This window comes from Podarcis tiliguerta (assembly GCF_965153285.1).
Source record: "Podarcis tiliguerta genome assembly, chromosome: 9".
Taxonomy (NCBI): domain Eukaryota; kingdom Metazoa; phylum Chordata; class Lepidosauria; order Squamata; family Lacertidae; genus Podarcis; species Podarcis tiliguerta.
This window is the reverse complement of record NC_139542.1, coordinates 44,149,662-44,266,575: the sequence shown is the minus strand read 5'-3', so window position 1 is coordinate 44,266,575 and position 116,914 is coordinate 44,149,662. Positions and strand designations below refer to the sequence as shown.

General features: G+C 40.9%; 3 protein-coding genes across 32 annotated transcripts; 2 read left to right on the top strand and 1 right to left on the bottom strand.

Annotated features, from left to right (window-relative positions):
- The first annotated feature begins 23,823 nt into the window (after window positions 1-23,823).
- On the top strand, window positions 23,824-31,623 carry HPF1 (histone PARylation factor 1). The gene is made up of 8 exons (XM_083457500.1): window positions 23,824-23,982; window positions 24,767-24,929; window positions 25,699-25,888; window positions 27,164-27,262; window positions 29,061-29,211; window positions 30,421-30,508; window positions 31,019-31,191; window positions 31,380-31,623. Exons 1-8 carry the CDS (start codon window positions 23,857-23,859, stop codon window positions 31,509-31,511), a joined length of 1,122 nt encoding a protein of 373 aa, XP_083313626.1. The 5' UTR covers window positions 23,824-23,856; the 3' UTR covers window positions 31,512-31,623.
- Window positions 31,624-32,976: 1,353 nt separating this feature from the next.
- On the bottom strand, window positions 32,977-75,977 carry CLCN3 (chloride voltage-gated channel 3). 12 transcript variants are annotated; one of them, XM_083457243.1, is made up of 14 exons: window positions 75,796-75,926; window positions 70,810-70,986; window positions 54,545-54,705; window positions 53,825-53,924; window positions 51,759-51,946; window positions 50,878-51,000; window positions 49,929-50,135; window positions 48,923-49,003; window positions 47,356-47,901; window positions 45,472-45,658; window positions 43,932-44,330; window positions 41,563-41,779; window positions 38,259-38,334; window positions 32,977-36,834 (listed from the first exon to the last, which is right to left on the bottom strand). In XM_083457243.1, the coding sequence occupies exons 2-14, from the start codon at window positions 70,967-70,969 to the stop codon at window positions 36,676-36,678; spliced, it is 2,604 nt and encodes an 867-aa protein (XP_083313369.1). In that variant the 5' UTR covers window positions 70,970-70,986; window positions 75,796-75,926; the 3' UTR covers window positions 32,977-36,675. The 12 variants fall into 12 exon arrangements, with proteins under 12 accessions (XP_083313369.1, XP_083313373.1, XP_083313376.1 ...); XM_083457247.1 differs by having other exon boundaries at window positions 54,545-54,702; window positions 75,796-75,919; XM_083457250.1 differs by lacking the exon at window positions 38,259-38,334 and having other exon boundaries at window positions 75,796-75,977.
- A 21-nt stretch (window positions 75,978-75,998) lies between these two features.
- On the top strand, window positions 75,999-115,247 carry NEK1 (NIMA related kinase 1). Of its 19 annotated transcripts, none has more exons than XM_083457076.1 (35): window positions 76,021-76,113; window positions 79,764-79,911; window positions 79,993-80,089; window positions 81,123-81,220; window positions 81,393-81,476; window positions 82,130-82,197; window positions 82,275-82,361; window positions 83,928-83,982; window positions 84,846-85,046; window positions 86,780-86,840; window positions 87,564-87,718; window positions 90,369-90,428; window positions 90,673-90,732; window positions 90,852-90,899; window positions 91,004-91,078; window positions 93,010-93,185; window positions 93,268-93,396; window positions 94,753-94,855; window positions 97,432-97,515; window positions 97,942-98,025; window positions 98,914-98,991; window positions 99,627-99,722; window positions 100,058-100,210; window positions 100,598-100,660; window positions 100,758-100,989; window positions 102,388-102,540; window positions 104,000-104,167; window positions 104,579-104,699; window positions 104,812-104,909; window positions 106,030-106,241; window positions 107,000-107,154; window positions 109,493-109,692; window positions 110,839-110,972; window positions 111,904-112,036; window positions 113,904-115,247. In XM_083457076.1, exons 2-35 carry the CDS (start codon window positions 79,795-79,797, stop codon window positions 113,915-113,917), a joined length of 3,852 nt encoding a protein of 1,283 aa, XP_083313202.1. In that variant the 5' UTR covers window positions 76,021-76,113; window positions 79,764-79,794; the 3' UTR covers window positions 113,918-115,247. The 19 variants fall into 19 exon arrangements, with proteins under 19 accessions (XP_083313192.1, XP_083313202.1, XP_083313196.1 ...); XM_083457077.1 differs by lacking the exon at window positions 76,021-76,113 and adding an exon at window positions 76,294-76,312; XM_083457075.1 differs by lacking the exon at window positions 76,021-76,113 and adding an exon at window positions 77,149-77,328.
- The last annotated feature ends 1,667 nt before the right edge of the window (window positions 115,248-116,914 follow it).

Genomic DNA, 116,914 nt, shown 5'->3' with positions numbered 1-116,914 from the left:
CCGACGCAGACGTTGACCCCCCTGACTCCTCCCACTCTCTTCGGCGGGCTTTAGGACTTGGCTCCCTACCCGGGCTGCCCACCGTGCCGCCCTCCTGTACATTTGAACTTGGCGCGCGCGCGCGTTTAACTTTCCTGATGACCGTTTCCTCGCTCCCCGACGGGGGTGTGGTCACTCCTGCCTCATGTTCTCCCGCTGCCCGCGCGCCACCTGATCCCGATGCCTGGGACTCCTCCCCCCTACTGCACTCTGGGGGGGACGCTGGTCCTGATTTCCAGCTGCTGCTCTCTGAGTCCCCTCTGGCCCCTTCTTCCCGAGGTGTCCCCCTGGGCACTCCTCTTGCCCTGACTATGGGGGCCCCTTTCTGTGAATCCTCCGAGTCACTGGAAAGACTCAGAGACCTCGGATTGCTGTCATCGCTGACATTTCCTTCGGACTCCTCCCCCTCGCTCTCCATTTCCTCCCTCTCCTGTGCCTCTGTTCCTGAACCCCTGACACCTACGCTCTGAGAAATTGTTAGAGAATTCTTCTCCACCATCCCAGAGGAAGGCAGTGAAATGATCCCCTCAAATTCTCTGCCCACAAGTAGGATGGAGAATTTCAAGGTCATTTTGTACACAACTCTGATTGTGAAACACTGCCAAAGACTTGCCACAACATCTAGAAACCTGCCAGCAGTTTCTGCCACACATCAGGCAACCAGCTGTGCCTTGAGCTGCTTAAATATGCCGAAGGGCTTCCAATTATCACTGCCTCTAGGGGCAAGTGCTTCTGGCACCTGGAGAAATCCCCAACCCTCCTCACCTCTTTCACAACGTCCTGGCTTCAGTTCAATCCACAACAATGAATAATTACCCCAAGGTGGCACAAAAAGCCCTCTGCTGCAGCAGAATGCGTGCATAATAATTACAGGGATCAACATGGTTTGTTCCTGCAGTAAAGGAACTATCACATAGGTGAGTTTGCAATGGTATCTAGCTATCTAGCCTCTTCCACAACCCATGGAGGACTCAACAGAGTCAACAGAGCTGGAGAAGGCTAACTGGGGTCTGCAGCTTCATTTCTACAACTTTGCATGGGGAGAATAATATACAGTGGTGCCTTGGTTTACAAACTTAATCCGTTCCAGAAGTCCGTTCTTAAACCTAAGCGTTCTGAAACCAAGGCATGCTTTCCCAAAGCAATGGGGGACTCAATTTACAAATGGAACACACTCAACAGGAAGTGAAACATGTTATTATTCCAAGGCAAAGTTCACAAACCAAAACACCTACTTCTGGGTTTGCAGCATTCTTAATCCAAGTTGTTCATAAACTAAGCTGTTCTTAAACCAAGGTGCCACTGTGCATTGTTTTAAACCATCCCCAGATTAGTGATGACCATATAAGGGGTGGAGGTCTTATCCCTGTGGTTTGTTAAAACTATATATATTAAACAAGCAATCAGTACTCAGTACTAAACTACTGAAATTAGTGTACACGCAGCCTAACACCACTGTAAAGTTGATTTCTGATACAATTCCCAGAATAAGATGGTAAAAAAAAGAAACAACAAAATTACCAGCTGTTCCCATCCTTTCTTCAATATCAATAATCCATCCTTATTCTGCTCCTACTATGCCCATTCCCATGGTCCTGACCCCAAATAAAATCCACTTCAGCTCCACTTTGCTTAAGCATTAAAAGCACCTGGTAATAAAATCATAGGCGGCAGGACAGCCCCCCTCTAGACACACCCACACGCCATGCTGTCCACATGTTTGGGAGCACCTTCGAACACAGGTAGGCTGTCCCTGAGAGCTGGAACTTGAAGCACTCAGGGTTCAAGTTCATGGGGACATCCTAGTCATGTTCGGTAGGCTGCTTCCAAATGCATATACATTGCACAGTGCAGAGATGAGCAGAACCGAACACACACAACTTCATTCCCTTTCCTGGCATGAATCATCATTGCCTATTTTGATTCCCCAATTATTGCTGCATTCTCTTGCTTCTCTATCTTTATTGTAACTGCTTTCACAGCTCATCTGGCTCACAAAGGTTTTACCCTCCATATGTCCTCTTTCCTGGTAGAATGAACAGTCTTGCATGACGAATGAGTCACCTCTTGCTGACGGTCCCCACCTAAGTGGGGGGAGGTTGCTTAGTAGGTTGCCAGTGACTATGGTGGCTAGGCACAGATCTAGTTAAGCCAAAAGCACAATGAGGTAAGGCCAGTCCTCTTTCTTTGGATTTCAGCACGGATACTGAGGCTTTTTAGTGTCAATCCAAAATCTGGGCAGTTTGGATTGTGGGTGCTATTATTTGTCTCAGTGCCTTAGTACCCCACAGATCCTTCTCACTTGACATTTGCACTAACACTATACTATGATTATATAGTGCCATTATATTATGGTTTACTGCAGATGTTGGCAACCTAAGGCCCATGGGCCAGAAGTGGCCCATGAGGGTCGCTTAACCAGCCCATGAGCCATCCCCGAACCGAGCCGCCTGCTCGGCGAGTCTCTGCGCGCTGTGCTAAACCACGGAGACTCTCTTCCGCGGCTCCAGAAATCGCTTCTGCATATGCCCAGACGCCAGAAATTGTGTCTGCGCATGTCTGCAGCACCAGAAATTGCTTATGGCCATGCCAGACACCAAAAATTGCTTCTGCACAGGTGCAATTTTCTGGGTCTGGGCATGCGTAGAAGTGATTTCCAGTGCCACGGACATGCACAGATGCAATTTCCGGCGTCGTGCTGCGCCAGCCCAGCCCACAGAGGATCTCCACAGGCACTGCCCATGCCCAGTAAGCCTTGCCAACCCTTGGTTTACTGATTGAGTACGCGACTGCTTTGAGGTTACATGTCACTTGGAAGAGTTGTACGGAAGTTATTCATCTAATGCTGCAGTATCCAATTGCAGCACAGGTCATGTTGCTGTCACAAGCAGAGTTATGAAAGCTCAACACAGTGGCACCAGCAAAGGGGGGGGGGTAGGGGATTGGCAGCTTGCAATAAGAAATAAAACAATTCAAAATTCAATAGCAATAAAACAATAGAAGCAAATGGCAGCATAAGAAACACAAGTCGCAGAGACTTAAATACAGCTGAAAGGTAAGGCAGATGGAAACATCTAGAGAAACAGTGCCAAATTGACAATAAAGTAGTTGCCGGGCAAGCTTCCCTGAGGAGGTATGTTGTGGAAGGGGCTCTTTGTGGAGACGGGCGGTCCTTCAGATAATCTGGTCTGAATCTGTGAACGGCTTTAAGGTAAAACAAGCAGCTTGAATAGGGCCTGGGAATGGACTTGGAGCCTGGCAAAGCACAGCTTTCACAGTTTGCGTGATGAGTTTCCTAGCCATGTTCTCAGTTAGCTAGATTTTCCTGACCATTTTCAAAGGTGATGGCATGTACAATGTATTATGGTAGTTCAAACGAGACGTTACCAGGGGCATGGATAACTGAAGCAAGGCTATCTTTCTTAGTCTAGGAAAAGTGACAGCTGTCATGCCAACCTAAGCTGGCAACAGTTTTTCAGTGCTAGAAAAGTGTCAATGAGGGGCACGTGAAGGGTCAATGAGCTACACTGTGACCTGATTCTTTAGGGCAACTTTCCCTACCTGGTACACTCCATAATCCCTGACCATTAGCTATGCTAGCTGGTTCTACTGGGAGCGTCATACAAAATAACTGGAGGACACCAGACTGAGAGAGGCTGCTGCAGTGTGAGTACAGTCCCCTTTAGAACAGGTTGAATACCACTCACCTGGGCAGATGAACCACCCACTGCCATACATCTGGGTTTTCCTGGACATGTCTGGGAACTGGGCAGGAAACTGGAGGATTTTTGGCCACTCAGAAAAAATGTCTGGGAAAACCTGGACATATGGCAATCTTTTAAAAATTCAATAATGGCCCAAAACTTAGATTTTGGTGGGAGATGTTCCCCCCAAAAAGCTCAACAACTTCAAGGGGGGGGCCTCAACTTTGTCCAGATTTTCACTTTGGGGAATATGGCAACCCTAAGTAACAGTACCTACATCTTGTTTACGTTGAACCTCAGTTTATTGGCCTTCACCCTCACCTTTACCACATCCAGGCATTGTGAATATATTCAGGAGGCATCTGTTGTTTTTTGTGCTTAGGAAGCACTGGTGCAAGAAATCAACAAAGACAGACACGTGGCCAGGTTATCACATGGAAAGCACCCCAGGTGTCAAAAGATATTCTGTCTGGTTAAAGGAAATGAATGTTAATCCTACCTTCACCAGATGGCTTTGAGTATATAATTAGACACAGGAGAGGTCATGTTCAGGCAAGATTCAGAAGCCCAAAGAAAATTGTGTGCATTCATTACAATCAACAGCATTAAATTTCCAGGGAGCTGTCACAGGTTTTCCAGAGCTTAATGCTGAGCAAGAAAACCACACACATGTATCTAAACTGTGCCTACAGTTTTTAATTGACCAAATGGTACCATTAATCAACAAGAGACAAAAATCATAAAGCGTTGGAGGGGCCTACCATAATGCACTCCTGGTAACCCTTTTGGCTTCCTTTAACCAAGCATTAGGTTGGATGAAAAATAAGTGTACATCTGTCTTTCCTTTCATTCTGCATCCAGTAGCCTGAAACTACGATGTGTGCTTCTTCTGAAGAAACTCTCAGTCAATTCAGTGGGGATCCAATGGTGTGCATGGACACTAATAGCTTTCTACACCTATGCAAGATTCTGGAGCCTTCTTTAGAGTCCTGGGATTCAAAGAGGAGGAACCAGACTGACGTTTCATCAGTTTCTCCTTGATTACTGATTGGTGGTGCCAAAGGGCAGAACACACTTCTGTGGAGATGAGAAGCTGGGTTTTTTAAGTATAGTACATATGGGCTAGTTTGCAGTCTTGCAACCCTATGTGACACATGCAACACCACAGTCTATGGCAGGTAGGGGTGAGTTGGGTTGTTGAAGAATTTCAATGGAAACAGGTGTGGAAACTGTCAGTGTTTGCTTATACATCCCATGCCCAGTACAGTTGTACCTTGGTTTGCATACGTCTTGGGTTGCATACATTCAGACCCAGAAGTGTGTGTCCCGGTTTGCAACCTTTTTTTGAATTACAACCCATTTTTTTGGATTACGAACAAAAAATTTTGGAGGCCCCATTGGCGAAAGCACACCTTGAGTTACAACCTGTTTTGGTTTACAAACAGACCTCCGGAAGGAGTTATGGTTGTAAACCAAGGTACCACTGTATAGGAATAAATCCAGCAAGTACAATCACTATTGTTGTCTTCAGTAATTGACGATTACTGATTAATTACTGATTAATTACCGATTACTGATTAATTACCGCCCCCATTTGAATCATGTTTCCTTTGAACTGAAATTATGGTCTTTGCATTGAGATAATTGGTGTGGAATAATGTATTTAATTACATGATCAACTGCATAATTAATTATGTAAAATTATGCCACAGCAGTGCACGAGACGAGTATCATAGCTTTTCTCAGAAGAAGAACTGCAGCAGAATGGAGACAGTGGTGCATGCAACAAACGTAGGTTGGAATGGCAATTGATGCCTACTTACATCCCTAGGAGTAAACAATGCTTTTTCCTTTGAGGGCCACATTCCCCTAGGGTTAGTCTATCAGAGGCCACATGCTAGTGTGGAGTTGGAACTGACAGTGAGCAGGCCAGAACCAAAAATAGGTGGAACAAAGACTGGTGTGCTCACCTTCTTTTCACTCTCATGCTGCCACTGCTATTTTGCTTTTTCTGACATGCCTCCATCCCATTTTTCCTTCCTCGCCATGTACATGAAACTGAATTTGAAACTTCTTTGAGGGATTATAACAATCAGTGGCGTAGCGTGGGTTGTCAGCACCCGGGGCAAGGCAAGTAATTTGCGCCCCCTAACCCGTGGATTTGCGCCCCCTAACCTGTGGATTTGCGACCCCTAACCCTAACCCCCAGATGTTGCGCCCAGTGCGGCCGGCCCCCCCTGCACCCCCCACGCTACGCCACTGATAACAATCAAGCAGTATATAGTTAAATAAATAAATAGGGCCAATGGCTGCAAGCTGCTGCGTGGCCTCAGGTTGCTTACCCCTGGCCAATGGCATCAGATTTTAGCACATGTATCAGTGACTGAAATATACTAGAGGCACACATCATGTAAGAAACATCTTGAAGGTTGGCATAAGAAAAAAGAAAAAAACCCTTAAACTCTGCTATACAACACTGGAAACATATATTCAGGTCAAACAAATATTCTGCATATCCTCAGTCCATAAAATGGCTGGGACTGCTTTCTTTTGTAGAACTTAGTGACCCCCGTACTTTTCTGCATATTTTTCCCCCTCAGCTAAAATAGCAATGAATTATTTGTATTGTGTTTTAAAATTTTGCTTACATGGCACTTAGTAAACTTGCTACTCAGTTATATTAATTATTAACCAGGCTATCAGAATACTGTTTATGAAATTTCACTTGTTTTAATATCCTCCAATCTAATTAAAGAGAAGATCAATACTACGAATTGTGCTTTAATGTTGTAGCCCGCCTTGCGACCTTAGGGTGAAGAGTGGGTAATAAATAAATAAATACATTATTATTATTATTATTATTACTATTATTATTCAATCTGAGTAGGTCAAAGGTAGATTTGGATTGCCACGAGACTATACTGCAAAGCTAAAAATAAAATTAAACACTTCTTTTTAGTGTCTTCACTTGGCTAAAATTTGTTCTAATACCCATACACTTTTATTTCATTTCACATTAATTTTCTTTTTGTTTGCTTTAGTAAAAGACATAAAAGGCTTCCACTCACAATGGGGAAATGGAATTCAGATAAAGTCGTGCATTAAATTAACTCAAGTGGTCTCAATGCAATCTCTACGTGGATGTTTTCCATAAACTAAAACCACATTGCTATTTGGCAGGAATAGCTTTTTCCTAGAGATATACTTCAGTGTGTGTGTGTAATGTCTTAAAATAAGAACGAGAAACCTGTGTCTCTCCAGATGGTGCCGAACTACAACTCCATACTGGTTGGGAATGATTTGGAGTCCAACAAAATTGGGGGGTTGGGGGCACTTGTTTCTCTCTTTTTTAAAAAAATAGTTTTTATTAAGAATTTCAACATCATAAATTATCAAAAACATATCATCTTCATTTCCCCCCCCCCCATTTTTCCCTCCCCCCCTCCCCCAAGAGACCTCCCTCAGCTCCTCTCTCTGGATTTTCAACACATATTATTCTCTGCATATTACAAAATTGTAAAAATCCTTAAATTGTCTATCTGGGGGCACTTACCTGTCTTCAACGTTAAGGGATAAAATGTTCTTCATGGATGCAAACTCCATACGATTCAAATACAGAGAAACAGTATTTAAGGCATCTCTAGAGCCATTTTAGCATTGCAACATATGGTGGACTTTATATAGGCAACATGTCAAAAAGGTTAATTTGTAAGCAGACAGCTGCAGAATACTCCAGTGCGGCGTCCTCTAGCAAAACCCTGCCCTCCTTAACAATGGGCACTATACGCTCCAAAGAATTTTGGTTCTTGCTCACCTCACTACCCAGAATGCGTTTCTATCCTTCCTTGACAGGAACATGTGCCTTCTTCTCAGAGGCAAAATGATAGCGTGTGTACAATTTAAACAGTATTCATTTTACTGTGTTTCCTCAGTACAAGAGAGGGGGGCCAATATGAGTTTAAGTAAGCAAGCAGGCACCAACAAGGAATGAGGTCACCTTGCCTGCAAAAGCTGTGACATCTCAAGTCACATATAATTGACCAGCCATGAACAGTAACCCTCTAATGGCTCAATAAGCCTCCTGTTTCTGCTGCCTTTTCAATGCAGGAAAAGTGGGAATTATATGGTATTTACCACTCTTTACCATTCTCAAACCTATCCATTCTGAAGGAAATCAGCCCTGAGTGCTCACTGGAAGGACAGATTGTGCAGCTGAGGGTCCAGTACTTTGGCTACCTCATGAGAAGAGAAGACTCCCTGGAAAAGACCCTGATTTTGGGAAAGGTTGAGGGCACAAGGAGAAGGGGACGACAGAGGACGAGATGGTTGGATAGTGTTCTCAAAGCTACCAGCATGAGTTTGACCAAACTGCGGGTGGCAGTGGAAGACAGGAGTGCCTGGCGTGCTCTGGTCCATGGGGTCACGAAGAGTCGGACATGACTAAACGACTAAACAACAACCACCATTCTCAGGGGGAAGAAACAAATGACTTCTAAAGCCATTCCCTCCCCCAAGGTATAGCTGGTAATATGATTTAAGTGGCACTATATCACTCCTTTCTTTTACCCCCTTCCCCCCCACAAAGACTGCATATGTCATGTACTTAATAGCTACATTCTCTAAGTGCAACAGAAGATTCTCGCTCTAATTGGAAGCAATGTTAAAAAGGAGACCTGCTAAAAGCGGAGGTGATGCCAGGAAAGCATTGTTGTAAGATAAGTATTTTTATTTACAAATATATATATATTTATACCGGGGGGTTTTTTATCCATCAAAATGGCAGGAAACCATTGCAGATGGGGACCCACTCCAAAGGAGAACCTCAAAAGGAGAACCTGCTCAAAAGTAGCACCACTTTCTGCCTAATACAAAGCTGCTGCTGAGAGGCTTGGCAAGGAGGTCGATAAGCAGTGTTGCTGCTGCCATCATCATTGTGGCAGCAGCGGCAGGAGGAAAGCATAGCACTTGGGTGGGCAGGTGGCCACTACTGATGGGAACCAAGCTGTGTGCCCAATGCTAAAATGCTACTCATGGGGCCTGGCAAGGAAGGTGAGAATGTGGCATTGGCAGGGAGAAAATGTGGTCTGATTTGCTGTGTGGATGGTGGCACCCATTGGTGGCCCTGTGCCCAGGGCCTCCTGAAGTCTGGTGCCAGCCCTTATGGGGCTAGTTTCACCTCTTTTGAAAGGGAATCCCATAACTGTGGTGGTACCAGGGAAAACACCATATCTCCTCGTCCCACCATCTAACACTGCAGATGACAGACTAAAACAGGGATGTTAAATGATTTCCCTCCAGAGGAGAGATTCTCCTTTCAAAATCTGGAGGGATGTACACAATGAGTTTTCCATAGAAGATATTTAAAGCAAATTGATAAAAGTGAAATGTCAATGAGACTTGGCAGCATTAATCCAAAAGCACTTTAGTATGAAATTGCTGCATGGCTCGCTGTGATGTGTAATCCCTGCTCTGCACCAAAAAAGAGAAAGGTAACTAATGTAATTTTTTACCAATATTTTTAAAGCCTCTAGAAATTGGTTCTACAACTTGGTGGCTCTTACAGTAATGTCTAAGAACAGCAGGCAAAATGCCAAGATGTTGCCAATATTATTGAATCTCTCATAGGAAGTTCTGCACGTCAAATATTCATGACCTTGTGCATTTTGTACGTCATTTACGGGAGAAAGAATAACATTTCAAAGACCCTGCATTTCTCGGATGAATCTGATCCTTTTCAGATTATCTTCCTGCAGTGTGAGTCAAATGAAAGCATTATGGCTAAGAACAGAACACTCTAAATACATGGAGAAACAGGATGCATTAAAGATGAGTCAACATGGATTTTTAGGCTTCACAAAACCACTTGGATTTTGAGGGATATTATTGAACATATGACACAGGTTGGTGATCATTGGCCTTTGTGCTTGGGGCCTGTGCTTGCGTTGGGTTGGATCAGTGTCAATTGCTACCCAAGAAAAACTGACACTAGGAAGGTAGGATTCAGCACAAGTTTTCTTATTGGGGGGTTACTGTGTGGGGCACAGTTTCTTTCCCAGTGCTCAAGGTCTTCTTCCTGGTCTGTTAAAGATGGTGCAATTTCTAATCCTCCTGGAATGGGCTTTCCACCTTCACTACATTCCATTTATTGGAGGGGTCCCAGCCGTGATTTCTTCCTTAAAAAAAAAAAGTTCTGCTGATGATCTCTGTGAAGTCAAATGGCAGCACTGTTAGGGCAGTGTGGCTCTCTCCTGGACTTGGGACACAGCAAATACCCAGCTTTGCCATCCTTTGGAGCCAACCAGTATTTATAGCTCAGTCTTTGCTAATTGTCAACCTAGAGGTCATAGAATCATAGAATCATAGAATCATAGAGTTGGAAGAGACCACAAGGGCCATCGAGTCCAACCCCCTGCCAAGCAGGAAACACCATCAGAGCACTCCTGACATATGGTTGTCAAGCCTCTGCTTAAAGACCTCCAAAGAAGGAGACTCCACCACACTCCTTGGCAGCAAATTCCACTGTCGAACAGCTCTTACTGTCAGGAAGTTCTTCCTAATGTTTAGGTGGAATCTTCTTTCTTGTAGTTTGTATCCATTGCTCCGTGTCCGCTTCTCTGGAGCAGCAGAAAACAACCTTTCTCCCTCCTCTATGTGACATCCTTTTATATATTTGAACATGGCTATCATATCCCCCCTTAACCTCCTCTTCTCCAGGCTAAACATGCCCAGCTCCCTTAGCCGATCCTCATAAGGCATTGTTTCCAGGCCTTTGACCATTTTGGTTGCCCTCCTCTGTACACGTTCTAGTTTGTCAGTGTCCTTCTTGAACTGTGGTGCCCAGAACTGGACACAGTACTCCAGGTGAGGTCTGACCAGAGCAGAATACAGTGGCACTATAACTTCCCTTGATCTAGATGCTATACTCCTATTGATGCAGCCCAGAATTGCATTGGCTTTTTTAGCTGCCGCGTCACACTGTTGGCTCATGTTAAGTTTGTGGTCAACCAAGACTCCTAGATCCTTTTCACATGTACTGCTCTCAAGCCAGGTGTCACCCATCTTGTATTTGTGCCTCTCATTTTTTTTGCCCAAGTGCAATACTTTACATTTCTCCCTGTTAAAATTCATCTTGTTTGTTTTGGCCCAGTTCTCTAATCTTTCAAGGTCGTTTTGAAGTGTGATCCTGTCTTCTGGGGTGTTAGCCACCCCTCCCAGTTTGGTGTCATCTGCAAATTTGATCAGGATGCCCTTGAGTCCATCATCCAAGTCGTTGATAAAGATGTTGAATAAGACCGGGCCCAAGACAGAACCCTGTGGCACCCCACTAGTCACTCTTCTCCAGGATGAAGAGGAACCATTGATGAGCACCCTTTGGGTCCGGTCAGTCAGCCAGTTACAAATCCACTGAGTGGTAGCATAGTCAAGACCGCATTTTACCAGCTTCTTTACAAGAATATCATGGGGCACCTTGTCAAATGCCTTGCTGAAATCAAGGTAGACTACATCCACTGCGTTCCCTTCATCTACCAGGCTTGTAATTCTGTCAAAAAATGAGATCAGGTTAGTCTGACATGACTTATTTTTCAGAAATCCATGCTGACTATTGGTGATCACAGCATTCCTTTCTAGGTGCTCACAGATTGTTTGCTTAATGATCTGCTCCAGAATCTTCCCTGGTATTGATGTTAGACTGACTGGGCGGTAATTATTTGGGTCCTCTCTTTTCCCCTTTTTGAAAATAGGGACAACATTTGCCCTCCTCCAGTCTGCCGGGACTTCGCCTGTTCTCCAGGAATTCTCAAAGATGACTGAGGTCATGCTCAACTCTTTAAATGTTCTTAAGCTGCAAGGGGGTGGATCATACAAAATGATGAATTAATCTGAATTAACTAATCCCAAATTGCCCAAGTTCAAAACTTACTCATAAGGGTTTTAAATGAGTTCTGTAATGTAAGAAGAGAATTGGCATGAATAATAAAGGGCCTGAATCTATCAATGTCCTTTGAATGGGATGTGAATAGATCAATAGGTGTCACAGACACTACGCATTATTAAGTGGAAATAGAGCCTCTAATTTATTCCAAACAGGCCTCCGGTTTCAAACAGATGGTCCTGGCTTCTTTTCTTTCTGTTGTTATGAAGCTCCAATGCAAACTTCATAATGCAAAAGGTGGTACAATGTCCAGCTCAGCACTGTCTACTCGGTCTGGCACAGTCTCCCAGGGTTTCAGGCAAAAACTTCCTCCAACCCTGTCTGGAGACACCAATGACCTGCAGTCCTTCCCCAAAACATTCTGGACTTTGATGTGAGGATGGGCTGCCCATGACACTGAAAGACTGACAGCTCTTTCACTTACTCTGCCTTGTTTGTTCACCTAAGAACAACATAGGAGTATATCAAGTAGATGACACATAGGAGGTGGGAACTATTAAAGGTAAAGGTAAAGGGACCCCTGACCATTAGGTCCAGTCGTGACCAACTCTGGGGTTGCGGCACTCATCTCGCTTTACTGGCCAAGGGAGCCGGCGTACAGCTTCCAGGTCATGTAGCCAGCATGACTAAGCCACTTCTGGTGAACCAGAGCAGTGCACAGAAATGCCGTTTACCTTCCTGCCGGAGCGGTACCTATTTATATACTCGCACTTTGACGTGCTTTCGAACTGCTAGGTGGGCAGGAGCAGGGACCGAGCAACGGGAGCTCACCCCGTCGCAGGGATTCGAACTGCCGACCTTCCGATCGGCAAGTCCTAGGCTCTGTGGAGGAAAAGCCATAGTACAGTGGCACAACCTCTCCCTTGCATGCAGAAGGTCCTGGGTTCAATCCCTGACATCTCCAGGTAGGACTGGGAATGCCCACTGTCTGAAACCCTGGAGAGTCACAGAAACTGAGCTAGATCGGCCAATGGTCAGACTCCGTAGGAGGCAGCTTCCTGTTTCCTATATTGTGGTGGGGAGACTGTAAGACCATTAGGTTCAGAACCCCACCAGCTGCCCTGGCAACTCTACAGGTTAAGAGCGTGTCCAGGTTGCCAGTCTGGCCCCCCAACTTGTAAAACCTGTTTGATCACAGTATGGAAGAAATAGGTGTGCACACAGTGGGAAGCATTGTCTCTCTCAAGCCACTTTCAGTTCTCTTAGAAATGCCTTATTAAATTTATACACTGTCCTCCTTCTGAAGATCACTGGGCAGTTTACAACATAAAAGCATGAAATGCATAACAATATAGAACAATAACCCCAGCACAAATCAGATCTCCCTGCTGACAAGCAAGATGGAAAGGAAAAGGTTAATGCACTCCCATTTGCCAAACAACAGACTTGGACTGCTGCCACTCTCAGCTGTGCTTATGCAACCATCAGACAACTAAATATACCACACCACAAATCAGATCTGGCCCATCCCTTTAATGTGCATTGTTGATTTTCTTATGCTGGACATGGTTATTGACTGGGTGGATTTAGAGAGCAAAAGTGCACCCTAGGTCTGTACAGATAAGTGTTTTTATAAGGATTTGATTTTATGACCTTTAGATCTTTTCAAGACCACTGATTTTTTATAGCACATCTGTCAATGGTTCAGACTTGCAAATTGCCAGCCACCTATAATGCCTGGCTAAAAGGATTCAGAGTGAAATCATATAGCCAGTTACCCAGAAGTAAGCCCCATTAAACTCAACAGGACTTATCTCTCAGAAGATAAGATGCTGTAATCCTATGCGTACTTGCTTTGGATTAAGATAAAAGGCTGTAATCCTATGCATACTTGCTTTGGATTAAGCTCCACTGAAGAGAGTGAGGTTTACTTCTGAGTAAATATGCATAGGCTTGTACCGCACTCATATGAGTCTGAAGATTTAGTCATGGTTCTTTTGTACTGTGTGTCAATGCCTTCTGCTACTGCTTATGCTGTTTTCCAAGAATATCTCCAAGGGATTAAAGGTGGCTCTGAAAAATGAATAATTTAATTGCAAAGCAGCATTCTCTTTCTAGAACAGGGTTTTTATAGCTCTGGTCCTCCAGATATTGTTGGACTGCAACACCCATCAATCAGAGCCAGCATAGCAATGGCTGGAGAACCACAGGTTAGCTATGCCTGCTCTAGAAGATAAAGTTCAAATTCATATAGAAAAATCAAGATTTAAAGAAACAATGAGCTCTGTTACTATAAATACTGATCCTAATTCTTCACTGTGGGTGATCAAACCTTATGCACGTCAACCATGCTCGAGACCTATGTTCTGTTCCAGGTCTTGTGCATCATGAACAATGTGCATCAATAAGCCATCTCTTTATTTCTTTACATTTATAATTTAACCAAAGGCTTCAGTAGGTAACGGAGCATTAGAAATTTATTGAAATGAAATAATAGTATTTTTAATAATGTACCGTACCTTGCCAGTTTGGCACTAAAGCCTCAAAGGCAGGCTAAGCTGGATTGCTATGTGAAAGCAAAGGGAGTCTCGAGAGGGAGTGGCCTCTGTTAAGTGAGAATGCTGTACGCCTGGTAGATGCAGCTGTGTCCACTGAACAGGTGTTGATTACATCTGCTAGTATAACATCAGGGATAATGCACACAAAATGTTAGTACTGGTGTTATGGTTGCCAAGTCCTGCACTGCACACAGGACAGTTGTGGTTTACATAGCTGTGAAAAAAGTTTCAAGCAAGTGCAGTTTCTCCTGCAATGGTCAGACAATCTTCTGTGCACTATAATGCACAAGAAAAATCCAAGAGAATAGAGACTTCATTACATTCTCTCACAACACTTGCTATAATTCATTGCCATACCAACTATTTCAATGCAACTGAGATCTTATTCTGGAATCAAAGGTCCTTTTCAGTGGAATGCTCATTAAAGTGCCACCAGCTCACTAACAAAAATTGATTCCAGCAACTTGCTAATGTACCGTCAGAAATTTTTATTTTTAAAGTCTGATATCCCCCTGTTATTTTATTTCGCAAAACGTGCAGGCCACTGAATATATATATATATATCAGTTAAGTGGTTTGCATAAATTAGCATAAAGTGTTTATCGAAGTTGTGATCAAGAAAGAAAACTGTTAGGCATCAATTCCTGGCCTGGGTGTAATCCAAAATCACAGCAAATATCAGCATCCCAGGCACTGCAAAACAGAACTGCAGTCCAATGTTTTGCCAAAATCAGCTCAATGTATTATCTGAACTTTTAAAAGAGAAAATAGGAAAAGGCTATTCAGCACATAGTTAAAATGTTATAAACTACACTGACTGTTGTTCTCTATTAAGCATCTATGAAACTTTGCCAGCCTCTTTTCTCACCAAAATATAGGTTGGTGAGATTTAATGGCTTTTAGACCAAGCTGGCCCTAGTTCAAACTCCCATTCAGCCACAAAGCTTAATGGGTGACCATACTAGCTTTCAGTCTAACCTAGCACACAAGGCTATTGTGGGAATAAAATAGGGTGGGCTAGGTAACCCCCGGGTTACTTTAGAAAGATGGGCTAAATGTTTAAATTAAAAAAACATAGCAAACTACAGAACAAATGTGAATAAAATTACTAGCCTGTGTGCACCAGTTTTGTCTCGGTGGTATTTTAAAACAAATGACACAGGTGCTGAACAAAATAACAAGAAGTCTGCACGGAAGTTCAGTGGCCGATGCATGGGCTGCATCTTACACTTCCTGCAAAGAAACCATGGTTCTACCCCTTGCCTTTGGATGAAACAACACTGAGAAAAGTTGCCTTGTTTACCAATATGCAAGCAGAGCATAGTGAAGGTGACCTGATGCAAAAATGGGCAAACTGACGGGGGAAAATGAGAAAGAGGCAGATATCCTCATTCCTATCAGAAATACAATAAAGCATCCAAAATAAGCATATGTATGCAAATTTGTATAAGTGGTAGATTAAAACTTCTTGGAGAAGGCTTTGAGTTAGCTTCACACATTTTTTTAAATAAAGTACATAGTGTACACTGTCCATATTGCAACTGCCTCTGTTGATGGGAGCTTCACTTTGCTTGCTTTTCTTGGCTCCTCTAAAACTCCATACAGTACTGTTAAATACACAACGTCTGTTCCCTTGTTCCCTCATTATATAAGGGGTGCAGGCAGTGGTTTTTTCCACTTTCCAATAAATCTAAAATCTGGTAACCTATTCATGTGTAGGATGGCAGATTTCTGATGCAGGATTAGCGAAACATTTAGGTCTAATGGAATGGTGGGATTAGCGAAAGAATGTCAAGCCTTTTGTATGATGAAGTCTCTGCTGATGGAAATATTAATGTGAAACCTGGCTTTAAACTAAATCACTACAGAAATATAATTTTTCCTATCAACTTCCCAAACCTGATGCTTTCTTTTCAGACAACTATTTTCCAAGTAGCAATGCCTATTTCAAGAGCAACAGGTAAAGCAATTGTATGATTTGTAACAACCAAGACTGGGTAGTAGTAGAGCATTACAGTTTATTTACTTCTCTTATTAAACCTTGGTGGGGAGAGATTGAGGTTAACAAACCATCGGCTAATATTAATGCTGCAGACTGTAGCTGGATCTTAGTATATTAATGCTCTCCTGTGGTATATAATTGCTTTCATTACTTGTTAAAAATGCCTCTTTAGCATTTGTATCAACCGCCAGCACTAAGACTGAAAACATTATTATTGCCACTCAAAATCTAGATTTTATCAGAATTGTATTCATTGCAAAATAAAAGAACTCCTGATGCTAGACGGACAATTGAAATAGATGCAAACAGAACAAATCCAAACATTGTGGCTAGCACAATATCGCTGTCAACTGATGGCTGTTTGATTCAAATAGGAAAGTGACATGGGCAGCTGAAATCTGATCCTACCCTAAAACCTACTGTTGTAAGCAAAATCCAAATTACTTCTGTTTGGGGATCCCACTGTTAACTCATTTCCTTTCTATGCCCACGTTCCTTTGCCATTTTGGCAAAGCCCACAATTGTGGATTGGTAAAATCATGACGATATGTTTGTTGAAAACAACTTTCCCCATATAGAGTTCAACATGTTAAGCATTGTTGTACAAACCAGGTGCAAAAACCAACATGTGCAACAATATTTATTTCTGCATTTATATTCTGCTGTTCCTCCAAGGAGTTCAGGGTGGGGACAAAAAGAGAGAGAGGAGGCAAGGTAATCAGGCTAACGTTATCACTGAGGGAGGATCTGAACCAGTGTCTCCTCTCAGTTTCTTATTTTTCCGGTATTACCTTCAATTCTACATATATCCACAACAATTTGCATTTTTTTATGAAGCCCACATGAGAATTTGTTAGCATGTGTGCATGTTCTCTTAATGTACACATTTTTGTAAGCAATTTTGCCTAATGCACACATCGTTGCAAGCAATTCCCCGTAACATTACATTTCTGCATACTATTTTAAATAATACGATTTATGCATAGCAAAATTAAGAGAAATTGACCTTTTGAAGGATAGTTGTTTTGGTTGCTGTGCAAATTATGTAAGCATTAAAATGCAACCTGAAAAAGTTTCTCTCTCAACCCTAGAAAACTATGAGCACCAAGCCATCTTTTCAGATTTCCCTATTTACCCCATTCTTTAGCTAAAATTCCTCCCAGAGCAGCTTTACAAATATCAGTTGTAAGACAGTCCCTGGCCACACGAAAAGTTAAAAAGGATGCGGACAGGGGAGCAAACTCTGGAATTTAAATGTTCTTAAAGTTACAGCTCTTATAAAAACCAGTTTGGATGAAAACAGTTCGGGTAGAATAGAATCATAGAATTGGAAGGGACCACAAGGGTCATCTAGTCCAACCCGCTGCAATGCAGGAGTCTTTTTCCTAATGCAGGGATTGAACTCACAACCCTGAAATTAAGAGTCTCATGCTCTACTGAGTTATCTCAAATGGAATAATAGGTGACAGGCTACAATGCAACAGGTGAAGGAAGACCAAAGACAGCTGGTCTCTCAGCAGTGATGGAATAACCCTGGTTCACTTCTCCATCTCTCTGCTAGATGGAATAGCTGCTGTCATTGGGTGAGAGTTTGTGAGAGCTGTAGGCAGCTGATCTCTTGGCAAATGAGGATATTTTAAATTCAATTGAGGATCTTAGCGGAAGGAAGCTCTCTTCATATATATGAGCTATTTCACCTCCGAAGCTCCAGATGTAATCGTGACAACATTCTAACCCCTAAAGCAAACTCTGGGTGTGAGAAGGGAGAGAGAACATACTGTTAATAAGATTGCTATTCAGAAGAAAGCTTTTATGACGTTTTCTTTTTGGCCTCTTAACAAGGCTTCAGGAAAACCGGCAGCTTCTACAACCCAATGACCCACCGTCTAATGCCAACTGCTTCAGCAGAGAGGAGGGAAGACATTTTCGTCTCATCATAATTTCACCCCAGGATAGATGTCCTCGAATCAAATAATTCTGCATCACAAAGGAATCCAAGTAGTCCTTATCCTAAAAGTGCCTCTGAGTCATCAGAATGTGTTATTGCTCACACTGGGTGCCAGTTATCTGAGGTTTCCATGACAACTTTTTCAAGGCAGGGTTGACTTTAAATCCATCCATCCAAAGTACAGTTCCTTTTAAGCGATAGGCGCACACTGTAGCTCAACTTTAAAACTGGTAATAGTATTGTTTGCTAATGCTGCTAGATAATTATACCATCTGTTGGAACTGTTCCTGTAGTTCGGGGAGGGCAACCTGCAACCTCTTCCTAATTTCATGTGGCAACAAGGAGGAGGAAAAGGGTGGTGGGAGAGAGAGACTGAGACTCAGGACCTGCTGGCATCCAGTCCCTGGCAGATTATCTGAGGGACTATGGCCTTTGACATAAAATGTTCCTCACCCCTGTTGTAGTTTGAAGGGTCTGGGAGTCTCCACACACCCACCTATACACACATAGGTTTAGCTCTGGCCTAACAGGATGCAACAGTTTCTTGCTATGTGAATAAGGCTTAACAAAGCATACTCAAGGCCACACATTCCTCCCTCCCCTCTATTTGACACACCAGAAACTGAAGGTTTTCACTTTTGCTTTCAAACTAATCAGTTTCCCTGTTTGACCTATGGCTATTGAGAACAAGCCAGGATAAAACCTTGGTTTCAGAACCCGGTTTGCTCTCAAACCAGTAGCATGCTCCTCTATGTCACGTGCTCCTGCACATCACAGCAACACACTGCACACAACAAGCACTGAAGCACATCACATGCAATTATGTGTGGGAGCGCACCACGAATATGCACAGGAGCATGTGCTGCTGCATATCTGTACACATTTGAACACATTGTTATCACTCACTGCTTATCTGCATGCAGCATGATGCTGTGTATGCCCACACACATGCCTGAGAGAAGAGCTGCCACAACTTCTCATGATTTGCAGTCTCTGGTTTGGCTCACTTCCTCTAATGACTTGCTCCACATCTCTTTTGATATTTCTGCCACGTTCATTGCTTGGTCTGCGATACCAGCACTGGGCTGCATTCTAGTCCCTCTCCCACAGCTTTATACTATTATTCAGCTCGTTCATGAATCAGTTCTGATTATGCTTCTTACACAGATTTCACAATAAGGCTCAAAGACAATAAAAACACCCACTATAAAACATGCAAAAGTATCTCATATGTAAAAACAAGCTGTAGCCGCTCTCTCCAAACTAAGCAACGTTGCTTGCTTAGTTGTTTGCCCTTTCTTAGCTATTGGACAAATGACAGTAACAACAAACTAGAAATAATATGAAAAGTGTGGCTGCATGGGAGCCAAGTTGTGAGTCCAGTATGCAAGACTATAGAATGTGTTTGCTGCTTATATGAAGAAGAAGAAGAAGAGTTTGGATTTGATATCCCGCTTTATCACTCCCCTTCAGGAGTCTCAAAGCGGCTAACATTCTCCTTTCCCTTCCTCCCCCACAACAAACACTCGGTGAGGTGAGTGGGGCTGAGAGACTTCAAAGAAGTGTGACTGGCCCAAGGTCACCCAGCAGCTGCATGTGGAGGAGCGGAGACACGAACCCGGTTCCCCAGATTACGAGTCTACCGCTCTTAACCACTACACCATATGACATAGCTGTTGAGCGCTTTGGCTCACATTTTCCATGCTTTTTCTGTATGCATGAAGGTTTAAGTCTCTAAACTCTTCTCTTAAACAAGTGGTTTTCAACCAATGTACCATGGCACCCTGGGGTGCCTTGAATGGTGGTCAGGGGAGCCGCGGACAACATTGGCCTCTGTCCCTCTTTCCTTCCCTCCCTCCTCTGATGCCCTCTTGCATTTCTGCCTCCCAAAGGCTTCCACAGCTGTTTGTTGCAGCAGCCCTGGCTACAAGCTCCTCAGGCGAATGGTGCCTCTAGGGTTGGCCAGGGGGTGCTTCCCAAGCCCTAGTGGGGCAGTGTGAGGAGGCACCTATCTTTGGGGCTGGTAGGGCAGCTCAGAGACTAGGAGTGGCGGCTGCAGCTGCTCAGAGGACTCCCAAGGAGACAGGACAGGAGAAGAGGCTGTTCAAAAAAGGGTAAGGGGCTGCCAGCACTGCAGGCAAGGGGTGACATAACTGGGCTGCTGAGACCCACAGGGGTGCCACAAAAAGAAGGTAGTTGGTCAAGGGATCCATGGACTCAAAAAGGTTGAAAACCTCTGTCTTAAACTTAAGGTCTTTTAATCCCTGAACCAGTGTAATGCGTGAATAGTTTTCTGACTGACCTATGAACTTTAAGACTTAAGAATCCCGTTGGCAGTTCATTGTTCTGTCAATGGAGTAGTAGCTGCACATTAGCATAGGAGGGTTAATGCTCAAATGCGAGACTGTCACATGGGAGACTTCCCAGCAGTGACAAAACTAGGCTTTATTTCATCCGGGTCAAAGAGTCAGTTTGGCACACAGACCCCACATGCATTTGCAGACACAGGTTGGGAGCGCCCCCCTGGAGGCTTCACTTGCGGCAAAAAACCCAGCTAGTTGTCGTCGTCCCCCCACTGCTATGGCTCTGCTTTCCAGGTATGCTAGAAGTAATATGAGAAATATTTGCCAGTCGATAACATTCCACACAACTGCTACAGCAAACAACCTGTCTTCTTAAAGCCTCAGAAGTCCATATTACACACTAGGAGTTAATGCCTTGGAGGGTATTAGCCCACAATGTTTAAGCTACTTAACTCCTATTATCATTAATAGGAGTCATGCGGCTGATAAAGTGCCTCATGCTAATTAAAAGCCTTATTCCTACACCCTGTCTCATCTGAGTTATTTGGTTTCACATGGATGATTCTTTATACAATTAACTATTTCTTAATGCTTCTTCTCCACAGCGAAGTAAAAAAGGAGCCTATTCTTGAGGTCCACACCTTGGCACAGAGTTCCTGTTAATACCACAAGTCTGTATTGAGCTGTCCTGAATTTTAGTGCTGAATATGTATGAACCTTGATGATAAAAGACTGATTCAGACTGATTCAGAAGACTTTAGATTTGACAGGAGAGGCTTTGACTTAATTCAACAAGTCTTGGATTCCCCTACCCACATGCCTTAGGACTGCTGCGTAAAGAACCTAAAACACAGAAGTGTGAACCTTTCTCCAACCTCCCCCTCTCCATTAACAGCTTTCCCCCACAATAAATAATGTGAAGAATTTCCACTTTTCAAAACAAAAAGGACCGCAAACATTTTCCTCTCAAGACAGTATAAGAACATAGCTTCTCATCCCTCACTAATATTTCTTCTTCCTTCATCGAACCCTTACACACTGTCTACCTTGCAGAACCGCAGAGAAAAGTCCTGGGCAGAATGCCAAAATGACCGGGCAGCATAGTAGTGTGGTGACTCAGCAAATGTATAGTATGCCTTTGCAGGTCTGTTGCAGCACTCTTCACTTACCAGCTTCCTGGAAACAGTTATTTTCCATAACAATAGCCTTTCTTGCTTTCATTTCATTTTGCTGGAATACAAGTACTGCACGGAATTAAAGCAATGCTGTGAAAATATATTGATGATTCTCTCTGTGTATTTTATATTAGGTATATATAAAAAAATCCGCTCTGCAAAATAGCAGTGGTAGCCACATGGAATGTAAAAAATAAATGGAATTTGCTTGTTCTATAGATGCCCGGTGACCAGACAGATATTCATTAAAAAACAAAAGATGTGAGAATTACAACAGAGCACTTTTCAGGCCCTTATACAATTAAACAATGACTATATAAATGCATGAAATTCCCACCCCCACCTCAGTTTAGATTTGCGGTGTAATCCTACATGTCAACTCAGAAGTAAATCCTATTGAGTTCACTGGGCTGACTTACAGGAAAGCAGATGCAGGATTATAAATAAAACTGACCAGACAGAAATGAGCTGGGTTTAATGCTTACATCCAACAGCACATCTTTAAGGTCATCACTATCTCAAACCACAGTGCAGTATCATCAATACTGGAGCTGTTGAGTTCAGTCAGTTTGTCTACATCAAGTAGTTTCCCTACAATAATTACAATGCTTCCCTCTTGTGGCAAAGAGAAGTACTAGTACCATTTTAAGTACGTGTAGATATTTATGAACACACAGGCAACAGCATAATCTTATCCACAGGGGGTAAAATGTGGACACAGCACACTCCAAAATTCAGGGGAGTTAAATTGTCAGTATAGTCCACGGCTATACTCCTAAACATATTTACTAGGGAAATAGCCTCCACGGAGCACAGTACAGTTGTGTGTAAATGTGCAGAGGCTTATGCTGCATGTCGGAACCCTGAAAGTGCAAAACTCTGCATGTCTATCCAGAATCACGTCCCCCTGAATTCAATGGGTCCTACTTAAGTGGGTATAGGATTCCAGACTAGAGGCAGAATGTTTTGTCAAGGAGCATCTGACTGCTTTCATTACTACTCTTTTCTCTTTTTGCTTCTCCATCTGAAATACAACTTTTTGGAGGGAACAGCAATAAATCCCAACTGCGTGTTGTTACTGCAAGCCCGCCAGTCGACTGCCAACAGCACCTCCTCTGCTCCTCGTTCTTCATAGTGATTAAGGGCTTACGTGTAGGACTCAGGGCCAGATTTAGGCTTGATGAGGCCCTAAGCTACTGAAGGTAATGGGGCCCTTTATATGTCCAGCTCATAGCTGTCAACTTACAGATTTGAAAATAAGGGGCCAGCAGCCTTGAAAATAAGGGATCAGCAGCCAAAATAAGGGATTTTCTGGGCACAGGTATGTTCAACTTCTGAGCCCCTCTGAGCCAAAGGCAGAAAGCCCAGCCAGCAGCCAAACAAAGCCTCATCAATAAGGGACAGTAACGGGACATGGCGCTGGGATAAGGGACTGTCCGGCCAAATAAGGGACGCTTGACAGCTATGGTCCAGCTGTCCTTTGTCAACAACAAACTGTCGCTGTTTTGTGTTGAATATATGCTATATGGTAATTTATGGACCTAATAGGTATCTAAAGCCATTTGCCACTGTTGCTGTATCTAGGTTTTATTTTATTTGCTTTTTATCTTATATTTTGGAAATGTACATCCAGGGGTTTTTTTCCTTTAATTTTTTGGGGGGCCCCCAAGAGAGTGGGGCCCTAAGTTATAGCTTGTTTAGCTTGTACATAAATCCGGCACTGGTAGGACTGCACAATTAGCAGTACAACGGTTGTTGCTGTTGTTAAAATCTGTACACCGCCCTTCGCCCGCAGAGCTCAGGGGGGTTCACAACATATATACCAGGGTGATTTGATTTCCTAGCCTAGCTAACGCGTGCTCTGAGATCCCAGCCCGGTCCTGCATTTCCTCTGAAGCTCAGTTCAGGGCTGCTTACTCCCGAGTAAAAAGCAAGTGGCGAACTGCAGCCCCTGTTCCTCATTGCAGTATCCGAGAGTTGACCAGGCTCGCGCGCCTCTTGCAAAAAAAAAAAAAAATACCCCCAGCTCGCCTTGCAGCTGCTTCTGCTGCAATGGACGTGTGTGCAAAAAGAAGGACGGAAGGAAGGAAGAAGTCGGGATGGGGGGGGGGGGACCCTCCCAAATACAGGTGAATTTACACTCAGTCTCGCGCAGCAAAGAGGAAAAAAAGAACCCCGGCGCGCGGCGCTTAAATTCCACCCCCCCCCCGCCGCCTCCTGCGCGCCCTTCGGCCGACCCAGAGGCCTTTGCGCGATGACGTCACGGGGCCGGGGCCTCGGGAAGCCTCACGGCGGCAAACGGCGGGATGTTGCGGCGTCGGGCGGCGAAATGACTGGAGGCGGGAAGAGGAGGCCCGGAGCGGCGGCTGCGCAGGAGCAGGTCAGTCGACAGGCCCGATAGACGCGCACATAAAGCGGGAGAACTGGGTGGTGGCGGCGGCGGCGGTGGGGACCAGCCTCCTTTGTGCCGCCCGGCTCCTCTTCCAAGCGGGGCGGGGGGTGGTTTGGGCTCCGCGACGAGGAGCGCGTCTCCCTCCCTGAGGCGCCTCAGGAGGCGACGGGGGCGGGAGGTGTCGCCGGGCGCCGCCCTCAACGCCTTCCGCTGGGCCTGGCAGAGATGGGGTTGCCCCTAGAAGAGCCTCCTCCGAGCTCAGTGGGCGGCGCTGATCACACCCAAGGTCTCAGGTGCGGTCCCTGTATGGGACAGCTGCTTATTGCTGCACCGCAGGGGGTTGGACTAGATGATCCTCCTCAAGGTCCCACCCAACTCCACAATTCTATGCATAGCTGTCAACGTTTCCCTTTTTTTAAAGGGAAATTTCCTTATTCCGAATAGGATTCCTCGCAGTAAAAGGGAAAAGTTGACAGCTATGATTCTTTGAGAGGGCAAAGCACCAAGCTCTGGATTCAAAGCCCCTTCCTCTTAGGCACCTTCCTTCCCAATCCTCCAGCGCACTCCTAATAATAATAATATATTTATACCCCGCTCATCTGGCAGGATTTCCCCAGCCACTCTGGGCAGCTCCCAACAAAATAATTAAAATAAAACATCAAATAGTTAAAATAAAACATCAAACATAAAAAACTTCCTAAAGCATGAGAGTATGAGCTTGCTTCTTCCCAGGCTGTGGGATTAAAATTGATCTGCTGTCCACTGGTACTAGTGTGAAAAGGGGAAGGAGGTCAAGAAGAGGCGGTGCTCCGGCGAAGCAGACGTCCCCAGCCATGTACGCCAAGAGGTGGAAAGCTGCTACCGGCTCCAGATGCCTGAAGACTTCTATTGTTTCTGGAAGTTTTGTGAGGAGCTGGATCCTGACAAGCCATGTGGTGGGTTCCGGAAACCCGGTTTTTCCGTGTTGTTGTTTTTTTAAATAGCATCTTTGGTGATAAGACATTTTGGCAACAAAAGCAAAAAGAGAAGTTCTCACATTTCCTCTTTGCTTGGATTTAAAAGTCAAATTCAGTGCCCCAACTGCAGTGAACCTTTTTTTTTTTACCCTAGTCTACAAACTGTTTCCCCAGACATACACCTATGTAAAATGTCACACTTTCCCATGAACCTTCCAGTGTCGGTGCAGGTCATGGACATTGTTATTGTCCTCACTTTAGTGTTCTGATCCTAAAAGCATAAGATGGAACTGTTGATTTTAGTGGGACATATTTCTGTGTTATTTGTTTAGGATTGGACTGTGATGAGATGGTATTATAGCAACCAACAGTTGTACACACAGGCCAAGCATTAAAAGTTTTTGTCTCCACCTAGAGTTTGAGCTAGAAAGTCTTTATTCCTCTCCCCTCCCCTTCATTTCATTTCATTTATTTATTTATTTAGGAACATTATTTAGGATTAGAAATGTGTACTGTGCATGCAGCTCTTCTGTAGGTAGATTGAACATCAATTTATCGACCTGAGAAGGGAGAAAAGCACCTCAATTAGAGTTGCATTAATATGGGGCAAAGAAGAGCTTCTTTAAATAAAGTCATTTTAAAAGTTAAATAGGGCTTTTCTGGCTTAGATCTTTCTTCAGGAGCATAAAACAACATATTTTATGCTTTTGTGCTTTTTTTAAAATGAATTTTTAAATACATTTCATAGATGCACTTAAATCAAGCATTGGACTTCAGCTAGTTGGGCCATATGACATTCTTGCTGGAAAACATAAAAAGACAAATAGATCAGCGGATGTGAACTTCAATCTTCACTGGAGGTTTTTTTATGATCCTCCTGAATTCCAGACTATCCTTACTGGAGACACCAAAATGCAGTATCATATGGGATATTTTAGGTAAGTAATGTATCTACCTTGGAAAAAGATTTTACTTATTCTAGCACATTCCTGTCATTGCCTTAAAACATACATTAGGCACTGCTGATTATTACTTTCAAGTAGCTCTACCCAGAATAGGATATGAGGCCAAGGACCAATTCCAGCACAACGTTTGGCCATTTTAATGATAATATTTCACCCGTATCTGTCTACAGGTGGAAAAGTGATATCAGAATGTGTTGTCCATATAATTGGGCAGGGGAGGCAGTTCCCAATAAATATTGCATCTAGCAATCTTGTCTGCATAGGCTGTTTCTATATACATTTTCTAGGCAAAGTTTCAGTGAATGTTTTCAGAAGCTCTCATGTTCATGCCAAATTTTGTAATCAGCCTGTAGTATCATGTTGGCATACAAAAGCATCCCATAGGACAAGGAAGGGAAGTCTTTAATGTTTGATGTTTTATTGTGTTTTTAATATCCTGCTGGGAGCCACCCAGAGTGGCTGGGGAGGCCCAGACAGATGGGCGAGGTATAAATAAATTATTATTATTTTAAATGATGATTAATAATAATAATAATAATAATAATAATAATAATAATTTGTGAACTGTTTATATGGAACTTTGGGAACTTACTCATTCATACCAAAGAAATAAATTTATCCAGCAGCTGGCTCCATACATCAATTTAGGCAAATGAAAACCACCTGAGAAATCTTGCTTACTTGCAGATTAATTTTTATGGCAAGCATAGGCAGGAAGGCCATTTTCAGCCTGAAAGTTTGAATTCTTGATTTACTGTTTAAATTGGAAAAGTGTGTTTAACCCACCCAGTAAGTGTGTTTAGGGTCCTAGGCGTAATCTATATACTGTTTAAATTCAGTATAGAGATTTAAGGCTAGGATCCTAAACACACTTATTGGGGAGTAAGAACCATTGAACACAGTAGGATTTACAAGTTTAGGGTTGCAGCATGAACATGCTTAAAAATATTGTCAATTTTTTGAAGTTTTAAAAAAATTCAGTACACTTCTTAAGCCTATTCTGATATGTTTCTGCCTTGACTGGGTCACAGCAGTCTAAAATCTTAAGTTATAAAGAAATTAAATTTCCTACTCACAGAGTGAAAATTTGACAGGCTATTGAACAATCCTCAGAGAAACATAAGAACTCATGCTATCACTTTTATAAATACTATTTTTGGTTGGGAACAATCTGGATTCGCTTTGTAACACCACAGAGAATACTGATGTAATATGTTTAACTTCAGGACATTGTATGTGAATTTTTAGGGATATGCCGGATGAACTGCCTGTGTGGGTTGGTGAAAATGAAGCCAAGAAGGGCTGCACAATTTCTCAAGTTGGTGACAATGTCTTTGCTGCTGTAAAGTAAGATTTAATACTTTCAACTCCTGGATTAAAAGCAAACATGAATCTGGACCAAATTAGATGAGACAGGAGAGCAATTTCTATATTTAGGCTGGTTGTTTTTTAAAAACTGAAATGTAGTTGCAGGGCAAGTGCAAATTTGACTAGAGCAGTGTTTGTATATGTTCAAATATTTACCAACAAGCCATTTCTCAATAAAACTTGCACCACAGCTATTTTCTTCATGGAACGGAAAAGGTACCTATTTACTTGGATCCGTCTAAAGTGCCTCTTGCCCTCCTGAACAAATTCTCCTGCATTTGCCACAAGACTGGTGTGGGGTGCAATATATCCTAGCTGCTGTATCATAAGCTTTGGTATACCTACTTTTCCTCTAGAAGCTCCATTTCAGTTTTTGTAAAAAATGGCGGGAGACCAATCACATGGCTTACCTAGTTTGGTTCATAGAATTTCTAATTTGGGCACTCCAATGACATTTAGTGTGCAATCCTACACATTCTTACCTAGGGAATGAGTCACAGTGATACAATGAGGCTTACTTATGACTAGATACAGTATCTTGTATCTGTTAGTTAGTTGCCAGTTGCTCTTGTATAGCTGTGTGTTTCAGCTTTTGTGAACATTACACTTTATTTTTTTCTGATTATTGTAAGCTAGCAAAATTTCCTAAACACTTTGATAGGAAAGTGATTACCTTCTTGCTTTTTCAGGTTTTCTATATACCCTGTATATATTGTTCAAATTATGATTCTTAGCAGTCTAGGACGGGGGCGGCGGGGGGGGGGGGAAATAACATAGCTGTCATTTATAGCCAGGTTTCTGCTTCGACAGCAATATTGGAGGCTGCCTTTGAGTTATCATTTTCAGGTCATTACTCTTTGTAAACACTTTATGCATTTTCCAATTGTTAGCTCAGAAATACTTTCAGCCATCCAGTTCAGTAGTTTTATTGAAAATTATGCATAATAAAGGGGTTGATTAATGTACTATGACCTGTTCAGTTTGCACATATTGAATGTGTTTTTCTTTTTGACTAAAATAAAACGGAAGCAAAATTGTAAACTTAGTTTAAAAAGCCAGTAGCTAAACAATACTGAAATCAAGATTCCCCATGCAGCTGTTGTTTTTGTCTGTTTCTCGAGTTGAGACAACTTGCTTGTTGAAACTTCTACCTTGTGTGACAGTACAAAACAACACCTAGTCTATTGAATAATCCATATTCTGGCACATCGACTGAAGGGGCTGATTGTGGGACTATTTTGATGTGATCTTTGTACATTGATACTACTTTTAAAAGTGATCATGTGAGCATTTCCACATGAAGTAATTACGTGGTGGCTAGTAATCCACAAATACAGCTGTTTAATCAGTGAGCCAGACTTCATAAAATCCTTTGGGAGAGGTTTTAGTCTCACTTAATTGCTGCTTCCCCATGGAGGCACTTGTGATCATTTCAAAAGCCTGACTCCAAAGTAGTCCTTTGGAATATTTACAGCTCAAGTTAGTTAAAAGTCATAGTTAAACATTCATTCATTCATTTATTAATTACTATGTTTTGCTTTGCTGATTAAATCCATGCTAGATTCTGTGGAAGACTTAAGAAAACTTTCCATGCTTTTATCATTCTAGAGCAGGGCTGGGGAACCTGTGGCCCTCCAGATGTTGTTGGACTCCAACTCCCTTCATTCCTCATAATCAACCTAAGCTAATGGAGTCCCAACAACATGTCTCAGGTTCCCCATTCCTGCTACAAAGAAAAGCAGATGATACATGTAACACGGTTTTCTTTTTGTTTCAGATTACTTTTGTCCAAAAAGCTTAAGGAATTGACGGACAAAAAGAAAATCAGCATTCTGAAAGATATAGATGAAAAACTAACCAAAACAGCAAAAGAACTTGGTTACTTGCTTGAGCAAAAAACCATGAAGATGAAACAGAGAGACAAGAAAGTATGGCTTGATTTCTTTCTAGATTAATAAAGAACTCTAATGTATAGGCCCGTTCCTTTTTTTTTTCATGCTCAAGACCAGCTTGTGTTAATTTTCTATAAGTTTACATGGTAACTTATCCTAGGAAATAAATTCTCAATATTTTAATCACCTTTTTACTATGAGAAAATGTTGAGTTGCTTTACATATGCTTAAAGTTTGATCGCTGTTGAAAGGTATAAAATACGAAGCATTGCTTGGCTGTAGGTATTTTTAAAGTTTTAGGAGCCATAATAAATTATGTTCAGAGCACAGAAACATATTCTTAATGGCATCTGACAGCAATGCCTTTTATATAAATTACAGCATCAACACTCTCTTCATGGCAAAACATTAGATCACCACTAATGTATACTTTAAAGATCCAAAGAACTTAAATAACAGAACAAGCAGAAACAATATGGAGGACATAGAAGGAAGTATCTCAAGCTCAACCCAGAAACCAAACAAATCAGGAATGACATAGATTAGGACTTAATATCAGACATGTTTGTCCAAATATGTTAGCTGTAACTAAACTGTTCACCAGCTATAGGCTATAGATGGGAAAGTGTTACCTTAAGCACCCAGAATACCAGTTACTTGTGCAACAGTCTATGTTTTGGAATGACGGGTGCAAATTCTGTTCATATTGAACTATGAATTTTCAGAACATTTCTATCTTTAAAAATCTTAAATTTAATTTGGGAAAGATAGGAGCAAGTTATAAATTCCCCTTCCCCCCCAGTTAATCAGGAAACAGCTGAACAGCCTCAAAGAGGGGATTCCTTGAGAAACAGCCAATTCAAAACATTGTAGGTGCCTTGTGGTGGTAACCTCCAATGGAACTGGCTTCTCTGTCTTTTCCCAATGGAATCACCACTTCAAGAGGAAGGAGGTGGAGCACTGTTTTCAATGGATTGTCTTAGTGCTCCAGAAGATTACATGGATGAGCAGCAAGGAACACTGAGCAATGCTCTATAATCATTGCTGTCGCACAAAAAGGTAGGGAGCTGTCTACTTGGTACAAAAGGTTTTAAAGGCTGGTTAATAATTCAGTTAAATGTAAATACTTCTAGAAAAATAAGTCTTTGAATGGATGCAGAATTAATATTTTAATTCAGATATGGTTCCATGTAGTTTGACAGGCCTAGGCTTAATTGTATTTGTCTCTTTCTCTTTTCAATACAGGTAGTAACCAAGACATTTCATGGAGCTGGTTTGGTTGTCCCCATAGATAAGAATGATGTTGGGTACAGAGAGCTTCCTGAAACAAATGGTAAATTAATTCTAGTGTTTCTGTTCTTAGAAAAAGAAAACTGAATTTTGCTATTAGTAAGAGTGCATTTAGAGACTGAAGTCTTGGGGGGGAAATGAATATTTATACGTTAGGTTGAATCCAGACTTTTGCTCCTAGTAGCAGGAGTGTTCCCTGACTGTAATTCCACCCATGAGATGCTCCCACTTGAAGTAGGGAAAGGTCAATTTTGCTGGTTCTCCTCTCCTTGGGTGACCTTATAGAACAATGTGAGAGGTCATGACAAGGGCTGCAGGGAGGGGGAACAGGCAAAAATTTGCTTAACAACCCCTTTCACCAGTGGGAGTGTCAGAGTCTAATTCCATAGCTGTGGTGATCACTAATGAGCAACCTGTCTGCCATTACTGATAGTCTTATTGGGAAATTTCTGTTATTCTGAGGAATCCTAGGCAACATACAGCAAAACAGATAAAACTGAATGATAAAGGAAACTTGTTCCAATTTAGTTCTCATGTGAACTTTCCTCTGCAGCTAGTCTCAAAAGAATCTGTAAAGCCGTTGTAGATGCTCCCAATGATGACCAGAGACTGAAAGCCTTTGCCCCTATTCAGGAAATGCTAACTTTTGTTCAGTTTGCTAATGATGAATGTGACTATGGAATGGGATATGAACTGGGAATAGACCTCTTCTGCTATGGGTCACATGTAAGTAAAATAATTTTCTCTGCAGAAATTCATTCATTTTGTGAATGAACAGAAAGAACAAATGAGCTCAACCAAGCAGTTCGTGAAACTAACTATACAGGAAACTGAGGAAATGTTTGACATGAAAAACAGTATGAGTGTGTAATAGCAATTTCAGTGAGATAATGCGTTCTTTTAATCTTTTCTAGTATTTTCACAAGATTGTTGGCCAGTTGCTGCCTCTTGCTTACAACTTGCTGAAGAGGAATCTGTTTGCAGAAATCATTGAAGCTCATTTAGCTAATAGGAAAGAAGAGAACATAGACCAGCTTGCAGCATGAAATAGTGTCATTAAGTGAAGTATTGAGTTGCCTTGTTTCGGGGTATTTTCTTGTTTTTTGGTACTGAACTGGTGTAGTTTCTATGTGAGATAAATAAACTTGTTTTGATAAAGATTAGCAGCTTATTGACCGGGGTGGGGATCCAAATTATATTTCCACTTTCATTTTGCACTCTGCGTTGCCATACACTGTAATATTATAAGATAATGGGTTGCAAACCATGAGGTGGCCTTCTAATGGCAGAAAAGCTGTTTTAAAAAATACAGTGGACTATGAGGAAAGTTCTGGGGTGGTGAAAAACCTACTTTCCATGTTTCCTGAGCAGCTGAGTTTCTACTACCTTCACAGTTACTCCTACCCAATCTTCAGCAAGTGCAGGAGGGCATAGAACTGCCTTCTGAATAACTTGGTCAGAAGCTATATATGCAATACTAGGCTACTACAGAGGTGACAGCAAACATGCCATAAAGGCGAGGGATCAATCAAGCCAGTCTTTCAGGAGGAAGAAAACTTACAACAAACCAGGAGTTAGAAATATGTTAAACTTGCTTGCTACAGACAAGAGAACAAAACCAATTCTATAAACAAAATTCCTGCATTTTCACATTTGATGATTTACTTAATATGGTTATCCTACTTTTTTAGACAATTACTATCTTAAAGCAGCTCATGTCTTTTAAAAAAGAAACTCACTGCCATCAGACTTTGGAACACACACACACAGAGGAAGCAAAAAAGGTAGAGAGAAAAATTGTTCTTTAATGCCAGAACAAAGTTGGTGGTTCCTTTTTCTTTGGTCCCTTTATTTACATTTTACACTCTGCTCTCTTATCCCAAGTGGTTCACAAAAAGTTAAATTTAAAATCAAGTCTCTGTTGAGGCCCAAATGAAGAAGCCGAGAAGCTTACACCTACAAAATTTGGGGAAGCCAGGTGGAGGGAGAGATCCAGCCAACAAAACCTCTTCTTCAACAGATGGCAAATGCTACTAAAAGCTATTTTTGGCAGAGCAGCAAGTAAATAATTGTTTAGCATACCTTTCCAACAAACAAAAGTTACTGGTGGCAGATTGTGTTAACGTAACAATACTCTACTGAATTTCTGTGACATTGTGCTGACTTTGCTTTTGGTCACAGTCAAGGTTTTGCCTCATGGTTTTTGTTTTCACCTGAACCTTGTTTATGTGGAAGAAAATGGAGGACCGGAATCTAATACAAAAGGGTAGTTTACAATTGATTATTATAGAGCTAGATCAACCTGCAGTTTAGTTCTTCCACTTAAAAAACGGTGTTTGTGCTCTTTCTGCTCATTCACTAAGCAAATGCAAGAAAGGAAAAAGCTGTGTTTTAACATTCTTCCATTCTGGTATGTTTGACAGTACCTCCCAAATCTTCGGATAAAAGAAATGCATATGTACTTTGTATAGCCAATGATTAATTTAGTAATGAAAAAAGTCAAAACCAAAATGGTCATACAGAAAAATTTAATACATTTTTATAATGAAATCATCACAGTAATAGGTTTTTTATTTTACTGTAATGATATGCAACTATATCACACTAGTATAAATAAAAACATTAGGATTAATGTTTAATACAGGTCTAGGAAATATCACAGATTAACAAACTATGCATTCATGAACCAACTGAACTGCTATAAACAAAACAAAGATGGCGATACCCTCAAACACCACATCCTGTTCAACTTGAATAAGGCCCTGCAATTTTTTACATTAGTATATACCCTCTGCTTTTTTGCGCAATGCACAGGCACACTTAGTTCAGTTCCAGAGTCTCTTAATGCACCATGACAAACAAACTTGTCATGCACTAGTGAGGAAAACTGAGCAGGTAAGAACAGCAAACAGTGCATTAGATCGGCACAGTATAGATGTGAAGGTCTTAACATTTAAGTAAGTGATCTGGGGCATGAATTAGTATCTTTTCACTTCAGGCTGCAACAGCTAGTCTGAGGGCACTGAATTTATACCCCCAAAAAACCTCGTGTTAAAGCAAGTAGCTATATGAAAGTTTCATACTGAACAGGACAGGAGGATTTCAAATTAAAGCATGTTACTTAGAGAAAGTAAGTTTATTTTAGATATACATGATAAGAACCAGGGCAAAAGAGTTTTTACTTTTAAAGAAAGTGTTAGAAGCATCATAAGTAGTCTCCTGAACTTTGTCTATACATTAGCCAAATTCTGTTCAGTTAACACTGATTTACACAATAAAAGGCTCCAAAGGAACAAGTGTTCCAGTTTAATACCTAGGCAAGTAAATAAAGAAGGTCTCATTAATACCAATTTTAAAAAACAATAGCTTGGACCCAAAGTATCCCTTTCTCTTACAGGGGACTCCCATCAAAGGCTGGGAATCTTTGGATTCAGCCCAATGTACTGTGCCAAAAAGTATAGCTTTGGCAAAGGTTCAGCTCAGAGTTCAAAGCAAAGCTTCAAAGAATTTCTAAATCACACTGGCCAATTAGGCACTGCAAGGAAATATTAATCTATAGATTTTAAAAGCTACGCCTAAACAATTATTAGTATTTGGACCACTTAGCAAAGCACTTGTTTACAGTTCTTAGATGCATTCCTACCGACTTCACCAAATTTACTCTGGTATTCCTTTGGAACATGTTTTCCTCAGACAGATACTCTAGTGTCAAATGATTTGCAAATAAAAAAGAGCTTACTCAGGCAACAGGCCTGAGATACACAAACACACCTGGTGTTACACAAACATATATGCAGTACGTAGGGCACCTGGTTATTTTTATGAAAAGATGCTTCCCTGGCTACCTTACACACACCTGTGAATTTTCAGTGTTTCCAAATGGGCTTATCAAGTGAGGTAGGGGATTACTGGGCAAAGTCAGGCGCTACACTGTGCAAACAGTTTACCACACAGCCCTCAATCACTCTGGCAGTTTCATGTTCACCCATAATGCTTGAAAAGCCAATGTAAATGCCCCCGCAATCAGGAGATGTGATGCTCTGGAATGTTCACCTGCCAGTCACATCTCTTAACTGTCCCATTTATGTTTCAGTTTTTTTATGGCCAAAACCCTCAAAGTAACACCTCCCAGTCTTTGGCCTGATTCACACATGATAAACCAAAGTTTGGCTTAACTAGACTGTGCTCCCAGAGCAGCTCACAGCCTGCAGCCTCTTTGCTCCTTTCCCAGTCCTTTTTGCTGCTGCGAGCTAAGCCAAACTTTGGCTAAGCATCTTGTGCAACTGGGCCTCATGGTTAAGCTCTCTTCTCACTGACCATGAGCTGCTCCCAAGGCCAACATACTAAGCCAAACGTTGACTTGGCTCACTGAAGCAGCAAAAAGGACCAGGGAGAAAGAGGATGTTGTGCGAACCAGGCTACTGTGGTAGTGATGTTTTGTGTAGAATACAGTGTAGACATTCCAGATACAAAGGATTGTATATTATTGGTGTCCCGCTGCTGAAAGAAGGCTCTTTGATCCAGGGGGTGCTTCCATCAACAGAACAGAGATTGGGGCAAACTTCAGTGATTTCCCTTTCCTCCTACAACCTGCCTCCAGTCAGCTCTGGAGGACAGAAGACCATTAGAACAATGTGGAGAGTGGTGCAGGGGGCTGCAAGATAAAGGCCAAGTCATCAAAGATCGCTTTGATCCCCCTTCCACTCAGGCAAGACTCTGCTGCATCCAAGAGCTTTTTCTCAATTGAGGGACACCAAGTGGATACAACCCAGAAATTGAGACAAAAAATGTTCCAGTAAATTATATCTATTGTGGATAGGATTTAAACCCGACATAGTTGCAGTAGGAATCAATTGTTACTTGAAAAACTGAATTATCACTTCAGCAGTTATGTTCTAAAGCTATTGAAAATCAAAATCAAAACGATAACAGGTTTATAATTAAAATAATTGTTTTTAAATCCTGCATTATTTACAAATGTTGGGTCCATTATTTCTGCTTTGTTTAAAAACAAACAGTAATTTAAGATTATGGCCATCAATCAAGTGGCAGACTGCATTATAAAGAAATATTAAACACTTCCCCCATTGATAAGCTTTTGCCTAACCCATCTTTGCACATGGAGGTTTCTGAATTACTGTATAAAAAATACATTATAAAGGTAAAATTAACTGTGTCACTGTTAACTAATTTTATTTAGTATATTTTAATTCATAAAAATATAAATAAAATAATGCTCAAATATCAGTGTATATCTAGTGCAAAATATGATTACATTTTTGTAGGAACAGGGAACAAAAAGTGATGGGTCGTAATTCTGAGGCAGGGGAGGAAATCTCCAGTGTTTGAGCATGCAGTTGTTACCAGACACATTTATATAGAATTGTTCTTAATAGAGTAGCAGTATTTTCCTTACACTGCACAACATTGGTATATACCTTAGTGTTTTTAATACAAAAAAATTGCATAAGCCCAGGTCATGTTATCATCTTGCAACAACATTCTTTTTGAGACAGGTTTTGGCTGTTTAAGCTGCAGCTCAAAAGCTACAGGATTTCAAACATGCTTCATACAAGTTATTTTACCTGCTCAATCTACTTCTGTTGCAGTAGATCAAAACTGCCATAATAATTTCATGATATACAATCTCTTAAGTTTAAATGGCACAAGAAATACTTCCTTCTTGTGAACAAACTCAGCAGGTCACAGTACATCTCAATATGAGAAACTACCATTTCAGAAGGGCACATCAACTGTAAAGAGGCTCTGTTAGGGCTCAGGAGAGAGAAATAAAAGCTCTTTTGGAATGTAAAGAGGTGATATAAATAACTATGCACTTAATGAGTTAACACAACAATTGTCTGTGGTAAAAAGGGCAAAATCTTCCAGTATTCAAAAGATGGCTCAATTCAAAATGATCCCTCCAGAAACAGGGACTAGTAATCAGTTTCTTCAATGCTAAAGCAGCAGGGTACAGAATGGAGCCTTCCATCTTCTGACACAACTTTGTTACTGCACTATCATGGCAGATCTAGCAACTTAGAACGCATCCAGTGCAAGATTGCAGAACTTCGCTCCTACCCTCTTTGTTACTGTGAGGACCATCCTTTTCCCAACTCTGCGCTTTTTCCTAAATCAACTCCTGAATTCCAGCGGCATGCTTCCCCAAAAATCCAGCTTTCCTCCTGCATTGCAAAACAATGCCTCATGCTAAAGTGTTGTGCTATTCAACAAATGAACCTCCTCTTCACTTTCCTCTCTCTCCTCTGTTACTGAATTCAGTTGAACATTATTGATGCGGGGTCTTGGTTTGCCGTCTGGGCCATATGACGGAGGATATCTTTTTTTGTTATGATGCCAAGGAGGCGCCTGGAAAGAGACACATAGAAGATGGCTAATTAAATACACGAGCCAGAAGAAATAGCCAAGCTAATTTTATAGCCAAATCCTTTTTGTTGACAGGAACAGAGTGCAGTAAAGCCTGATTTTCTGATTCCAAGAAACACATTGTGTTGCCATCAAGCAACCATCATTTTCTTTAAAACAACAACAGTACTAAGATACTAAAGAGGGTGGTCACTAAACTGTAACCCGTTTTCAACTTCCAAGTAAAGAAAAGCCAAGCCTGTGCCCACTAATAGTTATTTTTTTGTTGCTGATTATTATATGCCAACAAAAAAGTAACAAAGGAGGACAAAGAAAAAACAAACGTGTGAATAAGTGATACTGATCCCATTACCAAAAGAAATTATGGTTGAATATAGCTGGACTCAAAATTGCTTGACAGTTCAATTTTGAGGCTCTGTCCAGCATAACCTATTGGTTTGGGTGTCTTCATAAGAGCACTTGCACATATGTTTGAAGAAGAGATGATCACAGATTAATTTATTTCAGGTTCAAATTGGAAAAAAGAAAAGAAAAAACATTTAGACCCCCTTTTTTCTTATTAGAAACAGTGCTCTTATGATCCAGGTTTTACTACTTATATACCAAGGAGTGAAGCTGTCCTAAAAAGGTTTATCACAGGAGAGGCAGAAAAAAAGAATGAGCTTCTAACCTTGTCATTCTGGTTAGTAGTTTTTTGCTGTAACTTTTTTTTTTAAAATAGGATGCATGAAACACTTGTGAAGTATTAGAATAAAATGCAAGTTCAATTAGCATGTAAGCAGCCAAACTTGGAATACAGGTTTTAATAGCAACTACTGCAGAGCAGCAACTAGAATCTAAATAGCACAAAATACAGCAAGAAGGACAAATGACAAATTCTATCACTGCTGATGTTAATCAGGAAATAAAGTGCCTTCTAGTAGTCGCTCCACAAAGTGACTGCAACTGGGCAGGAAATAGTTCTAATGCTGAAATATGTCCTAGTTCAGATGTCAAAGACAACAATGAAGTTTGCAGGCTGATTGGCAGCTCTTGTTAAAAATGAAACCCCCAAACCTACAGAGTTTTGGCACATGCTTATTTTATACAGGTCAACAAAACTTGTCAGAAAACAGATGTACCCTGGAACCTTTGGGAATAGCAGAATTTCTATCATTGAAATTGCTAATCCACTTTCTTGGATAACGTTCACTTTTAATTAACAGTGAATGTTCAGCTCATGTCTTCATTTACCATATTTTCCCACAAACGGATTTTGCTCACATTTCAAATTCATAAGGCCTATATACTTGTTTATGGAGGTTTGTTGTTGTTCAGCTGTTATAAGAGAATACTGAACAATTCACAAGTTTCATGCTTCCTGATGTCTAAAGTGTCTAATGAGGAGATCTGATATATCTAATCACCAAGGGTTCGACGTGCTGCTTTAGTTGCTCGAGATGCTCTAATATGTTCTTCTTTGTGATGATCCCCAAGACAATCCTGAAACAGATCATGTTATGCTAATAACTGTGTGTGAAATCAAACAAAAGAGCTCCAGTCATAATGAAAGAAGTTTAGGGGGGAAAGTAAAACGAAAACATGGACTGCAGAAATGCTAATAATGGGAAGGTTAACTGAAAAAGGATTTGAAGGCCACTGCATCTTCTCTCAATGCATATTAAACTTAAGATATAGACACATGTTGCGCACTGACATCTAGATGTTTTACCATTATTACAACCAATCTTTCCACATTTCCTGCCATTATAAATATGAAATGCAAGAACAAGCTTAACTTTTACTCCTACAGATGCACATTTTACCTTCTTAAAAACATCTGATGATCAAAATATTAAGCCTGCCTCTGTCTCTATTTTAATCACATTAACAGTCCTTAAGACAGGCACCTAAATGCTACTCCATACTCCCTCTCCCTGAATTCTGCATCTAGACTAAATTAGATCAATATGTTCACATATACTTAGTTTGGGCCTGTTTAAGCATGAATGGTAGAATGAAAACAGGCAAGAATGGGGAAGATGGGATAAATGTCTTATAAGAATAAAACCAGGGAGTAGCTGAAAACAGCAGATGGACAAGATGTTAAACAGGATGCCAAAACCCCACATTCTGACTCCTGGTAGTCCTACTTAGTTTCTTTCCATTACTTTAGATTTCACCAACACCTGTTTCATCTTTACATTTTTCTTATAGGCCATCAGAACTGGAAGCTTTTTAAAAATAATATTATTAATAATAATAATAAGATTCTTAGCATGCCACACACTGGACCAATACTAAATCCTGCACATATACAACAATTCCCTGGAATATACACAGCCGCGATAAAAAGCAACAAAACAATTAAGATACAAGTGGTATCTCCAAAATGCAAAACAAAAAACCCAGAGCTTTCCTTTTCCAAACCGCAAATAATTTTAGAGAAACATCCTAGCAAGCTGCTTTTCAAGGTCATGAAAATTAACAAATCTTTTGTAAACCAGCTTCTTAAAAATTAAAGGGTCATATCATAGTAGACCAACTGAAATCAATGGACTTGCTTAATGGGCCCAATCTGAACTATCATCTAAAATGCTTAGAATTGTGTTGGGGGTATTAAAACTGTTTTACTGTTCCAGCTGCTGTGACCTCTTTCCTAGGAAGGGAGATCGAAATTTCCAGTCTGCATACACGTTTCCTTGCCTGATGCAGTCACATGCAGCAAATATACAAGTCTGCTTAGTGATCTGAATGATTTGGGGGTCTGCCCCAAACTGACAAGTGGAATGAGATCTGGCCACTGTTAAAATTATCAAACGCAAAGTAACATTAACAAGCTGAAGCAAGAAAACAAATACGGACATTACACAGCTGCAGATTAAGCGCAAGTAACTTTTTGCTATCGTGTTCACTTAATAATTCATTAAGAAATATAATAGAGTAATTTCTACATAGTTAATAATCGCATTGGAAAATGAGGTACTTCCAGTTGTAGCAGCATATTTTGCTACACTTCTACAGAGGGGGCTTCAGGCCTCATCAATGGTTTTAAGTGTTATAAAAGCATTTTCTAGGAATGCTATAGTCTACTCAACTACATACATACATAGCAGTTTAGCCTTCAGGATGCAATCCTACTTACCTGGGTGTAAGTCTCACTTAGCCTAAGGAGACTTACTTTTGAACATAGTGTTGTTAGTTTAATTTGGGCTGAAGGCAAGCATAAATACTCTCCCCTTAAACTCTATTTAAGGCAGCAAATTTAAGTAGTTTATTGCAAGATCACATAGTGATGTCCAGTCTCTGGAGTCTAATATACATTAATCTAAAAATATCAAGCGGTATCCAGCATTGGTCATATACTGGGTAACCTCATTGCCACTGATTTTAATGAGCTTCTCCAAAATATGGATATCACTCATGATGTATATAGTTTTAAAGTGGAAATAGTTGTAGTTGTTATTGGTGTTATTTACAGCTTATTAGCATGTGCTTTGCATGCAAAAAGATCAAATTCTATACTCAGCATCTCCATATAGAACTGGGAGAGGGCAATGTCTGAAATCCTGGAGAGCCACAATATTGCAAAATAAACCACACTGAGTTATATCATTAGTCTGATTCAGTATAAGGCCGCTTCCTAGTCATGCACTTGGCATAAGTAATGTCGTATCAGAGGGAAGACATGTAAATGTAACAGAATGGCACCTGTGCTGTAAGCATGGATTTTCTGTTTCAGAGTGTTGGGAGGTTCATGGAAGCTGATGTGCAAAGTTTCATAACCCTCCAACACTGATGTCATGCTGCTCACTTGAGTAGGCCACTCCCATTAGCAGTTCCATGTGAAAAGTTCCATGTGAACCAGATCTGAGACCCAGTAGTTTCATGGATCATTCTGAGAAGGCAAGTATGATTAGGCTGTGGGATCTAGTCTTATGATATAAAGCAGAAAAGGGGGAATGAGCTCATCATGGGGCTTCAGATGTTGGGGGCAAACTCATGTTGCTTGCAATATGCAGCCCCCTGCTCATTTGTTTGAAGGGTATACAATCAGTTGAAAAGGAGGGAAATCACAAAAAGAAGAGCTACAGAACTAGTGGCAATGTAGCTTCCATTATCATAACTTAACTGCACAGAGACAATGCAAACTATGATAAAGATGCTAGGGCCATTTTGTGACATGAGGGCTCTTGCAAAATGCAAGAGAGGAGGCGGCACCACCTCCAAGAAAAAACACAAATATGCTGAAGAACTGGGAGTAGTATTCAGTGGTGTCAATGTCTTAACTGGAGGCAGGAGTATATACATCCATTCCATATTATGGTTTTAGACACAAGCAATATGGAAGCATTCCCATATCTTAAGAACAAAATATAACCCCCCAAAATCATGAATTTCTATATGCCCCTCTTCTCATGGTAAACCACTGAGAACAAGAAACCTTCTAGTGTTATGAATTATCCTCAGATGATTCTCAGGACTTATTTTGGGCGGCTAGGAGAAGATAGTGGGAAATTTGCAAAGGGCTGTGTTTGCTCTGAAAAAATAAAATAAAATTAGGAGAAAATAACTTCTAAGTCAACACCCTGCTATGCGGTTGCCTCATGTTTAATACTTGAACAAGTGTTAGGGTGTTAAGACTTCTGAAGGAGCAACAGGACAAAGATAGAAAAATAAGTAATCCCAAACCTTTGTGATACAAATAGCAGTTCCCATCATTGGACTCACCCATTGTGTGTTACAAGGCACTGCCTCAGGCCCAGTTTGCGGAAAATATCAACCACTATCTCCATTGGTGTGTGATCCGTCACAGTAAAAGGGCTCATATCAAGAATGCTTCTAAGCTTCAAAGGTCGAGGGCTTTCTGCTGGAAGTGATGGGGTATGCTGGGCAAAACAGACTCTGGAACTGCCAACAATGCCTTCTTGCTTCTTCCTGGCACTTTCTTTAATTGGGACAATAGAAGACAAATATGTGAAGGAGAATGAATTATTCCCTTATGTCTAAAAAAAACTATATTTAAAAAGAAAAAGAAAGGACTATATATGGTGGTGTTCCTCACACCACTGCCCCAAACCTAACTACAAAAGATTATTTTCTCTTTTACTAATCCATGTCATGTTAATTTAATTCAGTAATCCTAAATAAGAATAAAGATATTTAATCCTACAAATTGTTCAATTCAGGAAACACACTGTAGCATTTCAAAACACTAAAAAATGGTAGGGGGGGTGCAACATTTTGTTATTAAAATGTTTTTAACCTGCCTTTGTTTGACTAAAAGTATCCAAAGTAGCTACCACTAGAAACACTTAAGCATAGTTCAAAGTTGCACCAAATTTTAAAGTTAGCAGGACAGTAATCCTTAATGCAGAAAAAAGAAAGGAAGCTAATCGGGGCAACCACAAAAGCCTTCCAGAAGAGGGTTGTCTTAGTCCAGAATCTAGAAAGAAGTACAGACAACTCGCAATTTGTGCAAGGGTGAGAAGCCAAGGATTGTGTGTAAAGCTGAAATCGCATATAGCCAGAATAACCCCTGTGCAACCATCCCCACCTTTCTGAAACCAGTGTGCAAAGTGGCGCTTGTGCCCCAGGCAAGGTGGAGAGCTTAAAAGCTCTTTCCATGGTGGGAAAACCTGGAAAACTGTCTACAAGTTGCAAGTCAACAGTAGTGAGCTCCACAGCTTCAGTTTCACAGCACAACCCATTACTCTTCAATCAGTGGGGGGGAATATAAGGAACATCATAGAACAGAAGTAGGTTCAAAAGAGAGTAACCAGTCCTTGAAGTATGTTGGGCCCAGACATTTCAGAATTTAAAAGGTCAAAACTTTAAACTGGGCTTGGGAATCAAGAGGAAGCAAAGTTATACATGTCCCGCACCCTGCACCACTCAACACTTTAGCATCTGCATTTTGAACCAGCTTCTGTTGCCTAGAAGTGTGGGTGTGGGTGTATTCATTCTTGATTTATTCTCCAAACAAACAAGGGGGGAGGGTGGAATCCAGCACACACATAGTAATGTTAGAGATAAGAAACAGTGCACAGGTCAAAGTCAAGTGACATCAGAAATGTGGCGGATCATGTGGCCATAAATTAGTCCAAAATGTTATTTATAACCTTAAGGGTTTAAAATCAGAGTGTAGTTTATCTACATATATTGAGTGTATTAAAGAGATCCAATCTAGATATAACTAAGGCATGAATCATCATGGCTAGGTCATTCCTCCTGCAATGCAGCCTATGTATACTCCTGGGTACTGCTTCACCTGGATATTCAGGGGTAACATCAGATGCAGGAGTTCCTCCAAGCTGCAAGTCTGAGTCTTCAAGTTATCCTAGCCTTACACTGGATATACTCCTGATCAACAGTGCTTTCATCTTGCCCGGATGAAGTTTCAACTTGTCTGCTCACATTCACTGAAGCATTTCAATGTTTAAAACCACAAAAGTAATGCAAGCAATGCTGCTTTTTCCACACAACTATACTGCAAAATTATATTCTAGGTCTTCAAAACTGCCCCCGAGCCATATCTGTATGACAATCTCTTTGATGGTGGAGTGGGGACACAAAGACATTCATTTTCTATCACAAAGATTCATGAAGCACACCCCTATTACAAGAATTAAGTTGTGCATGTCACAAACTTCTAGATATCTGGACTTGAAAGTGGCAGTCAAATGTAGTAACAAGGTACACAATAAAATTCACTTGGGTATTACTAGGTAATTATGCTGTGGCATAATTTCATCTCAATCAGTTCTGGAATTTTATGCCTTTCAAATCTCGGTATGGCAAAAGCTGCAGTAGGTATTTCATTTGGTCTGATTCCCAGTCTCACTGCTCCCAAAGCTACTATGCAGTGCTAGAGCTTCCATATTTGGCTACATGGGACTGTTAAGAAGAAGAAACAGTTCACTGTAGGGTTCTCTTCGTGTGAAAATGGAGAGCCTGGTGCTGCTCTTCAAGGATTACGCCCCCATTTCCACCTCCAAATTCATGTAGCCCTCCGATTTCTCCTATGACTGCTCTTGAGCTAATGCTTTTTGGGGGTTATAGGGGAGGACAACACACTCAGAATACAAAAATTCAATTACCTATTGCAATAGTCAAATCTCTCCTTAGAGCAAATCCCACTAGCCTCTGGGACTCTTTGGACATTATAACAGGAAAACCGTTATAGCTGGTTTCATTGATCATATTTTCTATATCATCCACTGTCATATTATCTTGTGTCAACACTGCCAGGGGTGCATCGTTTCTTCGAGGTCTCATGACATCAGCTGCCAATGTTGTGTGGGTAAATTCTTCCTTGGCATCCAAGAAAGGATATCCATTCAGACGAATGTGTGCTTCGTAGATACCTTCCCTGCCAAAAGCGTCTCCTACCCACTTGCTTGTCATTACTGCAGCCATGAGGGGCACAATGTATTCTAGCCCACCTGTCAACTCAAATACAATAACCACTAGAGATACAGTCATCCTTGTCACACCACCTGAAAGGGGGGGAAAAGAAGGTTATTGATCAGTATGTCCTTGTGGAATAATGTATCAATGTGGTGTTCCCTGGCCACCTAGATAACATCAGGTGCCAGCCAGGTATTAAGTCAATCACCACAAGACTTCAACATGGAATTAGCAGCACATAACTTTGAATGTATATTAATGCTACACAAAAATAATAGTAATAAAATTCACCCAAAGGTGTAGTTATCTTAAAGAAGGGGAAATGACAGACTGGTTTTATGATAAAAAATAATTTAATCCCCAAACTGCAAACTAACATTAGCTGGGAGTAAGTCCCATTGAGCACAACAACTCTTACTTCTGAGAAGACATGCCCAGAATTTCACTATATTTAAGTTTCAAGATTTAATAATGTGCTTATGTGGTACTGATAATTTCAACAAACAATTTAAATAATAATAATATGCAATCAGATGGTTTACAAAATCAAACTGGAATACAAAAAATGCTGACTTAGCACTGGGAAGGAAAATTGAAACTGACTGATCCTCCTTGTCCACAGCTTCCTCCACCAGAAGGAAGACTTCTGTTACTAGTTTAACATTTTTCCAAAGATGAACTGACTAAAGCCTGTCCGATCATTTACTCAAAATTTAATCTGCCAAAACCAGAAGTGGCAGCACCAGTTGCCAGGAGTCATCTGGTAGTATAGCCAATTTGCAACTCTAAGTTTGTATTCTTAAGGGGTTTTATTATATTCCACATTATGATTCCCAATGCATAAATGGCTAAATCTATGTTCATATATCAAAGTCAGGGCTGGGAAAACAGCACAAGGATGTTTGTGAATAAGTATTTCAAGGATTACCATACTTTTAATCGATACCAATTCCAATTCACATTCAAACTTTTAGAGATGAGGGCTGGTTTTTTAAAAGTTGTGATTAAATATAGCATTGCATGTCCATAAGATGGGCTTATGGAAACATAGTCATTGTGGTTTTAATTACTGTATCTTTTCAGTACTGTACATGTTTCCAGTTCAAAGCAACATGCTTTTCAAACCCTGGGCATGTCCATTTGTTCTGCTTTATCCCTTTATAACTTGCCTATTTAAGCAGTCGAAAAAGGGACTAATCCCTTTCATTTACTGTGTTCTGATTTAGTTACCTAAGCATGCAGCAGCACCAACCATAGCATAGAGGCCGGGGGTTATACAGTCTGCTCCAACTTCACACCACTCCTTGAAGATAAACCAGTCATGGTGATAATATGCAAGTTGCTCCACAGCGATTCCCACGATTCTCCCAGCTATTGCGCCAATGGCCATACTAGGTATGAACAAACCTGATGGCACCTAAGAGAAAGAGAAAGCCAAGGAAGACTATGACCTTGTAAAGAAAATGTTTCCACCTTTTAAGCACAGGAATAGGGAACCTGTTGCTTATCAGATCTGGACAGCAACAGGTTCCCGATCACTGTTACAGTACATAGACCAGCGGGTTGTGTGAAAGATTCCAGAGCCAGAAGCCCCCACAAAGTTTGGATTCAGCTGCCTCTTTCCTCCTCAATAATAATAATAATAATAAATTTTATTTATACCCCGCCCTCCCCAGCCAAGGCCGGGCTCAGGGCAGCTAACAAGCAATAATAAAAACAAGTTGAATGAATACAATTTAAAAACAAGATTAAAATACAACATTAAAACATTATTATGATGGGATGGGAAGTTTACTGAAGAAGTGTGAAAGCCTCCATCTTCCCCACCCAGAATTCTAAGCTAACTAAGGCTCTACTGATGTCTGGGAATAATCACTAAACTGTTGAGGCTTCAGGGTAGATACAACATGAGGTGCAGCTGATCCAAGGGCAGTATATTTGGAAAGCCATTTTCCGGAAGCACAACCCAATAGATACAATACAGCTCTCTGTAGCCATGCAGACACCTTCAGACTGTAGCATCATCGTTAGCTCTTGGTGGGAAACACTGTCAAAATCCACTTCCTTAATTACACAGATTCTCTTCCCTTCCCCTACATGGGGGCAGTCAGTGCTCCAGTATGTTAACCTCCTCCTCACCCCCTGCCCCAGTTCCTCTTTTCACTGCAGTATATCAGAGCCAGTGCATTACTGAAGCATACTTTCCCACGGAGGCTGCCACAGCTGGCAACAATCTTTCTACTGAATAGCCAATTGTTTCAAAGACAAAAAATATTCGAAATATTCTTAAAGTCATATCTAACATTACATCAAGTCTGCACTGCTTGTTATTTCTTCAAGTTCCTAGAAACCAGCACACACATCTAAATTTGGTTTCCTTCTAGATGATGCAGCCTACAATCCAAAATCGTACATGAACCCTATAGCATACTGTAATTTGACTTTAGCGCAATGCTTGTCCATGCATCTAACTAGGCCTTCCAAAACCTGCAATATACTGTATTTAGTTTTAATCTTATTAGCCAATGAACGAACTAATGCAAACATGGAAGATATGTGCAATGTCTTCTGAACATCAACAACCATTCTTGCTGGAGTTCAACATTTATAAGCAATAAAGAACTTAGCTTCTGAAAATAGGCCTTTCCATCCCACACAATTGTGCAAGAGAACACATCAGTGTTTGTCCTCCTTATTTGGAATCTCCAATTTCAAATTTCAACATGTTTGTATTCCTCACTGAACACAAGATATCATTTGTCCTTCATACTAAATTAAACTTTGCTGCCTATCTTACTAAAAGGCACATGCAATACATTAAGATAGGCTTGTTCAATAATGTACCAGCTAAGAATAGGGGGGAATGCAATAGAAACCCAATCTTTAATGAAACTTTATTTATATAGTGCTCTTTCCTTCTAATTTGTATCTAACTATATATATATTAACAGCACAATCCTATGCTTGTCTACTCAGAAGTAAATCCTATTGAGTTCAGTGGGGACTAACTGTCAGGTGTGTATAGGATTGGAGTGTAAGAAAGAGAGAGATCAAGATTTGAACATGAAAACAAAAAGGGCAAGGGCCAGAGAAATATTGCTTGTTATATCTTACCTTGATACCGAAGGTGAAGACTGTCATTATAATCTTAAATATAAGGGCTAAACACAGCTGCCATATAGCTGAATACACTCCTGTGCCTGCTGGACGATCAGGAATATCATCTACTATTTTACTGACATTCATGTCATTTCTGTAATCACAAAGGGAGGAAGATTCCAAGGGGCCACAGTCTGTGAAGAGTTCTTTAATAAGCTCACTGGTGTTGACTCTGGTGTATGGATTTGGAAAAGCAATGACAGCGGTTATTGCTGCTACAATAATGACCTCCAGAACTGGATATTTTCCAAATTTTGTTGATTTGCGTCGACGGCACCAAGCGATGTTTGCACGGATGAAAAATGCTCCCCACAGCCCACCAAATACCCCCAGAAGAATGAATGGCAACAGTTCAAACAGGTACCATGGAGTATGGTATTCAACATAGAAAAGAACTAGGCGACTGTTACCAAAAGGATTGATTGATCTCAACACAAATGCAGCCACCAAAGCAGCAAAAAAAGATCTCCACAAAGTTTTCAGTGGAAAATAATAACTGACCTACAAGAGACAAAAAGAGAATAAATAATACAAATGGATCTATTGTGCAAATCTGCTCATTTCACTAAGCTTATAACAGGTAAGGGAAACTGTGTATTATCAACATCAGCAGCTAATGCTGAATGCTACTTTATGCTTTGTAATAATACAGACATCACTTCAAGCATTGAGAGAAATGACTGACATTAAAATATTTTAAACTAGAGCAATGTTTTGGCAGTCAGGATAATGGGTTAGTCCTGCACAGATTCTGCACCAATTTCTGCAGACAAATATGGCAGATACAGGATAAGCCTGACCTGAAGCAGTTTCACTATTGCTTAACTGTATGGCAAGCCCAAGAACTGTCCACAAAGCAGCCCATATTACCAAAGTTACAGAAAACAGCTTAGTGGTGTCACAGTAAAGATATTGCAAGCTAAGGTGCATGAAAAACCACATAACTGCTACATCATGAGCTGGATTCTGTCAACCCATGCATGTCTGCACCACTTCGACGTATCTGGAATGCGCTATCAAGTTCACACCAAGCACTGCCAGCAATGAGTAGAGCTTCAGTGAAGACAGGAAGAATGGAAACATTACATGCAGAGAATTTCTGAGGAGCTTCTAGCTGTTTAGGAATAACAGCAATAAATAGCTACTTGCCTAGTACTCTTTGACAAGTAGAATTTGGCTCAGGTGACTAGGCAAAGGAAATTTTATAAATCAGAAAGGTTATTCTTTCTTTTTGTGGAAATGCCATAAATGGCTAACATCAGGTTTAGGGAGTGAATCTAATAGTATCTTTTGTTGGCTAGTAGTAACTTCTGGTCACCTTATTTGCAAGGGTTGTACTACAAAGTTTGATTTATCTCTATTTACCACCAAATAGCCCTGCAATGAGTACACATTGAGTGAAACTGTGCTAAGCTTAAACCTGCATTGTTATGTACGTAGACTGAGACTGAGTTTGAGTGGGTCATGTAAGATTACAGTAATAACGGAATACACATTTTTTTCAGAGATTTTTTATACATACTTCTTCTAGGCTGAAAAGGACTCCACCAATGGGGGCACCAAAGGCTACTGATACGCCCGCTGCTGAAGCAGCTGATAATACCTGTAAAAAGGATTACATAGCTTTAGACTGTTTGAAATAAAATCTCAAATGTAAATAGTTCACTGTTATGACTTATCCACAAACACTGGGCATATATAAACACCATAGCAGCAAAAACCATATTTCATAACTGATTGGGATCATGTGGCTTCGTCTTAATTTAAGATTGGGGGATGTTGCTTTCTCTAAGCTAGTCACAACTGGCCATGTGTTCGAAAGCCACTTTCCCCAAGACCAATTCTAGAATTCAAAGAATATAATTTAGGAAGAGCTCTATTATCTGACCAAATGTGTTTTTAAGAATGTGCTCCCGAGGAAGGGAAGATTGTGGCACTGGAATCCGAGAGCCTGATCTTATGCACTCACATAGTTACGCTATATATGTGCCAAAAAATGTGGCATACTTGTCAAATTGTGTTCCAGGTTTTTTTTGGGGGGGGGTCTATTTAAGGCCCCTAGCTGCACACTTTTGCAAGAGCAAATTTATACCAGCAGCACTGAAGGCACAGGTTGCTGAACCCTCTTTGCATCAATGAAAGCCCCTTGTGCCACATGCAGGCCTTTCCTTAGAACCAGATTACACCATTGGGATGAGGCAGCCATTGGGGCCGAATCCTATGCCTTGCCACTGCAGAACAGCAGACAGCACTGGGCCCTGGGTTTCATACTGCCAATTTATTACAAATATGAGAGCAGTGCAAAATTATACATGAGGGAAGACCCTGAACAATTTCAAAACATCAGTATTTCTAGAATTAACCTCATTTATTCTCTGTAGCTTACTACTTTATTCAATTAAGAAAAACAGCAATTATTTTAGCCGCAATTATTTAACTGCAATCGGATTAATAAACATGTTTATTCACTACTTCCTTTTCATAAGAATGAATGATTATAAATGTATAATTTTGTAAGAAAGACACACCTCCCTTTTTTTTGCTTCATTTGTGCTATACTTCGGAAAGAGGTAGGAAAAGATATTTCCACAGCAACAGGCAACATGTACTAGAGGACCCTCTTTTCCTAAACTCAAACCTGAGGCTACAGCCAAGACTAAAGTGATTGTTTTTATCATCAAGGTCCACTTGCCCAGGTATCCTCTAATGATGAAGCCACTCAATATAGTTTTGATCTAGAATAGAAAAGAAATAGACATTAAAATAATAATTTAGGCTTTTCATGAAAATTTTGAACACATATCTCAGAAAACATAACTTGTTCAAAACTTAAATTACACAGCTGCTGGAACAAAAATAACCACTCTAAATTCTCAAATCCATTTAAAAAAAAAGTCTTTTAAAAGACTGAAATATATTAGTCTGTGATCCTGCACAACTACCACAAATACACTGGTAATTATTCAGATGCTTATATTGTATTAAACTTTCTGCATGGAATTTATTGACTCAAAATATAATTAAGTGTGCAAGTTTGACAAAATAAAATTAATTTCCACAGCTCTTTTAACTTCTTTTCTATATATATTCCTAGATTTATTTCCCCCCTGTTTTGGTTCTTTCACTTTGTGCTATCACCTGTATCAGCTATATAACCTAATATAAATGTTATAGGTGGCATAGGCAAAATATTAGCTGTCATAAGTGGTCGTCGTATTTCTTCCACTCTGTTTCAGATCTATGTCCAACATCCAAAAAGGAACTCCAATGTGTCTTATGGCCTTTGACACCCCTTCCCAGGGGTCATAGAATTGCAGCCTTAAATACACAAATTAAGTCCTGAACCACAATCAGAGTCCCAATACTTTATTTTGTACATTATTATTTATAAACATGTAGTAAGTTCTATGTGACAGCATTCCTCTCTTTACCAGCTTTCCTAACCGCTTTTAAGGATAATTGTAATGAAAAGCCTACCTCTGGAATCCCAGAGCCACATGCATAAGGTGCAAACACCTTCACCAAAGAAACGGCTAGGAAAGCAAAGCTCAAGGCCCAGAAAATATACATGATGTAGTTCATAATGTAGGAGCCTGGACCCTGAAAGAAAGCAAACAGAACAAACAGTTAACAAATCTGAGTTAGCTACCACATAGTAACTTAATTTGCAGTGAGTTTTGACTCAAAATGTCTTTTCTTTTTAAGCGAAGCAACTACTGTACAGCAGACAGGATAGGGTGAGGTGGTCTCTGGCTATAGTACAAGCCTACATGTCAGCACTCTTCTCCCATAATGCCAACAAGTGATTAAAGCAGAGGTGAAGAACCTGTGCCCCGCCCCACCCCAAACTTGCTGGGCTGCAGCTCTCATCATTCGTGGTCCTGGCTGGCTGGTCCTGGTGGAAGTTGTCACAGGTTCCCTCCCCCTGCATTATGGGCTCACCCTGAAGCTCAGGTCTTTTTCAAACACATATAACAGATTGTGCAAAAAAACAGCAACAGCAGCAGTTAAATGGCAGCCAAACATTTAGGATATTTTCATACTGTCAGGAGTTTCTGCACCTACAGCTTTCACTAAGTCAATTTTGTAATTTCATTGAAATATTCTCATGCATACATGTTTCGGACTGCTGAATTTCTGAAAAATGCCAAAAATCCCCCACTCCCACTCTCCATACCCATCAGCATGTGTACAAGGCACTGAAATGTTCTCTGAACATAGGATTCTCCTTAATCTTTCGTTATATGTTAAATCATTACCATTTCTGTTTTTGGATAAAATACCATCTGCAGGCATTCACAGACAGGTTACGTCAGTGAAGAAAGGACAGTGAAGGAAAGTTGAAGAGCTATACTTGCCTCTGCTTGACCAATTATTAGTTCTGCCCATGTTTTCCATAGAGGACATTTGTCTCGCTCTTCAAATGTTGTTTCATTTGAGGCCCAGCAACACTGTTCATGGTTGAACCACAGGGCACTAAGACAAATGCCTTCCTTTAAATCAGTCATCCAGTCTGCAGCAATATCTATCAACCCAGCCAATGCACCTATTTCAGTAAGAGAGATGGCATAGCATTTTCAGAGCCCATAAGTAGACAAAATCACCATCAATTCACGCAGGATGTAATAAAAACTCAATGTGTTCAAAAACAGGCCTAGCTGAGATTACTCTTCTTCAAAATGTAGAAGATTAATGTTAACAAAATCAATCACTTCACCCGGAATGCCAACATAACATAAATGGTGTCATTAATTTTGAAATGTCCCATAGAGTTTTACATTACTGACTTGGGGATATGTTTTCTTCATACTTTTCAAGATTAAATCTGTAGGGTAAAGTCTCTGATAACCTGATCTTGACAGGATAGGCATGCACGGCCCTCAAGAGCTCATCTTGAAATGCTTAACAGTGTCTAGGGAGTTGGATTTTAATCACATTTCTTCTTTAATAATAATAAATAATAAGAATGTTATTTATACCCCACCCATCTGGCTGAGTTTCCCCAGCCACTCTGGGCTGCTTACAACATATCTAAAAACATAATAAAAACATCAATCCTTAAAAACTTCTCTAAACAGGGCTGCCTTCAGTTGTCTTATACATAGCTGTCAATGTTTCCCGTTTTTTAAGGGAAATTCCATTATTCTGAATAGGATTCCTTGCAAGAAAAGGGAAAAGTTGACAGCCATGGTCTTATAAAAGTCAGATAGTTGTTTATTTCCTTGACATCTGATGGGAGAGCATTCCACAGGGCGGGCGCCACTACCAAGAAGTCCCTCTGCCTGGTTCCCTGTAACTTCACTTCTCGCAGTGAGGGAACCAGCAGAAGACCCTTGGAGGAGGACCGCAGTAGCTGGACTGAGAGATGGGGGTGGAGACGCTCCCTCGGGGAAACTAGGCAGAGGACGCTTAGGGCTCTAAAGGTCAGCACCAACACTTTGAATTGTGCTCGGAAACGTACTGGGAGCCAGTGAAGATCCTTTAGGATTGGTGTTATATGGTCCTGGCGGCTACTCCCAGTCACCAGTTTAGGTGCTGCATTTGGATTAGCTGCAGTTTCCTAAAGAAATGTGAGTGGTTTGGAGCCCTGCAGAGTTTTACAACTGCTTTGTAAGCAGCACTTAAAAGTAGTTTCCCCATTTTGACATCACAGAAAACTGTGGTTTAAGAAACCAGGACATCTCCTCTGAAGCTCAACATATGGAAAGGGAAAGGATGGGAAGGGAGGGGGAGAACTCAAGCTCATTGCTTGCTCATACTCCAACAGTCCATATTTTGTTGGATTGGGAGTGTTGCATAAGGACCAGGCCATAATCTAAAGAGGATGATTCTCAAAACCTTTAATAAAACATTCTTTACTCAGTCTTTTGGTTCTAAAACAATAAAACTTTATAACCAGCTTGACTTGTTTTGTACAAGGAAGGAAAATTTCATTGTTTCCTGCATGTATGCTAATATTTAACTTGGCAGGGTAACCAAAGAACACCAAGATCTTCAAATGTTTCATACTCTAGAATACTCCAATATTTGATGTTGCACTCAGGAAGTCAATGGACATTCAGCAGAAATAAGAAAAAGAATACAGGATGCAGGTCAAAATCATTCATCTAGGTGAAGTGAGAAGAGACACAAAATGGTCTGGAGTCTTGGGGTAGAAGAGTGACATATCCATGATTTACTGCATGCCTTACTGCACTGATCATAGCTTTCACCTTTATTGTTGCCTCACATACTGTAGATTGCCAATATTATAAGTGATCAGAGGTGAGGGATGCACTCCTGTACCCACTGTCTGCAAGTTTGCCCCCGCTGAACTAAATGTAGACTTATGCCTGAGTATACATATATATGATTGCACTGTAAATATCACAAATTTCACCAGGAGTTCTACAAAAACTAGACAGCTCCTTCAAGTTGTCCCTACCTGATGCTAATCCAGTTAGTGTCACAACTAGCCATCCTGACCATGCATCATACAAACTCTTAGTCATCTCCCAGGCCGATTCTTTCTTCTTGCTATTGATCTGTAGAAACAAAATATTACCTGGTATATTACAAATCTTTATTTGATTAACAAATTATACGACAAGTTTGTGTTCTGCTGCTTAGCTATGGCCCCTTTCTGAATTGTGTGGGGCAGGATCCTGAACCTTGTCATGTTCTAATGCCAATTATAAAATGCTTTTTCAAGTTGTCAATCTGTGGCCAGCTGTCAGATGTTGGAGAAGTCAAACCCTTTTGCTACCAATGATGTCCTTAGACCTTTTGCTCCAAGGCTGAGGCCATTCACCCCCTAAGCAGAATTCCACCTTTTCTTTTCATCCCCCCCCCAAACACACACTGCTCCTACTGTGTTGTCCCCTGCCCCCAGCAATAGCTTGATATAGAGGGAGGCAAGGGTTCCTACTTCTTATGCTCAGAAGAACACTCAAGAGAATAGAAATTAAAAAAAAATGATCCAGCAATGAATCATTTCAGTGTCAGCTACTACTGTGACTAAAAATTCAATTTGCACCAACACACTACAGATGACACCTCTCCTATACATTTATATAAATAACCATTGACCTGATCAAACAGTATGTAAAGGCAAAGGTGGTTTTTTTATTTTTTTTTTTAAAAAGCAGTGCCGTAGAGTTTTTACCCGTCTGTGTCTTTCTCTGTCCTTGCACTTCTCTCGCACCCAATCAATGGTGTGGAAGTCATCGTATGTTCCAACCCCAGGAATGGGCTCATCCAAGAGGTCCAGTAAATGTGTAGTACTGTTAATGCTTCCTCCATTTGTCATTGTATAATGAGTTCCTGCTGTGGAAAGAGAATTACTTATTTATTTTAGTTTCTGTACAAGAAGATAACTATCTATTTAACTTATGGCTGCCGACATTCTAAACTTAAATCAAATAAAATTCTTATTATATCATAGTCTGGATCTGAGATGATACAGCACACTGCTCATCAGAAAAAATCCTGTGGGCTCATCCATGATTCAATGGCTGTATCAAGAGCATCTCAAACTTGTGTATCTACAACGTACCTCTTTCAACTGTCTATATAAGGCTTACTCTACTACAACTACTACTATTTCTTAAACTTCTATACTGCCCTTCATCCAAAGATCACAGGGCAGCTGACAATATAAAAACACAAAAAGGCCTAGGCCCTCCAACTGTTAAATATGATATCCGTATCTACAGTGCATGAACTGCATTTTTTCCCTGCTACAGAAAATGGGTTTCAACAACAGCTCCATCTGTGCACATCTCCACTTCATATGCCTCCCCAAAGTCCCTATATTTGGCAGCAATGCAGGTAAGAAAGCATTTACCATGTCACCTGTGGTGAATGTATGCCTCTAGGAGCCCCTACACACACCCAATTCCCAGTTAAGCTTCTTTTTGGTAGAAGAAAGCATGCAAGGCACAAACCCCTGCTATGTTCTCACACCTGGGAAAATACCTCAAAGCTAACTTCCTGCACTTATTCTTTCTCCCTCCTACACTTACAACAAGAATGTAGTTGCTACTAGTGTTGGGTCACTGTACAAGCTTTACCAAATACTGCCCATTCTAGTTCCTTCCATGTCTTCTGGAAGCATGGGGCAGGAATGAAGAAGAGTCCTGGTAGTCAGAGTAGGGAGGAATCCGGAAAACACATGTCTGTGTTCATATTACTTATTTCTACTGTTGTAAGATTTGCCATGCCAAATTAACCCACAGTATGAATCTAACATGAGACAAGCTCTGCCTCAGCCACATCACCATAGTTTCAATGTTCAGCAACTAGATATCATCTAGATTAAATGGGTCTATTTTTTCCATGGTTGTCTGGAAAAACCTGAACTCCAGATTCATTCTTAAGCAGACTGTGATTCCGAGTCCCCACTCACTTAACAGAACACCTCCACAACTTACTGAGGAGACAACAAAGAGAACTTCCAGGAATACTGCAACAAGGATTGAGCTTCAAACTCTTAAAGTGCATGTTTGCTAGCCTCTTAGTATGCTGGAAATAATGGGAAATATAGTTCCCATCTCCCTGGCCACAGCCACACATGCTTGACCCATACCCTTCTATAAAGTGTGTGTTGGGGGGGGGGGTTGGTGTGAACACTGTGGCAGGAACTGGAGGCAAATTACAGTACTTATTCATTTCACATCAGCAATAACTCTGGAGAGTCAGGTGTCTGATCCCAAAGACAGTGGTACCTCAAGTTACAAATGCCTCAGGTTACAAACGCTTCCGGTTACAAACTCCACTAACCTGGAAGAGTTACCTTGAGTTGAGAACTTTGCCCCAGGATGAGAACGGAAATCGTGTGCCAGCGGTGCAGTGGCAGCAAGAGGCCCCATTAGCGAAAGCATGCCTCTAGTTAAGAACAGTTTCAGGTTAAGAACAGACCTCCAGAACAAATTAAGTTTGTAACTAGAGGTATCACTGTAGATTTGTGGTGCCTAAAATTTGGTCTCTGAAGCCCCATTTCAGAGTTCACCCTTAACCCTGACTGACAGCTGTAACCAATCTGTAAATGATATCACAAGGTCAAAAAAGATGGCTGTAAACACCTCAAGTATATGTTTTAAATAAACAAATGGGTGTACAAATTTTCAGGAAAACATATTCATGTAGACTAAAAACCCTAATCATTATGATCAGGCTGCAAATAGCAGAATTGTAACCCTGTTACAAGCAGTGTTTTCTTTGAACAAATTAGATCTATAAACAGATTTAGACATCTGTTGCAATGTCTCAACAGTACTGCATTAAATATGGCTCAGCTATGGCACAGGCACCAATCTTTTCCTGCCACGCATCTCAATTACTCTGATCTAATGCTCTTACTCTGAGACAAGTCTCTTCTTCGGTGGAATATTGAGTAACTAATCCAAATATCATATGGAGGAAGTATTCCTATTTAACAGGTAAATCCTGATTGCTGCTTTCCAGCCAAATGGGATGACTAAGAGCTGCAACAATACCAAACTGCAGCTACTATAAAGCACAAGTCTGGATTCAAAATAATAAATTTCTAAAATACAATTTCTCTTTCCCCCTTATGTTTCAGAATTTTAGCACAAGTGGCATCCACATTTGCAGCACAACTGTAAGTTCAAGAAATACGATTAGGAAAATGTCCATTTAAAAATATTGCTCGCGTTTGCAGTTGTTTTAAAACCTGAAGGCAAATGGGTTAGTATGTGGTCAAACAGATTCCACAAACCCCCTCAATTCTATGTACAAACTTATAAGCAGATTATTTTTACTAAACTCAAAAAAGATATCAGGGGGATTGAAAAAAGGTTATCTTATCTCACAATTTGTTTTTGTGTTCTGTAATATCACTTATGTAAATATTTCCTCCTGTTTCCCTGCATATTCTCCAGGTCCACCCCTCTTCCCCCAAAAATATCCCACACAAGTAACTGCCTTCCATTCACCACTATGCTATTAGCAAATCAGTATAGCTCGAGGAATGTTGTGAAAATGTCCTTGGGTCATGACTACACTATGAAAGTAGGTCACGCTGCAAGTATATTAACTAACAAGTTTCAAGTGACACTTTTTAAAACAGGAGTGAAGAGGTATAGTTCAACACCTTCAGAACACTGGGTTATTTCTGTTTTGGACCAACCACATCTTGTTGTTGTTGTTTTGTCCAAACTGAGCAAGATGTGGGCAATATTAACATAGTTGTTTCAAACAAGCCGACTTAAAACAATGGTTTATAAACCTACCTTGTTTCAACAGGCTATTGTTAAGAATAAACTCAGCTTATAGCTTGGGTGAAATAAACAATGGAAGCGGAAGCTTCCAACCTCATCCTCACAGCAAAGAGAAAGAGAAGTGAAATGGCCAGGAGGCTCGCCTTCATAAGCAATGGCAAAGCACATGCAAGGTTTCATACTTCAAGTGGTGCCCTAAAAGTTAAATAAACTCCCAAGTAATTGCCAGTGTTATAGTCTTTCTAGTTAGGACAGGTGGAAGCCCAGCTGCTGACGAACAATCAGGAGCCTTAATTTCTGTACCCAAATGTTCCTTGGCAAACCCACTGTCAATGCTGATCAGCTGATGGGCAGTGACAGCAAGTCTGTTGGAATTAGCTATGCTACAAAAGTCCCCATCAGGATCTCTCTAGTGTTCCTGCCACTGCCAAAAGCAGGGCCTGAAGTCAGCACCAAACAGCAGACTGGGTTAGTTAAATAAAAAGCTGAGTTGCTGCAGCACATGGATAAATTTTCTGGTGGGATCCCAAAAGAGTAGACCAGCCTAGTGGGGAAGACCAAACAATGTTGAAATGTGACATGCACCCAGTTGTAAGGAAAAACTCATCCATTCCTTCTCAAAGGCCAATTAATGCTGGAATTATAAGTGTGGTCTACACCAGATAAATGGAGTATCACTAGAGTATCACTCTACACTAGATACTGGAGTAGCAAAAAATTATATTAAAATCCACTATTGTAAGCCTCAAAATGTTATAGCTTATTTAAAAAAGGCTTGTTGAGCTATTAACAATATTTTTTACCTACCTGATGAGGTCTATGAATGTGCCGGCAAGTTTAAACATGGTGAAAACTCTGGTTTTAATACAGGAATATCATACCTTTCTTTTCAATTTTGGTGAAAACTACAGGTGCATCCTCCTTTACAAGCCTGAATTAAAATATGCTTTCATTGCTTTGCTGAGTTCTGAGTGTCAGGGCAAAAATTATTAAGATGATTCTGTCCCACTAAAGCATATGGTAGCAAGTACTGGCAAAATAATGTAGTGCATGGGCAGTTTAAATTTTGAAGACAAATTTCCCCATCACTATAATGTTAGCAGAGGGAGACATGTAATGGATGCTATGATGCCTATTCATTTTGTTTTGGAATATGGTAGTGTGGTGTGCTGACTAGACAAGGATTTGCCATCCTTTGAGGGATAATTCACACATTTGGAAATGTGGGGGAAAATGTGGACACCACCCACCTCATCTCACAATGACACAGCATGCAACTGTCAAACCATAAAAAATTATTTCTTTCAATGTTCAAAAATATGATGCTATGCAGTTACTGTTTTGTAAACTACTCGGAGAATTTTTAAAAAAATAATAAAGCACTATATAAATTTAGTTAAATAAAAATAAAACAAACATAGGATTTAGCCCAAATGTTGTGAACGTTTTTGCTATAATACTGTGAAATGCAACTGAATCTGCTGTATGCAGCTATCTGAACAGGTTGAAGTGCAGTGTACACCTTGGGTGAATGGAAGCACATGTATAACAGAGAACTTCCCATTATATTATAATATTATCTTAAGGTTAACAGAACCTAATATTTTAATACAGGGTAATTCACTGATTTATTTTTAAGAAATTCTGCTAGTTAAGGCACTTCCTAGCTGTAGCTCGTGTTTATTTTCATTTTGGTTATAGCCTGCCCTAAACCTTTTGATTTGCAGGTAGCTATTATTTATACATTCAAAACTGTTAGTGTGGCAAATAATATTTAAAAAATAATAAAAAGAAAACCATCTAGATCAGTTTTAAAGCAACTAGGTCACAACCACATTTGGAACAGCTTTTCTAGAACATGTGTTGCATACATAACCAAATCAGCACATAATCTCAGCCTCTAGCATAAGATGATACTACCAAAACATTTATAAATCCAAATAACTGAGAATGCACAAGATATAGTTCCCTTTACCCTATGAACAACCCAATGCTTCTATGCAATCAAACTGCATAAGCAGTTTTCATTAAGAATCCCCCCCCCCCCAATTTTGTTTTGTTTTTGGACTGTAGAAGCAATGGGGATGTAATTCGATTTTAAAGTAACTGTAGAATGTCAGTAGAATAGGATAGAATGGATTCTGACATATAGTACTGTGGCAAGAGAAAAACAGTACAAAGGCAAACTAAAGGAACCTGAGATCATGCATTCAATGCATCATTTATATTTAATAACTGAAGATTGCCATTCATGTCTACCAACTGCTAAGATGAAACTCGTTCAAGCCATGCTTGCTAACTGGATCTGCTATTTGTTATTATTAAACCCACCACAGTGCTTTATCACAGTAGTGTGCAATATTCAAGAAACCTGGAGGGTTGGATTTTCAGTTTTTCTAAAAGTTTGTTCCCAATTAAAGCAATGTAATATGTCATGTGACATTTAAAGAAGGAGAAATGATAGATCTTCTTGCAGCAGAACAGGAAAGAAAACTATGGATAGATCTATTCTGGGAGCTTGAGATCCCATGTATCATTGTTACTGACCCAGGAAGGAGGTACTAGGAAACCATTAAAATGGATGTGGGAGAAACACTGATAAGTGAAGAGGAAGAGGCTCAGCATGTCAGACAGAGGCATAGCGCGGTAGATGGGCCACAACTGCCTGTTGTGGAATAGGGACATAAGGACACCCACGTTCAAATGGAGCCATTACTTTAGACTCAGAGAAGGTGGTGCAGAAAACCCTGGCACTGCTAGTGTCCCCAAAAAGCAAAGGACAGTCTTCCCTATGATTAAGCCAGCACAAGAGAGACAAAAGAACAGTATTAGAAGAGCATACAGCTCCTTACAAACCATAATTATTCTTTCCCATATTCTCTGGGCAGTCAGCATGGCATTTCACCGAATTTGGCTTTTAAACACTATTCATTATACAGTTTAATGAAGAAACAGATTCAGGTATATCTTTTAATCTATTGCTGCAAATACTAAGAGTCTTGAAGTACCACAATGTCCTTTGTTCATTTTAATTAGAGAAATCCTTTAACATCAACTAAGTACACTTTCACATCAGATAAGTCAATAACCACTACAGGGAGACAGTTAGCTTCAACTATTAGCATTTGCTCCTTAGTATGGATGTACCAACAGGTCATTGTATAACATTTGGAATATACGACGAATGTCTAGCAACTAATGCAAGACTGTAACCTGCAAGAACTGGTAGCTCCATTAGCTTTGTAAAGGCTAATCATGCCAGCTGAAAATATATTGCAAAACCAACATAATCTAGCCTTGACTTATAAGAGTAATTGGGATCAACAAAAGAAGCAATTTAAAGAGCACAAAAGAATTTTGTGTAACATAGATGTTAATCTCCAGATATAAGTGCAATACTGGGTATACAGTAACAGATCCAGGTGCATCCAAAGAAAAGGCCTTCTCACCCTTCCAGCTGAGGAACCGGATTTCTCTCCACCCATAAGCACTTTATACAGACCTGAGTTTTATGACACTGCTTTTAATTTCTTATGACACCTGCAAAAGCTGAAATACAAGAAATTTCCTGGTCCTTTTCCAAAGACACTTATTTCAATAGATATATATATTATAACTTGCTTTGAAGGGCTATTTTTATAACTTCCCATTTCTTATTTTAATATCCATGTGACATTCACATGAACGACCTATTTAAGAAGTGGCTCAATAAAGATATAATTTTGCCAGTTGTGTTGGCTTAAATTTGAACCTTTGCAGGAAAGCTAATGAAGTGACTTATTTTTAATAGACATGGAATAACCAGTGGAAGAATAAACTTTAGTTGCTGCTAAAAGTATTCTTATTTTGAAAAGCCTACCCAAATGTTTAGAAAGCTGATGAGAGTTTTAATCTATTTTCAGTCTATTGTTATTTTAACTTTTCCAGAGTCTTAAATTATTGTTGTCAATATTATTGTTTTGTCCTTTTTTGTGAACCGCTTTGAGTTTTTTTACAATCAAGCCGTGTATAAATTTTAAGAAATACATAATAAACAGAGCTCTATTGAATTTTTCACTTCAAATTTGTGACAAAATTGCTGAATGTAGTTAAGTTTACTAAAAAAAAAAAAACTTGAACTGGAGCTTCCTGAATGCCTTCCTTTCTTACTAACACTCCCTAAAATGCCACCTGCCACGTTTACACTCCCTAAGAAGATCAGTTTCCTTAAAGCCTGTGTAAAGTTGCATACATGTTGTGCCAATCAGAGCCTTCTATAAGAAAAAATGTGCTCAGTAGAGAAACACAGAGCACCTGACTGTGAGTGAATCATAAGATGGAATTTCTGACTTCAGATTTATGTTCTACTCACTTAAGGCAGGCTGCTTCTGTGCCTCACTGCAAAATTAATACACCTCAACAATATGAAAGCTGTCCTCTTTATACATGTTGAATGCAGCAGATCAGAACTTTGGACACCTCAAAACCCCTTTGCCAAAAAAACAATCACGAAGCCCCATTCTATGCATATTACTCAGAAGTAAGTTTCACTGGGGGAAGGGCAATAGCCAAGTGGTACAGCATCTGCTTCGCACGCAGAAGGTCCCAGGTTCAATCCCTGGCATCTCCTGCTGGGTTGGGATAGAATCCTGTCTGAAATCTTGGACAGCCACTACCAGCCAGTATAAATAATAATAAGCTAGATGGACAAATTATCTTCCTGTGCTCTCATTATGTTCAATGGCACTTATTCCTAAGCTAGTGAACAAAGACTATAAGCTTAGTTTCAAAGAACATTTTTTGAAAATGGCCCATGTCAGTGTGTATATATTAAATTGTACAAGAGTACTTGTTGAAATAATTATTTAAAAACCTCATCAATTCAACATTTGGCAACCTATCACAAGCCCAAACAAGCTTCTATGGCACACAACCACAATATGATTAATTTATCACAGAAGTAACATAGTTGAAGACTAGCTCCAAGACTTAATTGTACAAAGCGACAGACATCTTAGCTTCTGATACTTCAAGAAGAAACCTTAGAGAGGATTATGTACAAAGTGGCGCATGCTGAAGTAGTTACAACATGCTGAATGGACAAACCCTTGCCTTGCTTACTTTTCTTCAGTAATGAAATCTAGTGCACAAAGACGAACCTGCCACAAATGCATTAAAATGTACTTTATGGAGATAAAGCTATTTCTTTAAATGTATTTTTTATTAAAGATTTCTTAGTTTACAAAAGTATGTGCAATGTCTCTTTTTTCAAGTTACATTTTCTACAGATGAGTTTCATTTGTCGAGACATTAGTGTTACATTAGGAAGAAAAGGGGGTAAAGAGATGGAGGGAGCCATGGTGAGTGGGGGTGGAGTCGGGTGGCGATGTTTCTATTTTACTTAATGTATGTGTGGGGTTTTGTGTTAGCTTCGCTTGCAAGGGTTCTCTTTACTATTCTCCTGTGTTCCTTTGGTGGTGAGAGAGGTTGGGGTTGGCCTAGGGTGTGGTTGTTTGTTTGTGATTGGCTGTGGTGAGCTTTGCTTTCGTGCGTGAGTGGGGTGGGTCGGTGTTTTTGAATCAGGTTAGCCATATTGATTCGTATGCTGTTGGTGGATTTCTGTCGTTGTCTTATTGGATTGTGTATGTGATAAAAGGGAGCCATACCGGGGTGAAGGCGCCTTCTTCCATTTGTCCCCATGTCAGTTTCAGTTTATTGGTTAGTTTTTCTAATAAGGCTGTTTCCCATACTATTTGGTACCATTGGTCCATGCTTACTCCTGACAGGTCTGATAAAGCTGCCATTTGTGAGTAGTCTAACCTCAAGCTCCCAAAACCCAATATCTGAAACAAAAAACACACTGACAACATTCTATTTTTAGTTCTGTGACGTACTTAGAGAGGCTCAAATGAAAATTATCTAGCTCGGTATATATAAATACAACTTCAGGACAGACTCAACTTTCAAGTAATAAACAGTATTAAAAAAATTATAATAGATTATTAGCTGTAACAGTATTTACACTGTATGCTTTAGTACACTTAGTGTCTTCATTACAAAACTCTGATTTAAATTACATTCAGACAGCAAACCCCTGCATACATCCAGTTCTAGGATTCACTGATAAATGGGAGAGGAAGCAGTATGACAAAACAGAAATACAAACTTGTCTTCCGTTTTGCACAATACTTCCTTATAAATGTCTCCTTTAGTGTGTGTCTCCCATACTGATTCTACAAAATGCACGTCTGCCATTTGGACTAGTGGTGGTGAAAAGCATAGTTCCTGGATAATTTTCATTATGTTGGGTGTACTGATTCAGCACAGTCAATACCCCAAAACATCATGAAAACAGGCTATACCCCTAAAACGCCTGAAAGCACCTGCAATTTCTCTGAACATGTACACATCTGCATGAAAAAATAATAATGGACAGCCTGTAATTGTGATACTCTTCCCTTAAAGATATATAATTTCCTGTGAATTGAAATGTAACAAATACAGCTATTATATTTTTAGATTAAAATGGCTGTTTTGAGTCATGCAGTAAATTCATTGCACCAAGCTTGCAGAATGCCATGAAGGAGTTAACTATAGGAGCACGCACAGAAACTTCAAAGCCTAGTACAAACAGCATTCTCCTTTAAGTTCTCTCAAGAGAAGAAACAGCTTCCTTAATTAATTCTTGTCAGTCAAGCTATGAGCAGCCATTACTACAGAGCTTATTTCACGACTTACATAAAAGAGAAAGGTTGGGTTTTGTGCTCTTTAAGAAGAATGCCAGATAGCGAAGATGGAGTCACCAGCCAATGTGATCTGAAGCAGAACTAATCCGTCAATTTTTAAAAAAATGCTGCCAAAGGGCCAGTACTGCCTGTTTCCCCCCAGTATGAAACATATTGGGGGGGCTTGACAAATCAGTGCAGCATTTAATAAGCAATTAATAACTCATCTCTAGATCTGAAAGCAACCTGCCACACACACACACGAGAAGGCATACAAGAAACTGAATCACAACATGAATCTGATATACCTCTTTTATGCAACTCTCTCAGTGGAATGCCGTCTCCTCCCCCATCGTACGGTAAATAAGGATCAGAAGATACTTCCATGAGTGTAATAGACAGAGGGCTTCTAAGATCAGAACGACCGAGTCATTTCTTATAGAACAGCAGCGGGCTGGGAAGCTGCCATATTCGATCAGGATTTGGACTGTGTGCTGGCTTGTTGCAGCAACTCTGTTCTTCCACAATCGATGATGTCATCAAAGGGAAATTATTGCAGCCTGGTTGCTACTGGCTACAATCTAGGAGTGCTTAAAGGTGGAACGGCAGACTTAATCTAAAAAGCCTGCTATTTCTGAAGGTGACTACACTTGAAGTAAAACAGAATGAACTGGTTTAGGAGAATATAAACTAAACCCAGCTGCCCAAGCTAACACTAATGTAAAAATAGCAGCACTGAAAAGGCAGCCATGTTTGCCCTTGTGCTTTTTTATATACAAACCAAATACTTAAATTTAATTCCTCAAAAAAGAACAAAGTGGGATGGGGGAGAGAAGACTTATCTTACTCAATTCAGTGTCTTTTTTTTTTTAATACTCAGATCCGTAACTAATACGACCAGTAATAAGAGCACAAATCATACGAGTGGCTTAGAAACAGGAACATTTTATCATACCCAAAAAGGAGGGAGGGGAGAGTCTCTCAAATTACAGAGACAGATTTAATGCAGTTTAGCCTTTCTCGCGTCATTACATTCGACAGAAATGTTATTAAAAGCCGATATCGTTGGCACACTTAGAAATCCAATTCAAGCCCATGAGATTTACTTCAAAGTAACTATATGCAAAACCAAGCTGCCTATTATCTTCCCATTTGTATCTCATTCAACATGGATTGCCATTTGGTTCGTGGATGTCCCAATACACTGAGTTAGCAAACTGCCACTGTTCTAAAATAAAACAATCATATTGAAACACATAATGTAAGGATTCCTGGAGATTTAAGAATGAATTTGAATGCTGTTTAAAGTCTACTCTTCATCAGAAAGGCTGTATATAATACATGGTAACTGATTTTAGTGAAAATTTTGATTCTCTGGATATAGAGGTTTGACGCTAATTTTTTGTCCAGAAATAAATACCAACACATTCTGACTTGTGAACATCAAAACAAGTGTTAATCTGCTCTGGGCAAATGCTAATACTGTTCTAGCTTCTGAAGCACAATCTTGCCCCGACATCCACAAATTGGTATAAAAGGTAAAGGGACCCCTGACCATTAGGTCCAGTCATGACTGACTCTGGAGTTGCGAGGCTCATCTCGCTTTATTGGCCGAGGGAGCCGGCGTACAGCTTCCAGGTCATGTGGCCAGCATGACTAAGCCGCTTCTGACAAACCAGAGCAGCACACGGAAACGCTGTTTACCTTCCCGTCGGAGCGGTACCTATTTATCTACTTGCACTTTAACGTGCTTTTGAACTGCTAGGTTGGCAGGAGCAGGGACTGAGCAACAGGATTTGAACTGCCGACCTTCTGATCGGCAAGTCCTAGGCTCTATGGTTTAACCCACAGTGCCACCCAAGTCCTTTACAAATTGGTATACTTTCACCTTAAAAAATGATAATATTTTGAAAAAACATGCAGGCCATATGATGATTTGGTTGCAGATGATATCACTTATTGTAGTTGTAGATGCCACTTTTTGTATATATAGTCCAGTAGATAGTGTTGGGGAAGAATCAGTGGTCATGATATATGTTGACACCAATCACATGGGGAAGTATGTATGTACAATCCTAAAGCAAATTTTAGGTTGCAAGATACAAGGTTGAAAGCTAAAATTTTCAAGTTAGCTTTCTCTGAAATCTGCCTGTTTCACGCACAGGGTCAGTTAGACAAGTGCCGCTGACAAGTGAATGGATGAAACAAGGACATTGGGAGATGGGATTTTGATTTGTTAAGCCAGAGCTTTCCAAACTGTGTGTTGTGACACTTTAGTGTGTAGGTGTGTCGCGCAAATGCTTCCTGCGCTCCTCTAGGGGCTGGAAAGGGGTTGGTTTAACCTCCAGTCTGCTAGTAAAACTGAATTACTGTGTCACAAAATGACGCATGTCTAAAAATTGTTTCATCAACATGAAAAATTTGAAAAGCTTTTTATGAAGAATACAACATGGTTACAGGGGTGTGGGGCATAACGTAACATGGCTGTTGTGGGGAGCATGGATTAACACAAAATTATCCAAGGATGTAAATGTGTTAACTGTTATTGGCAACTTCAAAAACATAGCACTGAAATCTTCAGCCACGCTTTAACCTCCAGTCATTGCCTCCTGGATAAACCTGAATATAAGTAAATATTTATTTTATTTACATACTGCTCTTCATTTTTAAAAAAATATCAAAGTGATTTTTACACAATGGAACATTAAAATACAATGAAAACAACAAATACATTTATTACCTACCAATCTAACAACTATGATCTACTTATAAGCACAGAGGAAACCAAACAGCAGAAGTGGAAACAAATCACACGACCAATAATACTTTTTTTAAAAAAACCACACACACTTGGCTGAAAATTTTACAGAGCACCAAAAGCCAGGAAAAATAGGCCACCTGTTGCATCTCCATGGAATTACATAGATGAAGTGCTACAATGGAGGAGATCCTATTCATTATCTCATGTAAAAGACACTGTTCTTCCTGTAGCTCTGGTACTGACAAAAGAGCATTCCCTGCCACATTTGTTTTCTTAATTCAATATATGGTACTCCTACACATTGAGACAAGTTTTTAATTTCTCTGAGTTCAAAACAACAACACCACATATCTATGCATGATTGCAACAGTTTATGGTTGAACAATATAAAACTAGAATGCTGAAAAATAAAGAGACCATTGGGGAACCAGAAGTCTCCTTAGCAGCAAGTACCTCTTCCCCGCAGGTAAGCACCCATGCCCAGCATAATGATTCCCTTTCCAAACATGGCAGGGAACTCAGAGGAGAAAGGGATGTTTGTACTAAATGAGGGAAATCAACTCTGCACCCCTTCCCATTTTTCTGGCATGCCCCCAAAATAGGATAAAAGAGTTGGCATATCTCACTTTGCACAGGAGATATCCCAGAAGAAAGAGCAAGACAGCAGACAGCAGACACGTACACACAGGCCCAGCATCAAATTTCCACCACAAAAGCAAGGGATCTGAGATCTGAAATACAGTGGTACCTCGGTTTTTGAACAGCTTAGTTCCCAAACAACTCAGAACCCGAATGCTGCAAACCTTGAAGTAGGTGTTCCGGTTTTCGAACTGTTGCGCAGCTCAGCTCATTTGAGTCCTCTGCATAGCAATTAAGGCTTTTTTCATCCCATGTTGCCCTTGCAAGGCAATTTTAAGTCCCCCCCCCCCCCATCATAATAAAGGCTTTTTTCATCCCGTTTGTATCCTTGAGCAGCTAAGTTAAGTTGTCCCCCCCCCCACGCATCGTAATTAAGGCCTTCCATTTCTGATTGCAGTGTTCTGAGATGATATTTGGTGCTTTTGTTTTTGCTATTTTTAGCATTTTTGTTTGTGTGGCTTTTTCATTTTTGTGACTGTGGCTTGTTTTTCGTTTTATGATTGATTGATTGATTGATTGATTGTGTTACTGCTGAAATGGGTAAAAGCCCCCCATCCAAACAATGACTATTATCAGTGCAAGTAAGAAAAAAAATAATTTTAATTTTTATCATCTACAATACTGTCTTATTTATTTTATAGTATAGAACATTGATTATTGCTTTCATTTTATGGATCAGTGGTCTTGTTGGATAGTAAAATTCATATTAAATTGCTGTTTTAGTGGTTGTTTCTAAAAGTCTGGAACGGATTAATCTGTTTTGCATTACTTTCTATGGGAAAGTGTGCCTTGGTTTTGGAACGCTTTGGTTTTGGAATAGACTTCCGAAACCAATTAAGTTTGAGAACCAAGCTACCACTGTACTGCTTCTCTTCCTAGTTAGCTGGCTCTATTCCTCTTGATACAGGGAACAGAGATTGGCAGAAGGACAGTAAGGATATGACAAGGCTAGATGAAGCCCTGATGGGTTAGGGAAAGCATTTATGAAGTGTGATTTTGATGGACAGGTAAGCCAATGAACAGTGTAAAAAATAAGTATCAGGAAAACTAGTATATCAAAATAGTGGCCTTTTTGACTGTCCATTCTAGGAGTGGGGAGGAAAGAGAGGCCTGATACTTACTGGAAAGTTTCGTAAGCTACTGCACTGCAACCTAATATATACTTAACACAGGAAAGATCCCCTTTCAAGTGTCTATTACTTAAATCAGGGATTGCCAATGCAGTGCCCGCTGGCACACATTTGCCCAGAGAAGTTTTCCCTGGTACTTGTAGGGTCTCCTCCTACTGAAATTAAGACTTGAAAGAAGCATGTCATTGTAGTCAACAGAATAGGTTGCGATGCAGTGTGTGCAGTGCCCACAACAAGCCTAAGTAGGTTGTTGACCCCTGACTTAAATTACAACTGAAATTGCCAGTGTGTGCAGTTGTGAAGCAGCTGTTAAGAGTATCAAATTTGTTATTAATAGTTACAGTTCTATTCCAGAGATTCAAGTCAACTATAACATTTTAAAAGTGTGGCACATATATGATGATCATAATCTTCAGGGGCATTATACTCCTTCACAAGTTTGGAAAGGTATTCACTAAGGGCTCAGATTTCTGCAACAAGTTCCTTCACTATATGAATGTTTGTGCCTTATTTGCTTAAACTAATTCATCTAAAGCTATTGTTCTTTGACAAGCCCTGACCAATGTTCCTTTATGTTCCTTGTTGATATTTCTAGGAATAAAAACAATTTAGCACAAACACAATGTCCTTCAACAAATTAACACATTGTATCTTTCCCTTTAAAGCTTTTCTTACTAAAGCTTAAGAAGAACAGATTTGCACATTTTCTTCCTGCAATTTATGGACAGCCAATTTAGTCACAGCAAGTCTCAGTATTCATCCGTTATTGTTCCCATCTGATTTTGTTCCCAAATAGCCTCAAGAAGCATCTGTGCTTCTTGAATCATGGAGTAATGTTAGTCATTAAGTTATGCCAACCACATTTAACGAAACTGTAAAAAAATTAAAACATGTTAGCTTTGAAAAGCTAATAATACAGGCAGCCCCATTTACACGTGTTCAATATGTACATGACCATGTATCGCACCAAACTCAGAAACATCATAAAGTCATCACTGAAACATCACGAAAAGGGTGAAATGATGTGTTTGCAGGCTTTTTCCATGGGTTTCAATTATATGCAATTTCACCGACGCATGAGGTGCCTCAAAACGTAACCCACACATAAACGGAGGGCTGTCTGTACTGCTCATAACGCCAGTATTTCTTCAAACGAAGAAATATATCAGAAAGTCTTAAAATAGTATGTGGAGTGCTAAAACTAATCTAACAAGAAAGTCATTTTACAGTTCACAACATTCTGCAAGAAGATACTATACGATATTAAAGTCTAATTCAGGTATTGCAAAACCATTGTTTTGTTGTTAGGGTTGTGCCTTTGGCTCATGCGCACTGTTCATCCCTGCACCATTCATCCTCCACCACCTCCTTGCTACTTACAGTTAAATTTTATCCTGCTCTTCCTATTGTTGCTGTGTCCGAACTGGGCAAACTATAGTTACCATACCACACAAATCCAGTTGAAACCCTGAGGCAAGATTCAGCACAGCAGAAGCAGGCATCAGTTTGGGCAATGGGGCCTCTCCTCCTCACCTGCAGCCCCCACCCCTAAAGATGCCCTAGCAGACCCTCCTGAGCAGATCTGAGGGGGGACAGAGGAATGGAGGGGAAGAAGAGAAACCAGAAGTCTGATTGCATAAAGAATTCTACAGTGCGAGCACGCAGACATCAATGAACGTTGTCCATGGCTTCCAATTGGAGTTTGTAGGCAAGCTATTGTTTGCAGTACAACAGGAAGCAAGGATGGGAACTGAAGTGAATGAGCCCAAGGTAAGGCCTCAAATGCCAAACTATAGTTTGGTTATGACGACTGAACTGAGACATGAATTTTTGTTTTTATGCTCAGAACACCAAAAACATGTTGCAATACCACACCACGAGGATCCTAAAAGCCCAATCTACCAGCATGTAAGTACAATGAGTTAAAAAGAAATACCAGTGGTTTACTGACTTACCAATACATGCATCACCATCTAACAAATTGTCATCTTCAGAGGTCTGGAAGTCCATGATAACACCGGCTCCATCTAGAAGTTCTTCATCACTGCTTGCACTAGTTATGCTGTTGTAGCTATTTCGGTAGTAACCTCTATGGAACAACTGCTCAGACTCCATTTAGCTGCTTTAATTACCTGAAGAAGAAGAAATTCAAAGTTATAAAGCATTGTCCAAGTACACAATTCACATTAAAGTGAAGAATACAAAGATTTTTCTTGAAGTATTAGGAAAATTCATTATAGCTCAATGAAGGTGCAACTACCATAAATATAATTCAAAAGCAGCAGCAACTACCCATGTAAAAACACTCATGGTTTGTGTTTAATTCTGAAAACATGCATGCTTTTGAAGCCAACCTACAATCTCTATCATGGTACTATAATATTTATTTTTCATTATGAAAACATTATGCTTATGCTACCTCCTTTTTGAGATATGAAATTAAGCAGACATTAGTTAGATAGGACTTCAAAACTGAAGCATTTATTGATAGACAAAGGGAATAAGAAACGACAACTACCTCATGCAGTCAGTAGTTCAAAAAGCAACCCTACAGCTTCCTATAAAGGCAGCTATAAAAAGTGGGTAGCATATGACCAAGTCACACTCATAATAAACCCACCAAAATGAATGAACTTAAGTTTGTCAAGCCCATTTATTTCAATGGGTCTGCTCCACGTATAACTTAGTTGGCTACAATCTGTAGTTCCTTTTGTGGAATGGGATGGGTGGAAAGCATATAAGAAATTAAGTGTGAGAAGAGCATGTGGGAGAAGAGGTAAAAGCGTGAATGAAGGGCAGTCTTTCTAATAACCCTGGAACATCCATTCTGCACCTCAGGTGATTATACAAATTCACCTTTTCTCAGCACTGCATCTGTATACCTACGACAGGCTGCTTATCTTAATGATACATTGTACTGTCTACTTCAATTAGACATAATGACTGGGACACCAAACTTGTACTAGCAGAAAACACTTCTTACAGGTGTCTTGGGGTGCTGCTCTAGAGAACCCTTCAATCTGGAGGAAGAAGTTGAAAGTTTGATGCGTGTGTGGAAAATACTGCACATGAAGCTGTGGATCACTTCTAGTTTACAGTATAATTGTCTATATGCAAAACTTTTCTTAAAAAGCCAGTTTATAAAAAGCAGACTGTTAATGTTAAGCCTACGATAAACATGTAGGTTTCCTCATGCTGATCCAAAATTTATTCATTCAGAACTATTATTTATTAATCATCTGATTTATATTTCAACCTTCCTCCCATATGTAAAGGGACCATTAGGTCCAGTCGTGGCCGACTCTGGGGCTGCAGCGCTTATCTCGCTTTATTGACTGAGGGAGCTGGCGTACAGCTTCCGGGTCATGTGACCAGCATGACTAAGCCGCTTCTGGCAAACCAGAGCAGTGCACGGAAACGCCGTTTACCTTCCTACTGGAGTGGTACCTATTTATCTACTTGCACTTTGACATGCTCCCAGGATTGCAGACAGAACAATGCTAAAACTTTTTAAATCTAAAAACAGTTCAAAAACTTCATTTTGACCAGTGATCAAGGCTTCTATGAACAGTGTATTTCAGTCATCAAATGTCTGAGTAAATAGGAATGTTCTTAAATTTCTCTTGAAGGTAAACAATGAGGGAGACAGATGTACCTCACTCACAAAGGAGAGCATTTCCCAGAAAAGGCTCTGTCATGGATCAATACCAACCAGGCAGCCCCACATGGTGGCATGACCAACAAGTCTTCATCAAGATAGGGTACAAGAAGCTCGATACTGAGGAAGGTGCTCTTTTCAGTACTTGGGTCACAATACCGAGTCATTTATTGGCCAGTAACTTAGGTTACACAAGCACACAATTTCAGGTTTAGTAAAGGGTACATACAAGCCATTTTAATCAAATTCATATAATAAAAATGAATAAAACTGCATAACTAATGTACAGGCGAACACAAGGCACAAAAAGCACAAATGCAATGATTTGATATCTCAGTGACAATTTTATATGTGCAGATACAGTTCTACTTAAGCCAAAGATCCACTTCTAAATAAAGTGCAAGACCAAGGCAGGATAATAAGTGTTTTAACTTCTACAGCCATATAGTTAACAGTTTAGGTAATACTTAAGACTGCTTTATGAAATCAAGAAACCTAGGTATTATATATCATAGAAATGGTTGTTTTACCTGTAAAACCGGGTTTTATTGCTGAAAATATACCAAATTCAATGCCCGTGTTTTACGGTGCCTTCATTCACTATTCTTTGGTCTTGAAATTAAACTTTCAGTCTTCTTATATAGAATCACAACTCGTGCTCTAAAGTCATATGACTTTTAAGAACTATGGAACCATTATGAAAATTTGTTGTATCTTTGGCACGCCTAACAGTGGAACTACGGGAATGTACCATTGATGCAAGATAGATGGGAGGATTCACGGCAGGCAGACAGGAGGGAATCCTCTCTCTGTGGCCATTTTTCTGCCCACCTATTTTATTTTATTTTTGCAGATATTCTCTTGAACAGCAAAGCAATGTGCAATTCATTTTTACCCCAGCAAAAATTAAATGAGGGCCCCACTGGGGGAAGTGGAAGGAAGGAAGAAGAGAATGGCATGTGGAAGACAAAAGAGGTTCAAGACTATCTAAATGCCTTTATTCCTCCCTGGTTCCCTCCTTACAGTTGATCCACTTATAAGAACTGCTCTCCAGAGATCCTGAAGGTCTTATACAGGGGGGTATGGAAAAACTCAAATTACAATACTCCAACACTTTCATTAAAGCAGCTGTCATCTTTGTCATCATTATTTCGAAAATTAAAATCTACTGCATGCTTTTTCCTAAGATTTATGGGTTGGAGTACTGGTTCCCAAACTGTTTAGGCCCACTGCCTACTTGGTTCCATAAATTCATCCCCAGAGCTCCCTACCCGACACTATAAAAGCATTATTCAGAACAGTGGCTTGCACAACCTGCAAAGGAACACAGTAATGGAACCCCATCCAGAACATTCACCTTGCCTAGCTCCCAGACCTGGGGACGAACTACCCACAAGTCTTGTCAAGATTCAGTTTCAACTAATTAGCTGTAATCCAGCCCACCACGTGTTCAAGCACCAGGTTAGGACCTGTTCAGCCACACCCAACTCAGATGTCATAGAAAAATAAAGTTGGGTGTTATTCACACATTGGTGGCACCTTGCTCCAAACCCCTAATGACGACTCCAAATTAGTATTAATGACCTTCAAATTAGACTACAGTACTGTAATATGCTTTAAGTTTGAAACAGAAACTGCTACTACAACCAAAATGCTGCTGCCAGAATACTGACTGGAACATCGCAATCAGACCATATTTCACCCATTTTGTTTGATCTACATTGGTTGCCAGTTATTTCTGGGGCCACTTCAATGGGTTAAAGCCTTAAGCGGTTTGGGACCTAGGCACTTAGAGGACTGCCTTCTAAGTGCTCCATTGTATCATCTAAGGTATCACTCTGGATCCATTGCTGATACGAGACCTGCAGGCAGCAACAAGGGTAGTCAATAAATCCAGAGTGGTGCCTTCAGTTTCCAAACTGGTAGAACTGGAAGAGTGGAGATCAACAGAATATAATGAGGAAAAACATCTGAAATACAAGGTGGGTGGGACAAGGCGATGGATAGATTTAAAGGACAAAATGTTTGTGGTGGCTACAGAAAGGGAAGCTCATGAAAGGCTCTTGATATCATATAGAGCAACAAATAAAGAGGTGCCCCATCTCTCCTCTGCAGAGAGGGAGATGTTCTTGTACAGAGAGAGCTTTTGTACAGGGAGAAACTTCATTTACTCCAAAACTCAGCAAGGACATTAAGTTTTCTGCAGAGAAGAATTGAGAAGAGAAGATCTATTTGTTCTTTGTCAACTTGTGTTGCAAGTCCATTTGGGATACATGAAGCTTAGCTTCCAATACAAATATTTTATGGAAACAAAAGCTCATTAAGAAAGTGAGTGAAACTTTCCCCAACCTGATGTTGACTAGATGTTATAGAGTAGACTACAACAGTCTTCCCTGACCAGAGCTACAGTCCAAAACATTTAAATGGCAGCAGGTTGGTGGGGAATGGGATCCAGCTGCCTTTGTGAGACTTAGGATGAGACTTGTGAGAACTTCAGGCCTATGCAAGTGTATTTTTCTACCCGCCAACAAGTTAATGACAGCCATTGCTGAGGAGCACAAATCAACGCATACCGGTAATTGCCACATATTAATGTTGCAATACAAGCTGCCAAACATCAAGGCCACAGATTTGCTTGAGAGCACTACTTCCGTGTAGGCATGTACACAAACCCATCGCAGAACCAACTTAGCTTACAGTTGCCTATGCAACTTTGGTGATTCCAGAAGGGCACTGGGCTTCTTTGCTCAGAAGGAAACCCCACCAGGGGGCCATGCAGCTGGAGGGCGGCACTATTGGGCCAACTTGAGGGGGAAGCCTTCCCTTTGGCAAGAGGCAGATTCCATCAATGGAAACGGGGGGTGCGAGCGCAGGAAGGCGGCCTGGCCATTCTCCCCGCCCCATGGATACCTTCGGGCCGATGGCAACGGCAGGATGCGGCATGACGCTTCCTTTTCCCGGCCAGCGGAGAGGAGAGGAGCCTTCCAGAGGCGAGGGGTACCCAAGGGCTCACCCCTGTTATGTACTGAGTTGAATAGGATCCAAACTGCAGCAGTCTGATTGGATCCTAACAACCCCCTCAGCGCAGACGCCTCACCCTCTCGCCCCGGAATCACCTGGCACGTTCTAGCAGGCGCCCCTCCGCCTCGCCTCACGCCACAACCACCTTCCTGCAGCGGAGGGAGCGCGTGAGGCAAGAACCGCGTCCCGCATCGCCCGCCCCGCTCCCCCGACCACTCAGGCGCCGCCCGGGCTCCCTCGCCTCAGCCGCGTCCTGCCCTACCTGGCCGTGTGGCGCCGCCTGGTGATTCCGCCAGAAGGGCTCACACATCCTCCCCCCGTCGGGCCGGACGGAGAGACTCGGCCGCCTCCCGCCCAACTAACGCGGGGGGTGGGGCTTCACGCGCAGCCCACGCCTCGAGGTCACGCCTCAGCCAGCCAATCAGCGTCCGGAAATCGGCGCTCGCCTCAGCGGAACCCCGCCCTTCGTCAGCGAAATGGAGGGGTGGAGATAAGTGTCTCCGCGGCCGCGCAGGCGCGGCCGCAGGACCGTCAGACGGCCCGTGCCGGGGACGCTTTAACCGGGCGGTGTTAAAGGCAGGTGGGTTCGGGCTCCGCGCGTGCGCGCTGTGTGCAAGGTTGTTAGCGCTGCTCGCTGGTATTCGCAATGTCCGCAGGAACAGAGCTCTGGGTTTAGGTAGCGCTCGGCTGAACGGGACTTCCAGCCGCCTGAAGTTTTGCCAAGTGATAGGACTGAGCCTTGCAATTAGCAACGCTGGTCTTCCCCGCGGCATTTTGAAGTTTCAGTCTTAACAGCCCCGTTGCATGAGATGTGGTGCTTGTAAGGGTTTGGGACTTTTTAATTCTGTGTGGTACGAACGGTAATCATGTAAGTTATACACACACACACACAGACACATGCAGCTAAAATACGGAAAATATAGAATGCTCCTTGCCCGCTTTAAGGTGCAGTTCAGATTACCCACTAATGCAACAGTGCTGCACTTGTCTACTCAGAAGTAGGCCCTGCTCAGTTCACAATGAGCCTTACTGCCAGGTGGCTGTGCATATATTATGTAGCATTGCAGCCTTACTGCACGGTTCCTGAAAAGTACTGGTAGATCTTAACAAGAGTTGAGTGGACATTTCTCGCAATAGGACATTTTGGCAGCACACACTTTGGTTGTAGATTATTATCCCCATAACGGGGAGATACTTCAGGCCTATCAAGCAATTACTTCAGCAATGCCATGTGAAAGGAGGAGGGAGACTGGAAAAGAGTTAAGATTCAAAATAATCACGTGTCCAGGTAGCAATCATGTGCTTAGTGCAGTTTACCCAAACAAAAATAAACGAGGTGGCAAAGCAGCTGGAAGACGATGAAGGAAGATGTGGCCACATACTTGCATAGACAGATTATTGGAAAATGCTTATGCAGGTTCCGTGTACCGTGTTCCCCCATCTTCCCTCTCTTTCTACGGATGCTCGGACATTAAGAGGGCCGGGAAAACATTAATTATACGCAATAATAGGCAGGAGCAGCCGCATGCATTGACTCCCGCTGCTCACCCTCAAACCCCGCCTCCTTCCCCATCCGCGGCTTTCACTTGGTACTTGGGTCACGTGACCTCCCCTCTCCGCGTTACCAGGGTGAAGCTGTAAGCAGGCGCTGACGGAGCTCCCTCTGTGGTGCATCCGAACCTTCAGGGCCCCGGCTTCGCCCAATGGCAGGGCGGGGGTTTGATGTCGCCGTCCTATAGCAACGCGAAAGGGGTGGGAGCGGAGCTCGGGTTCGGTTGGAGCTGCTGGAAAAAGGGTGAGGTGGGCTCGGGGTTCGGCAGAGAGGTGGCGGGGCCGGAGAGGGAAGAAGCCTGAGGGGGGGGGCGCCCTGGCGCTTTGCTGGCGGAGGGAGGGGCGCAAATGTTCCTTTCCCGGCTCGCTTTGCAGCAGCAGCAGCGGTGCCTGGCTGCTTCTCCTCCCCGTTTCCCCGCGCTTGGGGCTCCTGCTTAGTAAGTTGCCTTGTTCTGCCCTGTTTGTTTGTCGTCGCCGACGCTGTTGCTGCAGCGATGGGTGTGTCGGGAGCCGCAGGCTTCCTCCTCGAGAGCCCCTGGGTGTAGGAAGCTGAGCCCCTTCCCTCCTGGGACGCTGCGGCGCAGAGGTTCATAGAGCAGGCGCCAGTGTTTAAATGCGGGGTAATTACCCCGGAGTAACTCCCACGGCCTGAAAGTCAGTTAACGGAGGCGATTTTTATTTATTTTTTTGTTAAGTCACTCCACTCCACCCACGGGGAGTGTGAGGTGAGAGGAGCTTCTCCCTTCCCACCCGTTAGCATCCGTATCGAGAATGGTTGAGTTACTGGGTATTGTCAGGTCCAATGCAGAAAACTAATAGAGCTTTACATGCGAGCCGCTTTTTACAGGCGTTCCAGAGAAGTGAATCAAAATTGGGTTGAAAACAAGGCACCTTACATTGTACCAAGTAAGTTCTAATTCATTACAGCGTAGGCCAGCTTGTAGTTAACCAATTTTGATACCTTTGAAAGGCCCAAACTCCATGTTTTCTAAATTTTGGCAAAACTGGTTGTACAAAGCGGTAGATAAAAATATTACTAAAACAGCAAAAGTGGTGTATGTGCTATACTAATCATATTAATGGTTGTCGCATTGGGCTGCAATTCTGTGCAACTTATATGGGGAATACAGGACATAGGAAGCTGTAGTTCAGTGTTGTCTGTGCAGATTGATAGCTGCTCTCTGCTTGTTCAGATTGCATCTCTCCCGGCCCTATCTGGAGACGCTGGGGATTGAACCCTGGGAGTTGGAGTCAAAAAGCATCTAGAACATAGGAAGCTGCATTATATCAAGTTGGACTGTTGTGCCATCTAGATCAGTTTTGTCAACACTGACTGGCAGAGGCTTTCCAGGGTTCCATCCCTACTTGGAGACACCAGTAAATGAACGTGAGACATGTTACTGCAAAGCACACGCTCTACCACTGTAGATCATGGGTTCCTCAGCCCCAGATGAATGGAATTGACTCCCAAACTCTATAGGGTCAAAAACACAATGTTGCATTGTACTTCAGAACTAATTAGTAAGCAGTGCTGATATTTCAAACTTGGAAAAAATATGCCCCCTATGGCCATAGTACCCAGTGACTGGGCAGCCATGTTGTGGACCAGCAGTAATTTCCTAGCAGTCTTCAAGGGTAAGGTAGGCCCCATGTATAATGTACCACATCAGTCTAATGTAGAGGTTATCAAGGCATATAGAACAGCAGCCAAGACTTTTATCACTCAATATGGCATGCCGACTTTATATTAATCACACTGACCTCATTCCCAAAGTCATGTGGTGGCATTAGCCAGCAATTTCTTATATGTGTTTAAAATAGCATTAGCAGCTTGAATCTTGTGGATTCCCAAAAAATAATTCCTCTATTGTAGAGCAGAACTCTTCCTATACCATCTTCTGGTACTTGACTTGTCAGATAGTTTCAGAAGCATTCCAACTTCCATCCTAGCAAAGCACTCCAGAAAGATACAATTGATGAAAGCTGATGAGAGTTCCACAAGAATACCCCTTATCTATATCCTGATGACAGTTATCTTCAGGGGCAGCAACAAAGTTTGAAAATGCATCCAAGTGGTTAGCTTAAGCTCTGCTACCAAACTAGCAAACTCAGTTTGGGTTATCATTTTAAGTCTGCAGTCTTAAATACGTTTACCTGGAAGTGGTCCCATGGAACTCTGTGGGTCTCATTCCCAAATAAGTATTTAATCCTGACTTGGGAATAAGCTTCACTTTAACCCAGTGGAACCTACTTTCAGGTAAGAGTGCATCGTGTCAGACTATATAACAAAGATCTAGGTAAGTGTTACTTTTCATAAATGCAGCAGTTCTCCTTTTCTAATTTGTGCTTTGAGGTTTACTTGCATCTTCTTGGTATATAGTCTGTGACAGCTTTTTAATCAGGTAAGATAAATATTTCTGTGTTCCTTTGAAAAGCATTTTCCATAGTAATAGCCATGGGATAGAGGCAGTGGATGCAAACTACTGTACGGCGTATCTGAAGCAGAAATAATTGCATTCACAGGCTTAGAGACCTTATAATGAAAGGGAATGTTGAAACATTGATGGCATCTAAAAAGACAAGTGATTTGGAAACTGGCTTGTGATGCATAAATTGATCTGGCAGATACAAAAAGAGCAACTTGGTTATTCCGTTAAAAAGCTCACTTTTTCTCCCCAGCCCATACATAAGGATGCCTTAGAAAAGTACCATGGACAAATATATTAAGGTGCAAAAGATTGGTGAAGGATCTTTTGGAAAAGCAATTCTGGTTAAAGCAAAGGAAAATGGCAAACAATATGTTATTAAGGAGATCAATATATCCAAGGTGAGTCTCTTGAGTTTTATTTCCTTTCATTACATCTTTCCTTATATTTATGTTTTCACAAACAATGCTTTTCTTTTAAAGATGTCGAATAAAGAGAGAGAAGAATCAAGGAGAGAAGTTGCAGTGTTGGCAAACATGAAACATCCAAATATTGTGCTATACAGAGAATCATTCGAAGGTTAGGATTAAAAATAACTTGGCATCTAAAATAAAAAGCTGAACTGGATTGAAGTGCCTGAACTGGGGTTTGTGTGTTGCCAGTTTCCTGTTTAGTATTTCTTGTTGCATGTTGCAGTTCTGTGTGTGCTTACTTAAAAGAGGGGATGGAGAAGAATTTCATTAGGCCCACATTATTAAGCAAACTGACCTAATTTCCATCTGCCAGACTAATATGCAGATCAGAACACAATTATCTTTTGAATATCACACTTCTCTGAACCTTCCCATAGTGTTCTCAGCTCAGAAAAAATAACCAAAATATGTGTGCTTTAAAAAAAAAATACTCATTTTATAGTGAAGTTGTTTAGAAATGCATTTCAGATAAGATACATATCTAAACACAAAATTTTGCATGAATTTTCTTTCTTTAAAAATCAGACTAATGTGAAAATATGATGATGATGGTGATGATATTTTATTTGTACCTCACCCATCTGATTGGGTTGGCCCAGCTCCTCTGGGCAGCTTACAGCATATATAAAAACCATAGTAAAACATTAAACCTTAAAAAACTTCTCAATATATGGCTGCCTTCAGATGTCGTCTAAAGGTTATATAATTACTCATATCCTTGATATCTGAAGGGAGGGCATTCCACAGGATGGGCGCCACTGCTGAGAAGGCCCTCTGCCTGGTTCCCTGTAGCTTCACTTCTCACAGTGTGGGAAATGCCAGAAGGCCCTCAGTGCTGAATCTCAGTGTCTGGGATGAACAATGGATGGAATGGACTTACATAAATGAACACATATGAAATTGGCACAGGCCAGAAATAGCATGATCTGACATATCAATTTAAAAGTCAGTCAAATTGATAAGTAGGACCTCCTAATAAGTATGGTTGGATTGGGCAGCAAGTCTACCATTTTTCATGTCTCCTGTATGAGTTGGAAAATACACAGTAATGGAAGCTAAACAAACTAAGGGACTGGCCAGTGTGATGCATTGTGAAGTGTAAATTAACACTTGTGTGTATTTATTTATTTATTTTACAGAAGGTGGCTGTCTTTACATAGTGATGGACTATTGTGAAGGAGGAGACCTGTTTAAAAAAATTAATACACAGAAAGGTGTCTTGTTTTCAGAAGACCAGGTAAGAGGATTTGAGATTTATATTGCTTGATAACTGTAGATGTTCTAGCTCTGATAGACACCCACCATGTCCACAATAATGGCTGGCATTGGTGCCAACCAAAAAATATGTGGTTGCGATTCTGACTTTTGCTTTGCCTCTGAAATGTGATGTCAATTCTAACTTCTTTTAGATCATGGATTGGTTTGTACAGATCTGCTTAGCACTGAAACATGTGCATGACAGAAAAATTTTGCATCGAGACATAAAGTCACAAGTAAGTTCACTGAAACTTTTTTTTTTATTGAATGTCAATATTCTAATAGCTAGGCTTTAACCTACTTTCTTCGAAACACTAATGAGAGAACAAACCTATGTCAGGACTTTCCAGAAAGAACAAGGGTTTGTGCACTTGCAGGCCAAGGCTTACATCAGATGTAATGCTAAAAGTATGGTTCAACGTTATATGAGCACCAACAAGGTAGCCCCTTCCCCTCCTCCACTTTGTGTACAAGAGAAGAATGAAGTTTTCACTTTTGGTTTGTAATCAACCTTGAGTTTCCTGTTATGTCTGAACCTGAGATACGTTTATTCTAAATATGGTTAGTTTAGACAAACCAAGATGGAATGCACACATTCCCATGTTTCCAGTCTAAGCTTCTATCTTGGTTTAGAGTGCATGCGATTGGCTTTCAGGTTACATATTACACTTATGTTCGTGAGCTTTAAGCAAACAAACTTGTCAAAAATTGTTTGGAAATAATCTTAGTTACCAATCAGTTGTTAATATCAGCTGACTAAGAAATGTTAATATGCATTCAGCTAAAAGTGGTTTCTTGTAATGATTGGCAAATTCGGTATAAGTTACTTTCTTCTCTACTGAATTTAACTTTGTGTTAGTGTACTGTATTTTTCTTGTTTCTACTCCAGAATATATTTTTAACCAAAGATGGAACAATACAGTTGGGGGACTTTGGAATAGCTCGAGTTCTTAATAGGTAATACTGAAATACGTTTTGCGCAATTCACACAGTACTATAAAACATAGTCTAATTCATTATATTTTTATTTTTAGTACAGTGGAACTTGCTCGAACTTGCATAGGAACGCCGTATTACTTGTCGCCAGAAATCTGTGAGAATAAGCCTTACAACAATAAAAGGTAGTATTTAGCTGTAGGCTTAACTTATTTTCAGTTGTATGTAGATGCCATGGTCTTTTACTGCAATGCAATTTATCCAACTGACTTCATCATACTGCTGTGTGAAAACACAGAAGCCAACCCACTTTTATCCAGCCTCAGCATTGGTTATCATTTTGGGGCACTTGCATAACTGAGAGCAATGCAGTGTATCTATTCCATGTAGGGAATGTGCTGGTGAAGCAGTTTGCTGTGGCCAGCAGTATTGCACTCTCCACTAGCTGGTGAGCAGAGGCGTTCAGTCCTGCTGGGTGCTGATTTGCCAACACATTCCTGGCAGGGAACACTGGCAAAGCAGACTCCCATCCCCACTGGTCAACACTGATAGGTGGGCAATGATGACATCAGGTTACTGGGGGGATATGATAGCCATGTTCAAATATATAAAAGGATGTCACATAGAGGAGGGAGAAAGGTTGTTTTCTGCTGCGGACACGGAGCAATGGATTCAAACTACAAGAAAGAAGATTCCACCTAAACATTAGGAAGAACTTCCTGACAGTAAGAGCTGTTCGACAGTGGAATTTGCTGCCAAGGAGTGTGGTGGAGTCTCCTTCTTTGGAGGTCTTTAAGCAGAGGCTTGACAACCATATGTCAGGAGTGCTCTGATGGTGTTTCCTGCTTGGCAGGGGGTTGGACTCGATGGCCCTTGTGATCTCTTCCAACTCTATGATTCTATGATTCTACTGATAGGCGGGTGGTCCCACCCCCCCCCCCCCGGTCAGAATTGACTCATGGGGTTAGGAAGAGATAAAGGATTGGCCTGCTGGGCCAAAAATAGCCCTTACCCATTATCTCTTCCTTCTGGCTGTTAAGAGTAATAGCTATCCTAGGGCAGACTGCTATGCTTTGATCCCAAGGCCAGTCCAAGATGTGAACCAGAAGTGGGAAATCTAAATGTCTTTCATATAACAAAAATAATATAATAATAATTTGACAATTTGGTATCCTTTGGTCATAAATGACAGTTTGCTCATTTATCGAAGTGCGTACCCAATTACACTTCCATAAACGACCTACCTTAACTTTGCACCTGGCCCAGAGAAAAGAGCAAATGATGGATGAGAAAGTCATCTTTTCTAAGGAACCAGCAGAACAAAAAGCTATAAGCAGGCTGGTAAGGTCCACATTGTTGCTTAGATGGTGCATGTTGCACAAGTGAACAGAATTTCAGTCATTTCAATGTACATTACCATAGAAGCTTGGATAACCATTTGAATGGCAGAAGTTGCCCCAGCTGAAATGTACATATGTATATAGGCAGAGCTGAACTTAATAAGGTGACCGAAAGTAATACAAGCCAACCCAAGTTTCAAGGACAAGCTAGACCAGGCATAGGCAAACTCGGCCCTCCAGATGTTTTTGACCTACAACTCCCATGATCCCTAGCTAACAGGACCAGTGGTCAGAGATGATGGGAATTGTAGTCTCAAAACATCTGGAGGGCCGAATTTGCCTATGCCTGAGCTAGACTATTGATCATCTAGGGGTCTGTGCAAACTAATGTTCTGTGTCTTGTTTCTTTAGTGACATATGGGCTCTTGGTTGTGTTCTCTATGAAATGTGCACACTGAAACATGCAGTAAGTCAACATTTCTAAATACTTTATAAACGAAACTCTTTTTTCCAATGCCCAGAAAATGTTATATTTTTAGTTTAGGTATTTTGACATCAAAATCACTTGTGTTTTGCTGATCGTATACTTTTTGTAGTTACGTGGAGGGGGTGGTAGGAGAGAGTTGAACTACAGTAATAGATAATTGCATGCCCATGATAAGATTTAAAGTAACAGCATGTGACACAAGTCAAAACCCCAAATACAGCTGTTGGCTTGCTTGGATAACATACCACATTGTTGATGGGATTTTTAAAAGGGAGGGAATTTCACTCCCCCAAACTTCAGCCTTAGAGCAATTACAGTAAGCCCACAACTTGCACACATTTAACATGTATGCATTCAGCTTTACATGTGTGGCAAATTCAAAAAAAATAATAAATGGAAAGAGGGTGGGATTCTGGGAAAAATGACTTTGGCAGTCACACCCACCATTGAACCCATTGGGTTTTGACCAGTGCTTTTTTCTGGGGAGACGCAGGGGTACACATACCCCTAAACATTTTGTGAATCTAAGTTTGGCCTCATTGAGGGGCAGTATTTCAATATGAGTAGGAAAATGAGAGTACCCCCTAAACATTTTTTAAGAAAAAAAGTACTGGTTGCAATTTTGGCTTTAAGATAAGAGGGCAGTGGGAAAGCAATATGCAAAATCTTCATGGATAAAATGCAAGACTAAGAGCAAATTGAGAATATTTTCTAGAGCACCGATAATGCATATTAAAGTAATTTTTATTTTTGTAGCATTAAGAAATTCAGTTGTCTTCTTCTGCTGTTTTGCTTTGGCATTACTACTGTCTAATACATACAAATTGCACTTATCTCTGCAGTTTGAAGCTGGAAATATGAAAAATCTGGTACTCAAGATAATTTCCGGATCATTTCCTCCTGTTTCTGTGCATTATTCCCATGACCTCCGAAGTCTGATTTCACAGTTATTTAAAAGAAATCCTAGGGATAGGCCATCAGTCAACTCCATATTGGAGAAAATTTTTATAGCTAAGCGTATTGAAAAATTTCTAACACCCCAGGTATGTACTTGGACCTATTGTTACAAATGATCTACTGTGCAATAAGTTTAAGAAGCCCATCATAAACGTGCTGCTTCTGTTAATTAAGAAGTCTTTTGGTTATGTGCAATATATCTATGTATCTTAGCAAATTAGTTACTATTGTGTTTTTATGATTATCCTTCTGTAGAATAAGAACACTGAAATGCCACTGTACAGCAGTGTGTGTGTGTGTGTGGAGAGAGAGAGATAGTAGCACACCATTTCAAATTCAAACTTTAATTATTTAAGATATTTATACAGAAATAATGTAGTTTACTTATACAGGGAGGGGTGCAAAACCTCAGGCCCCGGGGTCAGATTCACACCTTTCTATCATGCCCTTGAGACTTTGCCCATGCCATCTTACCACTGCAGTCACACCCCTCATGGGTCCTGCTCTGTGTCTAGTGATTTTTTACCTCACTGGAATGTATCCATTAACAGTGACATTATCCCTTGCTTGCCTGAAGAGTTGTGTGTGTCTGGTCATACCCTTTTCTCACATCCACCTCTGGAAGGTTTCCCATGAGAGAATGTTCCCCAGCCCTGGCATAAAAGAGGGCCTCAACATTTTAGATAAGACTTTGAGATTAGAGTCATAGTCATATGTGTAAGTAACTTGAATAGAGCATGCTAAAGCATATTTGAACAATATTTTTTGATAATACTTAAATACCTCTCTAATTAGGTACATTTTTAAAAGCATAAAATATCTTGAGTCAAAGCTTAACGGGGTCCCCTCCTCAAGGCACATGGAGAGCTTCCATGGAGGGTTCAGACATGCACCTTGTGACAGCATGACCTTTCTTGGCTCATTGAATTGTTGCATGCTGGTTGTGTGTTCATGGCGATTTATGTGATGAAATGTTATAAAGATTGCAATCCGTATCCAACACGTATGTACAGTGGTGCCTTGCAAGACGAAAAGAATCCGTTCCGCGAGTCTCTTCGTCTAGCGGTTTTTTCGTCTTGCGAAGCAACCCGATTAGCGCTATTAGCGGTTTAGCGGCTATTAAAGGCTTAAGGGATTAGCGGATTAGCTGCTAAAAGGCTATTAGCAGCTTAGTGCCTTAGAAAAAGGGGGTGGGGAGCGGGGAAAAATTGCAAGAATCGCAAGACATTTTCGTTTTGCGAAGCAAGCCCATAGAGAAATTCGTCCTGTGAAGCGCATTGAAAAACGGAAAACCCTTTCGTCTAGCGGGTTCTCCGTCTTGCGAGGCATTCGTCTTGCGGGGCACCACTGTACTTTGTCTTTGGGACAAGGTGAATGAGCTTTATACATTTCTTCGTAAGAACTTCCCATGAGTTTTGAGTTCAGGTTCAGAACTAGTAAACAGCTTTTTAAAATGGTATGAACATCCAAGGTAGGGTACAGCTATCTCTATCTATGCTCTTCTAGAGTGGTACCTCTGGTTCTGAACTTAATTCGTTCCGGAGGTCTGTTCTTAACCTGAAACAGTTCTTAACCTGAGGTACCACTTTAGCTAATGGAGCCTCCCACTGGCCTGCAATTTCTGTTCTCATCCTGAGGTAAAGTTCTTACCCCGAGGTACTACTTCTGGGTTAGCGGAGTCTGTAACCCGAAGTGTTTGTAACCTGAGGTACCACTGTATTTTTGGAACAAATGTTTATGGAAACATTTATTCAGTTTATTGGTCATTCAGTAACTGTTAGATTCTGTGTTAGTCTCTAATGTAAAATTATTCTTTTAGCTTATTGCAGAAGAATTTAGCCATAAAGTATTTCAGAAGTTTGGACCTCATGCTGGACCAGGTAATATATGAAAAAATATCCTCTTAGGTGCATTTTAGTTGATTCCAATACATCATTGTAAACAGAGTATTGGGTGACAGTAGCAAATGCAGAACATTCATGATGTTTAGAGCCCCTAATTTAGAATTCATTTTTATTCATCCAAGATAGCCTATGCATAAGAAAAGGAATCTTCATCTAGAAACTTGGTTTTGAAATGAGTTTTCACAGATCAGCTTTTGTGCACGATAGCAGTACAGTATTAAAGGGAAATTTCTCAAGTTATAAAAATTGCTTATTGTTAACTTACGGTATATTAAGTAACTAGTTTGAAACAATGCAATATTGCTTCAAAATTAGTTCCAAATATGTAGCTTATAGCCAGAGCATTTTGATTTAAGATAATAAACTATTCCTTTTGCCAGGTATGTAGATGAAGATTGCTTTTGGCACATGGCTGGGTGGGGAACAGGTAGACTTGAAAGAATATAAAAGGTTACCAATCTTTGTCATAAGTAAATAAGGAATAGCAATTGTGTCTTCTCTTCCTCTTTTCAAATAAGCATTCAACCAGTTCAGTCTTATATGGAGTGTGTTGTGCCTAAGCCAAATAATATCAGTATGCCTAACTCTGGATGGGAAGAGAATTATTTTTGAATATTGCTTAGTCTTAGGACAGATTCCTAAAGAAACCCAGTGTTGTGTAAAGGAGTTCTTTTTGTGTGTGTGTTCTCTCTTGAATAGCAAAGAGACCAGCTCAAGGACAAAACTTAGCCTCTGCTGCACCAGCTCAAAAAATCACAAAACCTGCTGCTAAATATGGAGTGCCTTTAATGCTTAAGAAGTCTGGGGATGCAGCTAAAAAGCCCTATGAGAAGCCTTCTATTAAATGCCGACAGGTGAGAGAAAATATTCAGCAGAGAAACAAAAGTATATCTTTTTGATGGGGGGTGGGTGGAGAAAGTGTATGTTATAAGCTGGGACTTTGGTGTTTGAATTTTTTAAACCTTAACTGCATTTTGTTTGTGTCAACTTGTCATGGGCATAGTTTCAGCGACCGATAGATTCCCTTGCGGGAGTGGAAACACGGTATGTAACTAGTCTTTGCAATTGCACTGTGATGCGCATTCAGGTGCAAGGCATCCAATGTGGCATCTGTTGCCTTTCCACCCACTTTCCAGCATAGATTGGCTGCGAATAGTTTTGGATCTGCTCACATATCGCTGCATGCAATTATATCTGCATTAAGGCCCATAACACAGCTGGAAGATGTTATGGCGTGTTTTGGTTCCACCCAGTGTAAAAAGTGTACAAAGACCATATAATAAAATAACAGCAAGTAAACTCTGCCAGTAAACATTCCTGAAAAGAAAACCTGAAATGCTATAACAACAAGCAAGCTTCAAAAACTCAGTGGAATCAAAGTGTTGATTTGGTATTTCAAAGTACTGTATAAAATGGCACAGACTAGAGCAGTGGTGGCCAAACTTTTTTCAAGGAGGGCCAGATTTGATGAAGTGAAGGGCCGTGAGGGCCAACCAAAGTTACTGCACTTTTTTTAGGATTGAAATTGTTGAGCTTTTTTTTTAGGGTTGAAGTTGCTGAGGTTTTTTTTTTAGGATTTTGGACATGTCTGTGGTAGAGCCTTTGGCCAACAAGGGAATCAAAGGTGTGCTAAAGGTGGGAAAGGAGATTGCAGAGGAGCTGAACGGATTATTTGCATCTGTCTTCAGAGCAGAAGACTCGCGAGTAACATAAAAGTAATAAGGTGAAACATGAGAGATGCGAGCCGGGAAGGGCGACGGAAGGGCCCGCCGGGCGGCGACTCACCTCGCAGGTGGTGCGCCATCCCTTTGGCCCAGGCGAGGCGGCAGCTGCTCGGCGACCTCCTCACCCGTCTCCTCGTGAGGGAAACGCGGCGTCAGGGCGCCTCCGGCGGAGCAAGGCCGCTGGCCTTCGCCTTCCCCTCCGCCTTCCTCCTTTTCGTCGCGCCGCCTGCGCCTCCGCTGCCTCCCGCTCTCGGCGGGCCCTGTCAGGTGTCGGGCTCCGAGGGCGAAGGTGCCCCTCCTTGGCCCCACTCCACCAAGCCTATCTGCAGCACGGGCCCCGCCGCCACGCTCCCGCCAGCCGCCCTGGCTGCTTCGCCCGCCTCCTCCTCGGGCTTGAAGCCCGGGTTGTCCCGGCTCCAGGCTCCGAGCAAGATGAGAGCGGCAGCGACGGCGAGCAAGACGAAGGAGGAGGAGAAGGAGAAGAAGCGCCGATGACGACTCCCTCGCCGCCGCTGCTGCCCGGCGGGTCCCGCAGCCGCCCCAGCTCCAGATGCTCCAGGCCGCCGGGAGGGCAAAGTCCCGCCATGGCCCCCTGACCCTGGACGAAGGCAGCCGCCGCCGCCTCAAAGATTTTCTCTCAGGGAGAGAAGGGAGCGCCTTCTCTTTCTCCACCAGCCCCCCCATCCCCACCCACAGCGTGCCGCCTCGCAGGGGGAAGCGGGCAGGCCGGGCTGGCAACTACACAGGCCACATGACGAGGTCTGGCGGGCCGGATTCGGCCCGCGGGCCTTGTGTTTGACACCTGTGGCCTAGAGGGTCTTCATGAGTAAGTTATGTTATACTGGCCCTGTTGGTACGTGCACCATCTTACATATTTAGGATCTCATTTGCTTTTTATTTGAACAGATTTGTTTTATTTTACTTTTTAAATTTGTGTCATCCACTGTTGACTTCGTCTTTTTCTTTGTTATTTACAATATGAGATGCAGCAGGATTGGCTAGGGATCCAATGGATCCTAACCTCCTCAAGCCCAGCCTTCCCAAAAGCCCTGTTTTAGGGCTTCCAGCCAATTTCCACCACCAGGAATCCACTCTGTTGACTGCATCAAGTAATCTATGAGCATACACCCCCCCAAAAAATTTTGTGTCACTCTACTTGGGAAGTCTGTAAAATATTTTCCTTATATGTCCTCATTTTCTCTATGCTAAAACAGTGATAGCTTTGGGCAACTTTGAAATGATCCACGCATGATGTGAAACCAACTGGCTTTTACTTGGCATTAAGAATAGCATGCAGTCTCCCATGTGTAAGTTAGTTGGTATGATGTGGCAGGGGAGGAGGAATAGAGATGCACTTTATTTATGTTTTGTTTTCTAGTAACAAAATAACTCTGAAAACAGCAAAATACTTGTGTCAGTATTGCTGTCTTTGGCACACTGTTGGGCAATCAGATAAATGAATGGATGAAAAATGGTGTTCACTTTTGACTGTACTGCTGAGAATACATTAAGGCTTCAGTACGTGATGCATTTACTAAGGAGTCAGTGGTACTGAAATCAAATCAAGTCCTAAGTGTAGTTTCCCGACAATAAGATCCACTGACCAAAGTGTGGTTTTGATTTCTCAGTGCACATGGAGAGGCCGAAACTGTAAGATTAATAGCAAGTTTGCAAAGTTAACTTAGTTTATTCCTGCGTTATTGATTCTCCATGCTCAGTTACCTTCTGCAGCACATGGTACATGCATTCCTTCTAATTTGTAGTTTCACTCTTTATTTAGGCCCCTCCACCTCCAGTGAAGAAAGGGAAACCAGTAGAAGAAAGGAGGAAAATGTTTGAGGTATAAAGACATGGAAACTAAGCAAAATACTTTTAAGCACAAAACAAAACCTTCAAACCTTTCCTCCTTATTTCCTTCCATTAGATATCCTCTAACCTTATTTATATATATCTCTATCTGTCTGTGTGTATATACATAGATATTAAAACCTCTAGAATATGACTCTTACTATGAAGTCCTAACCATCCTGACCTAATTCTCAGGAAATAATGGCTCCGGGTTTGAATCTGTATTTATTTTTCAGGAAGCTGCTAAAAAGAAAAGACACGACATTTTTGAGAAGGACAAAAGACAGCGTGAACAGGTAAATTAAAGAGAGTCGCTATTTTTCTTTTGTTTTTAATGATGGAATGCAGGAACATGTCACATGTTACCATAGCAGTTGGTTGGTGTAATATGTTATCATTTCAAAACATCCTACAGATCAGTTTCCTCAAGGCTGAGCAGATGAGAAGACTTGAGAAGGAAAGGGTAAAATGCTTTTGACTTTCCACTTCTAACTCTAAAGTTTCATCTTCAGAGCATTCATCCGTTTTTGGAGTCCCGTTTTCTCACACGCACGTCCTCTTTTCCAGATGGAAAGAATAAACAGAGCCAGGGAGCAAGGATGGAGGAATGTGCTCAGTGCAGGTGGAAGTGGTGAAATCAAGGTTGGTAGCTGCTGTTAAATGTATATGCGAACACACCTGTTCTTCCTTATTTCTAACCTTATCAATAAATCTGTAGGTGCTTGTCAAGCTCTTACCAGCAACCTTTAGTCCAGAAGAGAGGAATGTTTTTCAGATTGATGCAGTGTTCCTCTGTGGGAAATCTTCCAGGGGCTACACACCAGTGGTCAGCAGGACCAGAGGCAAAAATGCCAGAGCAACAGGTGGTGTTGGCCTCCGTTTGTCAGGAGACAATGGAGTGCACCTCTGGGGGCAAAGTCCAACTGCTGTGTTAGCAACAAACACCAAAGTGATATCCCCGAGGCGCAAGCCTGGGCAGTGTTTATGGAGGCTCTGGGCTGCCCAGATGACGAGGCCTTCCTCTCTGCCTCAAAGGAAAGCAGAGCAGTACGTTTAGCGCCAGCCTGGAGTTGCCAGAAGAAGGCGTACAAGGCACCATCCAACAATCTTGGGGACTCCACTCCAGATTTGTGTAGGGTTTACTCCTTAGCCTTTTCTTCTCCCAAAGATATCCCACAAGGTTTAGCCAAGGTTTAGGATCAGAGTTTTCCTTCTCCTAGATGAGCCTGGATAACTCAGTTGGTTAGACCATGGTGCTGATAACGCCAAGGTTGCAGGTTCGATCCCTGTATGGACCAGCTGAATATTCCTGCATTGCAGGGGGTTGGACTAGATGATCCTCAGGCTCCCTTCCAACTCTACGGTGCTATGCTATGATTCTACTTTGCCAGGTTGAAAAGTCCCATCTGCCCCTCGATTCCCTCGACAGTACGTGTAGAAACCACCTTCCTGAACAATGGACCCAGTATTGTTACCTTTGTACAGTTGGTTCCATTCTAGCCATGTGAAAGACACACACACACACACCCCTCCCTCCCAACTAAGCAGGCAAGAAGCATTCTCACAGTCCAAGAACACACTGCATCCACAAATGCTTCAAAGGTTCTCATTGCGAAAAGTGAGGTTACAGGGAACCAGACAGAGGGCCTTCTCGGTAGTGGCGCCCACCCTGTGGAACACCCTCCCTTCAGATGTGAAGGAAATAAGCAGCTATCCTATCTTTAAAAGACATCTGAAGGCAGCCCTGTTCAGGGAAGTTTTTAATATTTAATGCTGTACTGTTTTTAACACTTGATTGGGAGCCGCCCAGAGTGGCTGGGGAAACTCAGCCAGATGGGCAGGGTATAAATAATAAATTATTATTATTATTATTATTATTATTATTATTATGGCAAACGTTATTGAGGGCATAGTGCAAAGCTGGGGGGCGGCGGCCTGAGGAGAGTCCTGAGGGCTGGATAGGGCATTCTGGAGGGCCACGTTTTTTGTTGGGTGAAAAATAGCATAAGATACAATGGAACCCCCCCAAAAAAACAACAACAACAAATTTTCAGGTGTTTAAGTTGTAGTTTTCAACTAGGTCCAATCCAAAACTATGCAAGGATGAAGACTACATTTTTTCATGTTGCAGTGAATTTATTTGTGTGGGTTTCTATAACCATTGCAGAAGATGCAATCCTACGAATGCACAATGTTGATCAGAATGTGCTGTGAGATGAATGCATGTGTAGATCCTATACCCTGGTCAAAAGAGAGACACTTAACAGTGCTGTAGATGGCACTCTTCATCAAATAATATGTAACATTTCTATTTTTTAAAGGAAGCCACAAGGTGGATAGGAATAAATACACGAGTGTGTATGGGTCTCCGTTGCTGATAGTAATCAGATAATTGTCAGAAATTACTGAAAGCCACTTTGTATCGCCAACTAGCCGGATATTGTAATACAGAAGTCATTTTTATGTTTAGAGGTTCTTAATTACAGTATCTAAATGACTTTTATTACCTTGAGAGCAGGTGCTGCCAGTTCTCATTGGAATCATAACATGAGAGCTTATTCTTAAATTCCTAGGCTCCGTTTTTTGGAGGCGGAGGAGCTATTGTGCCTTTACCTGTGCCTGGTCGAGGACAATATGAACACTATCATGCTATTTTTGATCAGATGCAGCAACAAAAGGAAAATATTAAAGTAACAGAGGGAAGAGATGCTGAATTGAAAGAGAAACATGGTCCAGAACCTATTGAAAGGTATGTCTGCCTTCGTTAAAAAGGAAAGAGCAAGTCATTCTAGATGAAAGTAATGAAAATTGCTATGCATATTTATCTACAGAGGACCACCTGGAATTCATGCAGGAGTTCCTAATGGGCCTGCAGTTCATCATCATTCACCTGATGCTGATGCAATTAGGAAAAGAATGAAAAGATTGGAGGAGGTGTCTAGACAAGCCAATGCAAACAGGTTGGACTGATGATGTGTGGATCTGTCCTGTGTGTGTAGGTTTCTGTCACTGTCTGTTTGGTTTAATAACTAACACTAGAGTGTGAATGACAGTCATAGATACACCATAATCATCCGCCCACCTCTCTAGATCAGAGTGGTTATACAATATTAATAATTTCTTTAGGAACCAAAATGCTTACCTATTTAATAAAAGTTAACAAGCTTGCACAAGTACTGTATATTGTGCAAGCAATATAAGAATTGCAGGAGAGGGTCCAAGTAAAAAGGGTCTAATTATACTCATTTTATATTTCCTAGATTATATAATCCAGAGCAGTAAACTTCAACTTTTTTCAGATTACATAATTTTAACCCAAACGTTAGGGGATTCATTTCATAATGTTTTGCCCATATATTTGTGTGTTGGTAATGTTGTGAGCCACGCTAGGGCAAGGCCCAGTAGTTGAAGACCAATGACCCATTGGATACCAATACATTTGTATTTACTTCACACATCATGGGTTGCCCCTTTTTAAGGCCTCTGTTGCTTGCCTGTATGACAGGCAACAGAAACTGGCAGGATGAGGCTTGAAGAACATGCTGCAATACCTCTGTTGTCTTTTATAATTGTAATTTCTCTTCCAGCGCTTATGATGCAAATAGTATATTATGGAGAATACATTTCAGCCTTAAACAAAAATAGACCTCATTTTAAGCTGTCAAGATTGCTTCTTGTTTAAATTTAAATTTCCCAACCTCATTCTCACCAGATGTTTTTGACTGCAACTCCCCTCATCCATGGCTATCAACCAGCCAGCTGAGACTTGTGGGAGTTGGGAATCTAAAACCTTCAGAGGGCACCAAGTTGGGGAAGACTGGGGTAGGCATTTGTGTGCTTTCATTGCAATCTAAAAACTCTCAGACAAATGAAAATTGCAGGAAGGGTGTTTTTTCCTTGAGGACCAGGGTTGAAAAACCTGGTGTCCTTTAGAGGTTGCCCCCAGCCAGAATGGCCCAATGGTCAGGGATGATAGAAGGCTGAAATCCTGGCTAAAGAGCGTCCATGACCATCAACTCTAGGACCTTGCCCAAGAAAGAAAACTTAAACTTGACCCATGCTGGACAGTGGTTAGCAGAATATATTTCTAAATGTACTTGACTGTCGCTTGCTAGCCACCTGTTGTATTACGTGCTTATCTTGGATCAATAAAGTGCTGAATGATGTCACTGCATTTATTTGAAGTCTGCTGAAATCTTAAATTCAGTATTTTTCCTACTAGTTTCCAGTTCCTCTTCATGGTTTTATGTGTGTGTGTGTGTGTGTGTGTGTGTGTGTATTTCAAGTAAATCAAACTCGTAAAATGTTTTACTCAGGCAAAAAGGATGGGTAGCCGCAGAAAGAGCTAAACAAGTTGAAGAATTCTGGCAACGGAAGAGAGAAGCCATGCAAAATAAAGCTCGTGCTGAAGGACATATGGTATGAAATTTTACTTTCCTACTGTATCAACATTTGAATTCTATTTTTTTAACAGTTAACTTCCACATGAACTTGTAAAATCTATTAATCTCTGCAGCAGGACAGTAGTAATTCTTAAACTTTAGGATTATGTTAGAAGTAATCCACAAAAATTAGACTCTGCATCTTTCCAGTAGTTGACTCACTTCCTATATCTATATTGAATCTTATTTTTTATTCAGGCTGGTGGTATGAGACAGTAGTTTGCAAATCATGCAATCCAAAGAAGTATCTTTAAGTTAACAGAAGAATTTGCACAATGAAATATCTCACTCTCCTGATTAAGGCTGCAGTCCTAACCATGTCTACTCAGAAGCAAGTCCCATTGAGTTCAGTAGAACTTGCAGTTAGGAAAATGAGGCTTGGATTGTATCTGAAATTTTTTCCCCTGATGTTGCACTGATATTTAAGAGTGGCTTGCCAGGTAGTGTGGAGAGCTGCTCATAGGAGGAAAAACCCTTGCAGCGTATATAGACTTTGGTATGCAGCTCTTTGGGGTGACCAAGGTACTCTCTTAGACCTCAGTTCAGAGTTCAGCTAGGCAGCACATGCTCTTTTAGCCACTTTTAACCTATTGTGCAACTGAAGCTTTGTATGTGAAAAATTCATTGACCTGTTTCAGGTTTAATGGAAAATCATGGCTACCGTATAAATAAGCCACGCTGAACCTCAGGCTCATGTACTTTCCCTCTCTTCCTTTTTCATGTACAAGAAAAGAGCAGAAGCAAACAAGCCACCATTCTCAAAGTATAGGCATTACAGGAAACCCTGGTTTGTTCAAAATTGTGACCAGAAATCTTCCAGTTAGTTTCTAACATGCAAAGGAGAGCAGGATGGGGGAGCTGACAAGACCAGAACCTACTGTGACTTGTTTAAGCACCAGGAAAGCATAGTTTCTTACTATAAATGTATAAACTGAGCTGGGACATGGGTGGCGCTGTGGTCGAAACCACTGATCCTCTTGGGCTTGCTGATCAGAAGGTCAGCAGTTCAAATACCTTCCCATAAAGTGAGCCATTGTTGTATTTTCCTTCTGGTTCATGCCATGCATAACCACTGTGCTCAAGTATTCATGTTACTTTGGGCATGGGGAAAACAACAATAAAACCTGAATTAAAAATGCTTTCAGTTTCTCACTGCAAATCTGTTGCCAACTTTGGGGGTTCGGCACTCAGATACGAAAATCAAGTTTAAATCATTATTATACAAAGTATTTGACTTTTCTCCCCGAGGCACCCCGAGGTGGTGGCTTCTGTGGTCCACACCCATTCCATGTCACAGACACATGTCTTCATGCTTTAGAGCATTTACTGGCAGATACTTTCTCTGCTCATGAAAAAATGTGTCTACACCATAAAATGAGAACATTCCTGATAATCACTGCAGGTCAAAGAGTGAGGTGTGGCTAGATAGAGGAATATTGGTGTAGAAGGAAGAATTTAATGATCCTTTTTATAGTTTGCATACACTTAAAGTTTCCCATTGCTTTTTTTAAAAAACAAAAACTACCGTTAGCATATGAATTACACTGTCTAGGAGGTGGCAGTGATCTGTACATGCACAAAACCCCATTTCCATACGAGGGGAAATAGAGCAATGTTTTATTTCCCAAATAGGAGGAGCAACTGCCATGGCATGGCAAATTGTCACCTGAATTTCCATTAATTACCTTTCCTGTTCGCCTTCCTTCAATCTCTGATGGTGAAATCTGTGTCATGTTTTTCAGGCTGGAATGAACCACCCATCTATTTTTGAAAGGGTAGCTCCATCTAAAAAGCCTATAACTTACATTAGGACAAGTTCACATGCTTTTCTTCTCGGTCCTCTAGAGTAATAGATAATTTTAGAGAGGTTTTAAGGTGCTGCTATCAGTAAATTAATAGGAGAGAAATGTGAGCACTCTGACAACTTGGAAACTTTTATGCACTACAGCCAATATCATCTATGCATGTTGCACAGGTTTTTGTACCAGTCAATACAGTATCTGCCTGCATGCAACTATGAGCCAGTTTGAAACAAATTATTGCCTTTCCAAAATTACCAAAGTGCACCATATTAAATCAATAGCAACAAATTTCAATACTTTGTCACCTATAATATGCCACTCAGGCAGCGATATGCATTTATGTCACTACAATCGCTTGAAGATTTTTGGAAGGTTTCTGAGGGGGATTTAACCAAAAGCATGTATGTTAAACCATGTTGCAATAAAGCTTTGTTTTCATTTAAACAAAGTGTTGACACTTGACTCAATATACAGCAATTGTACACTAATAATTCATTGTGGCAGTGAAGTTCCAACAATGCATGCCAAAGTTCTAAACTGAACAGATGTTACAGTCTTAAAGGCACAGTCTAAAATATGAGATACAAAGGAACGAGATAAGTGAAGCTTGGGTAATTAAATAACGCAGAGTGTATTTTTGCTTTATCTTAGCCATTCATTGAGAAAAAAATAGTAGATGTTGATAAATATAAGGTTAGATAATGTGGTGGCCCCAACCGTTCTTGAATTTAATACATTAAATGGTGAACAGGGCACCCTGCAAAACCTGACAGCTATCTATGGAGGCAGGCCCATTTCTTCAAGAGGAAGGAAAGCCAGAAACAAGGAGGAAGAGGTATGCTTCCTGCATGTTTTCTGCCTTCATTGCACATATAGAACCCTTTCCTGCCTCATTTTTTCTGCATGGGTTGTCATGTATAATCAGAGGAAAGGGCCCTCCTTGGCATTCTAATTAGTTTCAACTTGCAACTCCTAGAGTTGTCCCATAGATGAATTAACATGCCTGTCACATAAGTTAGTCACAAGAAGTGAATCATTCCTATTCCCTTAAAACAGAATTTGCCCTCATTGTCTTTTAATGGCTCTCCTCCAAAACTCCTAGGCCACCAGTGATGGGTCCGCTGAAATCACTTAGAAGTATAGCGTTGATACTCTTCCATAAGAGAGTTGTTCCATTAATTTCCCACTCTGTGAAATTGACATACATTGTATTGCTGCAACTTTCCTCTGACACTTTTTTTAAAATTTTATGTTCCTTCAGGAATACTTGGCAAGACTAAGGCAAATTAGACTTCAAAACTTCAACGAACGCCAGCAAATTAAAGCTAAACTTCGTGGAGAAAAGGCAAGGATTCTAACCATGAAGGCATTTTATTATAGCTCCGTTCGGCTTGTTTTCTGCTTTGTTAGATGAAACGGAATTGTTTATTCTTAGCTTGTCAAGCGGAGCTCCACTGATTCTGATGTCGAGGTGGCAATCTTCTTGACGTCCAGTTCTTCAAGGAAAGGCTTTATGCCTCCATGGCTGCAAGCAAAGCATTTGCTTTACTCAGCTATGGCCCTTATCAGTGAGCCAAGTATTCAAATTCTCATGTGGGTGCTTGGAAATTTGAGAGACTGAGTTCTAAGAGTTGATGCAACATGTGGCCAGACTACTAAAGATTGGCTCTTTTTGATACTGCAGCGCTCAGTCCATATGGCTTCCCACTGGTTATAGTTGTCTCGTGGCAGGTTTTTAAACGAATACCATATTGCAGGGCATCTTGTAATTCCACCCTAAGATTCTTGCTTCTCATTTCATTTCAGTTATGAAAATGGAAAAAGACCCACCCACCCTCAAAAAAGGAAAGATTCCATACTTGCAAATGCATTTAATATAAATGATTATATTATACTTCAGAACTGGGAGTTGTGGAGACTCTGATATGACTAATTTTAATTTACTGGAATATTTGCAAGCATTTTTGGAAAGTGTCCCAAAGTTCCTGTTAGGTCACATTTCCCTGGGGTTAAGTTATTAGGAATTTCCAAAGGAAATCCTCTCAAAATTGTATGCATTATCATGCTTCCAGATCCTGCCAAGACTATGAAACTATAATATATAGCCTCGAGAGCTCCGTGCATGAAATTTAATGAAACTTACGAGATTTTAAAAATTATTAGTATAGCTTGCAGTGTTCTCTTCTGTTACTAGTCTGCTAAGTATATAAATTTGAGAATAACTGTTTTACAGAATGAAGCTTGTGGTTCTCCTGTACATGAAATAGATGAAGAAGCAGAGCTAAGGCGTAAGAAAATTGAAGCGCTGAAGGTAATGGTGAAAGAGTAGAGGAGAACTTGCTGCGTGGATTAAAAAAAAAAACAGTGGGTGAAAACAGAACAGCCAATAGAGCTGTTTTGTGCACTGTTCTGCACATACTAGCATTAAGACCTTCTGAGTGCCACAATGGATGGCAAGTTCCATCACATTTTGAGAAATGTTTTCGTGGAAGATGAACGCAGGAACAATTATGGTGTAGGGCCAGGAAGTGAAGTGAGATGGGGAACAGTACAGGGACCACCGGTGCTGACCACATTGGTGTACATGGTCCTTGCCATGCCTGCTGCACCTCATCAGTTGCGATTGGGGACCTTCAGGAGCATGTTCAATATTCCTTGCCTGGTGCTGCTGTAGCTCCTCCTCGTCTTTCTGTGCCTCTCCAGCTACTGTCTTGTAGCGCTATACGAAGCTGCAACCATGATGGAAGCTATCACATTGATCCTGAAATGTGTTTTCTGTAAAGTCTGGAAGTTATTGAGCAAAAGTGTATATGGGGCTTTCTAATGTAGATTTCAAGAAGAGCTGTGTAAGTAATTGCTGGTGCAACATACTGTACGTGCACTGGCTTTTAGAAAGCAGAGTGCCCCTTGCTGAAAAGTTGCTCTCTTTTTTGGTCGCATTACAAGGCACAAGCAAATGCCCGGGCTGCAGTCCTGAAAGAACAGCTAGAACGGAAGAGAAAAGAAGCATACGAAAGGGAGAGGAAAGCTTGGGAAGAACATGTAAGAAAGATGAATTTTGACGCTTCCTGTCTTCTGATGCAATTTACACTTAGAAGCTTAGATTAGTATTGTTTAATTTCTTCTTGTATCTCCAGAGGGATGCAGATTAATAAGCATTGGTGTGGTTAGGGAAACAGTCTAGACTACGTATAGCTGGATGCATTTATCTCTGTTTATATCCACTTGGTGGCAGTGGTGAAGAAGGAAGAGCTGGTTGGTTTGGCTGGTTTGCTTGCCTCCCTTCCCTCTCACAATGCAGTCTGCAGGCTGTGCTCTTACACTAACACTTCATCATTGCCATGTGAAATGTAGCACATTTTACGTTATACCCACAGCTGGTAGCCAAAGGGATAAAGAACCCCATGGGAGCTGCAGAATTAAGTCCCACACATGGCAAGCAAGAAGGTGGAGGTTCCCCTACCAGGCTGATGAAGCCCATTTCACCACAAATCATCTCCATGACATCCGCTTTGAAGGAAGTGGGCGCGGTAAGTCGTATATTTCAAAGCAGTAACCACATGTATGTCCATTCAGTGTGCAAGTGTCAGGAAGAGAATATGATTCTCCGTGCTCCTCTCAAGAATGAAAATTGTCTGCACATGCACAAAACCACTACTGTATTGTGTTCTACATGCTTTTTAAACACACAAATTGATTTGTGTGGAAAATTGGCATGAAAATTAGCCTTCTCATAGATTAGCATTGCCATTGTAGAAATTCTGCCTGCAAGGAATACGTCAACAATAGTATGCTGAAACATTCACTGCACAGCTGTTAATGGCAAGCATTGTTTTCCCCACTGTTCTTTCTTGTACTAATTACTGTATTTGACACAGTCTTTCATGTTGTTTTGTTGCATGCTTTGGATTTTAAAGGATGAAAATGCGTCGGTCATCCAGGAAGCCTCAGTAGAAGCAAAACCTGATGTTGCTTTTCAAGTAAGTTAAATTACTTCAGCTTTGTTTTGTACTTTGTTTTTTTAGAGGTTTTGCTTTTTATGTGATGGGTTGTTTTGTTTTTTCTTTCCTGCTTCAGAACAAGCGAAACATACTCCGAAGACTGAATGAAAACCTTAAAGCACAGGTAGATATAAAAGAGGAAAATGAACCTAAAGACATCTGTGAAGTAGCTCCGCCTGATGAGAAGAACCAGCATCAAGAAGAAAATCATCCGGTTCCAGCTGATCGTAAGAAATGGGAGGCTGGGGCTCAACTTGTGGTTCCTCTAGCACAATTAACAATGGAAGCATCTTTCACTGGTACAGAGGGTAAGTTGATTTGTTTAAGTTTGTTAGCCAAATCAAGTGAATTGCAAAGATTGCACTTACTAGGTAATGCAATCCTACTTAAGTTAGTCTTGAACTTGCTTCCTCAAAGATTTGTAAGTTGCAAACTGTTCAGCCACATAGCTTGAATAGACCCAATCTTTCTCCTAAGTCTACTCTCCATTCACAAGTCCTTTTCTCTCACTTCCTTCCTCCCTCACCCTAATTATGTCACAAATTGTTAGCAGCTGTGTGTCCCCCAACTGGCAGTAAACAAGGGGAAAACCTTTCGCAGTGTTTCACGTCCAGTGGTTAGCAACTTGAAACTGAATTATATATTACCACCCATTTTGTGGACTACATGGTTTCTGTGATATTTCTGTGCACTGGAATTCCCAGCTCACTTATAAACCTTGGGTTGGAGCCAACACTGCTGTTCTACTAGCACAGCAAACTTCCTCATTCACCCTGGAACTTCCCCTTCTCCCCTTCTCTAGCTTCCTGTGCATCCTCAAAATTGGCTCCAGTGGTTTTGAGGGTGTGGGAGGAGTGGCGGGGGAGCAATAGATAACAACCCTTTGGATTCCTGTGCCATAAGCTTTGACATTCCATTCGGAATGTTCCTTCTTTTCCAGTTATATTGCTTATTCTGTCTTTATTTTGGAAGTTGTATCCAAAAAGTGTTCTAGAGGTTCCTTCATTGCGAGAAGTGAGGTTACAGGGAACCAGGCAGAGGGCCTTCTTGGTAGTGGCGCCTGCCCTGTGCAACACCCTCCCATCAGATGTCAAAGAAATAAACTGTCTGACTTTTAGAAGACATCTGAAGGCAACCCTGTTTAGCAAAGTTTTTAATGTTTGATGTTTTATCGTGTTTTTAATATTCTGTTGGGAGCCGCCCAGGGTGGCTGGGGAAACTCAGCCAGATGGGCAAGGTATAAATAATAAATTATTATTATAATAAATAATGATGATCTAGATTTTGGAGGAGTGACAAATGGCCCTACCACCCCACTTAGTGGAGAGAGAGAGAGAGAGAGAGAGAGAGTTGTTACCTTTAATTCATTCATTGCTTTTGCTGTAGAAAATATATAAAAGAAAGGAAATATTAATTCTCAGATTTCTGTAGCCAATCTTGATCTAATTTCATTGTATTTAATCAAATCTAATTGCACTGAATCAGAATGTTTTGTTTCAATAAACATTTGTATTGGCTTGCATCTGTGTATCGTAGAAGCATTTGCAGCCCATTTTGTTCTCTTTATACTCTTCAAGAATAAATTAAATTGGGATGGTATGTTCTTTACTGGCAGATCATTACTCTTTTGTCTTTCATTGAAAATAAGGGGGGAGGAAGCCCTTCCTAAAGCTTTTTATGTCAACGTGTTAAATATTTCCCTACAGCACAGACATTAGGAGAGGTTATTAAGCTAGACGCTGCTGAACCCCAACGAAAAGTCTGGGGCAAAAGCCCGACCGATTCAGTGTTGAAGATACTTGGAGAGGCTGAGTTACAACTTCAGACTGATCTGCTAGATGACCTAAGTATTACCAACGGTAAGGAGAAGCTGAAGCTATGTTAAGTTTTTAAAAAACCTGTATCAGGCTTATATTTTGCACTGAATCTTTCATGAGTGGTGGTTTAGGATAGACCTTTGGACTACTAATTTCCGTTTATCCTTGATTTAATAACAGAGTAAAGCTTCCATTCTTGTTCTCTTTAACCCCAAGCAGTAGCAATTCAAATCCAGGCACCTCTTGCACTGTGAATCATTGTCTAGAATCTGTCTTCTCTCTTCTACTTACAGTGACACATTAAATTGGACTTTAATACATGGAGTGAAATTACAGGGGACCAAAACAGGCATAGTAAAAAGGAAATCATTTTATTATGATGAAAAATCAAATTACCATTTGATAGGTTAATAACAATTTTAAGGCACACTTTCATTTGTTGAAGTGTTTTCACTATTTAATACAGACTTGATTCCATTTTAAAACATGTAATTTCTTAAAAACTGTTCCCTTTAATATTCCTGAGTGTAAAAGACTAGAACGTTATGGTCTCATACAATTAAAAAAATACATACAATTTCCAGCTGTTTATGTAAGACTAAAAACAATTCACTTTCGGACCCATTTGAATGTTGCAATAAACCACAGTTTGTCTTAAATTGGGGTGGCTAACCCCTTGTTTGGTGGCCTTCAAGCAACTTTTTCTTCTCATCCAAGACCCTACTGAATTCAGCAGTAGCAAAAAATAAATAAATCATTTTTTAAAAGTAGGCATAGCACTAGAGGTGGAAGGAGAAGTTTAAATCCAGCACCCTGATGGGAATGCAGTCACTCAATAGACAATGATCAACTAGATCATTTGATGAACAGGGAGGGAGCAATAACTCTTCTCAACAGATCTGTATGTGTGTGTTATGTGTGTTCACACGTTGAGGTGGCCACACCTATTGCTGGCATGCAGCCCCAGGAGGGATGGCAATGGGTGAATGCAAAAGCTTAACCACACCAATCATAATTAAACCATGCTTTAAGAACATGTGTTCCCCCTGTCACAGGGAGGAGCTTAAACAAGCCAACCCAGAACATGGTTTCCTTTCTTTCATACGAACCACAGGCCAGAAATAAACCAAAGTTTGTTCTTGGTCTGTTTCTGGCTTACCACTCATTATTCGTTTGATACAAAACCATGGGGCCATGGTCAGATGGCACAACAAGTTGTTGGAACTACAGTTTGTGTGATCCATGAGCAATAGATGAGAAGCCGCCCAAGTCAACATGCAGCAAGGAGGAAACATGTTCATTATTAAACTATTACTTAAGACAAACTGTGACTTAAGACATATCAACGAGGCTACTGTAAGGATGCAAGTCTGTTTTCTTCCTTTTAGTAAAGAAACCTGCATTTATTAAATCTGGAGAGCTTACCTTTTTACCACACACCTGTGCTGCAACATATTCAACGAGGTGTATATTTAAGTGGCAATTTATTACTTTGCTATAGATGTTTCAAAGGAAGCATTAACTGTGAGAGACAACAGTGAAATGAAAGGAGAAACTCATGCCAGAGAGGAGTCATCGACTGGAGTTGAAAATACGGAAAAGACGACACAAGAAAGCTCTCAAGCATCTGAATCTACCCAGTTGACAGCCAGGCCTGATCTGATAAACGGTATAACTTCCCAGTTCCAAATTTATTCACATACCCACACCCCTGTTTTTAGTAAGGAGCAGAGAAATGCTGTTAATGGAAGTTTAATAATTAATAAATTAGGGCAATACAATGTCAAAAATAATTTATGCAAAGGTAACATGCTGAAGAGTTCTAATAAAATTCCAAAGTTCTCTTTAAATTTGGCCTCTGCTTGTAGTTGCTTGTCAACTGTGCATCTTAGCACGGACGGCTTATGAGAGTTAAATAATTGTTTCAGTGCCTTCCCATAGGACATATGTGTTTATGCATAACAATTATAAATAGCTTTTGCGCCTCCTGCTAAATTTTAATATCTCTTAGGAATTGTGATGCAAGTAAATGCCTTTAGCACAAGTACTGCTTCTTTCATTCGTGAACTTGTTTCCACAGAGCCTGAAGACTTGGAATCAGAATTGTTAGAAGAAACCAAAGAAGATAAATGCAAAGCAAATATATTCCCTGTCATTGCTGATGTGTGGGTTAAAGAAAGAGCAGAAGCAAAGGAAATTGTGTAAGTCGCCCTCCCTTTATGCTTCCACTGGTATGAAGTTTCATTTTTGAGAGTTTAATGCGGAAATATATTTTGTGTGTGTTTATTTCCTGGCTTTGGTCATCTTTCACAGGTCAGAAGATCCTACTGATAGTAGCCAGTATGACAACGAAGATCTTCCAGAGGATGGGCTACCAAAAAAAATGTCGCTTCATGATGAAGCATCCGTAGGTCAGCAGTCATATTATTTATACTTCTCATAATCTAAAATGGAATTCGAGATTTTGGGGTATTCTGTATGTCTTTTGCCAATGTGAATTGGAATACTTAGGTTGCAATTCTGTGTCCCACAAAGCCCTGCTGCTTCTGAGCAGACATGTAGGATTGAAGTACAAACAGAGAGTTAAACTTAACATGTCTTGTTCTTCTGGTCTGTAGGGAGTATAGTAGACAGGAGAGGGTTAACTTCCCTTCAAGAGGGACCTTTCAAGCCACTCATGGATTCATGAGAATTATTATTTATTTAAACTGTAGCTATCTATAGAAGCGCTTTGCTCTTGCCCTCGGAAATAGTTCCTTGACCCCTGAGGACTTGGGGAAAGAGTCAGTTTGCTAAATGGAAGCAATCTGCTGCTCCTATTCTGATGGCTTCAAAAAAGAACCCTGTCGCTTCTGCCCAGAAGGCTTGCTAAAAGTTCTTGTCAGACCTATATTTGCTCTAGAAGAACCCTGGGCTCTTGAGTTATGAACTGTCTTTCAATAGACTAATGAACAGAAGGGTCTATTCATTCAGTCTCGTATGCATTTTCTCAAGCATGCAGACACTATAATGAGTATTTTCAAAAACCTGGTGAGGAATGGTGACTCTTAACACTGAAGGGAAACCCTTTAACTTAGAAGGAACTGGCAGAGGGGAAGGGAAGGAGGGAACCTGGAAATTGCCATCTGTCCCCATTTTGTCTTTACATAAAGGCTAGGCCTCAGCAATGTCATCTGGTACTTGTCACAATCCAACCCTCTGCCTCTAACACACTAGCCACACTAACAGATAACAAACTGGAGAGGCCATTTATGGGTAGGGGAAAGCTATAGCACCCTTACCCATGTAGTCATTTTGCTCTTAAAAACTTGAACTCTTCCATCCACAACCCACTTAGAGTGATTTTGGGGCAGTCCCACAATTATTAGTAATTTTCAAGGTAAGGTAACGCAAGGTGCAGCATCGGCCTACAGCATATCTTATTTCCGCAGTAAATTATTGAACTGCACCTAACACTTTTTAAAAACAAAGCTTGCTGGAATGTTAACCTGTACATGTATTTGTAAAATGGTGTGTTCTCTCTCGCTCCAGATACCCATGATTCCATGCAACCTGAACCCTTTTTTCAGAAAGTGGTACAGCATCAAGCAAGATTAACAGCTTTTCCTGTTCTGTCGGCACAGTCTTCCCTTGACGATTCCCTTCCAACAAGGTCACGCTCTGTATCGCCAGAAAAAACAAAAGGCAAAAATTCATTGTTGATAGGGCTTTCTACTGGTCTCTTTGATGCAAACAACCCAAAGGTAAGCATTTAAAAAAACTAAAAAAACTCCAAACCTTAAATGTTGCACATAGGTGTATTTGCTGCATGGGTATATAATGCTTACGTAATTGTTGCATTTTATAGACTACAAAAGGATTAGATACTTGCACCCGTGCAACTGTTCTTTGTAATACTAGAAATGCACAAAAAAAATAGAAGTGCTACTTGGGAGATTATTTTTTTATTATAATTGGGGGAACCTCCTGAAGACGTACCTGATAATAGTACAGTCATACCTTGGGTTGAAGTTGCTTCAGGTTGAGCGCTTTCAGGTTGCGCTCTGCGGTGACCCGGAAGTAACGGGATGCGTTACTTCCAGGTTTCACCACTCGCGCATGAGCAGACGGTCAAAATGACATCACACGCATGCGCGGAAGCGGCGTATCACGACATGCACAGACGCAAATTGTGTTCACTTCAGGATGCGAACGGGGCTCCGGAACGGATCCCATTCGTATCCTGAGGTACCACTGTATACTAATGTATAATATATATATATAGCAACATAATTTTGGGGGGAAAGTAATAAAGGAAAATTCATAATCTTACCATGAAATCTGTTCTTGATTCTTGATTCTCCCATTTCCCCCCACTCTGGAAGAAAACAAACAGGAGCTGCTTGTTACTATCATAACTATGCTAATATAAATGTACAAGTTATTTTTGTTATTATGGTCACACGTTCACATTCTTGCTGGTTGGTCTGGTCTGCTCATTTAATGCAGTATTCCTTTTTAGCTGCTGAGAACCTGTTCGCTCCCAGATCTTTCCAAGCTATATAGAACACTAGTTGATGTTCCCAGTGTTGCTGATGTGCAAAATCAACAGAGTCTTGAAATAGATGACATGGAGGATGAGCCCATCAAAGGAGAACAATCTGATTCTGAAGACATGTGAGCAAAAAAAAAAAAAAACCTCTCAAAAACTGAAAAAGTATCTCCATAAAGCATTAACTTAAAAGCTTTTTGTTAAAAAAAATCTTTTAAAAATCTAGTACAGCTACACTAAAATAACTGGCTATGTGGTAATATCTTGGTGGCTTTCCTCAAGGGAATAAAATTAAACCAATGCTATGCAGTGAAAAGCAATGAAGAAGAAGACTTGAAAATGTGATGCAGAGTTTTATCTTCTGTTTACAATAGGCTAAGTACTGACTGTACCTATTACCAAATCACTACTTCTTTTGCTGTTGCTGTCCTTCACAGAATGCTTAAAATGTTCAAGCTGTTGAGTGTGGAAAAGCTAGTCACAGAATTGTGATGTTCAGTGCATCTGCTGCTGAGGGAATTGGAATGCCCTTGGCTAGGGAAAGACACACTCTGGGCCCATTGGAAGTGGGGAGAGAGCAGAGAATGACGGAGGGCTGGTGAGCTGTTTAGGAGGTTACTGTCTAGGGGGCTTTCCACACTTCTCTTTTATCACAATATAGTTGCTGGGTGTATTTATTTTTTTAGTTTTTTGGCATACTTCCACACAGCAGCATCATTAATGAGCAGGTATTCCAGAAAAATGTAGTCATAAACCACTTTTTCGCCTAGGAAAAAAAACATCCTAACATTCTGTGAAAGATCTGGAATGGATCCTCAATAATTTTTTTGTGTGTGGAATTTGTTCAAGCATCATCCTGCTTTCTCTGTTGGGAGGTGCTGCTGGTGGATATTGTTCTGCAGTTTTGATCGTGTTTTCTGTCAGGCCCAATGTTAAGCCAAGAAGCAGCTTGTCTCCTTTTCAGTCGTTCATGCAGATACTGATACCATGTCAACATATTGCCGATGACAATGATCATTATCTGCAGATAATGTTCAATCACAATAATAAGGTTCACCATAACACAAGACAGACAAAACTTGGTCCTTCCTTCTATTCTTCTGATATACCGTAGGGTTTAAATACCCAGGCCTTGTGCAGAAAACAAAAATGGGGAAGAGATTTTGGTACCCGGCATGCATGTTCTCTGACATTTGCTGGTTAGTGGAGCACAAGAACTAGTTGATACATAAAGTGTGTGCCTGCAACTCTTCTGGAACCAGGCAGAACCAGCCATTGCTGTAGATGGGGAAAACCACACTCAGTCTCCTGTGTACAGCTACAGTTGACTGAATACCCTAAGCTCCAAATGAGCTCAAATAAACATTGGATCCAACAGTAACTATACCACTATAAAAGCTAGATGTGGAAAGGCTGAGATTTTATCAATATGTGCTTTTTTAAAAACCCTACTGAAACATTCCCTGTCTTCTCTTGGCAGCCTTTTCAGTTGCCCAGCTGCTCATATAGTCCTTGGTTTTTAAAGTGGTTCCTATGTATTCAAAGCATGCATCTTGCTATATCTTTAAGATTCAAGGGCTGGGGAGCAGTTGTGTTTTTCTACTGTAGCTAATGGTTTCATAAACATGAGTGGTTTTATTTGGGAGGAGAGAATTTTTCTGCATACTGAATTGGTTAGCTAAACAAACTTATAGTAAGCATTTCTTGCAAATGGTAGAAGCAATTAAAATTTTCATGCTTTGGCCACTTAGCATCCTAATCACAGATCCACTCTAAAAACAGGCAGTGGTCCACAAACCCTTCTTACCAATAGTGCCATCTTCCTCATCACTCTCTTTCAAGGCCTTAGCTGATGTGATGTGTTTGGCAGTGGGACAAAGAGCCATATTTGGGTTTCAATTCCCCTTCCCTGGTATCTTGAGACACTTCGATGGCTTTCCATTCACAGCTTAAAGATGGTACAGCACAGAGCTTCTTTTTCCAGACCTGATATTTCTTCATCCCCCATCATGACAGGCTAAAAATCAAGTTAAAAGCTGAATGCTTCATTTACTGTCTTTAAGCAATATAACCTCACACAGAAAGTTGGAAGGCAAAGGTCCAATGGCATAAATGGCATTTAGTTACCTACACACACCAAAAAAAATCATATTCATTTCAGTACATTTAAGGGCTTATTCATATGTTACCTTTAGCAGTATAACTGCTGTTTACTCTAAACTTATGCTATGGTGGCAATTTATAATTTTTTTCTGTGCTTTGGTACTTTGCATTGTACTTTCCATAAGGATATTACCCATACAACATGGCAGCAATCTATAGAGGAGTGTTTTTGCTGCTGCAGCCACAAAGTAAGAGGTAGTTCATGGCTCAGCCCTTCACACAAAAAACCAAACCCTAACCCTGTTTAAGACCTACATCTCCTGGAATGAAGTAACGGTATGCAAACATTTTGCATTGCAGTATGTTTGGGGAGGCAGATCCAGATTTGCAGGAGCTTCAGGCTTCAATGGAGCAATTACTTAGAGAGGAGCCCAGTGATGAATTCAGTGAAGAGGAAGAAGCAACGTTAAAAGCTGAATGCCTAGCAAATGGTACAGAAGGGGATGAGGTTGACAACAATATCAGCAGCGAAAGTGTGCTTAATGAAGAATGGCATTCAGGTATATCTTCATTCCAGTTGAATGGTTTGTTCTTACAGAATCATAACTCTAAACGCTTTGGGTGCGTGCGTGTCTCAAACTTGGAGATAAACTCACTGATGACCCTGACTTGCTGCAAAGAATTCCTACAACTTGAAAAGGCAAACTCCTAAAATAAGTTATAGAAATGATACACATTTTGTTGGTGGTGTATGTCCTAAGTTAGTCCTCCTGTTGCATCAGTCTTAATAAGTTAGATACAAGGTCTGTTCAGCATTAACTGAACAGATATCTAACTTTAGACAGCACTACCGTTAGCATAGTTAACTCCAAAATGAACAGTCAAAAGAGCAAAACATATATTGTACTGCCATGCAGATTGCAGTACATGAAGCACATTACTATGCTAGATCAAACCAAAGATCTGTGTAGTTCAGCCCTACGTCTACAGGGCTTGCTGACTCCCCAGTGTCCCTCAAAAGTGTGTTTCCCAAGTTTGTACACATGCAATGCATTGATCTACAGAGAGGGGGTGCCTTTGTACAATTCCCTCCTGAGTACCACAAGAAGACAGGATCGCTGCTTTTGTGCAAAGTATATGAGGATGCACATCTTTTATAGGCTCTTTCCTAAATATTCTATGTATGTGGTAAATGTGATAAGTCTTTCTGAAGTTTTATTCATTCTATAATTTTGCCTCATTCGGCCTTCCAGAGAAAGTATGCTCATAGTAGGTACTGAAACATCTCTGGATGGGGTGAAGGAAGTGTCCAACCACTCATGGAATGTTCCCTAGCTTAGTTCATGTGGGCTGGATATACATTGGTCTGATTAGGAAATCAAAGTTGATGACATTTTTTTAGGGCAGCTGGCCACCAGAAATGGGAAGTGGTTCTGCCCCCCTGCAGCACCCGTCCATCAAGCACTGTGAAGCCCTCAAGCTCCCCTGCCACCTAGAACCCCAACCCCCTACACACAGCAGCCACTGTGCCGCAATGCAGACCCCCGTGCCGCCCTAAGACCCCCACCAATGCCCTACGGAGCCCCCCCCATACACCCAGTGCAGACCACCCCCACCCCTGACTAGCTATGCTACTGTGTTGATGCAAAGAATTACTACAAAACAGGTGGGACATTAAAATGCTTCCCTGTGTTTCTATTGCATAGACAACAGTGATGGTGATAATGCCAGTGAATGTGAAGAGTATGACAGCGTGTTCAGTCACTTGGAAGAGCTGAGATATAACCTGGAGCAAGAAATAGGCTTTGAGAAATTCATAGAGGTTTATGACAAAATAAAGGTTTGTGGGATATTTTACACAAAGGAATCTGAAGGAAAATTGTTGTTATTAATTACAGTCCATCGTTGCAAGGTGCGAACCTAAATTAATTTGGTTATGTGTCAGTTATTTGTAGGGTGTATGGGGTGTTAGAGGAGGCTGGATGAGGTAGCTTGTTCACCTTTGTCCCCCGCTTTGCACTGAGCTTTCACCTCTGGCTCCTAGAAGCTATCTGCATGAGACAGTGGCCACACTCTGGGCTTCAGTGGGCTGGCTAAACTAGAGGAAAGTAGCCGATGGGTCTCAAAGCCTTGGTGAGTTAGGGACTTCCCTTGCATGCAAAGACGAGCTCTAGCAGATTGAAAAGACGAGACCTATAGTGGGTCCAGTGGTCAAGAAGGCAGTTTTTGCACGTGCCATAGAAGGAAGTGAGGGACAGATGGGGCTTGTCAACCTGGGAAGGTAGGCCATCTAGAAGAAAATTCTGATCCTATGCCTCTGTTGCCTTGTGGAATATCTTCAGGACAAGAAAAGCCTAAGGAATAAACCCTACACAAATCCAGAGTGGAGTCCCAAAAATGGTTGGATGGCACTTCTGGCAGTTCCTGCAGCCAAGCTAATGCCAAATGTATTGCTCTGCTTTCCTTTGGACCACATCAGTGAGGCTGAGAGGGGGGGTCTTGTCTGGGCATCCCAGGACCTCTATACACACGGCCCAAGCTTGTACTCCAGAGAGGTCATTTTGGTGCTGCTAACGCAGCAGTTTGACTTCATCCCCAGAGGCACACTCCACTGTCTCTTGAGACAGCGGGTGCCAACAATTAGTTGTCATATTTTGGCTTCCAGAGATGATTACACCAAGTGAAAAAGAAGCAGAAGTTGCATTTCTTTCTGGATTATTTTGAATTTTTTCAGCATTTCAGAAAGTACATTTATGTTCCTTTTCTCTTAGGCTATACATGAAGATGAAGATGAGAACATTGATATTTGCTCAACAATCGTTCACAATATTTTAGGAAATGAACACAAATACCTATATGCCAAAATTCTTCATTTAGTAATGGCAGATGGTGCTTATCAGGAAGGTAAATCATCTGTTTATTGTATTCATTCAATGCAGTACATTCTATGCCACCTGTTCCATAGATTCCTGTTTTGTTTGTTGCTGTTGAAATTGCTAATTCTAATATACACTGGGAAGTTACACAAGGCTCCCCACTCCCAAATGTTGTTTTGAAGTATAATTATTGATGTGCCCACACATTTTCCTCAGTTTTTAACATCTACTGCCAGACTTGTATCGTAAAACCAACAGAATATATACATTTACAGTTTGTGTACGTTAGCAGCTTCAAGGACAGAACAAATTCTTAGCAGATATTGCCAACAAATTCACAATTGTCCTAAGAAAGGCCATACTTCTGTAAACTACCTTTTTCTTTTTTGTTGAAATCTGACTATTTCATGTAATAAAGATGATAAAATGGCTGCTTATAAATGTAGCTGTTCAGTGCAGACTTAACTATGAATGAAAGGTCAGAAATGTTAAAAAATGGACAGGGAAGGGTATCATGGAGCTAACAACGATGCACTCTTACATCTGCATGCTGTTAATGCTAACCAGGATTTGTATTCCTCGTACTAATTTCAAGCTACTTTAAATCACCGTTATGTTAACAGTAGCAGATGTAACACTGAACCATGGTTAACGTCAAAAGAGAGATGGAGAAAGGAATTTGCAGGAGGGAAGAAAGTGTCTGCACCTGCCACTTACAAGTCTCCTAGCTAGGATCACATTTATTTGTTTAATTTATTGCATTTATACCACCTTTCTGCCAAGGCACTCAACAATTTTAAAACACTAAAATAATATGAAATGTAAAGACGGCCTTCAGGTGAGCGGGGAACACAGTCCAACGAGAGGAGATCCTGATGTTTTCTGTGCCTGTCTCCCTCATACTTTCCTTTTTACCACACAGGGCAGGTGGTTTCATGGGGCATCGTGGGGAGCAGTCTGACTGGGGTAGACCCTGATGTTGTCTTTGCCTCCTTCACTCTCCTCTTCCTTCTCACAGGACAGATAGTATCTGTTCATCCTGGGGGGGGGGAGGATGCTTTATCTACACCATTATCACTAATATTCACAGTATTTTTCGCTCTATAAGACGCACCTGCCCATAAGACGCACCTGGTTTTAGTGGAGGAAAACAAGAAAAAAAAGATTCTGAATCTGCACAGCGCCTCTTCAGCAAAGCGGGAGGAGAAACGGAAGGGGCTCTGTTTATCCTCCTACTTCTCTGAAGGGGCGCTGCGCAGCTCTCCCTCTCTGCGCAGCGCCTCTCCAGCAAAGCGAAGACAGAACAGCAAGAGGGATCGCTGCACAGCGAAAGCAGCAATCCCTCTTGCTGTTCTGGGATAGCCGCACCAAGCCTCTCTTCAGAGCAGGGGGAACGTTCCTCCTGTTGCTCTGAAGAGGCTTCGCGCGGCTATCCCAGAAGTCAGAACAGCAAGAGGGATCGCTGCACAGCGATCCCTCTTGCTGTTCTGGCTTCAGAGATAGCTGCGCAGCCTGCATTCGCTCCATAAGATGCACACACATTTCCCCTTTTTAGGAGGGAAAAAGTGTGTCTTATAGAGCGAAAAATACGGTACTTTCTTTTCCCATATGCAGTGTTTGAAATCTTTGCAGCTTTAACTTTAGAAAAATACATCAGTCATAGTAGCTTATAAGGTTAAACTGAGCAGCCTTCAAGTAAAATGCACAAATGGGAGGTGGAATTTGTTAAATATGCAGTATTCAAACATCACTGTCAGTCATCTTTACTCTTGGTGAATTTTCTGGCCTGCATTTTTTTTTTCTTAGCTTGAATATGAGGTCTTTTAAAAGTAGATGTGTTTGGTAAACTGTTTTCCTCACTATACTAAACATTTTACATTTTTCTTTCTTTGCAGACAATGATGAGTAAAACGCCCTGGTGACATTCTCAGCTGCATGTAGGTGTGTGGATTTTGTTGAGTAGAATAATGAGACACAATGAAAAAATAATATTTTAGTGGGGCAGGCTTATAATCTTGTTGATTGCACGGAGACGGAAAAACATGACACTTCACTGAAAGGCTGTTTATAGATTTCTTTTGACATATAGCTTCATTCCTTCAACAGATAACTGAAAAGGCTACATTTCATTTAAAATGAGTAGCAAAGAATAGAAAGGCTGACTCAGAAACAATTTAGTGTTTGAGAGATTATCATGTATGAATAAGCCTATGTTGTATTAGGCGATACTGTTTGTTTAAATCTAAGCTGTTAAAAAGTACAGTTCAAACCACGACCTTTTAAAGCACATGCCCACCATTTGGGGAGGGGGGGAATCCTGTTTGGTACTGATGAAATTTTCAGAGACTTCACTTTCTGTTCAAGAGTTTATAATTTCTCTGTAATGGCCCCTTGGGTCTTAAACACACATAATATGAAAGTGAGCCTCATTGAAAACAATGGCGCATTTCTATATGAAGTGGTTTAAGATCAGGGTATTGAGTATTTCACCTAATGTGTTTGTGGATGAGTATCTATGTGTGTGTGTGTATAGAGAGGGGGCGGGAATGAATACTCTTTGGAAATATCAGTATTTTTATCAGGGTCAGTTTATTATTTTCCCCCAATCAAAGCAAATAGTGTGTCATTTTTTAAGACTCCGTTTTATTTCTGTCAAGTGGCTTAAGGAACGAGTTTGGAGCTGGAGGGAGATTCTGCAATTTTCTCCTATAAATAAAAGCAGCTCCGATATGATGGGGGGTTTTCTCTGTAGTACTGTGTACTGGACTATGCCTGCTACTCATTTTTGGTCTGTAATTAGGACCATCCTAGCAGTGGCTGAGATGAAAGTTGCTACAAATGTTTTGCTGGTGGTGTTTTGCAAACAAGCTATGTATCTTGCATCCGGATCTTCCAGAGGAAACAAGTTGAATTTTACTTGATGTGTTTGTTCTCTCTCCCTTCTTTCCTCCCTCCCTCTCTCCCATGGAGGAAGGGGCACTTTATGGGGGAGGAAACAAATTCCTGTGAGATGATGACTTAAAATATTATTAGTGTGCAACAGGTAATATCAGCGAGTGAGCTGAATCAGCTGTAATGCTTAACAGCTAGTTTTTCTGTTGAAAAAGTAGCTCTATGTCCCCTGGGTACAATGCCAGGCGGAATGTATGTATGTAAACTCACCGTGATTCTAAGACTACATTTAAAAGTTGTTTTATTTCTAACCACATTAAATAAATGCTTGACCTTTTTGTATGATTGTGTGGATTTCTCTTTTGATTTCTTTCTAGAGGAAAAACGGAACAAAATAAAAATACTATTTATATTTTGTTATACTCCTAGACTGCGTTTGAAAATTTGGCCCTATATTTGTGACTGCGTTTAGATGTACCCTTTTTAAATCCTATTCTCTATCCTTCTACTGGTCAGTGATACCCATAGAATATCTATTATTTATAGTCTACCTTTTTATCTCAAAGACGCAGGGGAAGCAGTGGCATTATATAGAAATACAATACTCCGTTGTCTTTTCCTTTTCATGTAAAATTAAGGCCGCAGACTAAGAATGGGATACAACATGGTGCTAACAGATACCCATTTATGCAACAGGGCCTCTCTTTCCTCTCCCTCATCATGCAGCTCATTGTGTTCCTCCAAAAATCTGCTTCAGACGCTTGAGACTTTTGGAGGCACAGAGGGAAAAGGAGAAACCAGAAGCCCAATTTCACAAGTAGCAGTTGCCCTAACAAAAGACACAGATGGCCCCAACGTGGATGCAGGAGGGATACCATTATCTCGTTGTAAAGAAAATAATTTAGCATTCAAAATTAGCCCAGGAGAGAAGTCTCTTTGTGTGACGCCAACGAGATGGCAGTGTTGTCACCAGTCAAGCATCCCTGGGGGTTACATTTTCCTTTCCACTTCTGCGCGGATGGCTGGTACCTCATTTGGCCCACGCCTCAGAAAGCGAAAGAGTTACTAACCAGCACAGAAGGTGCTATTCCGATGTCAAATGATGCTAATGAAGAAAAAGTTGGAAACACCGGGGAAATGTTTGTCCTACTGGTTAAGAAGATGCGAAAGAGGGCTAGGTGGTGAAACTTGGGACTGTATCCCAGTGTATGCTGCGGCTCTGCTAGTATAAGGGTCTTCCATGCACACAATGGAGCATCATCTCCTGTTCCCTCTATTTACCCTGCTATGTTCCCTCAAAATCCTTTACTTTACTTCCTACGTTTCTCAATTTATTAAGTCTTTAAGATTCCACGAGACTGTTGCTTTTAGGTTTCTCATCGCTCCCAAATTAATTTCTGCTTCCCTGTGTACTTGTTGGCATTGTAAGTCGTCACCCTTTCAATCTGTTACCAAAATCTGGATATTATAGTTCCAAAATTTGGGAACAAAGGGTAAGTCTAGATTCTCCATCACAAAACACTTCAGAATCAGAATTTAAGGAAATTGGTAGATATCCACCAGCAATATTGACTATAATAATACACTTTAGTGTATTTATTAATTCCTGAGACAATGACAATGCTAAACTTGTAAAACTGATAACATATATTCAGAAAGAATCATAACAATTCTATTACTCTATTTTAAGTAACTAAAAATTACTTCAAATTTTAAATGTTTCCAAGGCTTAAGTTCTGTTATTGTGCTTTGAAGAGCTAGCAATACTGGGGATGAACAGCAAAGAACAAGATTAACATTACTTCTGCCAGTCTCACTCTATGTAGCAGAAAGCAAAATGAAATTGACTTGATGCTATCAATTGTCGTTTCATGGTCCGTTCCACATGCTAGTAGAGCAGCAAACTGAAGCCAATAGGTTGTGTCCATTTTAATTTACTCTGTCCAGGAGTGTGTTCTACAACATATGGTAGAGAAATACATTAAGCAGTTAGCAGATTTCTGCTTTTGGTAGG

Excerpts from the sequence above, each read along its gene's own strand:
- HPF1 (XM_083457500.1), top strand. The coding sequence starts at position 23,857 with ATGACGTCACGGGGCCGGGGCCTCGGGAAGCCTCACGGCGGCAAACGG. Across the intron at positions 23,983-24,766 it reads CGGCGGCTGCGCAGGAGCAG|TGTGAAAAGGGGAAGGAGGT; the intron begins GTCAGTCGACAG and ends CACTGGTACTAG. Across the intron at positions 25,889-27,163 it reads TATCATATGGGATATTTTAG|GGATATGCCGGATGAACTGC; the intron begins GTAAGTAATGTA and ends GTGAATTTTTAG.
- CLCN3 (XM_083457243.1), bottom strand. The coding sequence starts at position 70,969 with ATGGAGTCTGAGCAGTTGTTCCATAGAGGTTACTACCGAAATAGCTAC. Across the intron at positions 51,947-53,824 it reads ACTAACTGGATTAGCATCAG|GTGCATTGGCTGGGTTGATA; the intron begins GTAGGGACAACT and ends TTACTGAAATAG. Across the intron at positions 38,335-41,562 it reads TGCCTTGTAACACACAATGG|GATTGTCTTGGGGATCATCA; the intron begins GTGAGTCCAATG and ends GATCTGTTTCAG.
- NEK1 (XM_083457076.1), top strand. The coding sequence starts at position 79,795 with ATGGACAAATATATTAAGGTGCAAAAGATTGGTGAAGGATCTTTTGGA. Across the intron at positions 90,733-90,851 it reads ACAAAAGACAGCGTGAACAG|ATCAGTTTCCTCAAGGCTGA; the intron begins GTAAATTAAAGA and ends AACATCCTACAG. Across the intron at positions 97,516-97,941 it reads CCAGAAACAAGGAGGAAGAG|GAATACTTGGCAAGACTAAG; the intron begins GTATGCTTCCTG and ends ATGTTCCTTCAG.